The sequence below is a fragment of the Giraffa tippelskirchi genome, chromosome 9 (genome assembly GCF_054371585.1).
Source record: "Giraffa tippelskirchi isolate mGirTip1 chromosome 9, T2T-mGirTip1v1.2.pri, whole genome shotgun sequence".
In the NCBI taxonomy this organism is placed as follows: Eukaryota; Metazoa; Chordata; class Mammalia; order Artiodactyla; family Giraffidae; genus Giraffa; species Giraffa tippelskirchi.
This window is the reverse complement of record NC_137283.1, coordinates 129,556,976-129,701,154: the sequence shown is the minus strand read 5'-3', so window position 1 is coordinate 129,701,154 and position 144,179 is coordinate 129,556,976. Positions and strand designations below refer to the sequence as shown.

Genomic DNA, 144,179 nt, shown 5'->3' with positions numbered 1-144,179 from the left:
TGGCTCAGCAGTAAAGAATCTACATACAGTTCAGGAGATACCTGGGTCAGGAAGATTCCCTGGAGGAGGAAATGGCAACCCACTCCAGTACATGTGCTTGAAAAAAGTCCCAAGGACAGAAGACACTGGCAGTCTATAGTCCATAGGGTCACAAAGAGTCAAATACTGCTGAGCGACTGAGCCATAGCCATAGCCTAGCAATTAATGGACAAGCTAACTGCCTGAGGGGGAATCTAATATTTGGTATGGCCTCCCAGATGCCTTGCTGGAACCACAATCCTCATTTGCCATTTACCATGAAATTAAGATGTTTATTCATTCATTACAAAGTGAGTGCTGGTGAAGGCTCAGTGCTTTAGACCCAAGGGACGTTGCCAATATAAGAATCAAAATCCCTTACCTTAGGAGAAAATGAGCTCAGGGACTCAAAGAATAAAAGAGTACTGAGAATGAAAGGTGAAGATATGTATTGAACATTCACCCTGAAGATGATTAATGACTTTGAAAAGCAAAATAATACATAAAAATATATGAAGTCAAAATGGTAGTGCAAACTGCTTACCCTTCTGGCCTTTGCCAAAAAATACCATTTTGTCATTTCTAAAAGAGGCTTAATTTCAGTTATCTTTCAGGACCTCTAAATAATATTGCTAGCAAACAAAGACAATTGGAGACTTCCGTGAACATCTTTTTAATGGCAACAAACAAAAAGTAATGACCTTGATCTTGAGCTTGAAGGACAATCACTTTCCTGGTAGGCCAGCATTTACCAGTTAATTTGGAAGCTTGGGAACAAATCACCCTTTGATTTTTGATGAAATGTTCACTCCCCAGCCTGTCAACAAACTCTTCTTAAGATAGCGTCTTTTTTCCTCTCACATTCAGTCCAGCTTGGTCTCAGCATGGAACATCTTGCATGGCCCAGGGTTTTGCAAGAAATCCAGGGAGCTGTGAATGTCAGGCATGTTTAAGTATGATCCTGAGCATAGGAGCTTTCAGCTTAGTCTCTTGTGCAGAGATAATGGTTTACGTTAGATTGATTATATGCAGACTGAGAAGTGTATCTTGTGCAACAACTTGGAGGCGTGCTGAAAGATAAAAATCCCATTTGCTGCATTTTATACTGGTGGTCTCTGACGTGGGCAGCACAGGCCTGCATAGTCCTTGTAAATCTCAGATATAATGAGGGCCAGATAGCAGCTCGCTTAACTGTTGAATGAAGTAAGTGTTTCTTTACTTCAGACAGAAGGATGGCATACTTGCTATCTAAAATCCTATGATATCAGGCTGAAAGAAGTCTTTTATTTATACCTCTGAATGCAGACTAGATAGCTGGTTAGTTATGTGAGCATTCCTGGTGTTGCACAGCACAGTTTGAAAGGAAGTCGCATTTATTCACCTTTATTTGATTTGTTTAAAGATTTTTTTTGATGTGAACTACTTTTAAAGTCTTTATTGAATTTGTTACAATATTATTTCTATTTTATGTTTTGGTTTTTTTGGCTGCAAGGTATGTGAGATCTTAGCTTCTCAACAAAGATTTGAACCCACACCCCCGGCACTGGAAGGCAAAGTCCTAAGCACTGGACAGCCAGGGAAGTCCTTTTATTTAATTTTTATAATACTCTTCCTGCAGGGCCCTTAGTAATAAAGATGAGCTGCTTTCCAACTTCTTCCTGTTTCCTTTCTGCCACCAGCCCTCTGGGCAAAGAACAAAGGCAACCCTGTGGTAGTTCATCAACATATGTCTTTAAGTGGCAGCTGGGTTCTCAGATGGAAAAGCAGTATAAGTCCAGGAAGCAAGAACAATTCCAGACCCAATAATCCTGCTTGAGTGGAACATAAGTCTCACGAGTGAAAACACCTTTGCTTCTAATGTTTCATTAATCCCAGTTTTATAGGCAGCAGTTTATTTTATGTCTAATAGAGCTATTTCCAAGTGTTTTATAGTATGATGCATTTCTATATCTACACGATGAATAGTAATTTCAGTTTTATAAGTGGAGAAACAGGAGCATGGAAGAATTACAAGGACCTTGGTGCTAGAGTCACCAGCAGAGTTGTTTTCTATCTGCACCATAAACACAATGTGTATACACACAGAGACATACGTATAGTCACAAACATAAACATTTGCACACACATATGCTCACAGACAGGGCTTCCCCAGAGACTCAGAGGTAAAGAATCCACCTGCAAGGTAGGAGATTCAGGTTTAATCCCTGGGTCTGGAAGATCCCCTAGAGGAGAGTATGGCAACCCACTTCAGTATTCTTGCCTGGAGAATCCCATGGACAGAGGAGCCTGGAAGGCTATGGTCCATGGGGTTGCAATGAGTCAGACGAATGAAGCAACTGAGCATGCTCACAGACATACACTACACTCTCACATGGAAATACTCATACTCACACACATATATACACACTGCACACTCACACACTTGCATACATACATGTATAGTCAGGAACATGAAGACCTAAAAGGAAAGAATCTCTGTATTACACTAGTTGGATGAAAAATAATGTAATTTATGAAATTTTAAAACAAAGATCCTTTAACTTTTTTTTTCAAATTGTTTAGTATCTTCAACAGGCTAAAAGAAGTCATTTATTCAATATTCAATATATTTATTGCTCAGCAGAAATACTTAGGGGGGTTGTTTTAATCTAGGCTGAAACGTATTGTAAACACTAAAAATTTAAAGAGCAGCCCCCAAAGAAGTTTTTGGCATGGGGTAGGCATTTAATAATTGCCCTGAATTTTCAAAAATATTTGTTAAAAATATTGTAGACTTCAGGCTAAATGTGACAGACTGAAACGTTTATCCCATTTCTTCCTGAAACTCCATTAAAATGAAAATACAGCAATAATAGATAAATAAAGAAGGTATAGCCCACAGAATCAAAGACACATCACAGAAAATGAAAGCAAACATAGTAAAAAAAAAAAAAAAAATTGAAGAAGGAAATCCAAAGAAAGAGTGAAAATTGATTTCACAGAACAGAGAACTCAGAAACCTACATGTCTATAGGAGAGGAAGCCACCAAGTCATAAATAATTCATGCTACTGAAATGGACCAGGCCCAGAAATTGGGGGTTCAAGGCACTTATGGAAGCCAACGTGGGGTGCAGAAGTAAATATAGGACAATTGGTTGAAAGTCTATATTGAGTCCTTCTCAAGTCCTCTCCCTGGGCCAGGAAAGTGGAAGTGTATTCTCTAGAGAAGTCCTTCACTTGGAAGATCTAAGGAAACAAAAGTCAATGAAACTGGTGGAAACATAGCAATGGACAGAGCTGAGACCATTGTAAAAGACCAATATTTGTTGATAAGACAAATAGGGTAGCAATGAAACAAGATGTTGTTGAAAAATAATAAGTGCCATTCAAGGAAGTATAAACCCATTCAAATCCAAAACATCTTAAAATAAAGGTTTCAATAGACAAGTTGGAAACTAAAGTTGAGGGAATACCTTAAAATTAATACAAAAGGACGAAGAGATGGAAAAGAAGGGAGCAAAAGATACGAAAATTAGACATTTTATTTGGAGGGTAAGTAACTAATAAGAGTTCCAAGAAGAACAAACAGAAAAACTAGAGGAAAGTAAATAATACAAAAATGCAAAAAATCTTCTCCAAACTAAGGGATATGATCTCTAGATTTTAAAGGATCCAATATAGATACCAAACAATTGTGAGACAGATCCATATTCAAGTGTGTCATTATGAAATATTGGGTCAACTAGGTATTGGGAGAGGATACTAAACAATTCCAGAGAAACAAAACAAAGCTAAACAGTGAAAACAAACAAGTAAAAACAAATATTGGTTACCTATGGGGGGAAAAGGACATGGAATAGCATCAAAATTCATAAAAAGAGAGACTCCCTTCATGGAAAGGCAATAAAGAAATGATTTCAAATTCTGAAGGGAAAAATGATTTTCAACCTAGTTCCTATACACAAGAAGACTATTTATTAATCAACTGAAGGAATAAAGACAGAAGGTTAAAAAAATTACCTCATTTATGTCCTTTCTTGGGAGACTGTCATGATGAAAACAACAAGCCCTTACCTAATATTCAGCATGTGCCAGACAATGTTCTAAGCATTTTATGTATAGTAACTCACTCAGTCCTTATAGAATTCCTGCCAAATAGTCACTCTCAGGAAGAAGTTGAGGCACAGAGAGGTTGAAATTCTTGCCCATGGTCTCCCCTGTTAGTAAATGGACAAGAAGGGCTGTGGATCCCAGCAGCCAAGCTCCGGAGTTACTGTTCTTACTGTACTGTGATTCTTTTCCTTAGAAACCCTGGAGAGGACTTCCCTGGAGATCTAATGATTGAGCCTGTGCTTCCAGTGCAGGCGGAGCAGGTTCAATACCTGTTTCAAGAACCCACATGCCATGGGCATGGGCAAAAAAGAAAGAAAGAAACACTGGGGAGAGAAATTAGAGGCAACTGAAGTATACTATGTGGCTCAGTCCTATATAGAGTCATGTGATCATAATAATGAAAATCATGAATACTATTTAGCAGAAGTTATATAACTATTTCAAGACATATGAAGAACTGTGAGTTGCTGTGTGTGGTATGGGTATATGGTGTGTGTTGGGAGTAACTAGAGAGTCAGATTCTCATCTTTCACAGTACAAAGTGAATAGATAATCTCAAGCTGAAAAGTTAACCTGGTTCATCTTTGCCTAGAATATAGAAAGAACACAATAAATGTTTGTGAATGAATAAATGAATGTTCCAATATATATTCATTTGTAAGTTTATATAGCACTGTAATTGAAAAACGGGAAGAATGGCTTTTGTTGATCTCTGGCAATCTCTGTATGTCATGGGGAAATTTCTATAACAAATTTACGGGAAAAAATAACAATTTTTAGGATAGAATATGCATTTGTGTATATATATAATAATAAGTATAGGATTATATACATAGAATACAATCTCTGCAGGGATAACACTAAGGTGCTATTAGAGGATTGGGAAGAAGAGAATTTTTTATTTGATATGCTGCTATAGTTTTTAAAATTTTGCAATGAATATTTGTTATTTCATAATTAAAAATTAAAGTTTTCAAATATATTTAAATTGTCACCAACAATTAATTTTTTTAACTTTTAAAAGTCAAAAATTCTTAGGTTTTGTGTTTCAACACCTTGATTATTGATATCTTTAATAAAAAACATTGCTTCAGTCATGTATAAAAGTCAGTCAGTTTTGGCTGAGACTAGATTAAAGGGCGGGCTTCCCAGGTGGTGCTATGGTCAAGAATCTGCCCGCCAGTGCAGGAGACATAAGAGAGGTGGGTTCGATCCCTGGGTTGGGAAGAGACCTGGAGGAAGGAATGGCAACACACTCTAGTATTCTTGCCTGGAGAATCCCATGGACAGAGGAGCCTGGTGGGCTATAGTCCTGCTGTCGCCGCTAAGTCACTTCAGTCGTGTCCAACTCTGTGCAACCCCATAGACGGCAGCCCACCAGGCTCCTCTGTTCCTGGGATTCTCCAGGCAAGAATACTGGAGTGGGTTGCCATTTCCTTCTCCAATACATGCATGCATGCTAAGTTGCTTCAGTTGTGTCCGACTCTGTGCGACCCTATGGACAGCAGCCCACCAGGCTCCTCCGTCCACAGGATTCTCCAGGCAAGAATACCGGAGTGGGTTGCCATTTCCTTCCCTGGGCTATAGTCCAAAGGGTCACAAAAAGTTGGACACAACTGAAGCGATTTAACACGCACGCACACAGATTAAGAGACACCACTGTCATCAGAGACACCACTCACTCAGATACTCTGAAAGTTGTGGGTTGTGGTTAAACTATTGGGACTCTGGGCACAAAATGTGGAGAGCTGGGAAGCTGTTTTATTGGCAGCTGTGACCCAATAAGGGCTTCCCTTGTGGCTCGGCTGGTAAAGAATCCGCCTGCAATGCGGGAGACCTGGGTTTGATCCCTGGGTTAGGAAGATCCCCTTGAGAAGGGAAAGGCTACCCACTCCAGTATTCTGGCCTGGAGATTTCCATGGACTGTATAGTCCATGGGGTCGCAAAGAGTCAGACAGGACTGAGTGACTTTCACTTTCACTTTCTTTCATGACCCAACAAAACCTTGACAGGTCAGTGTCCCAGTTTCTAAGCCAAGAGCAGTCAGGTGAGAGCCTGCCAAGCTAAAATAAGGCCATAAAGCTTGAATAGATCTCTTTGTATGTCATCTTCTACTATCAGTGTCCAATATGTAAGGGAACTGGAAGGTATCAAATAGGCTTTTTCATTCGCATTCAGAACCTTTAGCAAGGATTCCTAGACACACACTCCCACTGTATTGTTTGAAGTCCTGGGTGGGCTCCTTCACAAAAGAAACACATCACAGGGGAGGGTAAAGCCTTGCCAAGGCTCTAAAACTTTTACTTCCTGTATTTGTTTTTGAATTTGTTTATTCCATTTTCAAGGTAGGGTTTGGCTCATTTCTTCCCTATGCCCCCCAGAGTTAACGAAGGTAAAGATCTTCATACAGACCTCATGTTGGGGTGTGAGTGGAGGGTTGTTTGGGGTTTTGTTTAGCTAATGTCTTGGACTAGTCGTGTGGTTGGCTATGTACACACAGAGTGGGGAAGTGAAGCATCACTGATCCTTTAAGGGAAAAGCTTAAAGTAAACAGAGTTTTTCATCTACTTTATGCCAAGAGCTGGAATAATAAATACAGATAGGAGGTAGTCTCATACTTCAAATAATTTGTTGAAACTACATTCACAAACTCAGCCTGTTTCTATTTGTGCAATTGTTAACCATAAGGACAGTCGTAACCCTTGCTGTGCTTTGGACAAGTGCTTGCCAGTCACCGCTCACATCATCCCAGCCTTGGAAACTAAAATTAGTTGACACTGCTTGAGTGTCCAAACTATAATCAATTGTCTCAACTTTCAGGGCAGACCCCTGAGTTTGACTGGCAGATCAAAATGGCAACTATCTTGTCGGAGGGCCAAAGAGCATACTGTGTCTGTATCTTATTATATAAACAATGCTGCCAAGAAAAGAGCAGAGAAACCAGGATAAAGATAAACTGGAAAAGAATACCAGAATGACCAAAAAGATTATCACTTAAGTTTAAGTATGTGACATTTTTAATAAAACTGTCTTTCTAAAGTTTATGTACTAATAATTCCTCGTGTATTATTCTGAAAAGAATAATTAAGAATGTTTCAAAATTATGTTTGTCTTAAGCTTTCATTGTCAGTTCTTTTGGAAATTATATAAGATTTGTAATCTACAAGGCTGAATCTACCAACATCCAAGTTTTGTAGAAATAAAATATTGAGTAAATCATGTTTGAAATAAATAATAAGAAAAACTCTTTCATATCGCTTTCTGTGAACAGAGAGATGTTTTAACAATAGGTGGGACAGAGTTTATGAAAGTGTTTTATATTTAATATTTTTCAAAAAACAAATTTTCTTTTCTCAGCAGAGCCCAGCTTACTCATCTCCTGTCCTTTCCTTAACCCACTCCATTTGGGCTTTTTTCCTAACTTTTCACTGAAACTACATCGATCAAGGTCACAAAGAAACTATATCATGCCAAAGTCAACATCACTTATCTTTCTTTAGCTTCTAGATAGTATTGGCTGTAGTTCATCACTCCATCCTTCTTGAAATATTTGTGCTATATTCTTCTATAGCACTGAAATTACTGGCTTTTCCTTCTATCTCAATGGCCCTCCTTTTCGGTCTTTTTTTTTTTTTTTTGCTGGATCTTCCTCCTTGATTACAACTTTAATCTGAGAATGCCCAGGATCTACTCTTTTTCTTCTTCTCATTGTAATTTTTTTCCCTGGGTGTTCTCACCTAACCCATGCCTTCGGTGATATCTCTACATCCACCCCAAAGTTAATTGCATGCACTATTTACAAAGCCAAGACATGGAAATAACCTAAGTGTTCATCAGCAGATGGATGGATAAAGAAGATATGATATATATGTGAATGCTCAATCACTTCAGTTGTGTCCGACTCTTTGAGACCCTATGGACTATAGCCTGCCAGGCTCCCCTGGCCAAAGGATTCTCCAGGCAAGAATACTGAAGTGGGTTTCTATGTCCTCCTCCAGGGCACCTTCCTGACCCAGGGATCAAATCCATGTCTCCTGCATAGCAGCCGGATTCTTTACTGCTGAGCCACCAGGGAAGCCTGATGTGAGATATATATATATATATATATATATATATATATATATATATATATATATATATATAATGAATATGTATGTACATATATTATATCTATATATATAATGGAATATTACCCAGCCATAAAAAGAATGAAATATTGCCATTTTCAGGAACATGAATGGACCTAGAGAATACTGTGTTAAGTGAAATAATTCAGATAAAGACAAATATTGTATGATATCACTTTTATGGAGAATATAAAAAATAATACAAATGAATTTACTGACAAAACAGAAACAGACTCACAAATATAACAAACTTATGGTTACCAAAGAGGAAGGGGGAGAGAGATAAATTAGGAGTATTGGATTAACAGATACATACTACTATATATAAAATAGATAAACAGCAAGCATTTACTGTATAGCACAAGGGACTTCCCTGGTGACTCAGTGGTAAAGAATATGCCTGCCAATGTGGGAGACCTGGGTTGGATCTCTAGGTCAGGAAGATCCACTGCAGAAGGGAATGGCTACCCAATCCAGTGTTCTTGCCTGGAAATTCCATGGACAGGGGAGCCTGGTGGGCTACAGTCCATGGGGTCACAAAGAGTCAGACATGACTGAGTAACTAACACTTTCACTTTACAGGGAATTATAATCAATATCTTATAATAACCTATAATGGAAAAGGATCTGAAAATAATGTACATAACTGAAAAAAAAAAGTATCTCTAAACTGGTGACTTTCAAAGTCTTATTTTTCAGCTTGACCTATCTCTTAAACTCTGTGTTTATATATTCAACTGCAACTTGACAACTCTCACTGTTCTAATTTTCACTGCCTATGTAACATGGACCAAACAGAACTATCAAATCTCATTCTCCTCCCCTAATTCACTGTCCCCAAGTCTTCTCCATCTTGAGAAGTGGCACTGCTCCCCATCTAATTGCTCAGATCAAAATCCCAAGAGTCATCCTTAATTCCCCTTTTCCTTTCACATCCCATCTGCAATTCCTCAACCAGATCTGTTAGATCTACTTCTAACATTTCTTATCACTTCTTGACCTTTTCATTGCTACCAAGTTATTTCTGTCTCTTACCACAACATCTTTGTACCCAGTCTTGCTGTCTCCACCCTTGCCCCTTATCATCAATCCTTCACATATGTGCCAAACGATCTCTTAGAGTATAAGCCAGATCTTTAAACTCCCCAGTATTTCTTTGTTGATTATCATATTTCAAGCATTGTGCTAAAATATGTGAAGAAATGAAGGTCCAATTCAATACAGGAAATACAGGCATACTGTACCTCTAACCATAATGAGAGTTACAGGTGCAAAACGCATGGCATAAACAAACATGAAGAAACTAATTTTGACTAGAGTGGTAATGGTTGCTATGGTGCAAGCTTGGAGAAATTATTGGCTGGTCATTCACTCAACAATTTTTTGAGAACATACTGCACTGAGCTTCACAGGGAAAATTATATTTGAGTTGAGCAGCATAAGTAGAATTTGAGAAGGATATTCTCTGCTGAAGGACTAACATGTATAGCGCACAAAAGGAACTTATCTATACATGTTCTTCTGAGACTCATGAGTGGTTCAGTGTTCTGAAACCAAAGCCATGGCTAAGGAAACCACAGGGACAGAGCCTAGGAAGGTCGGGAGGATCCATGTTATACTGGGCCTGAAAGGCAAGCCAAAGAGTCTAGAATTAGCCTGAGGGCAATGGCAATCATTAAACATGCTTTGTTCTGTTTTGTCTTTTTAACAGTGGAATAATATGATCAACTCTGTGTTTTAAAATATTCACTCAGGAGCCAGAATGAAGCGTTATTAGTGGGAACAAGAACAGTGAGACACTGAGGTAATATTTTAGACAGAAGATGATACAGACCTAAATTGGAACAGGAGCAGCGAGAATGAAGAGCAAGAATAGACTTGGAGTCCTCTATGCTGTAGAAAAGGTCCTTGATGTTTACCTATTTTATGTATAGTAGCATGTAAATCCTCAACTCCTAATTTATCTCTGCATAGCATCAGAGAAGGCAATGGCACCCCACTCCAGTACTCTTGCCTGGAAAATCCCATGGATGGAGGAGCCTGGTAGGCTTCAGTCCATGGGGTTGCTATGAGTCAGACATGACTGAGCGATTTCACTTTCACTTTTCACTTTCATGCATTGGAGAAGGAAATGGCAACCCACTCCAGTGTTCTTGCCTGGAGAATCCCAGGGACGGCGGAGCCTGATGGGCCGCCATCTATGGGGTCGCACAGAGTCGGACACAACTGAAGCGACTTAGCAGCAGCAGTAGCAGCATAGGGAACTATACATAATATCTTGTAATAACCTTTAACGGAAAACAATCTGAAAAAGTATACATTTGTGCAACTGAATCACTATGCTATACACTTGAAACTAACACAACATTGTTAATTATACTTTGATTAAAAAAAAAAACTAAAACAGAAGAAAAGAATAAGGTTAGAAAAAACATCACACACAACTTGCAAATTCAACCTTGTCATTGTTTTGCCTGAATTCATCACCAAGATTTTAAAATCCAGAGACTGATTTCACATAAAATCTAAATTTCCAACTCCTCCTTAAAAACCCAAAATCTGCAGGACTGAGCCACATCCTTACCACAACACTCTGCTCAGTAATAAAGAGTACTTGCTGTCTTCCTTAAACTGAGTACCCTCTCCATGGGGCCACGTCCCCTCAGGCTTGTTGTATTTGACCCACTGGGCCCCTATAGCCATTTGAGATAACCCAAGAAAATCAACAGGCTCCGTGGTTGGTGGGTGAGAGAGTGAGCCAGGAGGGGCCGAGTCACCTCCAGGAAGTAGGAACCGAAGATGCAATGACCTGAGTCAGGAGGGTGCGCAGGAGAGGGAGCAGGTTTGAGGAGTAATCTGTTCAGTTTTGGACATGTTGAGTGAATATATTATTAAATTACCCTATCTCCTAGTGAAGTTTTATTAAAGGAAAAACCATCTTCTATTATAAGCTTTTAAAAACAGATGACTCTTCATTAAACCAACCTGCTAATTCTCTTTCATTCTGCCAAAAAAAAAGCCTTTGATCCAAACATATAAATGTACTGTGTGCATAAGGAGATGTCATTTTAATCAAATTTACATTTGAAGTGTCACAAGGAATTTTTATCCTTCCTGTCATTATTTATGTAAAGGAAAATATTGCCAAAATTAAAGGCAAAGGAAATTAGCTCTTCTAGTTAACGTCAGAGGACATGAAATATTTTTACTCTGATGGAATGAAGAATTGAAAGACTTTTTAAAAACTTTACAAAGTTCATTTAATCTTACTAGAAAAGACTATAGAGCAATATATTGAAAGGCTGATTTTTTTTCCTTAATGAGGAAAAATGCCAAGATAAATGAGTTTTAACCCTGAAATTAGAAACAGATTGTTTATGGAGAGTTCATAGGTGAGTCCACATTCCAGAATATTCTCTCTCCTCCTTCCTCCTCATCACATCCCCGCCCTTATGGTATTTCTTCTCATTAAGGTCACCACAGTGCATTAAATAGAGTTCTCTGAGCTATACAGTATATTCTCATTAGTTATCTATTTTATATGTAGTATCAATAGTGTATATGTGTCAGTCCCAATCTTCTGATTCCTCCCACTCCTCCTCCCCCTTTGTATCCATATATGTGTCCCCTAGACCTGTGTCATCATTTTATTTACACCAAAACAGTTAGTCAATTGACAGGAGAGGGAATCTGAGGGGAGGGGAGTAAGCAAACTGAGATGGAGAAAAACTAATCAAGATTTCTGGCATCGGGTAGAAATGATCTCCAACAGTGGTCTCATATACATCTTTAATATCTTCTCTGCCAAGGAAGAACCATCAGTTTCTACAGTAAGTGAAAAAATTGGCCCCATGTGGACAGTTCAATTCAGCCAAGTAGTAAAAGCTCAATGATTTAATGCGTCCTCATCAGTAATTATTTGGAAAAGACAAGGCTGAGAATTATCACTGCAAATATATGGGGAGAAGGTTTGCTAAGCAAATTAATAGCACAGACAATAGTTTAAAAATACCTAACTATTTTTTAGAATAAATTGAGTTTCAGTATTTTAGAAATACCCGTTAATTCCTAGGAAATTAATACGCTAATTCCAACTACTAATTTCCCAAGAACTATTATTTGGAAATATGTTTACAATCTAGATTTAATGACCATACATCTTGAAAGAAACAAAATGTAATTTTTAAAAATTTAACAAATATATAAACGTGGATAGTTTTAAAGTAATTAGATTAATTCAGCATAATACAGACATGCTTCATTTATTGCACGTCACTTTATTATGCTTTGCAGATACTGCACTTCTTACAAATCAAAGATTTGTGGCAACTCTGTGTTGAGCAAGTCTATTTGGCTCTCTTTTTCTGACAGTATTCACTTGATTTTTGTCTCTGTGTCACGTGTTGGTAATTCTCAAAAAATTTCAAACTTTTCCATTATTATTATATTCATTATGGTGATCCATGGTCAGTAATCTTTGATGTTAATATTGCAAATATTATGACTCAATGAAGACTCAAATGATGGTCGGCACTTTTTAGCAGCAAGTGTTTTTTAGTAAAGCTATGTACATTTTTTTAGATACAGTGTTATTTCACACCTGATAGACTATTGTATATTAAAAACAGGAGTTTTATACGTAATGGAAAACTTAAAAAAACTGTGACTCTCTTTATTGCAATATTCACTTTATTGTGGTACTCTGGAACTGAACCCACAATATCTTCAATGTTTGCCTCCATTTTAACATCAGCAGTTCGTCAAACTCTTTCCACTTAACCTAACAATATCCTTGCCAGTATGTATTATTATCCCAGGATTATTGAAGGTTGAACAATTTGCCTTGGGACACTCAGATTATATAGTTGAGTAAGATCAGAAGCCAGGTCTGTCTCTCCTAAAATCCATGCTACCTTTTTATATCATTTTCCACTGAGAAAATATTTGATCCAAAGATGTGTTCTCCGAATACAGTAGTCCCTTGGTATCCACTGGAATTGACTCCAGGACTGTCCACAAGTACCCAAATCCATGTACACTCAAGTTCCTTATTTTATATTGGCATAATATTTTCACATAACCTATTTCGCTTTAGTCATGTTCAACTCTTTGTGACTCTATAGACTGTAGACTCTGCCTCTGTACAACTGGAAACAAAGGCCCAGCCTTATTATTTATTTTGCATCCTCTTAAAGTGCTTAACTCAGAGGTCCACACAAAGGAGGTGCTCTAAATAAGCTCTTAACATTTGAAACATGAAGAACTGTGACTGATTTTTACTACATGAACCTGATTCGTGCGACAGAACTATTGTATCCACTTGACAGGCTGCAAACTCAAGACCTAATGAGCATAGTCAGCATCCAGTCTGTTTTTGGAAGATGGAACCTGGAAGGATTGCTCTGTCAAGTCAACAAACTACATGGACATAAATAAGAATGGAATGCATGTATGTTTTAATGAACCAAAAGAGATGAATAGAATGCACTAGAGAGTCTTCAAAGCGTAGAGAATGAAAAAGCATGAATCTAGGAGTTGAAACACCTGGGCTTGAACCCAATGGTACCACTTCAAGCAATGTGACCTGGAGAAGATGACATCATTTGTCACAAGTTCAGTTTCATCTTTAAAATACATGTACAATAGACACACTTGTCATTCACTGGAGTTTTCAAAAACTTATAGCAATTTAACAAAATGTATAATGCTTAATTCAACTGTAGAGCTTATGACTTGACCTGAGGTAGGTCACATCACTTCTCTAAGGCTGTTTATTCTTTAAAATGAGCATATTTTATATATATATATACACACACACACATATATATATGTGTATATACATATATATATATATGTGTATATACACACACACAGCAATAATCCCTCTCTCTGGATTCTTAAAAGTACCACGCAACTTAACATGATATCTCAGTTCAGTACAGTCGCTCAGTCGTGTCCCACTCTTTGCGACCCCATGGACTGCAGCACACCAGGCTTCCCTGTCCATCACTAACTCATGGAGCTTGCTCAAACTCATTTCCATTGAGTCAGTGATGCCCTCCAACCATCTCATCCTCTGTCATCCCTTTCTCCTCCTGCCTTCAATCTTGCCCAGCATCAGGGTCTTTTCTAAGGAGTCAGTTCTTTGCATCAGGTGGCCAAAGTATTGGAGTTTCACTTTCAGCATTAGTTCTTCCAATGAATATTCAGGACTGATTTCCTTTAGAATTGACTGTGATCTCCTTGCAGTCCAAGGGACTCTGAGGAGTCTTCTCCAGCACCACAGTTCAATAGCATCACTTCTTCGGCACTCAGATTTCTTTATGGTCCAACTCTCACATCCATACATGACTACTGGAAAAACCATAGCCTTGACTAGACAGACCTTTGTTGGCAAAGTAGTGTCTCTGCTTTTTAATATGCTCTCTAGGTTGGTTACAGCTTTTCTTCCAAGGGGCAAGTGTTTTTTAATTTCATGGCTGCAGTCACCATCTGCAGTGATTTTGGAGCCCAAGAAAATAAAGTCTGTCACTGTTTCCATTGTTTCCCCATCTATTTGCCATGAAGTGATGGGACTGGACGCCATGATCTTAGTTTCTTGAATGTTGAGTTTCAACCCAACTTTTTCACTCTCCTCTTACACTTTCATCAAAAGGCTCTTCAGTTCCTCTTCACTTTCTGCCATAATGGTGGTCTGTCATCTGTACATCTGAGGTTATTAATATTTCTCCCAGCAATCTTGGTTCCAGCTTGCGCTTCATCCAGCCTGGCATTTTGCATGATATACTCTGCATATAAGTTAAATAAACAGGTGAAAATGTACAGCCTTGACATATTCCTTTTCCATTTGGGAACCAGTCCATTGTTCTATGTACAGTTCTAATTCTTGCTTCTTAATCTGCATACAGATTTCTCAGGAGGCAGGTAAGGTGGTCTGGTATTCCCATCTCTTGAAGAATTTTCCACAGTTAGTTGTGATCCACACAGTCAAAGGCTTTGGCGTAGTCAATAGAGCAGAAATAGATGTTTTTCTGGAATTCTCTTACTTTTTCCATGATCCCACAGATGTTGACAATTTGATCTCTGGTTCCTCTGACTTTTCTAAATCCAACTTGAACGTCTGGAAGTCCTTGGTTCACATATTGTTGAAGCCTGGCTTGGAGAATTTTGAGCATTACTTTGCTAGCATGTGAGATGAGTACAATTGTGCGATAGTTTGAGTATTCTTTGGCATTGCTTTTCTTTGGGATTGGGATGAAAACTAAACTTTTCCAGCCCTGTGGGCACTGCTGAGTTTTCCAAATTTGCTGGCATATAGAGTTCAGCACTTTTGCAGCATCATCTTTTAGGATTTGAAATAGCTCAATTGAAATTCCATCACCTCCACTAGCTTTGTTCATAGTGATGCTTCCTAAGGTCCACTTGACTTCAGACTCCAAGATGTCTGACTCTAGTTGAATAATCACACCATTGTGGTTATCTGGGTCATGAAGATCCTTTTTGTATAGTTCTGGGTATTCTTGACACCTCTTCTTAATATCTTCTGCTTCTGTTAGATCCATACCATTTCTGGCCTTTATTGTGCCCATCTTTAAATGAAATGTTCCCTTGGTATCTCTGATTTTCTTGAAAAGATTTCTAGTCTTTCCCATTCTATTGTTTTCCTCTATTTCTTTGCATTGATCACTTAGGAAGGCTTTCTTAGCCCTCCTTGCTGTTATTTGGAACTTTACATTCAGGTAGGTATATCTTCCCTTTTCTTCTTTGCCTTTGGCTTCTCTTCTTTTCTCAGCTATTTGTAAGACCTCCTCAGAAAACCATTTTGCCTTTTTGCATTTCTTTTTCTTGGGTAGGATCTTGATCCCTACCTCCTGTACAATGTCACGAACCTCCATCCATGGTTCTTTAGGCATTCTATCAGATCTAATCTCTTGAATCTGTTTGTCACTTCCACTGTATAATTGTAAGGGATTTGATTTAGGTCATACCTGAATGGTCTAGTGGTTTTCCCTACTTTCTTCAGTTTACGTCTGAATTTGGCAATAAGGAGTTCATGATCTGAGCCACAGTCAGCTCCCAGTCTTGTTTTTGCTGACTGTATAGAGTTTCTCCATCTTTGCCTGCAAAGAATACAATCAATCTGATTTCAGTATGACCATCTGGTGATGTCCACGTGTAGAGTTGTCTCTTGTGTTGTTAGAAGAGGGTGTTTGCTCTGACCGGTGCATTTTCTTGACAAAACTCTGTTAGCCTTTGCCCTGCTTCATTTTGTACTCCAAGGCCAGTCTTGCCTGTTACTCCAGGTATCTGTTGACTTCTACTTTTGCATTCCAGTTTCCTATGATAAAATGAACATCTTTTTTTTTTTTGGTATTAGTTTAGAAGTTCTTGTAGATCATCATGGAACCATACAACTTCAGCTTCTTTGGCATTAGTTGTTGGGGTATAGAGTTGGATTACTCTGATATTGAATGGTTTGCCTTGGAAACGAACAGAGATCACTCTGTCATTTTTGAGATTGCACCCAAGTACTGCATTTTGGACTCTTTTGTGGACTATGATGGCTACTCCATTTCTTCTAAGGGATTCTTGCCCACAGTCGTAGCTATAATGGTCATCTGAATTAAATCTGCCCATTCCAGTCCATTTTAGTTCACTGATTCCTAAAATATCTATGTTCACTCTTGCCATCTCCTGTTTGACCACTTCCAATTTACCTTGATTCTTGGACCTAACATTCCAGGTTTCTATGCAATATTGTTCTTTATAGCATCCCAGAACCTAATGTTCTACCTGAAACATTGTGGGCACTTATATTAAACAAAAAAATTAAAAAATTAAGGCTGAGAGTATCATGACTTTCAAACCTAGGATCCACAGGAAGAGCTTCTTATTGACATACCATAGTAGAGAATAGTATTATGGCCTCATGCTCATGCTTAGTCATGTCCAGCTCTTTGTGGCCTTGTGGACTGTAGCCTGCTGGGCTCCTCTGTCCATGGGATTTCCCAGGTAAGAATACTGGAGTGAGTTGCCATTTTCTCCTCCAAGAGATCTTCCTGACCCAGGGATCAAACCCTTGAATCCTGCATCTCCTGAATTGACAGGCAGATTCTTCACCACTAAACCACCTGGGAAATCAATATTATGAGCTAAAGGCTGATTAAACAGACTAGGAAGTAAAACAATCTCTTTCAATCTATCCAAAACTAATTTGGATAATCTACAACCAAACATGAAATAGATAATTCTAGAGGCTCTATTAATATTCTTTAATGAAATTCCTTTGGGAATTATATATGGAAACTATCATGTTTATGCAGAGATTTTTTCCTCTTTAAAATATATTTAGAAGACATAGTTCCCAAGCTTAGCTAATGAAGGCTATCAATTTTAACAGTGTTTTAAAAGTTTAGAATATTATTTAGACTAAAAGGAGGTAACCAGAAAAAAGTTCATGGTTATTGTTCAAATTGAGTAAGAATTTTGCATACATACTATGTTTATGTAAGCATACATACTGTGTTTTAAAAAAATCTGATTATATACCTCCTTAGTGTTTATTTAACCTCTTAGCAACATATTTAATCTGTTAGAACATAGAAACAAGTAGTGTAATTTTTCTAAAAAATAACTGCAGTGTCGCTTTTGTCCACCTGGTGGAAATGCCTGGAATTGCAGGAATAGTTTTCAGCGGCACAAACCTCTCCAGTACATAAAAGAAACCAGGATGTCCATTCCTACCTTCAACAAACACTTAGATACTAAGAAATGTGAGATATTAGAACATAATGATGAATGTCAGTGGCAACAAAGTTTTTAAAAGTTTAAAAGTACGTCATATACTGGTTAGAAAAGGGTTTAAAGACAACTGTGAAGTACCAGCATATAGCACTGTTATTGAATTTAAAGTGCTACAATCTAATGAGTCTTTACTCTGGTTGCATATCTATCAGCACTTTAATTAAAACCGTGTGTCTTACAACAGGATTCCAGTTCCTGTGAGACAAATTCAGCCCAAAATACATCTCACAAAGATCACTTGTTCACCCTGATTGTTGGAGTACCTGTTGCAACTGATAGTTGCAAAAAAAGTAAAAGAAAAACAATTGTGTGCCCCAATGAACAATTTAATTCAGGATGACTATCCTTCATTTTTATTGGATACTGCTCAATTTTCCCACTTCTCAAGGGAAAAGAACTTAAATTTGCTCTGTTTTGCAACAACATAATCTAAAACACTCTAACCTGTGAGCTGAAATGCCTCTTTAAAACCTGTTGAAAACTATGTCTTTGCTGACTAGTTCAAAACAATTGCAAATACATAGTCTATAATTTAGGGCACTGAGCAAATTAAAACTATTTCCTAGCCTGCCCAAGGCCACAGAACTTGCTGTAATAGGCTCTGGAGCCAGTTTGCAAGGGAACTAGTAGATGCATGAAAGGCTTTTAAAAATACCCATTTTCTTTTGTTTATTTCTGTATCACTCAGGGATACAGAATGAGCCAAGATCCCATACATTTCATCTCTTTTTATTTTAATTTTTATTATTTTTGGTTGTGCTGGGTCTTTGTTGCTCTATGTGGGTCTTCTCTAGTTGTGGTGAGCAGGGGCTCTCTAGTTATGGTGTGCAGGCTTCTCATTCTAGTGGCTCCTCTTGTTACAGAGCACGGGCTCGAGAGCATGTTGGCTTCAGTAGTTGTGGCATGCAGGTTAAGTAGTTGCGGCATGCAGCCTCAGTAGTTGCAACACACTGGCTAAGCTGCCCTGTGGCGTGTGGAATTTTCCTGGAATAGGGATCAAACCCGTGTCCCTTGCATTGGCAGGTAGATTCTTAGCCACTTGTCTACCAGGGAAGTCCCATACAAATATTTGATGCAAACACTTGATTCAGAGATGTTTTTCTCTCTTTAGACCCAACTCTGCTCTTGAACTCTGGTCTTTAGACCCATTTCTGGTCCTGTGCATGTCTAAATGTGACCTGCCTGTTAACTAAGATAGTAAAATGACCACACCAGAAATCCACTTTCTAAGCCATCTCTTTGAACAGCTCCAGACAAACCCATCCATTATCTGTATCAATTCATTCAGAGGCTTTCATTTTTCATTCAAACATTAATTTACCAGGTACTAATCACTTAATCAGTTTTGAGGATACAAGGAAGAAGAAAATTAAGCTCAAAGAGCTTACTGCCTAGTGGCCAAAAGTCTAAATTTTATTATTTTTAAATATATTTTAATTGGAGGATAATTATAATGTTGTGATGGTCTCTTCCATACATCACCATGAATTCGCCATAGGCATATATGTTACCCCTTCCTCCTGAACCTCCCTACCACCCAATCCCCCAGGTTGTCACAGAGCACCAATTTTGGGTTCCCTGCATCATGCATCAAACTCCCACTGGCTATCTATTTCGCATATGATAATGTACAAGTTTCAATGTTGTTCACTCAAATCATCCCACCCTCTCCTTCTCCCACCATGTCCAAAAGTCTGTTTATATCTGTGTCTCCTTTGCTGCCCTGCAGATCCTTGGTACTATCTTTCTAGATTCCATATATATGCGTTAATACGCAATATTTGTCTTTCTCTTTCTGACTTACTTCACTCTGCATACTAGGCTCTAGGTTCATCCACCTCATTAAAACTGATACAACCACTATGGAGAACAGTATGGAGATTCCTTAAAAAACTAGGACCAAAACTACCATACAACCCAGCAATTGCACTACCGAGCATATACCCTGAAGAAACGGTAATTGAAAAAGACACATGTACTGCAATGTTCACTGCAGCACTATTCACAATAGCTAAATTTTATTCTTGCTGAGCTTATGAACCCTGTCCTCACTTCCATCCAGGACTGCCCTCTGAAGCACACTTTCTAGGTAATAATTTGCTTGACTTCCAAAAGGTATGTAAAACTTGAATTCTTCAGTCAGTGGGAGAAGTTTGCTCAGAGGAAAGATTTCATTCATTCCATCCTATTCCCTGTCCACCTTTATAGAAGGAGAATAGAGAGGGGATGTTACTAGGGAAGTGTGTTGGCATTAGAATAGGGAGCAACATAGAGAAACTCCCCTCACCAAGGCATTAAGGAGAAGAATGGCTTTGCCGAATTGTTCTCCTCTCTGGGCAAAGTGATCCCACTTTAAGAGACAAATTTCTATGTACACATGCTCCAGGTACCTCAGTGAAATGGAGAAGGATCCTATGGTCCTTGCTCTCCATGTCCTCCGCCTGCCTTTTGTCTGTGGAAAAACTTTACCCGAAGAGAAATATTCATCAAAAAAGTGACAAAATGCAAAAACAAAGGAAAACACTCCAACAAGACTAAGCAATAATCATTTAGTCATTAAGCATAGTTCTAGCACCTTTAGTTCCTTCTTAAGGGCTATAGAGAATATTCTGAGCCATATTCTGTGAACTGTTTTGTAGCTACTGAAACCCTACCAGGTGGTGTATGATGACCAGATTGTAGCCCCAACATAACTGCCATAATTCTGAAAATTGGCTTCAAGAAATGGAAACAAACCAACTATGAAACTGAAGATTAACTGCACTTAATCAAGACGACACTGGTCAGACCACAAATGACCAGTTTGAAGATGACCATCAGAGCTGACTGTGCTTTCTCCATGTAGCCCCCTCCCTCCGCCTATAAAAAGCTCTCGCCCACTGATTGTCAGCAGGAGGGAGTAAGCCTTTGGACAGGTGTCTGCTCTTCCCAGCCATCTTCCCCCACCTCATTGCTGGCACCCAAAATTAAATAAACTTTCCCTTTCACCAACCTAGCCTCTTTAATGGCTTTTGAGTGGTGAGCGGCCAGGGACCTCATTTTTAGTTAGCTCAGTACTCAGCAAACACTTTAACTCTGTAAACTATCTCCTTGGAGCTGAAATAGGTCTCTGGGTAAAAGTGATGAGTCTTAGCCAGTGGACAAGAAAGAAGAAGGAAAATCAAGAGAGAGGAAGAAGAATGTAATGAAGTTAAAGAGGAAATGAGAGGCAGGGGTAAAGAAATGGAACAAGAGCTTAAAACTACAGACAATAAAGAGAATACCAGTTTGGACAAAAGGAAAGAAGGAGCTCACATGTGAAAGAATGATGAAGTGCTAACATTGACTGCCTGGGATTTGCTTCTGTGACACCCGCGTTCAAACCACTACCCTGTGATCTATTCTTTTCATTGTGTTAGTTTGCTGTTGTTGAGAGTCTAAATATAATAGCAATTGTGATGCAAATGGGACCTTGGAAAGCCCTCCAGAAAGGGGTATGTCTTTTCTTCTTGCTCTTAGAGGGTTTCACTGGCCGTTCAAAGGTAAAGAATCCACCTGCAATGCAGGAGACACAGGAGATGTGGGTTGAATCCCTGGGTTAGGAAGATCCCCTGGAGGAGAGCATGGTAACCCACTCAAGTATTCTTGCCTGGGAAATTCCATGGACAGAGGAGCCTGGAGGACTGTAGTCCATGGTGCTGCAAAGAGTCAGCCACGATTGATCATGCCTGCACGCTTGCTCTTAGAACCCGTAAGAAGCCTAAGCTAGCCTGATGGATCATGAAGAAAACATGATCCAATCACCACTGTTACCTCAACCAACAGACAGCCAAGCGTCACATAAATGCAGGTGACTCTCCTGGACCTAGCAGCTGACTTCAGAGGCAGCAGTGAGTTGAGCTGTAATTAGTTAAGCTATCCAAATGAGAAAAGCTGTCCAGTTGACCCACAGACATTAAAAAAAAATCCATTTGGAAGTATTTATGCATCTACCCTAAAGCATTCATAGCTGAGGCAATATGAGTAGGAAAGTAGTGTATGGGCACAGAAGGCCAGTTGTTTTGTGTTACGTCCACAGAGGAAGATCCTTCTTTCAGTGGAAAACACAGGAATTTGTAACCTTGAATGAACCCAGGATTTACTCACCCTAACTTTTGATTCTACTAAATAAATATTGAAGAAGTAGTGAAAACTTCAGTAGGACTTTTTAGGACTTTTTGTTCATTTGGTTCTCAACTTCCTCTAGAACTGCCTTCTACATGATATACTTCCTATTTGTTACTTAAATGTTCTTGTTGCTTCAAACAAAATGTAAAAGTAAAGGAGTTTGATCAGCCCAGCAAAGTTGCTCTTCACAAAAGGGCCAAACAAAATACAATCTTGAAATTGGAAACCCCCAAATCTGTTCTTCCACTGGCCCTGGAGTTAACCAATTTTTGGACCCAGCTGCCTGAGGAGGAATGAGGACTGAAGGAATCAGAGTTGGCAAGAAAAATGTCTCTCCTCTGAGGCTTCCAGCTGCATATTCAGGAAAGACAGGGCATTTGAAGTAAGAGCATAATCTACCTGTCAGAAACACTTTGGTTTTGCTTAAACACCAGGCAAACCGACAACCACTTTTCCCACAACTGAGGAGAATCTCCTAACATGAGCGGCACTTGAAGACGTGTTAAAATTTTTGCAGCTATTAACACATTCCTAAGAAAAATACTGCCGGAGACACAAGAAAGCCAAGGATAACAACCTCTTCTTTCCAATGAAAATGTTCCGTCTGTTTGATTAAAGGAAGATAAATGAAGGGCGAGGGCCAATGCACCTCACATTCTGTGCTACAGTTTGGTTTGCCTTGAGACCAAGCGGTCTAGCTTAGGAAACACGCAGCTTTGTCTTCATGACCCTGCATTCCTGGAGCAGGGAATCTAACCAGGAACTACTTGCATTCATCGGAAAAGCCCAACATTCTCTGACAACCTTTTCCTGGGGAGGCAGAAGAGAGAACACAAAGTGGACTTGTAAGCGTACATGTCTTTACACTTATTCCTGTTTCAAGGGATCCAAAGTGAGGCACAAATTGTCCTAAGTGAACATAACCCTCTGGACCAGGACAGGTGAGCTCTGGGCCCAGCTCTGGAATAACTGTGACTTTGAACAACTCTTTTGGTGTCTCTGAGCATCAGTGTTGTCTCCTAGTAAACAGAGCAGTTGATCTAAAACAGTTCAAACTGTGAGTTGTAGCCATTAGTGGGACATGAAATCAGTTTAGTGCATTGCAGCAGCCAATTTTTAGAAAGATATAGAAAGATAGGATAGGAAAGAATAGGATAAAAATACACTGTACCATAAATTGTCTCATTAGACTTTTGTTTCAGTTATTTGGTTGTATGTGTGTCACTGTGTATTACATTCTTTTTTTAATTAGAGGATAATGACAATATTGTGATGGTTTCTGCCATACATCAACATGAATCAGCCATAGGTATACATGTACCCCATCCCTCTTGAACCCTCCTCCCACCCCTCTCCCCATCCCACCCCTCTAGGTTGTCACAGAGCCCAGTTTTGGGTATATTACATTCGTTAAAAATCTTGATAAACACTGGGTTTGATCTCTTAAGTTTGTTTTTAACTCTAGCTTTCTGGAATTAGGTGAAACATCTAGGTACCATTTTAATCAGCCTATATTATGGGCTGATCCAGACCTTAGTACATTTCAGTCCTCAATATGAATCTATTTGTATGTGCATTGAAACCACTGAAGTGTGTGCTTGTGTACTGATACGCGTGTGCACTTGTGTTTTGATCTCACCTAGTATAGGAACTATTCACATAGCCAGCATTGAAGTACAATGTGACTGACTACAGTAAAATGAAACAGCACAAACCAATTTTATACATTGGAGGCTTCAGGTTCCAGAGGAACAGTCAGGATGCTTTGGGGCTGTGTTTGCTTGATTCACAGGAGAAAGTGAGTTGCCACACGCAAACTGCTATAGACTGATAATCACCAGGAATATTTCTTGGGAAACATACCACCAACAACGAGGATGGAGTTGTTCATAGAAGAAAGTTACATGGTCTTATGACTTAAACGCATGTGAAGCAAGAGCATAATCCTACAAAAACGTTAAATATGCCTAATTTATTCAACGCTTCTTTCTTTATACTTGTACACTGTGCCCAGGACAGAGCAGACACTCAGCAGGTATTTGTTGGTATTCAGTGTGACTTTGCTAGCCTGTGGGGATCTTCTGTATCAGTAACTTGGCCCAGCTATCTTGTACCAACCTAACATAGATAGACTTGAAATAAACATGGATTTTTTATGACTAATATTGGCTTCTGGTAACATGATCACTTCTTCTTAGAACACTTTATTTTTAAATTTTTATTTTTTTATTTTTTTTTTTATGGTAAGAATATGTTTATTTTTGTAAGAAACTGACAAACTGGCTGTTTTTCTCCAAACTGGCTATTTTTTTCTTCTTTTTTAGTTTTCCAAAGTGGTTGCATCATTTTGTGTTCTTACCAGCAATGCATGAGAGCCTGTTCCACATACTTTTCAATATTTGGTGGTGTCAGTATTTTGGATTGTGGCCATCCTAATAGCTGTGTAGCACTATCTCATTGCTGCTTTAATTTGCAATTCTCTAATAACATATGATGTGGAACATCTTCTTGTATGCTTATTTGCTATTTGCATATCTTCTTTGGTGAGCTGTCTGTTCAGGTCTTTGCCCATTTTAAATTGGATTGTTCCTTTTTTAACTGTTGAGTTTTAACGGTTCTTTGTATGTTTTAGAGGCCAATCCTTTACCAGACATCTCTTTTCAAATATTTTCTCCCAGTCTGTGGCTTATCTTCTCATTTTCTTGACAGTGTCTTTAACAGAGCAAAAGTTTTAATTTTTATCAAGTCTAGCTTATCAGTTATTTCCTTCATGGATCTTGCATTTGGTGTTATATCTTAAAAAGTCACCACCAAGCCTAGGAGGTCACCTAGGCTTTCTCCTGTGTTATCATCTAAGAGTTTTATAGTTGTGTGTTTTATGTTTAGGTCTATGAGCTATTTCAAGTTAATTTTTGTGAAGGGTGTAAGAAATTAGACATGAATTTCTTCCAGCACCATTTGACAGAACGTTTAAATACAAACCCATTTGGGAAGCAGGCCAAACATATTTTGATTCATTGATTTCCTATTTTGAAAACACAGGTTTCATTTTGATGTTATATAGTGTGGGTTAGAGTGATGAATGGTGACAGATTGGTGAGATCTAATAGGTACATCACTTTTTGGGGGACTCTCAACTAAAGTTGGGGGGAGGGGTGAGAGATGATGAGAAAAGGACCTATCAGATTCATCTGTGGAGGTTTTTTTCACAATATATCTGTTGGACTCCAAGAAAATCTGCTATGGGATATGTAAGAGAGATGACTGCCTGAATGCATATCTCCACCTCCTGTGTTTGAGAGCTGCCTCTGTTGAAAATCTAAGCTACCCTAGGCAATATTTAAGCACACTCTTTATTTTAAAGACCCAGATGAAAACTGATACGCAAATCAGTTCAGTTCAGTCGCTCAGTCGTGTCCGACTCTTTGAGACCCCATGAACTGCAGTACGCCAGGCCTCTCTGTCCATCACCAACTCCCGGAGTCTACCCAAACCCATGTTCATCGAGTCGGTGATGCCATCCAACCATCTCATCCTCTGTCGTCCCCTTCTCCTCCTGCCCCCAATCCTACCCAGCATCAGGGTCTTTTCCAATGAGTCAACCCTTCGCATGAGGTGGCCAAAGTATTGGAGTTTCAGCTTCAAATCAGACCTTCCAATGAACACCCAGGATTGATCTCCTTTAGGATGGATTGATTGGATCTCCTTGCAGTCCAAGGGACTCTCAAGAGTCTTCTCCAACACCACAGTTCAAAAGCATCAATTCTGCGGCGCTCAGCTTTCTTCACCGTCCAACTCTCACATCCATACATGACCACTGGAAAAACCATAGCCTTGACTAGACGGACTTTTGTTGGCAAAGTAATGTCTCTGCTTTTAAATATGCTGTCTAGCTTGGCCATAACCTTCCTTCCAAGGAGTAAGCGTCTTTTAATTTCATGGCTGCAGTCACCATCAGCAGTGATTCTGGAGCCCAAAAAAAGAAAATCTGACACTGTTTCCACTGTTTCCCCATCCATTTCCCATGGAGTGATGGGACCAGATGCCATGATCTTAGTTTTCTGAACGTTGAGCTTCAAGCCAAATTTTTCACTCTCCTCCTTCACCTTCATCAAGAGGCTCTTTAGTTCTTCTTCACTCTCTGCCATAAGGGTGGTGTCATCCGCATATCTGAGGTTATTGATATTTCTTCTGGCAATCTTGATTCCAGCTTGTGTTTCTTCCAGCCCAGCATTTCTCATGATGTACTCTGCATATAAGTTAAATAAGCAGGGTGACAATATACAGCCTTGACGGACTCCTTTTCCTATTTGGAACCAGTCTGTTGTTCCATGTCCAGTTCTCACTGTTGCTTCCTGACCTGCATACAGGTTTCTCAAGAGACAGGTCAGATGGTCTGGTATTCCCATCTCTTTCAGAATTTTCCACAGTTTATTGTGATCCACACAGTCAAAGGCTTTGGCATAGTCAATAAAGCAGAAATAGGTGTTTTTCTGGAACTCTCTTGCTTTTTTGATGATCCAGCAGATATTGGCAATTTGATCTCTGGTTCCTCTGCCTTTTCTAAAACCAGCTTGAACATCTGGAAGTTCACGGTTCATGTATTGCTGAAGCCTGGCTTGGAGAATTTTGAGCATTACTTTACTAGCATGTGAGATGAGTGCAATTGTGCAATAGTTTGAGCATTCTTTGGCATTGCCTTTCTTTGGGATTGGAACGAAGACTGACCTCTTCCAGTCCTGTGGCCACTGCTGAGTTTTCCAGATTTGCTGGCATATCGAGTGCAGCACTTTCACAGCATCACCTTTGAGGATCTGAAATAGCTCAACTGGAATTCCATCACCTCCACTAGCTTTGTTCGTAGTGATGCTTTCTAAGGCCCACTTGACTTCACATTCCAGGATGTCTGGCTCTAGGTGAGTGATCGCACCGTCGTGATTATCTGGGTCATGAAGATCTTTTTTGTACAGTTCTTCTGTGTGTTCTTGCCACCTCTTCTTAATATCTTCTGCTTCTGTTAGGTCCATACCATTTCTGTCCTTTATCGAGTCCATCTTTGCATGAAATGTTCCTTTGATATCTCTAATTTTCTTGAAGAGATCTCTAGTCTTTCCCAATCTGTTGTTTTCCTCTATTTCTTTGCACTGATCGCTGAGGAAGGCTTTCTTATCTCTCCTTGCTATTCTTTGGAACTCTGCATTCAGATGGGAATATCGTTCCTTTTCTCCTTTGCTTTTCACTTCTCTTCTCTTCCCAGCTATCTGTAAAGCCTCCTCAGACAGCCATTTTGCTTTTTTGCATTTCTTTTCCATGGGGATTTTTTTGATCCCTGTCTCTTGTACAGTGTCACGAACCTCTGTCCATAGTTCATCAGGCACTCTGTCTATCAGGTCTAGTCCCTTAAATCTATTTCTCACTTCCACTGTATACTCATAAGGGATTTGATATGCAAATGATACCCCTTTATAATGAAGGTACAATAGTCTCAGACATAATAATTTCCATACTGTATACTGTATAGTTGGTTTAATGTCAACTTTTTGCCCTGACCAACTCTAGTTAGTCAAAAATAGCCTAGAAAACTTGATAGTCATGTTTCATGTCTAATGACATCCAAATTTCTCCACTATAGAAATTCTGTTGGTCAGAATATATGTTAATAGTTAGGTTAGGGATGCTGTGTTTACATAATGCTGATTTTTTCCAGGCTCTGTTCTAACTGCTTTACATATATGAGATGATTTAACTCTACAAAATCTCTGTGAAATAGACACTATTATTATCCTCTTTTTACAGGTAAAGAAACTCAGAGGAATTCTGAAACCTGTGCAAGTTCTTAAAGCTAGGAGTGTAAAGACCTGGATATGCATGTGTCCAGGTCCCTTTCACAAGAATGTGATACAGAAACTAAGTGATTTTTTTTGTACCTACAGAGCCCAAAGAACTATCCAAGAATGTCAGATGAAAAACAAGATAACTGAGTTCATTTTAAAGACAGGTAAAGAAGTCATATCTCAGGAGAATTTAAGTTATGTGGACTATCAACTTTCCTTGAATTTCTCTCTTACAGGGTCTTCTATTCTCTATTTATAAGAATAGGAAAGCTGAAGGTATTCATACAAAATTAAAAACAAAATATGCATCCCCTGTCGAAAGCTGGGATGAAATCAAATGTCTTATATCATTGTTATTCTTCCCACAGAGCTATTTCAGAATGGGTCCTGAATAATTGCATGTGAACAGCATACAGTTTCCCCCAGTGCATAAAGAGTTGGATATCCAATCCTCACAACTTCAGTCTAAGTTCTTTATTTTCTTAAAAAGTCACAAGACATGTGATGGATGTACAATTTGAGTTTTCCTGAAAGCTATCTATATGCTAGGTGTGTGATTTTCTTGCTAACCTCCTCTTGCTAGTATTTTTAACATAAATAGTAGTTTTATAGTCCACAATTTAAGCATGGACATTAACCTAATTGTAGGTATATTTTAGGATTTTCAGAGGTGAATCAATATATATCCATCCAGTTGAACAATAGCTTCCACACACCAGGTAAAGATCTGTCACACAATAATAGTTTTATATAAGAGGAAAGAGGCTTTTTACCAAATATTGTTATTGCCAATATTGTACTGTCTTGCCCCCTTCTTTCTTCACCCATTGTGAACATGAAATGCTTGATGCCCATCAGATTGACTGGAAAGGAAAGGCTAGGTTGAGGACACAAAACTGTTCATCTTCTTAAATGTGGACCTTTTCTATTGAAGAATCAATGCTGGAAAATAAGAGTACAAAGTCAACATAGAGGCATCAGATATGACAATGTCCACTAAATGTCTGTGATGCTGAATTTCTATACCAGTCAACATGTATATTCGAGATGATAAACTGTAAGAGAAGACCTGTTTATGGATCTCAGCCATAGATGGGTCACGAGGACAAGAGGAAGGGCAAACACTCTTTAGACAAGACAAAAAATAATGAAAAAATGTTTCTAGCTTAATATTTTCAGAGAATTGAGCTTTGGAGATGGATTTCTAAATGGACTATCTTTGGGGGCAGCAGGCAAATAACCAACAAGACATAATCTGGGGAGGCCACTTTGTCCTTCATTCCACTGGAGGCAAAACCGTGTTGATGTATAAATGTGCCTTCTGGTTTCCAACTGTTGTTCTCACTCAGCAATGAGGCATGAAGCCTGGGAAAGCACAGATATTTGGACCTAAGAAGGCATTTTATTTCCCCTCCAGGACTGTAGAGTGGAAAATACACACGGGCACTTTATCTTAGTCCTGTGAGTTCTCATAGACCTATTACCCTCTTCCTCTGAGCTTGAAGCTTATTGACTTGATCTGTACATAATTCTGTTATCAAGAGGGATCTGTGGTACATGCATCAGAGGCCAGGAAGAAGAGTGAATGTCTCCCTCTTCAAAGGCCACACACCTCATCCTTTTAGCTTTTCAGTTGCCAGAAACAAACCATCTTAAAACAAAGCAGCCACAATCCCTTTGCCTAGCTATTTACCCTCCACATGCTTTGTTTCAGTAAGCTCCTCACTGAAAAGGAGAAAACTGGTCCTCACCCCTCCCAGCGCACACACGTACACACACAATTTTTTCCCTGAAATCTCCATATCATCTTAATTTCTTCAGGACCTAGTCAATCCCAATCTCTTCTGTGGGGAGAGAGGGGGGACAGAGCAGTGGATTCAGGGCTTCCCAGCATGGTTTTTATTTTCCTGAATCCTTAGAGACTTTCCTCCACAACTTTTTTCCCAGCTGCACTTGGAAGCTGTAACAGATCCAGAGACCATTTTAGAACCTCATTTGTATTATCCTGACACTTAGGAATCCAGTTTCTGTTACAGGGATGTCATCAAAGTTGGTGGGCTCAAAACATGACCTACTTTTTAAAACCCATCTGTTAGGAGCCTATAGATTTTCTTGGTTTGTTTGTTTCTGACTGTCTACAGAAAGGGCAACAGCAATGTTCTCACTTTCCAAGCCCACCCCAAAATAGCAATCAACTGAATGCTCACCATGAACAGGCTGAATGCCTTCCAAATATCCTGCAGGCCAAAAAAAAAAAAAAAAATCCAGAAAACAGTGATTTTTCTTAATCTAGAGGGAGAAGGCTGAGGGCAGGAAGTAGAGTTCCATGTAATTTATGTACATCTAGGCTATTTCCCATCAAAAACTCACTCCAGACCAAACAGCTGCATTAGAAAACAGAGCACAAGATCTACCAGTTAGCTTGCCAAGCTTTCTCCACCATGGCATCATGAGGTTATGGTTCCAGAGAACAGTGACATTCCTAACATCATGGAGTCAAAGAAGGAAGATTTGGGAACTGTAAATTGAAGTTAATGAACATAGCATAACATAAGCCACTATTGCCCTTGGACGGTATCTCTTTCATGTGTCATCTTCACTGATTTTTTAACAAAGAATTTTTTTTTTTGACATGGATCATTTTTAGCTAATGTTTAAGAAAATTTTATATGGAGTGAACTGAAGTTAATATTTTTAAATGACCATTAGATCTTCAACTGGCTCAAAAGGTTCAGAAAAAAATAACATGTCCTTCTACAGGAGGAGAGAATGATAAAGCAAACATTACAAAATGTTAAAACTGAGAAATACAGTGAATGACATGTGGGAGTTCTTTGTGCTATTTTCAAAATCATTCTGTAATTTTAAAAGTACTTAATAATAATTTTTAAATAACCACCACATAACAATGGGAGCTTTTTTGTTTGTTTCATTTTGGATTTTTGCCTATGACATGGATTCCAAAGGCTAGCTAATATTAAGAATTGTGTGAAAAGCCTAAATGTAAGTTCTCAGGCCTGGGTCCAATCTACTAAACTAAAATCTTCAGAAAATGGTCTGGGAAACTCAGGTGTCTGTTACGATGCTTGGAAAACATTACCTGATGACTTTGACAATAAGTTTTTAAATAATAAATGAAATAAGACAAAATGAAACAATAATAAAATAAAATTTAAAAACTACAAAAGCCAAAAATAAATAAAGTCATTATTGAATCTGTTACAATATGTTTCTGTCTTATGTTTTGGTTTTTTGGTCACAAAGCATGTGGGATCTTAGCTCCCCATCCAGGATGGAACCCACACTGACTGTATTGGAAGGCCAAGCCTTAACCACTGGATTGCCAGAGAAGTCTCTCTCCATTTTTTTTTATTTTACCCTAGCTCGATGACTAAATGTGTGCATGTGTGAACACACAAACACGCACATGCACACAAACACAACAAAACCTCTAGGCTCCCAAAGATGATCATTTCTGGGTTGGAATAAAGCTATAAATAGACAAGTGAGGGACAGAGGGAGAAGATAGGAAGAAAAAAAGACTTATATATACTGACTATTCAGTTAAATTGTTCATCTTTACCTAAAAATCAGATTTCAGATTCTACTAACAATCAAGTTTACATCAAGTGCACCTTAACCCAATTTTAGTTAGTAATTCAGATGTTCACCATCATACAGTTCAGGGTCCTAGTTCAGAGGTTTTTTTTAAAAATTAAGGCCCAGCCTCTTGATGCTCCTGCCCCTGACTTGGAATTCTGTAGCATCTCCCCTCTCTGTCTCTGACCCTAGACTCCACTGTACTCTTGCAACTCTTGCTTAAAGCCTTCCTTGTCATTCACACTCTCCTGGAGTTTGCTCAAACTCATGTCCATTGCGTCGCTGATGCCATCCAGCTATCTCATCTTCTGTTGTCCCCTTCTCTTACCTTCAATCTTTCCCACCATCAGGGTATTTTCCAATGAGTCAGTTCTTCGCATCAGGTGGCCAAAGTACTGGAGCTTGAGCTTCAGTATAGGTCCTTCTAATGAATATTCAGGATTGATTTCCTTTAGGATTGACTGGTTTGATCTCCTTGCAGTCCAAGGGACTCTTTTAAGAGTCTTCTCCAGCACCACAGTATGAAAGCATCAATTCTTGTATAATACGTGATGTTAAAATGTGGTCTGGAGGAAAAATAAATGGAGTTTTTTTTTAACCACCTTGAACAATTTGTAAGCATTCCTTGAAGGAACTCCAGAGAAGTCTTTCCTGGATGTGAAACAGCAGGAAACCTTCCCATCTTTCTTTCATTCCATCACTAGCATCTACTAATTTGGGCTGGTCTTTCTCATTGGTACTCTTATTTTGGCCTCTGCACTATCTTCTCTTTAAAATATAAGCTCCCAGATATCAGTATTTTTTAAAATTTTGTTTTCATTTTAGCAAGCTTCAAAGCTAATCCCAAAGATAAATGTTCCATACCCAGATCTGAAGAAACGCAGGCACAGCCCAGGGACTGAACTTCTAAGCTATACTTTGTGACTGACTCACCGTGTGGGCTTCAGGCAATTCATCTCTCTCCTTCCATTCACTCATCTCTGCAGTGGGAATAATAGCAGCCGTCCTCACTTATAGAGCTGTTTCCTTTGTCATTAAATATTTATTAAGCATCCACATGCATGACATAAAGTTGGAGCTGTACAGACTAAACCGGACAGACTCCATCCCTGGCTTTAAAGTAGTTTCATGATGCAAAACACAGGCAGAATATGGGCACTTAAGTACAGGGCAAAAGTGTGCAGATTTGTGTGAGTATGTGTGTGTGTGCTTGTGCACTGAAGTAAAAAACCTAGAAACACATCGCACTGGCCATCTTTCTAACTCCATGTGTTTGCCTTGATTTTAGGTTATCTTTGACCATTAACATATGGTATATTTCTATGGCTGAGTGTGAAGTCGTTCAGTCGTGTCCGACTCTTTGCCTACCAGGTTCCTCCGTCCATGGGATTTTCCAGGCAAGAATACTGGAGTGGGTTGCCATTTCCTTCTCCAGGAGATCTTCCCGACCCAGGGATTGAACCCAGCTCTCCCGCATTGTAGGCAGACACTTCACCATTTGAGCCACCAGGGAAGTCCATTAATATATGGAAATACATTCAAATTTTCAAAGCATTGGAGTTCACAGGAGAGCATAACCAGATTCTGTCTCCTTTTCTATTTGCCCAAAGGGCATTCACTACCATGTTCCCAGAAGGTACTCACATAGCAAATACACACGATGATCCCTAAAGAAGAGTAAAGACAGGCGTTTGCAGCACCAACGAGATTCCTCATGTGTTGCTGGCACCTAAGTGCATATTACCACCAGGACATTGTTCTGTACGGGAGATGGCAATATGAGACCAAATTATAACAGCCATTTCGCTAAGAAAATACTTTCTCTGGCAGAAGAGGGCATTCAGAGATGTGGTAACCAAGAGGGTGCAGAATGGATGTTCTTGTGTTAATATGTCTCTAGCTAGTAAACTCTAGTCCTTCCCATTAACCTTGCGTCAATCTGTACTAGCAACAGATACACAATCGCATGAGGTACCTCAACATTTGTTTTAAGCGAGCAATAGTTGGAAGTTTTCATCCGGGCCCTAGCTGCAATTCCCTTGTTTGCTTAATCTAGGCTTTCCTCTTCCTGAAAGATGAAAGGGTGCCATTTAAGCCTCCATACGTCCTAATCTGTGCATTCAACCCAGCACTGCCTCATTATTTATTAATGTCAAGCTCTGATACTTCAGTGGGGGATGGGGGCTGAATCGGCCATGGTGACAGATGTTCCAACATATCAGCTTATATAATGAGAAGTTGGGCCAAATCTGTCGAAAGGGGTGTTTTTTTAAAAAACACACTGACTTCAAAGAAATGAGTTGTGGCATCTGTAACATCTAGGGCGCAGCGCCAGCGGAGGCGAGCTGGGCTGCAGCCGGGGGGCGCGAGTTGTGCGCTGATTGGAGCTCGCGGCGAGGCTGGAACAACATCTGGGCTGCAGCACGCCCAGCCAGGACGTTTTAAAAGAGCTCCTGTGGTGCCTCAAACTTTGATTTTACAGAGCTGCGGGGAAAGAAACAGGCTGCCTTCAAGAGCTCGTGTGTTTTGGCTCACACGTTGTGTCCTCGGTCACCAGGACAGGCCCCACTCAGCTGGAGTATGAGGGACGCAGTTGGACCATCGTCCTCTGTCCACTTTGCTTACTCTGTGCGTCTGTGCTGGGATCCAGGCAAGTGACCCCTAAAAGGCGTATAGAATAAGAAATATTTCTCACCAATCCATGAAAATTACACTTAATCTTTCTCAGCAAGAAACTCAAGGGATGCATTTGTACAAGAACTTGACACCTATCAGTTGGCTTTGAATAGTATGCCAGTTGGAAATGAAATCGTGTACTGTCTGTACGTGAGTGTAGTTGAAGGAGTGAGGACCCTGCCTACAGCTGAGAATTAAGACTGCATCCCCAGTATCACCATATACCAGTATCTGTTCCCAATATCATAATGTTCAAAAAACCTTTTTTCCCTGTCTCTTTTCTAGAGTGTTCATTTATTCAGCATATATTATTGTGAAAACAACCCAGCGTGACATAAAGTATACAGAGACCTCAACATGGACAAGACCTGGGACTGAATGGCAGCCTTGCAGCATCCTGCTCTGTGAACCTCAATTACTGTTCAGATGCTTTGGAAGCCCTACAATTCTTTAAAATAGTAGAGGTGATGAAAAGCATCATTTCTGGAGCCAGAAATACGTGCGGGCATGCTCAGTTGCTTCACTTGTGTCTGTTTGCAACGCTCTGGACTGTAGCCTTCCAAGCTCCTCTGTCTGTGGGATTTTCCAGGCAAGAATACTGAAGTGGGTTGCCATGTCCTTCTCCAGGGGATCTTCCCCACTCAGGGATTGAACCCACATCTCCTGTACTGGCAGTTGGGTTCTTTACCACTGAGCCACCAGAGAAGCCTCATATAAGTGATTGCTTCTTTAAAACACAGATCTACATGCTTGTACACACAGACACACACACACACACACATACACACAAATGAAAGCTATTATTTCAGGACTGAAGACATCAGATGAGAAAATCAAAACTTCCTTTTCTTGTTTCTGCATCCTTTTCTTTTCACTCCTCACTTGGCCAAATTCTGTTCTAGATTTCCTGATTCCCTTGTTTTTACAACTTTGTATGTGTGTGTCTTTTAATCACTGTAAGCTTCCTTTGCCAACTTTGTATGCATTATAAATTTTGGAAGCTTTCCATTCCCAAAACACAAGCAGGAGCAGAACCCAAAGAGCATGTTTTACATATAAATCAGAAATGGAAAAGGAAGCGCGGGAACCTGGAGAGAAGTCAGTAGGTAGAGGAAGGGACTGGAGCCGAGGAGCCTGGTTTAAGACTCTCACTCACTAATGCCTATTAATATTTAACAGCCCTTCATAAAGTGGGCTTTGCGGAGAATCAGACCTGGTATGAGTCTTGCCTTGAGTATACACTAGCCGTGGACCTTCGGTAAATTATTTATCTGGCTGAGTCTTAGTTTCTTCATCTGTAAAATCAGGGTAATAAAATTACCTCCCTCCTAGCACAGTTACATAGATTATATAATATAATAAATTAGGTGAAGGGCTTACTAGAGTATCTGAAACATAGAAAGTACACAAGTAAGAGCAGCTATGACTATTACCACTAGCTGCCCCTTAGTCACGGAGGAGTGTGGGGAAGGAATCACCTCTATCAGAAAGAAGGAAGAGAAAAGAAACCCCCCCGCTCTCTGCCTTTCTTCCCTTCAGAGGACTGATGCTGACACTGAAGCTCCAATACTTTGGCCTCCTGATGGGAAGAGCCGACTCACTGGAAAAGACCCTGATGCTGGGAAAGATTGAGGGCAAGAAAAGGGGATGACAGAGGATGAGATGGTTGGATGGCATCACCAACTCAATAAACATGAGTTTGAGCAAACTCCGGGAGATGGTGAAGGACAGGGAAGTCTGGGGTGCTGCAGTTCATGGGGTCATGAGTCAGATACAACTTAGCAACCGAACAACAACAAAGCTTCTGAAAAAGCCTCCTCCTCATTCTTGATAGAAAAGAAGTGGGCTAAGGAAAAACCACAGGAAAGGACTTACCTTTAATAGAATCAACATGAAAACCAAATTTCAAAGAACTTAGGAGGAAAATATTGTTTTTTTTTTAAGGGCCAGTAACAGTTCTTTGTGCCCGAAACAAAAAAGAAAAAAAAAAAAAACCAAGCCAAATATGCCAACAGATTAGGAAAAATTAAAGAATGACTTTAATAGATCATAATCTTCACAAGCCATTACATTTGTTCTATTTTCAAAAACTGACACTCATCAAGGTAGAACAGTTCAAGTTCACGTTTCAAGGACTTACAGAATCATCACAGTGTGGAAGCCCATAAATGAGTCACTTGGAGAACAGCACATTTTTCTCTTCTTCTTCCAAATTCAGAAACAGCAGAAATCAAATCTCTAGAAGCCACAGTGATAATCCGCCTTATCCAACCTATTTTCACTTCAGGAGGAAAGATGGTGTGGGGACCCAGAAGATTTTTCTTGAAGTTTATGATGGGTTATCTAAACAAACATGAAGTCCACCTTCTTTTTTGATAACTGCCTTTTCCTCCTTATGTGTGCTTGTCGCTATGGTTGTGTCCAACTCTTTGCCAGGCTCCCCTGTGCATAAGATTTCCCGGGCAAGAATACTGGAGTAGGTTGTCACTTCCTCCTCCAGGGGATCTTCCCTGATTCAGAGATCAAATCCACATCCATTATGTCTCGTGCTTTGGCAGGTGGGTTCTTTACCACTAGAGCCATCTGGGAAGCCCTTTTCCCCCTTATCTAATGCCAACTCAACTCTACTTGTTATTAGATTTCTATTACTCAGTGTTCTTCATGGAGACTCAGTTCTTATAACTGTTACAGCTGAAGGTAGTTTAGTACTTTGAACATTATTAACTCATTGAATTGTACAAGCTGGATACATTTCCATCAAAAGTTGTTATCTTGTCCTCCAGCCTAGAAACCTTGGCATGATGCCCACTCAGAAAGCCTGAATTTCATCTAAAATCATGTGGCAAGAAAGAAGCCAAAGACGGGCTGTCCTGGGAAGATTTAGGCTGGGAACAAAGTTATACTGTCCAAACAATAGGAAATCAACCACATTCAGAACCGTTCCACTGGCCAGTCCACAAGTTTCCACATTTCTCTGAGCAGTTTTACTTTCTTCCATACCTACTACCCCATCTTGACCCCCTCCACTTCTACTACAGTGGCAAATAAATAAAAAACCCAGTTTCAACTATGTCTTCTTTCCAAAATGCATAAAACTCCAGTATACAGGGTATAAATAATGCTTGTCATAAGCCAATAATTATTTTCATGGAGTATAAAAGAAATTCCTCTTTTCTCCACCATCCAGTGGTTGTCTTTATGAGTCTCATGCCTAAGGATAAATAGGCTTGTTTCTGTTATTTTACTGATTAAGTTTTACATGCCTACTACAACGGATGAGGAAAGAAAGAAAGTATGTTAATGCTTACTAAGTACATATGTGTCAGTTCTATTTTGTGACTTCAAGGATCTTACATTCATATTGTTAATACAAGGCTTAACAAATTCATATTAGTGGCTACCACTTTTTAAGCACTTGCAGTGATTCTGTGTTATGCCTCTATGAGTTTCTCTTTTTATTGTTCAATCACGAAGTTGTGTCCGACTCTTTGCAACCCGTGGACTACAGCATGCCAGGCTTCCCTGTCCTTCGCTGTCTCCCAGAGTTTGCTCAAATTCATGTCCATTGAGTCGGTGATGCCATCCAGCCATCACATCCTCTGCCACTCCCTTCTGCTCCTGCCCTCAATCTTTCCCAGCATCAGGGTCTTTTCCAATGAGTTGGCTCTTTGCATCAGGTGGTCAAAGTATTAGAACTTCAGCATCAGTCCTTCCAATGAATATTCAGGATTAATTTCCTTTAGTAGTGACTGGCTTGATCTCCTTGCAGTCCGAGGGACTCTAAAGAGTCTTCTCCAGAACCACAATTCAATCTTTACCTCCTAAAGAGAAGTCCCACTGAAGCCCTCCTGGGGATCATAATGCTCATACTTCTCATTTTTCCAATAACTCAGGTATAAGATTGCATATGTTCAAGTGTTTAATAGCATGAAATTAACTTCCCAAATCACAGAGATCTGGCTCTCACTGAAGCTTGAGGATTATGCTGTCCAATACGGTAGCCACTCAACCCTTGTGGCCATTGAACACTTGAAATGTGGCTTATGAAACTACAGAACTAGACTTTAAATTTTACTCAATCTTAATTTAAGCTTAAATTTTAAAACAGAAGCAATGTAAAATATTTTTCCATTAAACAAAACTTTAATTTTGGAAAGGTTACACTGAAAAATTAGCATCTAAATTGAGATGTGTTGTTAGTGTAAAATAGATACTGGTGTTCAAAGTCTGACTAAAAAATAATGGAAAATTTCCCATTAACCATTTTTATATTAATTACATTTTAAATGATAATATTTAGGATGCATTGGATTAAATAGAATACTTAATGAAAATTAATTTCACCTGTTGATTTTTAATGTGGTCACTAGAAAATGTAAATATACATATGTGGTTCATTTTATACTTCTATTGGGCAGTGATGTTCTAAAAAAGAATTATAAAGAGAATAGAAAGCGTAGTTTCTACATTGAAATGCAGGGGGAGATGGATAGAGGAGGGAAAAATGAGAAACTATTAATTTAGCCTGTCTAACTATATGAAAAGGCTTCCCTGGTGGTTCAGACTGTAAATAATCTGCCTGCAATGCAAGAGACCTGAGTTCGATCCCTGGGTGGGGAAGATCCCCTGGAGAAGGAAATGGCAACCCACTCTATTATTCTTGCCTGGAGAATTCCATGGACAGAGAAGATTGGTGGCGGACAGTCCACGGGGTTGCAGAGTCAGATAAGACCGAACGACTAACACTTTCACTTTCACTTTTCACACAACTATATGAAAGGAAAGTAATTTTATTTGAGACATAACCACTGGCTCATAATTCCCTTTAGGTTACTGTGTTTCTAACCAAAACGTTGCACTGGCCACTTCTGGGTGCTGCGACTGTTCTGTGTGATGCCAACAGCTCAATGCCTGGACAGGACACGTCCCCCTCCCCTTATCAAAGTGCTTCAAATGATATAATAAACACACAGCTTACAGCAATGGCATTAAGTGTTCCCCTACACGGTATCTGTCTGGAGCTTGATTAGATGGAAGGATTACAGGAAAAGTTTGTGTCATAATGATTCTTTAAAGTAAAACTGTAGATCAAAGTTCACCACTGCCAAATATACAACTTGAGAACAAACTCAAGTGCTGCTATTAATCATGGTTTCTAGGGATTTGATGACACAGATTAAACTGCTGTAAAGAATACTGCTGTGCATCATGTTCTTGCAACTGTCATCAATGCTTTTGCCAAGTGTTCATAGAGCAGGAAGTAAAGCTGTTCAGCCTTCGCTGTAGGTGCCTCTCTCACCGAGATCAGCCAAAATTCTGCAACAGGTTTAAGTTCATGACAACATCTCAAAGGTATCTACAAACCCTCTGCTTTCTTGTTGTTTAGTCACTAAGCTGTGTCTGCTTTCTTTGAAGGTGAGAAAAGTCTTGGGGAGATTGAGAGACAAAGTGGAGGTGGAACATAGCGGGTCAAGTAAATTGAGATCAGATTGACATTTAATTTCACTTCCATTGAACTTTCAGTCAGATATAAAACTTTCCATAAAGATTCTATGAAATAATTTTAAGTAATTTACAGTAAATCATGGGCTTCCCTGGTGGCTCAAATGGTAAAGAATCTGCCTGCAACACGGGGGACCTGGGTTCAATCCTTGGGTTGGGAGGGAAGATCCTTTGGAGGAAGGCATGGCAACTCCCTCCAGTATTCTTGCCTGGAGAATGCCCATGGACAGAGGAGCCTGGCGGTCTACCATCCATGGGGTCACAAAGAGTCAGACACGACTGAGCGACTAAGCCCAGTGCCGCATAGTAGATCATATCACAAATATCTGAGGATATGGAGCTTTTTATACATTTTTACCACCTTCCAAACAGAAATGCTTCTTAGAGTTGATGGCATCTTATAGTCTCTGTGGCCAGGCAGCAACTATGATGAAATCATTGTTGCCTGTATGCCCATTCAATTATATTGGTCTTGTTTTAATCACTTTCTTTGAGTTCTTTGCACTGTTGGTACAAGAGTTGAGTTTAACTGCAAAATATAATGTCTCTAAGAGGATTACATCAGGATACAGTGTTGAAAACAAAGGCTACTGTGCTCATAAAAAGGCATGAGAGAGAGAGGAAGATGGGGCATAAATTGACATTAGTGAAGTTACCATTGGCGGGATGATGTCAATGCCACCTTTTCTTACAAAGCAACACCCAAGTGCACATGTTTGTTGGAGACATGTGCAAAAGGTATCCTATTGCCTGCCCAACAATGCAATGGAAGGCAGAGGAAATAGGAAAGAAACAAGAAACCGTTGTATTTGATCAGATGCTACATAGGATAACGGATAAGGCCTTGCATCAGGTTTAACTAGCATCATGTCTTCTTCTTAGTGGCTCAAAAAAAAAAAAAATGACAACACAGCTCATATTCCAAAAAATTCAATGTGTAAGTAAATATACAGACAGACAGTCTTAAAGAACTGTGCCTTCAGCCTATTTTGGACCTCACTGATAGACTCCTAAGAGACTTCTTTGTGTCTGGTAAACAATAAGTCATTCCCTGTTCTCCCTTCTAACATAGCCAATGCTTGGTTAGAATTTATGTATTTACTTTTTAAAGTGATTGTTTTAAAATATGAATCACTTGAATTTTTCATTAGTTAGTGAGCAACATTCAACTATAAAAATGATAAAATTTCCCTGTGCCCTCTTGCTTGTGAATAAAATAAAATAAATCTTCCCTACTTCTTTGCTAAAGATCTAATAGGAATGACCATAGAGATTTGCAAAATAATATTGATAAGCTGTTTTGATTGCTAGGAGAATCAAATGCTTCCTAGTTAGATGGAAGATGAGAATCAAACACATGCCACTTTCATTTGTGTATCAGTCACATTTGTGTTTCAGGTTTGTGTTTTCAATACTGTACTCTGGCAGCTGCACAAGAAACATCTCCTTTTCTTCCTTAGTAAAGCAATTTCACAAACACACTTGACTCGTGGAAATTAGTACCTTGGGAAACCAGTGCCACTGGCATTTAACCAGTGCCATGTTAAATGGTACAAGTGTATGTACTTGTTTTAAACTTAAAATCAAGATCAAATATTCCTTTCTTCAATCATATTCTTCTTAGTCTATGCTCTCATAGCACCATAGATGCTCTTTTCATGGAGAACATTTATGCCATAGTGCTTTTATATTTATTTGAGTTATTATTTGATTATGTCTCTTTCCTCTGCTAGATCATACACTCTTATAAGTGTGCAAGGTAGCTCTGTGTCTTATTCTGATACTTAGACAGTATTCCAATGTCTAGAGTGAGACCTGAGTCATAAATAATGCTCAATAAATATTTGTTAAAGATTGAAAGAATGAATACCCAAATGATTGTGAGATTTATTTTCTAGTAGCTATGATGATTATTTTTAGTCTTTCTCACTAGAATTAGCACAGTGCCATAAATGTACTAACATTATGCTTTAAACTTTTTATTTTAGTAAAATATACATAACAAAATATACCATTTAACCATTTTAAAGAGTACAGTTCTGTAGAATTAAATATATTGACATCACTGTGCAATTAACACTACCATCCATCTCCAGAAAATTTTGTTTTCCCAAACTGAAATTCTGTATCATTAAACACTTATTCGCTTTGCCTATCTCCCCCAGCTCCTAACAACCACCACTCAACTTTGTGTCTCTTTGAATTTGACTACCCCAGATACCTCATATAAGTGGAATCATGCAAGCATTGTCTTTTTGTGTCTGGCTTGCTTCACTTAGCAGGATGCTTTCAAGGCTCATCTATGTCGTAGCATGGACCAGAATTTCATTCCTTCTAAGTCTGAAAAGTATTGCATTGTATACATAGGCCACACTTTATCTGCTTATTTGTCGATGGACACTGGGATCACTTCTACCTTCTGGCTACTGTGAATAATGCTGTTGTGAGTGTGGCTGTACAAATATTTGTTCAAGTCCCTGCTTTCAGTTCTTTTGGATATATGTCCAGAAGTGAGAAGCTGGGTTATATGGGAGTTCTATTCTTAATCTTTTAAGATACCATACCTTCTTCCACAGTGGCTGCACCATTGTTACCTATAATGCATAAGGGTTCCAATATCCATTCTATTGTTTTATGAAGTGATAGCTCACTGTGGGAGAAGGCAATGGCACCCCACTCCAGTACTCTTGCCTGGAAAATCCCATGGATGGAGGAGCCTGGTAGGCTACAGTCCATGGGGTCGCTAAGAGTCGGACACGGCTGAGCGACTGCACTTCACTTTTCACTTTCATGCACTGGGGAAGGCAATGGCAACCCACTCCAGTGTTCATGCCTGGAGAATCCTGTGGGCAGGGGAGCCTGGTGGGCTGCCGTCTATGGGGTCACACAGAGTCGGACACGACTGAAGCGACTTAGCAGCAGCAGCTCACTGTGATTTTCATTTGCATTTCCCTAATGCTTTGTGATGTTGAGCATCTTTTCATGTGGCTATTGGACGTTTGTATATGTGCTTTCAAGTCCCTTGCCCATTCTCTGGGCTTCCCTGGTGGCTCCGACTGTAAAGAATCTTCCAGCAATGCAGGAGACCCAGGTTGCTCATTCTTTAAGCAGGTTGCCTTTTAAATTTGTTTTAATAGCCATTTCACACCATTGTATATGACAGATGTGACTAAGCAACTGAACAACTACAATACCACATATTTCCAGGGGGATCATAAGAGGGAAAGCTGACCATTCCATTTTTCCTTTTATCAATCCCTAACAGTAAACCCTGTTAAGTTAATTTTCGAGGCCATTAGACTGAGGTGGCTCTGAGGCCACCTGTGTAAGAAACCCCTAATTTCAGCCTGCAGATGCTTCAAGTTTCCAAAATCAAAATCCTAGGGACAGCCCATCACAAACAGCCAACTAGGCTGGACTGTAAGCTATAGTCAAGCAGTAATTCCCTCCCTTTACTTTGGACTTTATAATAGACTAACCCTAAGCTCCTGTCTGCGGAGTTCTCCTAACCACTTATGGTTTAGCACTGCCATGTTAGAACCAATTTTTCACTCAAATAAACTCTGAAAATATTTAACATTTAACATGCCTCAGTTTATCTTGTAACAACTCTTAATATAACTAAGATTTTCCCACTGGCTTGGTGTTAGCTCTGCACGCCTCAGCTACCCACACAAGGTAGGGCTGTTCCCAAGGAAGCAGGTAAGAAGAGGAAGGGAAGCTGTACTGATAATTCTGGGAATTCTTCCTGCCAACCAATTGCTTTTCCTGGAAGGAGCTTCATGTTTTAGTCACACAGAATCAGCAAGGAGCACTTTCCTTCCCTTTTTTCTCTTCCTTTCTCTACCAGTTAGGATTTCCCCTCAACCATTACGACTGCCCCAATCTCCTTCCTTCTGCACTGTCAGACACTATGTAGGCATCAGAAAACAGGCTTTACCCCAGTTTGTCTCCCAATGGCCCAGTGTTTGTGGACAAGTCCTTAATTTTCGTGAACCCCAATTTCCTCACCTGCAAAGTGAGGATGAAAGCATCTCACACGAGTGTTGTAAGGACTAAATGGGATAATGTATGTGACTATGCAGTATGTTCTATAAAATGCTGCGCAAACACTAGTCATTTTTTAAATAGCTCATGTGAGGAACAGTCTGCATTAATTTTCTCCCATCTTCCCCTAGAAGGAATTGTCTTCTTAATTCATTTAATGGAGCTAAGGCAAGACAAGGAGGCACACTCACTAATAAATAGTTACCTGGACTTTACCACAGTTTGACAAAGGAATACAATGACAACCTTTCATCCTGTTATTCATCAGTGGGCACTGCAGGGAGAGGGTAGGAGCAGAGCAAGGGGAAGGGGCCTGAGGTATCTTAAGTCGCCTCAGCCAGGAAGGAACCCACTAATACCAGAAAAAGTCCTTTTTGCTTCAGAATTAATAACCACTTTTTCCCAAAACAAGCCTTGTCAAAGGGAATTATAATGTGTAAAGACCCCGAAAGAACTTTCTTGGCTTCTCCCTGATACAAGAAAAATTACCTGAGGCCTGACTCATTGCTGGATGACTGTGTGACCAGCCCAGCCGTGTGGAGGACAGAGGAGAACTGCACAGGTGCTCAGTAAAGCACATGGACCCGTTCATGTCATGGATGGGTTGCCAGGCAGAGGCTTGTAGCTTAGTCAGTTTTCAGTGACAGTAGAGTCACCACCTGCTGGTAATAACCCTCCGAAGCATCATCCACACAGTGGCTGAACTGTGTATTGAGGAAGTTTTATTCTCACTGTTGTCATTCCACACTTCTCTTTCTGCTTCACAGAGCTTTCTGGAGCTTCAGTGTCCAGTGTGGTAGCCTCTATCCAGGTGGTTTTATTTTTTATTTAAATTTGAAATAATTAATATTCAATGAAATAAAAAATCCAGTTCCTAAATCACACTAGCCTTATTTTGCAGTGCTCATTAGCCATGTGTGGCTACTGTAATGGTTGGTGCAGATGGAGAATATTATCACTGTTGCACAAAGCTCTATTAGACTATTGGAGAATTCTGCCCCAGAATATTCATTCCCTACTCCTGCAAGTCTTCCTTGAACTTTATCAAATAGCATCTCATCTTCACAGCTTTACTTGACCCCTTCCTTGTCCCCTTATAACCTTAGTCACATCATCCAATGTTCCCACAGCTCTTGGTACTATCTCTAGTGTAACATTTACTACATTGTGTCGGGACTGTGTTTTTGCACATGTTACTGTCTCTTGAGAAACCTGTATGCAGGTCAGGAAGCAACAGTTAGAACTGGACATGGAATGACAGACTAGTTCCAAATAGGAAAAGGAGTACGTCAAGGCTGTATATTGTCATCCTGCTTATTTAACTTATATGCAGAGTACATCATGAGAAACGCTGGGCTGGAAGAAGCACAAGCTAGAATCAAGATTGCCGGGAGAAATATCAATAACCTCAGATATGCAGATGACACCACCGTTATGGCATAAAGTGAAGAGGAACTAAAAATCCTCTTGATGAAAGTGAAAAAGGAGAGTGAAAAAGTTGGCTTAAAGCTCAACATTCAGAAAACTAAGATCATGGCATCTGGCCCATCACTTCATGGGAAATAGATGGGGAAACAGTGGAAACAGTGTCAGACTTTATTTTTGGGGGCTCCAAAATTACTGCAGATGGTGATTGCAGCCATGAAATTAAAAGACACTTACTCCTTGGAAGGAAAGTGATGACCAATCTAGATAGCATATTAAAAAGCAGAGACATTACTTTGCCAACAAAGGTCCGTCTAGTCAAGGCGATGGTTTTTCCAGTAGTCATGTATGGATGTGAGAGTTGGCCTACAAAGAAAGCTGACCACTGAAGAATTGATGCTTTTGAATTGTGGTGTTGGAGAAGACTCTTGAGAGTCCCTTGGACTGCAAGGAGATCCAACCAGTCCATCCTAAAGGAGATCAGTCCTAGGTGTTCATTGGAAGGACTGATGTTGAAGCTGAAACTCCAATACTTTGACCACCTCATGTGAAGAGTTGACTCATTGGAAAAGACCCCGATGCTGGGAAGGATTGGGGGCAGGAGGAGAAGGGGACGACAGAGGATGAGATGGCTGGATGGCATCACCGACTCGATGGACATGGGTTTGGGTAAACTCCGGGAGTTGGTGATGGACAGGGAGGTCTGGCGTGTTGCAATTCATGGGATCATAAAGAGTCGGACACGTCTGGGCAACTGAACTGAACTGAATTCTCTGATGGGGCTCTGAGCACCCCCCAAAGAACAACATTTTCTTGTTCATCTCAACTCCAGCAACAGCAGCTGGCATGTGGCAAGTGTTCAACACTAAATACAGGGATGAATAAATTATTGAAGTGCATGTAAATAAGCAAACACGTGTATTAGGAGCTCAAGGTGTCCTTCACAGCCTTCTCTTTGGGGCTCTGACAGGTACATCACACACACACATGCAGAAAACAGAAAAAAACAGAAATGAAATACAGTCTTATTAATCTGGGCAGATATCTGGTACCCTCCCAAAGCACAGCTATGGCTGTATTTACTTTGGGAAGGCAGAGGATGCTCACTTCTTTATGGATGTTCACTTCTCTTGTTGTATGCCCATTTCACCCCCAGTCTCTTAGGTGGATCTTATCACTAGAATATGAAGAAAAGCCAAGCCAAATACTCGCCTATATATCAGAGAAAAGGGAACAGGCAGGGAGCAAGAAGAGGCTCCTTCTATGCCCCAATACGCAGTGCCTCACTCATCTAAGCTGCTCATCCTGCAGACAGCACCAGATGCTAGGTCAACAGCCATTGTTATGAGTTTCCTCATAGCAAAACAGATTTTCTCCAAGGAGTCTTGGGTCTCCACCAATGGAGAACACATTTTTTTTCCTGACACAACACTCCTTAACCATGAGAGCTAGAAAGATCTCTAGGTCCTCTTCTGTAATTTTATTTTTTCATATTGCAAAATAAGCACTTTTTCTAGATGAAATGATATTGCAATATCAACTCACTTGCACAAATGTACAATAATAACCTAGAAGTGACTATGTTAGTAACCTCATGTGTTATCTATGTTAGAAAGGAAAAAAAGAAAAAAGGGAGGAAGGAAGGGAAGGAAGGTGGAAAGGAAGAAGAAAGTCTTTCTTTTCCTGTCCTTCTATGAGAAGCTACTGATATCTGCGTCTCTGCTGATAACAGCAAATCAGCAGCTCACCAAACAAAACCTCCAAACCTACCAAGTTTTAGATTCCTTTGCAAGTCTACAAAATTAATTCAATTTTTCATTAATTTATTCACAATCTTATTCATGTATCCACTTCTTCATTAATCACTTTTTAAAACAATTTTCACCACATGCTGTGCAAAAATAAATGAGATACAGCACCCTCCCTTGCAGATCTCCCATTGTGGCTGGGCTGGTTGACCTACATGAAAAGCATATACTGAGGTACTTTTTTTTAAGAGAAGTACGCATAGAGTACTCTAGTGACATTCTGATGGGGGGGGGGGGTGGGTGGGTATTTCTCTTAGGGAAAGGAAGACAGAAAGAATGGAAATTAGAAAGGTTTAACTGAGGAAAGAGTAATTCCTTGAAAAATGAGAATGTAGGCTTGAAGGATATTCAGGGCTGAGGGAAAAACATGAGGAAAGACAAGGAAGCTTGAAAGTGTTTAATGTCATTGATGGAGGCTATCACTGAATTTTTTGTAATATCTTGTTTGAAGCTTGTAGACAGGTCAACATTGTTATTCTGAAGGTCACTTGCTACTCCACATATTACTCTCCTACTTGACCTCTCAGGATCTTCTAGGTCTAATTTTTATATTTCTGTCTCCCCACCATGCCTTCCCAAGGTAAAACTGAGTGGACAGCAGACATTTAAACATATACAACTTCTATTTCCTCTCTTCTCTACACACAAAGTTCATCAAATTCAGAAAAATAAAGTAAGCAGAAGCTTCAAGGCACCCATCATGATATTCATTCATTCCTTAGTCCCTAAGGCAAAGGACTACCAGAACTTTGTGACATTCCTTGATAGAAATGACTTTTGAAATTGTCTTTATCATTGCTGAGTGAGAGCTTCAATTTTGTTGGGAAAAAAAAAACAGTTCAAGTCATTTTCCCTTGAAATTCAATTAGGCAAATTAATAAAAAGAAATCTGCAAATCTCTGCAAAGCCATTTCACCAAATACCTTTAAGAAAAATGCGCAGGAGTTTTCCAAAACCTGAAACTAGTAAGTTTTCCCCTTCCTGTTATTAATAGAGAAATATCTTATTACAGTCTGTAAACAGAGCCAAATTGAAGAAATTGCATTTAAATGATGTTAGGGTTTCCAAAGAAAACCACAAAACAAACTCAGAATTAAGGCGATAATACATCCCTGTTGTACCTTGGCACAGGAGCAGGCATTTTGCAGTGACCATCTGGGATATGTAATATAATAATAAGGGCGAGGGCACCAACACACAGAGAAGCCAAGAGGCAACACTTTTTTCCTGCCAACGGTGATATGTTACAGTATGAAGGCTTTTCCCTAGGAAACCAGCATTTCAACTTTTACAGAGCATTTGAAGACACCAGAAGTTTTTTTCACTGCAGTACCCCAAATGTCTAAAATAATGCCAGTGTAGATTCTCAGTAAATACTTACTGATTGAATAAATATTGAAAGTGCCAACCTTTTTCTAGGTTAATAAAAGTGTCATGATGTTTTGGGATCCTTTCACTTTCAAGACACTGAAGGGTGTACAATGATTTTCATGTGTGCTCCGTCACCGAGTCGTGTCCGATTCTTTGTGACCACGTGGATTGTAGCCTGCCATGCTCCTCTGTTCATGGAACTTTCCAGGCAAGAATATTGGAGTGGTTTGCCATTTCTCTTCCAGGGGATCTTCCCAATCCAGGGATCAAACTTGTGTCTCTTGCATCTCCTGCACTGGCAGGCAGATTCTTTACCACTGAACAACCTGGGAAACCCATGTAACTATTTACCCAATGACAGTATTTCAGGTGAGTTGAGAGGAAGGATAATTTATCAAGTACTAGCAGATATATACACTCAAAAAGAACTTTAAAATGCACTTCTGTTACTACTACTTTTACTAAGAATGTGAAAAGGCAGATTTTAAAAAACTTCATCCAGTGTCTTAGGCCTCATACCAAAGGTACAAGCAATGAAAGAAAGAAATAAGTAAGTCAAATCTCTTCAAAATTAAAAACTTTTGTGAAGCAGAGGACATCAAATTAATAAAGTCAAAACACAGCCCACCAAATGGGAGAAAATATTTGCAAACAATATATCTAATGAGATTTATATCTAGAATATATAAAAAAATCTTATACCGCAATAATTAAAAGACAACTCAGTTAAAGATGGGTGAAGGATCTGAACAGACATTTCTCTAAAGATCTAAAAATGACCAATAAAGCACAGGAAAACACGCTCAATATCATCAGTCATCAGGGAATGAAAATCCAAACCACAATGAGATATCACTCACACCCACTAGGATGGCTATATACAAAAAGACTGATAATAACAACTGTCAGTGAGGATGTGGAAAAATCAGAACCTTCACACCGTACTGGTAAGAATTGTATAAGACTGTATAACCACTTGGGAGATAGTCGGGAAGTTCCACAAAATATTACGACAGGATTCACAAAATATTATGACAGGATTCATTCTTAGGCATATACTCAACAGAAATGAAAACATATTCACACAAAAGCATGTACACCAGTTTTTATCAGCATTATTCGTAACAGCAAAGAATGAAAACAATCCAAATGTCCATCAATGAATGGATTAATAAAATGTAGTGTCTACCTTCTGGAGAAGGAAATGGCAACCCACTCCAGTACTCTTGCCTGGGAAACCCCATGGATGGAGGAGCGTGTTGGGCTACAGTCCATGGGGTCGCAAAGAGTCAGACATGCCTGAGAGACTTCACTCACTTAGTGTATGCCTACAATGTAATACTATTCAGCAAAAAAAAAGGAATTGTATACTGATACATGCCACAACTTGAATGAACCTTGAAAGTGTTATGTTAAATGCAAGATGCCAGTCACAAAGGACCACATATTCTGTTGTTCCACTGACAATGAGAAGTGGGCAAATCTATAGACTGAAAGTAGATTAGTGGTTGCCTAGGAGTTTGGGGTAAAAAAAGAGTCGAGGGAAAAGTGAGTGACATTTGATGGGTATGGAGTTTTTTGCAGGATGATGAGAGTGTTCTAAAATTGTGGTGAGGGTTGCACAGTTATACCCCAAACTACTGAATTGTTCAGTTTATTTCAGCCACACCAGTGCAGCTTGCAGGGATCTTAGTTCCCCAACCAGGGATCAAACTCATGCCCCCTGCAGTGGAAGCTCAAGAGTCCTAATCACTGGATCGCCAGAGAATTCCCTGAATTGTTCACTTTAAACAGGTGAATTGTATGGTTTGTGAGTTATATCTCAATAAAGCTGTTGTTGAGAAAAAATATCTTTGCTTTATTATTAAGTTATTCTAGTGACTTGATTAATATAATTTTGAAATTATGAAAACATACATTACCATATGTAAAATAGATAGCCAATGGAAATTTGCTGTATGATTCAGGAAACTCAAACCAGGGCTCAGTAATAACCTAGAGGGGTGAGATGGGGAGGGGAGGTGGGAGATATATTCAAATGCAAGGGTACAGGGGTAAACCTATGACTGATTCATGTTGATGTTTGATAGAAACCAACACAATACTGTAAAGCAATTATCCTTCAATTAAAAAATAAAAAAATAAAAATGTAATTTTTAAAATATTTTGAAATATAATTTAAAAAGTAATATAGTTTTTCTAATGAACAAAGAATAGGTATGTTGATCCAACCTTATGTAAACCCACTGAATGGCAGAGTAATCAGCTGTTTTGTATCTAATTCAGGATGAATAAAACCTTTCAAAAAGACAAATTCAGGTATTTTGCCAATAAAATTTAATTTTTTTAATTTATCGTCATTTTCATTTAAATGAAAGTTTAATTTTATTAAATTTAAATGGACTTTGAATGACTTGGAATTCAAATTGGAATCATCTCTAAATGTTCTACTAGATGCAAATAGATGGGGAAACAACGGAAACAGTGACAGACTATTTTCTTGGGCTCCAAAATCACTGCAGATGGTGACTGCAGTCATGAAATTAAAAGACACTTGCTCCTTGGAAGAAAAGTTATGGCCAACCTAGACAGCATATTAAAAAGCAGAGACATTACTTTGCCAACAAAGGTCCATCTAGTCAAAGCTATGGTTTATCCAGTAGTCATGTGTGGATGTGAGATGTGGATTATAAAGAAAGCTGAGCACCAAAGAATTGATGCTTTTAAACTGTGTGTTGGAGAAGACTCTTGAGAGTCTCTTGGACTGCAAGGAGATCTAACCAGTCCATCCTAAAGGAAATCAGTCCTGAATATTCGTTGGAAGGACTGATGCTGAAGCTGAAACTCCAATACTTTGGCCACCTGATTTGAAGTACTGACTCATTTGAAAAGACCCTGATGCTGGGAAAGATTGAGGGCAGGAGGAGAAGGGGACGACAGAGCATGAGATGGTTGGATGGCATCACCGACTCGATGGACATGAGTATGAGTAAACTCTGGGAGTTGGTGATGGACAGGGAAACCCGGCATGCTGCAGTCCATGGGGTCACAAAGAGTCAGACACAACTGAGCAACTGAACTGAACTGAATTGATAATTATTTAACTTATTTCCAACCTGAAACAAATTTATATCAGGCAATTAAGAGCACCATGAAAAGGAAATTTTATTAACATCTTTTTCTGTTCACTATAAAATAGAAAATGCATTATTAAGTGCAGCTTCCTTCAAATGGTCGGAGAAGGAAATGGCACCCCACTCCAGTACTCTTGCCTGGAAAATCCCATGGATGGAGGATCCTGGTGGGCTACAGTTCATGAGGTCGCTAAGAGTGGGACACGACTGAGCGACTTCACTTTCACTTTTCCCTTTCATGCACTGGAGAAGGAAATGGCAACCCACTCCAGTATTCTTGCGTGGAGAATCCCAGGGACGGTGCAGCCTTGTGGGCTGCCGTCTATGGGGTTGCACAGTGTCAGACATGAGTGAAGCGACTTAGCAGCAGCAGCAGCCTTCAAATAGTAATATATAAAAGTATATCTTACATATTATAACTAAAGCACAATTTCATTTTTAAAAGTTGTAAGTAATCCAATAAATTTTTAAAAATCCTGGTAGTGTAATGTTCTTTATAAAGATATATACCTAAATATTTTTATAAAAAGATATTTTTTGGAAATATATATATCCAAATACATGTACATATCTCTTAAAATTCATTTTTATAAAACTATTTTTCTATTATTAAGCTGAATATTATTTATACACCAAAGTTGTATGAATTGGAAACTGAAAGGACTAGTAAAACTTCTCATCACAGTCACTCCTTTAACACGTGAAAAACTGAGGTCTAAAGTGGTTACATTTTGTCTAAAATCATGATTGGGAAATCCATGGTTTGAAACCAGTTTCCCTCATTCTCAAGGAAGTGATGATCTCCTTCAAAATTCCAAAAAAAGAAAATTCATGATTTGAAAATCTATCAGCATGTAGATGGAAATTAAGGTTTATAAACCTCTGTTGGATGTTTCTATACTTGAAAAACACACACACACACACATATATATATATGCATATATATTTGTTCATTTCCCCCGACAATGTTTTTAAGCTTTGAGCTCCTAGAAGGCTGTAATCATGTATGTCTGCTTTACCCTTCACATAGTCAACTTCACCTGCAACTTCTCTGAGCACCTATTTTAAGGAATAATGATCAATGAGATTAAAACACAATGTGGTAATGATTTAATAAAATGATTTAATTTCCAGTGGAAAAAACTCTCCATGTAGATGAGTCAATAAACTCACCATGAGGACACCTGGTAGAGTTACACTTTGAAACAGAGGATTCTTTACAAACCTGTCTAATAGAAGATAGCATCGGCATAGCATCCACCAACTCTACCATGATTCCTGAGAAAAACTTATGAAATTATTTTTAATAGCTTTACACCAGACTCGGTTAGTGATCACTCTTCTTGCACCTTCTCCTTCACATTCAAATCTTCTCAGAACTTCCCTACTCCAAAATTTACTCTCTTCTCTTAATCAAACCTCCAGTTATCTCCAAAACTTCTGTGTTATCTATTTCATACTAAGGTGTGAGTTGCTAATATGTTTATATCTAGGGAGTGAGGTCTCAAGAGGAATTCACATTTTAAAAGTGGGGTGCATTCTGTTCAAAACACCACTAATGTAAAGTGTGTGATCCACTGCCATATCAGCAGTACTATGCCCCAATCTCCTCTCGGGGCCACCAAAGTCTCCTGACCCCCCTACATTCCAGAAACCAGGGGTCAGCAAGTGGGTGCCCTGCTAGAGAAAAGCTGTTGACCTCTGGGAGGGAGCTTGTGTGGAAGCAAGTGTTAATTTTCAAAATGTGACTGGTTGTGATAGCAACAACCTCACCTCATCACAATGTCCCTTGGAATGTTTTCTGGGCAAGGGGTCTAAAAGTGATCTGTCATCACTGGTCAGTGGTACAAGTAGCTTATTCTTACATCCTTGCCCTTCCCCCTCGGACCTGAAACAAAACATCCCAGTCTGCCCTCCTCTTCTCACATTTGAATTTTCATGTGTTCACCATTTGTCAGGGCTTCACCTTCAATGACATGGTCAAGGCACCAAGAAATTATATTTAACACATGAAAAATGAATACCAGGCCCATTTCCTCATGCCTTGTAATTGTAAGCTACAAAATTTGTGTTTGGAGTCTGCATGTGTGTGCCTATTCTTGGAACAACGTTTATAGACACTTTAAATGATTCCTCTCCAAAGCCATAAAAGGGTTTAGTAACACACTTTAATATATAATTTCTTAAGCATTTTTTAATAAAATACAGATATATAATTATAATTATCAATGCATGTATGTCATTTAATATAACAATAAAAGGCTAGTCTTTGAAGTGACATGATGATTAATATTTACAGTAAAACCTAAAGGAAATAGCACATGTACAATATTGCTGATCAAAAGGAAAAGATTAAAAATTCTCCTCATATTGTGGTGTCATCTCAAATCACAAAGGGCAAAAAGGAAAATTCTCATCTTATTAATATATATAGGAATAGATCATTACTTTCCATGTTTTCTCAAGATGGAAAACTCTCTTGTTCTCCTGAAATTATGCCAGACTCTGAGGCTGGGATATGTTCATAATAAGGACTTTTCCCAAATCTTTATCAAGCTATTAATACCATACACAAACATGTTACATAAATCTACCTATTGGAAATATGCCATGTACCTTCACACTAATTTTAAATTTAAAGATCAATACTCACTTGATGAACTGTTAGAGCATCCATGAGGAAATTTATTAGTATGTATAAACAGAGTCACATTGTGTGAAAATACTGTTCAAATAGTAATCCCCCTAAATATATAACAGCCATGCTGCTTTAAAGTAAAGAAGCAAATCAGGAACTACATTCTTTCCCCATCAAACTAAGGATAGGAAATGCCATTCTGTTTAGCACTGAAAGGAAACCCCACTGCTTTTGCTTGACAAATATATGAAACATAAATGAGTTAATGGCAAGACACATAATTTTATTCTCAACAAATATATGGTAATGCTCTTCACCCTGCATTCTTAATTTTTCCTATTAATCTCATTTTGTGCTATCAAAGTTACTACTTGTTTTGAAACCATTTCACAATATTTTGGGGATTTTTAAAAAATAATGCTCTTTTTTTTTTTCAGTTTCAAGGCTAAAAATGATGTTGAGGTTAAAAGTTTTACAGCTCCTTTATCATAATTGGTATCTTCCTCCTTAGTCTTCCAAGAGGGACTTTATAGTAATGGGTTTTGGCCTTTGCACTGCAACCCCCAAAAGACAGATTGCTGGAGATAACCCCCTGAAATTCCTTACAGCGCTATTTAACACCATGAAGGCCTAGAATCTATCTGTTTTGAGAAAGACTCAGACAAAGGGACAAGGTTCAGGGAGGGGGGAGGTTTCAATTTGCAGGAATTTTCAAGACATAAATAAGTAGTGTAAGTGCCTTTTCTCTTTACTTCTGGACCATGGGTCAGGAATCTCAAGGCAAGATGGAAAAAGAAACCTGAATGAAAAAAAACACACTATAAAAACCTAAAGGAAAGCAGAAAATATTATTCCTCTTGATTTAAAAAGTTAGACATTCTTCATTGGAATCAAAGTATTTGAGGTGGATTTATTTTCTTTTTGCCATTCCAGTCATATCATATATTCCTTTCCTGGTGAAAATTGGAATTTAAAATATTTATTGGTCTACTTGATACTAAATAAAATGAACCAAGAAAGTCCAAAACACTGGAAATTTATTCTCTGCATATGAATAAATACCTCTTATATGTCCGATGGAAAGTGAAAAAATTACAAGACTCTCTATCTTCTATAGGGAAATAATTATTACGGGTTATGAATTTTTACAGGACCAAAGTCACCTAATAGATGTGATAAATAAGAACAAGCAGGAACACAAAAGCTAATCCTTCAGGATTACAAATACCTCAGAACTATTACTAAGACTTCAACTGGCTTTTGCATCTTAGGTCCTCACACTGTGCCCAAGAATAACAAATCACAAGACTCTGTGTGCTGGTTACTGCTGGTTATCAACACTCAAGTAGGAAACTGTGTAGAGCATTTTCCTGATAAATTAAGTTATACGTCTTAGTCTGGTTAGTATCATTGCCAAGTTTTAAGTTTGCTGTTTGTTTTTTTTTTTAAAAGTATAAGAACTTTGGTTAAACATACTACATGTATGCCAATACTATGTGCAACTGGGGAGAAAAATAGAGGGAGGAGGTGGTTTTGTAGGCTGCAAACTCCACATGCCACATAGAGTATACATATATACCATAGCTAATCACAATCTCACCATGAGGAAGTCAAAAACCTCAGGGAGCCTTCATTTTCTATTATATATACATTTTACAAGCTACTTGATAAGTTTCTTTTCATATTGCTTTCCAAAGAGAAAAAAAAAATAATAAAAGAAAACAAAGAAAGAAAATACATTAGCTGGATTCCAATGTAGTTTAACTTAAAGGCTTCATCAGACCATATGTGCAGATACTTGAGATGATGAGAGAGTTAAGCTTCCTAGGGTCCTAGAGTCAAAGAAACTCTGCTGACCCCCACTGCTAAGCAGGTGCACGCCTTCCACGGGGGGCAACATCTGCCGATCCGTCATGGTCCCACTTGGTGAGGACCCCAAGAAACTTCCTTGGGAAGAAACAATTTTCTCAGGACTGGCAGCCAGTTTAGGGGATGTGGAGAAGTTATACCCATACAAGGCACAGGGGCTGTGTAATCTGAACGTGTTGTAGGAACCCTGGTGGGTCTGGTTAGCAGCAAAGGCGTTGCTGGGGGGTGAAGGCATGATGTACTGGAGCTGGGGAGACATCCCTGAAATCTGCATGGACAAGCTGGTCTGTGGGCAGCTGAAGGTGTCCCCATCTGTGCCGCCCATGGACATGTTCACCGAGGCACTGCTGCTGACGCCCACGTAGGAGGGAGTCCTGGGAGGGGCGAAGGTCTCCCCTGTCTGGTTGGTGAGCCTGTTGTAGGTCTCAGCCAAGGACGTACTGTATCGGTTGAGGGTGAGGCCAGAGCGGGCGCAGGCGGAATAGTCAGCTGGGGCCAGACCACACAGCTGGCTGGTGTTGGGTCCCAGATGGAAGGCAGGAGATGAGCAAGGGGAGCCGGACAAAAGATGAGGGTGGGTGGCCGCAACGCCATTCCCAGAACCTTGGAGTAAGGTAGAGGAACCTGTATTTCCTACAAAAGAAGTTGAAATGTAAAGAGCCTCTTTTCCTTTCAATTTTGTACACGTGAGCTAGACGTGATTTGTTACACGGGGCAGGTACAAAGACAAAAAGGAGATGGTCTCCACTCTCAGGAATTGTAATGTAATTGAATTTAGACTGAATGACTTTAAACACAGATACTCTCAACATTTTCAAGAAAAATTATCTCCCCAAGGGATGGTCTTTTTTTGTTTGTTTGCTTTTTGTTGTTTTTGTTTTTTTTGCAAAAGGTATCAGGACTCTACCATGTCAAATTTTCACATTTTCTCCCTCAACTGGTTTTCTCAGTTTTCTCATTATTTTGTAATAAACATTACAAATATTGACTTTCCCAGCAACTTAAGAAAATATAAATTTCATCTTACTCTGTAATTTTTTCCAGAAGTATAACCATCACCTCACTTCTACCCACTTTTTACTTTTTTTTTCAGCAGTTTGCTCTGGATCAATATATTTTCTTGCAAGAAAAAAGAAGGAATTCAAAGGAAAGATCCAAACTGGCCAGACCCATCCTGTCTCAAATGAACTGGCAACCTCCCACTGAAAGCTTCTGTGGGTCAATGACTACCATGCATGCAGGGCTATTACAATAAGGCAACAGTCTCAAACTTCAGAAATCTCATTTCCAAACAGAAAGTGGTTTGGTGAATCGCATGCTAACTCAAGAGCAGAGGTCCAGCAGATAAACAGTCCTGTGAAATAGAGAGGGTGCTTAACCCTGCCTCCAATCAATAACAGTGGTGGCGGCTGATCGCCCCCCACCCCCCAGATTTGCTGGCAGATTGATGTCTGCAACTTGATGGAACTTAGGGAGAGAAGAGAATTCCAATGGGCTGGACAGGTTGTAAAACCTTCATTGCTCTAGCGACAGTGTTTTATATAGCTTCTCAAAATAATCTAAAAGCCAATCCACCCAATGATAATTATCTAAAAACCTAGCATGCTAAATTCTCATGGTGATGCTGGGCAGGGTCAGGCATTAAGTGCAGGACTGAGTGCAGGATTGGGCTGTGAGTCCTAGCTACCCAGTAGAGAAGGAAGCATCATCCTATTCCATGCAGCCTCTTTGAGGAAACACCAGCCCTGGGCTTGTTGGAAATGCTCAACAGTGATCTCAGGGAAGGCTGCCTCAGTGCACCTGAACTTATCATAAATCAGCAGGAGAAACCTGCCTAGAGGCAATTCAGTTGAAGGAAGTGAAGAAAGAAGGGGGCAAAAACAGATGATTTGGGACCAGTATCTGTAATTTGTTGTGAAGTACATCTGGTACCAGGGCCAACTAGTCTACCTCTAATTTTAAGAAAAAGAATTAAAGGTGAAATAAAGGTCATGAAATACATAAACAGCCTAAAACATCCAAAACTTAACTTATGACCACACTAGCCATTTTCCTGGCCCATACCTATACCAGACACAAAAGAGAGGGATCTTGTAATAGAAGGATGTTGGTAATGAGGTAGCCATTAGACAATAGTAATGACTTGGGCATTTTTCAGTGCCTGAGCATCTAGGTAGGAACTGACCATATTTATGACCCAGGAGACTTCATGATTTACCTTGCTTGGGAATTCCAGGGATATCTTCAAAGGTGAGGGTCCGTAGTGAAGGTCGCCAGAATGCATATGACTCCACAAGGGCTTCCAAACCCATTCTAGACGGAAGGGTCAGGACAGGGAATGAATACAAAAAGCCAAGTTAGGAGCAGTTGGAGTTTTCACCAGTAATAAGCTACTCAGGAAACACCACTGGTGTCGACAGTGCCTCCCACTCTGGCAGGTTAATAGCTTGGCACAAACACACACCAAAAAAAATGGTTTGGAGATGAGCTACTATTCTGTCATCAAGAGCACAAAAGGATAGAAACCACCCAACAGCTCCTGTTAATATTCTCTGAAAAATGAGCTGATCTCAGGGGATACGAAGCTGCCCCCTGCGCTGGGAAGATGACATGAAGACCATCCATCCTGGCTGCCCCAAGTTCAAGGCTCTGTGTGATCTGGAACCACCCTCTCTCCCTGATACATTCCTACCCTTCTAATGAGGAATGCTCTGCCACAAAAGTGTGTTCCTGCAAAGAGGCATTTCTACCCATCATTCAGTGCCTTGACCGCCAGCCGAGAAGAGCAGTCATCCAAGGCAAATTGACTTCTCTCTCCAAGGCATGATCACCACACCCAGGACAGCCAGGGCGGGCTCTGGGCAGCAGCCCTGACTTCTCAACCCAGCCTCCAGGAGGACCACAGCAAGCTGATCTCACAGGGCTCTAAGGTACATAGACCTAGCATTAGCATCAGACATTATGGTAAAGCCTCTACATGCACTTAATGAATGGACACAAAGAGATAGGATAACTTCATAATGGACTACTCACATGATATCTATAAATTTTAAAACATGGCTGACTACTCTAAATACACACAAAAATGTATGCATCTCCTACTGTAAGTGATTCAGAGTCTTCTCTATTGTATATCAGATAATTGAGTCCTCCAGGTCCTAGAAATGAGTCCCTTCACTCAACTAGCACCTTCTCAAGGCCTTTCCACTTTTCCCTCAATCATCTCAGCCCTAATCAATCTGTTAATTCAGGTAACATTATGCTTTCCATGAAACGCACAGCTTTGCTGAAGAAAATGCCTGATTCCTGAGTGTCACACTATACAGGGCCACCTCTTGAGATTGTCAGATACAGTTTTAGTGAATACAGATAATCTGTGTTTAATGCAGATTTAAAGACAGGGAGTATGATTAACAGCTTAGACTCCACGTGATAGCTGCTATAGAGTCCCTGCATCCCCAAGTCATAACCTATGAACTAGGACTAGAGAAACACCCCCTTCAGAGTCACATCTCCTATACAACATGGTGAAAACTCCCAGAAGACCTAGAGTAAGTGACCTGTGCATACAGATAAAACCATCTTCCCTTACTTGCCCTGGGCTGCACTGAGTATGAAGGACAGAGTCTGGCTTTGTATGGAATCACTGTGCTCCAGAGAGAGGACTAGTTAGTGCTCAGGACACTAGACTGGGGTTAGGAGAATTGGGCTGTGACTACAACCCTCTAACATTGAGTACATGTTTGGAGCTCCCTGGACTGCTATTTCCCACAAAGTGAGGACTGGAATACAAAGTTCTGAGTCCTCTCCTAGCCCTAAAGTTTACCACTAAGCAATTTACAAACCAGATATTGTATCTGCGGCTGACTACAAACCAGGTCTAAGAACACTCTACTCAACAATATTTTATGTAAAGTATTGACTGGGGAGAAGTTTGGCAGCCACACCTGTCTCAAAGCCCCACATAACCTGCAAGTTGCATTTAATACTGGGCTCTTGAATGCTGTGCATGCATGCATGCTAAGTCGCTTCAGTTGTGTCCAACTCTTTTTGGCCCCTATGGACTGTAGCCCACCAGGTTCCTCTGTCCATAGGATTCCCCAGGCAAGAATAGGGGAGTGGGTTGCCATGCCCTCCTCCAGGGGATCTTCCCAACCTAGGGATTGAACCCACATCTTTTACATCTCTTGCAATGTCAAGCAGGTTCTTTACCACCAGCACCACCTGGGAAGCACCTCATGAATGCTGAGTGCTGTTTATTCCATTACTTTATTTTTAGCTTGTACTAATACTCAATTTTTATGACTTTCTAGAAACAAGCTTTTTTAAGTTAAAGAATTCAGGACACAGTTTTGTCCTAAACTGCTTTGTTAAACACAGAAGAATTTTTGTAATTACAGTTTTAAATATTCAGGATAACTAAGTAGTCCTGGAGGGGCCTCAAGGGGAATTTACTAAGAGGCAACTAATGAACATCTACAGGACTTAGAAATTTATTAACCGTGGAGATGAGCATCAGTGCATTATTTGCTTTAGCGGTGTAAACTTGACTATGTTTCAAATATAAACCCATACTCCAAATTCTTAGGGAGAAGTTACTAAGACTCACAAATGGGTAACTCTAAGCCTTAAAGAGATGCTCTGAAGGTTACAGATCTACAAGTGGTCTGATTTGGACCTATTGATATTTTTCTTGAGGCTGCTGTTTCACACTGCAAGTTCCAGAAAGGATTTCAGATATTTTGCAGGAAACAGTTATAAAATATTTATTAGCTGAATCTGGACTTAAAAAAAAAAAAAAAGTCTTCATTTTCCCCAGTAATGGAGACTTTTCCCGTCTAGTTAAAGAAAAGATAAAAGGCACCTCCTGCAGGAGTGTAGCCAAGGCGATAATTTATACAAGATGCCTTTGAACAATTTCCACATTTTATCACCCCCCTAATTTATGCTATCAAATGGCCGAGTTTATTTAGTAAAATGGTTATGTTTTTTCCTAAAGTATTTAAAGAGAAGAAATTTTTGTACCTTCCTGAGTAAAAGATTTTATAGGGTCAACCCTAAGGCCTAACTGAAGAATGAAACTATTCTCAGCACATAAATTCTCCTTCACGTAACAAATGTCCTGCAGGAGCGCTTTTAAGGGCTGAAGCTACTGATTTCTATAAAATAGGCAGTAGGATCATAAATAGCCAGGAAGGTATAATTTTTAATTAAAGCAAATTGTTTTATAAAGTTTAAAAAATCACAAGTCCAAGTTTATTTCTTGTCCTGCATAATTTGTTTATTTCAAGTATAGGGAAAAAATAAAAACAGAATGTATATTAAAAAGTAATAACAGTACAACAAAATCAGGGATATTAAAGAAATATTTTGTACTTTTTCTCATGGGCTTTTTTCTCTATTAATATATGAAAACATATCACCCCTTCCCCAAGTCCTCAGCACCAATGCATTCTCCTGATCTTATAGATAACTTGGGCTCCTTTGTTTTTTTAAGGAAAATAACACGTAAGTTAGAAATCTTTAAAGCTTACCACATTCTCTCTTTTCCATAAAAGTGTCTTTCACATTTATCAGTGGAAAATGTTAAAGTATTTAATACTGATTCACAGATATTTAATATTGAGTCGTAGATATTTAGCATTCAAAAATAAGCAGTGAAGAGTTTGTCATAAGCAGGAGAATTCATTTTAATGAGAAAAAAAGTGAAACTATTCATTTTACCAACAGGGAAGCTATGTATAAGGTCAGTAGGTTTTTCCTATACTAAGATATTATTTAAACAGTTGGAGTAAAATAAAAATTTGAAAGTTTAACAATCTTTTAAAAAGTGTTAAGATATAATTCATTACTTTTTGCATATCTATTAAAAACTTTAAAAGGTGTAGAATCAGGAAATAAAGAGTAGCTAGCACCATGATTGCAATGGCTTATACTCCTTCAACAGCAAAAGGAAAGAAAAATTTCTATTGATCCTAGCATTTTGACCTCATGATACCAAACAAGAGAGTTAGTGGTTTATTTTGACCAATGCCTCTGATTTTTTTTTTAACTGATCAAAAAACATCTTTTAATTGTGCCAACTTACCTAAAATTCTTTTTGAAGCCTTGCAACATCAGGTTGGCCAAAAAGTTTGCTTGGGTTTCTCCATTACATCTTATGGAAAATTCTGAATGAACTTTTTGGCCAACTTAATATGTATCTATCATCTCACTTCTATTTGCAGGCTTATCGACTATAAATACTACCCAAAATACATCTTTAAAAGTGTTAAAATTATCACTTCAAAAATGAACTGACAGTAATGCACAAAATGATAAATATAATTAACAGTGCTCTATGTTATATAAGAAAGTTAATTCTAAGTGTTCTCATCACGAGGAAAAAAACTGTTTTTCTATTTCTTTGATTTATGCCTATATGAGATGATGTATGTTCACTAAACTTATTGTGATAATCATTTCATGATGTATGTAAGTTAAATCATTATGTGCTACACCTTAAACTTTAGCAGTGCTGTATGTCAATGACATCTCAATAAAAGTAGAAGGAAAAAAAAGACAGTGTTCAAGCCATGTGATCCCACAATGTTAACAGCAGTGAGGTCTTTGCTAGAGTCATCCTACAGGAGAACCTGGAATTAGTCCTGGCAGTATAGTCTCATGGCTTCCCTGGTGGCTCAGTCAGTAAAGAATCTGCCTGCAACGCAGGAGACCTGGGTTTGATCCCTGGGTTGGGAAGATCCCCCGGAGGAGGGCATGGCAACCCCTCCAGTATTCCTGCCTGGAGAATCTAAATGGACAGAGGAGCCTGGCAGGCTACAGTCCATGGGGTCTCAAAGAGTTGAACATGATTGAATGACTAAGCAGAGCACAGTATAGTCTCAAGTCTCAGTGCTGCCCTCCTGGAGTTTCAGTGAGTTTCAATAAATTCATTCTCTGATTAAAAAAAAAAAGAACTGAAAGCAATGCAAGGTTCTTAAATAGATAAATATGCTGCTATCAGAAGAGTCACAAGAAGATTTCATCAAAGTATTTGTCAAGGTTGAAAAAGGAGTCATCCCAGGGGCTCCCTCAGTCACCTCACCAATAAGCACCTCAGTTACTGATTTATTCAGCTTTCAGAAACTCCTCTGAAAAGCAATGTTAACCAGGAGCTAATGCAATGTAACAAAAGCCAAGCAGTTTTTCTCCACATGGAAACAGACATCTAAAACAACAGAATAATCTCAGTACAGCAGACGTATGGTAGGAACACCCGGAAATCTTCCTACAGAGTGAAAGATTTCAGAGGGAAGCTGCATTATTAGTCAGTCTTATTGATCTGCCTGCATTACATTAGAGGCTACTCTACTCCAGTACTCTTGCCTGGAAAATCCCATGGACGGAGGAGCCTCGTAGGCTGCAGTCCATGCGGTCGCGAAGAGTCAGACACGACTGAGCAACTTCACTTTCACTTTTCATTTTCATGCATTGGGGAAGGAAATGGCAACCCACTCCAGTGTTCTTGCCTGGAGAATCCCAAGGACAGCAGAGCCTGGTGGGCTGCTGTCTATGGGGTCGCACAGAGTCAGACACGACTGAAGTGACTTAGCAGCAGCAGCAGCTACTCTCATACATTTTAGTCCTCATATTCAGTCAGTTCAGTCGCTCAGTCGTGTCCGACTCTTTGTGACCCCATGGACTGCAGCACGCCAGGCTACCCTGTCCATCACCAACTCCCGGAGCCTACTCAAACTCATGTCTATCAGGCTGGTGATGCCCAGTCCTCATAGTACATGGTGTTTAAAAGAACCACTGCATTACCAAAGGGGGAGGGATAAACTAGTGATTAGCAGATACAAACTATTATATATAAAATAGATAAACCACAGTGCCCTACTGTATAGCACAGGGAACTATATTCAATATCTTATAATAAACCGCAATGGAAAATAATCTGAAAAAGAAAAAAATAAATAAAAGAACCATTGCACATGAAGATGAAATCAAGTCTTTCTGCAGGCACATAAGTTTATTCTGAGAAAAGGTCTCTGTCTATGCTTACCTTGCTCAGCTAATCATCTGAAAGAACTAAAAGTCTAGACTACTACCTGATTGTTTTCTCTCTACAATTTTAAGTGAAATTGTTCCTAAAATAAGATAATCGAGGGTTTTGACCTCATATAGCCACACCCTATCAATACCAAGTTTTCAAGAAGTATTAGAATAATGTTTGGAATAAAGTGATAAAAATGTCTCAAATACTTTTTAAAAACAAAATGCTTTTCAAAACATTTAAGTCAAAGTCTTACCCAGAGAGGGCATCTGGAGAACGTTAGTCTATTATTACTATCAACAGTTATAAAATATTTTAGAAAATGTCACACCAACTCTATCGGAATAGAATCATATCAATAAATTCAAAAACTCTTGGCACACAGACTAAGGAGATCTGCTTTTTGATAAAGAGTAATAGAGTGGAATTCATTACTGTAGCTCTCCCACTTAGTACAAACACCATAAAACACAACACAGAAAAAATAAACAAGTGTGTGGCTGTCAGTAGAGCCAAGACAAATTTGGAAACTAAAGAACATCAGCTGTCTTGGCAGTGGGAAGTAGTTTCAAATTCTAGTTGAAAATCTGAGTGAACAAGAGTCTCTGTCATATTTTGAAGAGAGATCAATACATAGTTGTGACATTGCTAAGTAAATTCTAAACCAAGAGCAGATGCAGACAGTATTTTCACTTGGGATATTAAAGACCCTGGGTCTGGAGGCATAAGTTTCTACAAAGCCCCTTCAGAGGCAGCATGCACTGCATACCCTGAGAACTTCCATTTTCACCCCAGCATTTCATATCAACATTCAGCTTAGAAATGAGTAAGCCACAATGATGCACCCAAAATAAGTTATATTCATGCCTCAATGATATTAACAAATTTAAACTTCATAAGAAATGATTTCAAAACCATGTAAGTAAATTTAACTGTTTACTTTGCAGTGGAAAATTCACCATAAAAATCAAATGTATTTATCACAGCCAGAATGTTTTTAACTAAGACTCACCTATTACGCCCGGAGTCTCGGAAGCCTTTGGCGAAGGGATTCCTATCTATCTTCAGGCGAGTAATCTGCAGAGTAGAAAAAACAATCACATCAAATCTTAAGATAAAATCTAAGGAAGGTTATCAAAAATGATAGTGATGGAAGAACTGTAAGAAACTCCAGAATCAACTGTCAGAGGATTCTACTCTGTTCTTTTCCCCTGTTTCTCGGGTATTTTATTATCTTAGTAGCAAAGCTACAAGAATATTTCAGAAGTCATCTAGACATTCATTTGCTATGAAAAGAACATTCCCCTACTTCTATCCAAGCACTGTAATAAATTTTGCTTTGCTATTAATATCCCTAGGGAAGGGGATTCTGAATCGTCTGTTGATAATTGCCCTTCATTTGACAATCTCTTTAAAGTTCTTCCCTTTATTAACTCTGTGAAATATGTCTGTTTCTCTTGCAGTAGTGGTCATGGAGAACAGCTAATATCCAACTTCTATTTAACAGCCATTTATACACTTGAATGTTGTTAGTGTTCTTCAGAAATAGGCAATATTCACTCCTTGAATGTTCCTGCCTTCTATTTTTCCTTGTCTCTCCTCAAATCATCTTTACAGTTCTCATCTCCTCTTTCATCTGTGGAGTCGTGACCTGGTCAAAGCACTACAGTGAATGTCTAGCCAAAGGTAACCATGACTTGAAGGTTTTAATAGGATTCAATCTTATACACATAGGAGAAATAAATAATAGCTTCATTTTAACTACAGCTGTAATTTGTTGACTTATAACTAGATTTTTATTCAGGAAGATACCAGGATTTGAGGGAAAATTTTTTGTAAGTGGTCTAATCATCTCCATTAAAAACAATTTTTTTTTTAGTTATACCATCTTGAAATTGACACTAATAAACAACATCCCATCTGTTTCTAACCATATCTCCACCTTGCCCAGAGAAGTTTATAGCCTATTTTCTAAGAAGTACATCATGCTTTGTTTTCTGTGTTCCTTGGTTTAGTAGAATCTACTAGGTTCTAATTGTGCCATTTTGGTCAAGGACAAAAGAACACTGCTGAATGACACTAAGGCAAAGAAAGGCATCTTTGGAGAGTCACCTGAAATCCCCCTATATCATGTTGTGTGCACTTCAGCCATCTGCCAATCAGCTTTGCAACACCTAAGGCAGGTGTATTCCACATGCTACTGTCTTAGTTTGTGGATGCTGCTGCTGCTGCTGAGTCACTTCAGTTGTGTCCGACTTTGTGCGACCCCTGGACAGCAGCCCACCAGGCTCCTCCATCCACAGGATTCTCTAGGCAAGAATACTGGAGTGGGTTGCCATTTCCTTCTCCAAGTTTGTGGATGAAACTACATTATAAACAAGATAAGGTAAGGGTGTGCTAAGTAATTCACTATGTCTACCACTCTGCCATTGAAAGAATTCTTTATAATTCATTATAGCTCAATTATCTGTTCATTTAAATAATGCTTAAAGAACACTTAATAACTTAAACATTCATTTAAAACAGTATTTTAATACAGTGGGAAAGGGGAGGGTGGAATAAATTGGGAGAGTAATATTGACATATATAAACTACCATGTGTAAAACAGCTAATGGGAAGCTGCTGAATAGCAAAGTTTACCTTGGGGTTCTGTGATGACCAGGAGAGGTGGGATGTTGGGGTGGGGTGGGAAGGAGGTTCAAGACAGAGGGGATATACACGTATACATATGACTGATTCATATTGTTGTACAGCAGAAACTAACACAACACTGTAAAGCAATTACACTCCAATAAAAAAAATTAAGAATAAAAAAATAAAGTGCAGGGGAAGAAGTTTAAAAAAAATATTTCTGAGCTATAAATAAATGAAAAAACAAAGCAAAAAAATAATATTTTAGAAGAGTTCATAGCTACTAAAAAGAATGCATTTGAATCAGTTCTAATGATGTGGATGAAACTGGAGCCTATTATACAGAGCGAAGTAAGTCAGAAAGAAAAACACCAATACAGTATATTAACGCATATTATGGAATTTAGAAAGATGGTAACGATGACCCTATATGCGAGACAGCAAAAGAGACACAGATGTAAAGAACAGACTTTTGGACTCTGTGGGAGAAGGCAAGGGTGGGATGATTTGAGAGAATAGCATTGAAACATGTATATTATCATATGTGAAACAGATCGCCCGTCCAGGTTCGATGCATGAGACAGGGTGCTCAGGGCTGGTGCACTGGGATGACCCTGAGGGATGGGATGGGGAGGGAGGTGGGAGTGGGGTTCAGGATGGGGAACACAAGTACACCCATGGCTGATTCATGTGAATGTATGGCAAAAACCACCACAATACTGTAAAGTAATTAGCCTCCAATTAAAATAAATAAATAAAAAATTTTTTAAATTAAAAAAAATAAAGGAGTTCAGATTTATATTATGGTGCTTGTTTAAACAGAGGTACATTGCAATCACTAGCATCATTATTTTTACTACCGACATCACATCTATTGTGTGCATACCATGTATGCTGTAATATGAGTTTTGCACATATTATTTCATTTAATTCTCATAGCAACTTGGATGTAGTTATTATCCCAATTTTATGTTCTCTTTTATACTGGCTTAAGTTTTCTATGATTATAAGGTTACTCAGCCATAGAACTGGACTGGGACCCCAAGTTTCAGAGCTTATGCTGGTAACCACCAGGCATGGAAGCCTACCGATTTTCCATAAGTTCTTCAAAATACAGCTGGGAAGTTAAAAAAAAAAAAAAAGAAGAACGACTGCATTTTTCATGATCAATTTCCTTTCTTCTAACTTTTCCACCCTCTTAGCTGATTTATCAGCATTTGTGAATTGGTGTTAGTCACCAATAAGTATCAAAAACCCACTGTATCTTGTTTATTGTATAACAGAGGCTTGGAGAAAATACCTGTTTAAAATAACATTTAATACACAGTTAATTGGATGTGTTGGAGAGACACACAGAGAAGAAAGATGAACAGGGTTGTTTAAAAGGTACCAAAGGTACAAAATGCCTCTTTTCTCCTTATACATTGTATTTTTCCTGAAAAAAAATCATTTTCTATGACTGATACATTTTAAGAATATATTCCTGGGACTTCCTGGTGGTCTAGTCGTTAATATTTTGCCTTCTAATGAGGGGGCTTCCATTAGATCCCTGGTTGAAGAGATAAGATTCCACATGCCTCACAGCCAAAAACACAAAACATAAAACAGAAGAAATATTGTAACAAAGTCAATAAAGACTAAAAGGGAGCCTGCATGTGTTGCTTCAGTCCTGTCCAATTCTGTGTGACCCTATGAACTGTAGACTGCCATGGACTCCTCGTCCATGGGATTCTCCAGGCAAGAATACTGGAGTGGATTGCCATGCCCTCCTCCAGGGAATCTTCATGACCCAGGGATTGAACCCTCATCTCTTACATTTCCTGTATTGGCAGGTGGGTTCTTTATCACTAGGACCACCTGAGAAGCCCTGAAAAGGGGCTATATCTTTAAAAAAAAAAAAAATCTTAATTATCTCCAGCCCTTTTAAAGGTTAATTTCATGTTCCTTCCTAAAAGCCTACATGAAAGTGTGACAATGTGAGTGTGAGAGGACAGGACGGCTTGGGTGGTGTCACCCATGGATGAGCGCAGATGAGCCTCTCGGCCCTAAGGGAGAACTCACAGGACAGGGTTCAAATCTCCTAAGAAGATTTAAAACAAAAGAAAACCAAACAGAGAGCTTACAAAGCCTTATATTTTTGACTGAGATATATATAAATGTCAAGAGAAGTGGAAATCTAAAATAATGCTGCTGACTTTTGAAAATTTAAAAAAAAATCTACCACAGACCACATCAGCCTCCACTACATTGCTATTTCTTATGAAAACTGGCCAGATAATTGCATGGGTCAAATAATTGCTTCCATTCAATTCTCCACCTGTTTGATACAGCCTTAAATAATGACATATATTAATGCTCACTTATAGAGAAAAGAAATATTTCACTTCTTAAATTATTTCTAATTTAATGAAAGGATTACTCCACAATTGCTCATCTCTCAGACAGTAAGTATATATATAACCCTCTATCACAATTAAAGAAATAGCCCTTTTGTACATATAAGAAGGATAAATGATTCTGAAATACTTCCCATAACACATGGATGGCAGCTTTAAAATAAAGTGAGCTGACAAATCTCATATTCTGTGATACAACTCACTTTCATATTCTACAGGTCTATTTCCTAGTCAGTACACATGCTTTCTAATTTTAATTATGACATCAGGATTCAATGTCTCAAAATGGAAAGTAAACCTACACTACCAGTCATGAGAGACATTCTGGTCTAGAGAAATCTTCACTAGAGTAGCTTTATATGGGCATTTTGGATAAATAATTATTATTACTACATATGCATGCATGCTTAGTCACTTCAGTCATGTCTGACTCTTTGCAATCCTATGGACCATAGCCCACCAGGCTTCTCTGTCCATGAGATTCTCCAGGCAAGAATACTGGAGTGGATTGCCATGTCCTCCTCCAGGGGATCTTCCTGATCCAGTGATTGAACCCCTTTTGTTATGTCTCCTGCATTGACAGGTGGGCATATATATATACATTCTGGATGTCATACATGGCAAGCACTTTATGACAATTCTTAACTTTTAGATAGAGTGAAAAAGAAAGCTAGCTTTTAATGTGCACATGAAATTAAAAGTCTAGAAAGATTCCAATTCTGAAAACAATACCTGCTGGTTCTGATAGGCGGTGACAGTGGTGAAAACAGTTTCCGGAAAGGAAAATGCCTTCACTCCCTCTCCAGATGGAACAGGCTTGATGGGAGAGAGATCGTCCCCACAGTCTTTACGGATGATGTGGACTCGCGGTTGGTATTTGTGCATAGAATGAAGTATAATCTATATCAAGGAAAGAGAAGATAAATTTGTCAGCAACTTCTACCCAACCTCAACCCCTTGACTAAATATTTAATGTGTAAAACAAATCCCAGTTAGAAATAAAGATACCCAAGGCCGTGAAAGTCCCAATTTAATAAAGTGTATCAAAACTGGAGTGAGACAATTAGGACGCTGTTTGGAAAGTGTGCATAAAAATACAAAAGAAAAAAAGGCAAGTAATTATTTTGGTTGAAGCCCTGTGTGCAACCATATGAATGTAGCATCACATTTTCTGTTTCTGAAAACCCAAGAATAAATTCATCAGCATTTTTATTTATAATGAACGTAATGGAACACAGAGTCCAAAACAATAAAACTAAAAATGAGATTGAAATGATTATTTGAATTCCACCACACCCATCCCCTAAAAATAAGTATTTGCACACCAAGATTTTCTTCAGAGAACATTTTTCCTCTGTTGGTGACCACAACATGTCTACTCAAGGGCAAAGGGATTTTAAGGATATCCCAGGGTCTGCCTTATGTGTGGTTCACAAAGTCTCTGGTTTGCCTGGAGAGCCCAGCAGTCGTGCTTCCATCACAACAAGGCTTCCAAAACCCAGGCGCCCGGGGATGAAAAAGCTCTCAGACTCAGCTCGGGGAATCTGGTGATATGGTTTGACTGCCTTCTGCCCAATGATTCAACTTCTGAGAATTTATCCTAAGGAAATATTCCAAATCCCAAAAAGCGTTTCATGTACAAAGATGTGCGATGCACCATTTATAACAGTGGAAAAACTATAAACCACTGACATGAATAGATTGGTTAGGTAAATGAAAATCCACACAATGGTTACAGCATTATTCAGCCATTACTAACACTTTTAGAACATTTTTAGTCACATAATGAAACACTTCTTTTTAAATCCTAAATTAGAATAAAGGATCGGAGTTGTTTTTAAACTTACCATAACTACATAACAATAGACAGTAAAAGGAACCATACAAAGATATGAACAGTGGTCATCTCTAGATGATGGAATTGTAGATGAATGTTTTCTTCTTTATTTGTTTTACACTTTCAAGGTTGAGCAGGCAAGTAAAGAAATAGTTTCATCCAATGAGATTTTCTATGTGCTGCTGGAAATCCAAATTAAATTATTCACTAATGAATTTAATTAACAAATCTACATCTTTTCTGAGCTATACAACTTGAATTCAGGCTTTGAAGTGTTAGGAGTTTGGAGAAATGCTTAAACAAAAGTCTGAGGAAAAAAACCACACTGGTTGGTTGACCTGCCTCATGCTTTTCAGGACCTACACAGTTTAATAAACCAAATTCAGAATCACTGGTCAACCCAAACCTCTACTTATAGAGTGTGTTTGCTGCCCCAAAAGAATGTGTTTACCTTCCATTATTAACCAACAGTTGTGAGGTTTTTCTAACTATAAAATTTTCTTTCTGTCAGTGGAGGAAATGCCTGGAGAGTAAATCTAATGATGATATTCACCACACATGCCTGATGGAGGGATAGCATGAGTCTGAATAAAGGACAAGAGGGGATAATAGTCCTCATTGTCATCTGGGCGGACACAACACAAATCAGCAACCTCTGGAAAAGTCTTTTTCCAGATATATAAAAGGACAGAATTTCAACTTACTCATGACTCAAAAAATCAATTTAAAGGGTTACAACTGGAAATCTTTAGATAAGAAAAATTAGCAAATAAAGTAGAAAAGTAGAATGTGCTGTATATAGTAAGGATAAGTTCTGTTTTGCAAAACACTGCCTGTTGGGGGGTGTGTGTGTGTATATGCTAAGTTAAACAAAAAATGTATGTCTAGCTGTAATCAGATAAAAAGTCTGAAAAAGCAAGATTTAATTCTAATGATTCATAAATTCCAGAGCCAGAGAAAAACTGGAGAAAGTCACTTAACATTAAACAAATATAAAAGGCATGGTCAGTTTCAGAAGACAAGAGTTAACTGACTTGAAGTGAAGGAAATAAAAAGTCACTTAGGTTTCTGTTTACTAGTCAATGAAAAGTAAATTCTTGTTTTATGAAATCTTTTTTCTCTCAAGCAGATTTCTCCATACAGCTCTATCTATTTTAATAGTATTTATTTGTTTATATCCTTATGCAATCTCCAAAATGACTTAAGGTGGGATATACTGGGAGTAGGGTATAGAAATAGCTGAGGCATGCCTATGTTTGCACATTAAAGGGTAACTGCCAACAGTAACCTGAAAATTATTCAAAAAAATAACATATTCTCAATATTACCTATAGGAATTTAGCATATCCCTACAAATTTTTAGGGAATGCTAAACAAGCCTCAGTTCTTCTATATAAAATAGCATTATTTGTTTTTTAATGAACTATCAAAGTTATAACAACAAATGGTCATGAATAATTTGCTTATTTATTAGAACAAGTAGAACTAGGAGAACCACTGCCCTTATGAACAAAAAGACCACAATGATAATACCCATTACTGAAACTCAAATAATTATAATCTGATCTGCATGTTCTATATTCTCTGGTCTGTTTAGATGGAAGATATTTTTTCTTTAGGATACTATCTATTAGCACAGATAGTAACATAAATCTCTGTCCATAAACACAGGGTGCTTTCCCATGTGTAGGTTAATACACATTTTTCCCATGTTAAAGACATTAAGTTTGACATTGATGGGATAGCTAATATTTTAAAATTTAGCCATTACTAGTCTTCCAATTTCCTTCTCATATATTCTTCACAATTCTAATTCTGATTCTCCTTCAATTTCTTTACTTCTTATGAAGCAGAATAAATTACTTTTTTAAAAAGACACTAGGTTTGAGTCAAAAGAAGCATATTACTTAGTTCTGATGCTGCCTATCATATGAGGGCAGAAGGGTGAGAGTCCCTGCAAGGTCCCTGCATCAAGAAAGAGGCTGAGTTAGTCCCATCACAATAGTACTGTTGTCTTCTCAGACCCTGAATCACATCAACAGTAGAATATGACTTCTTAATCTCTAATCTAACCTTATTCAGGGTGATAAAACTGAACAAAAAAACATAACAGACATCTTCTTCTTAGAGCCTTCCCAATCTCTCTTGACTGGAACAAAATGGCTGCCGTACTGCACTACTGTGACGGCACGATAACCTGTGAGCTAGTCTTCTCTTTTGTCTAGGTTAGAAGATCACTGAAGCCAGAGACTATGGCTTTTCATCTCTTACTACATTTTACAAAGTCTTCAAAACTTTTGTTTTTAAATAAATAACAGACAAGAGTACTTTCCCTCCTACCTCCTCCTCTAGTATCAAGCAATACGTGATTTCTACTATTAGCAAAGGCAATTTTCTTGCTTCCAAAATGCATAGGTCCATGTTTTTCTCTCTCCATTCCCCACACACACTACTTTTTTTTTTTATTATTAAAGTATTACATCCTGCCACAACTTTAAAAGAAAAAACTTTTTTGGAAGATGACACACTTCTATAGATATTGCTTGTTTTCTGAGTTTTTATTTTTCTTAATAGTGAAATATATTACAATTATTCGGGTATAAACAACTGGGGTTCAATTGGCAATCTATTATTTTGTGTTTTAAACAAATGCTGTGTTATTTAAATCAGTAGACCTCTGAGTAAAGCATATTATCCTCTGTAATGTGGGTGGGCCTCATCCAATTAGTTGAAAGACTTAAGAAAAAAAGATTGAGGTCCACTGAGGAAAAGGAAATTCTGCTTCCAGACTGCCTCCAGACTCAAGTTGTAATATCAGGTCTTCCCTGGGTCTTTGCCAATCCACCCTGCAAATTTTGGACCTACCAGCCCTACATCTGTGTTAGTCAGTTCCCTAAAATAAATCTCGTGTGTGTGTGTGTGTGTGTGTGTGTGTATAATATATTCTGCTGATTCCATTTTTCTAGACAATGCTGTTTTAAATAGAATCTAGTGAATTATGAAGCTAAAATCATATAGATAGAAAAATTACTACCTCTAATACTGTAGATATATTAGGTATTAGGTATAAAGCCAGTAATTTCATCAGAATTAGAATTATAGAATCACCATATTTATTTAAATTATTTAAAGGAGTTTGTATCTTATCTAGGACAGTGTATAGTTTTTAGATCCATTATCTCTTTAAAAGATACACATCTTTTACTTAAAAAAATATACATATACACTCAAACTATAGAACTCCAAAAAATAGAGTATAGTTAAGCTTTTGAAAATCATTAACATTTAGTGCCATTTATTTTTCAATTTTTTATTCTAAAAAAAGTAAAGACTCTTCAATGGACACACTGGCAAAATTACACAGTTACCTCCCTCATTGAGACAGAAGAAAACTAATGTTCTTTCACTGAAGTCAAGTGAAAAAGAACTGTTACAACCTGACTATGTACATAAAGAAAAACAAAGAAGAGAAAGTAATGTACTAAAATTCAGGACATGAAGTTGTATCATTCAGAAGTGAAATGTACTAGGCTTTAAATTACAAAAGGCAACAAATAAAAAGCACTGGCAGTTTGAGAGAGATGAGTCTTAAAAATTCAGATACTGCATCTGTACCACAATGAAATGTGTACTTGAATGTCTTCATTAAGGTCAGTTGCTTAAGATATTGTCTAGCAACTTACAAATCATATCCTGTCATCACTGTATTACTATCTTACGACAGTTTGCATTTTTTTGTTTTAAAAGATTGGCCCATAAGCTATCTTCATGTCACCCCTTTGAGAAATGAATGAATTGGTATTCCTTTTATGTACGATATACTCTTCAAAAGGCACTTCAATCCTGCTTCAGTCAAAACTCTCTCAAATAACAGAAATCTAACAGAAACGCTAGCACTGAGTGGAAATCAGTACATATCCAGAGTTACTTATTTATTAAAACATTGATAATAAGATAGACATCTCACCTACAAACAACACTGTGTGAAAATCATTAAGGTGTTAAAAATGACTATTATTGAAATGACTGACTTTAGCATATATTTCACATTTCAATTTTAAGATGAAAAGGAATTATTATTACAACATATTTTGACACATTAGATGTCATTACAAAACAATTGGGAGCTTGCAGATGGAACACACAGACAGCATAAGTCTGGGCCATTATTGATAAGCCATGAGCCTTAGCTGGGAAAGGAAAAGGATACAGGCAGGACACCATAAATCATTATCCCTGTTCACCCAACTTCAAGCATTCATATTCAAAGTATAATAATTATCACTTTATGAAATTTCAAACAAATTTGTTGGCTAAAAATGTCTTCCAACAGAAATGCAGTATCCAGTTTTACCTATTTAAAAGCTTGATAGAATACTCTGGCCATAGGCATAGCCTCTGATGAAAATGTAACCTTGACGTTGCACAGCTGTGTACACTCTAGTCAATCAGGAGAGGAACGTCATGATCTTAGAAAAGTTCATTTCTTTCAGGCAGACACAGTATAGATAGTGGTCATGCCATCCAACAGAGGCAAATTAGGCAGGCCCTCTACTCACGTGGCCTTGGTCGTCCAGCTCATTGTTGGTGAGCTTCAGCTTGTCGAAACTGATCACTTGTCTCATCCAAGTCTCCCCTGAAGCAGGTGAGTCCGGATGAATGTACACGCGGGGTGGCACAGGGGAGTCAGCATTGCCCGCCACCATCCATTTAGAGCTGTGATAAACATACCTAAAAGGCAAGGACAAGGCTCTGTTTGTGGATTCTTGCTTTCTTGGAATTTCCAACTCTGTAGACTCAGACAAAACGGGCACCCTTTTAAGTCTAAAATTCAAGGATTTGCTGTTTACATTCAATGTGTATAAAATAAGAATTCGAGCACTTTTAAAAAACTCTCTGAAGCAGTGGTAGCCTGCTGACCACTCAAGGTGATATGTTAAGGATATAGTGAAAAATATGCACACTATTTCCACCATAAATGCAAGAATTTTAATTTGGATAAATCACACTTATTCACATTAGACATTCTGTCTGTATTCTGATGTTTCCCATTTTTCTTCTAGATATGCAATTGACATGAAGAAACTATTAAGTTGTCAAGCTCTGCTTTAAGGAAATCTCAAAAATACGTGAGAGTTATATCTTCAACGGTTTAACTTTATCACTCCCCATTTTAGACTTATGCTCAAACTGATGAGAGACATGGTAGAAAGTCAAGCGGAAATTATCAGAAGGTACAGTAAATTTATTTTCATAGGGAAAAAAGTCCCATCTATTATCATTTAGAATTATTTTCTTCTAACTCCATTACACTAGAAACTGAGGACATTCAGTTTAATTTAAAAGTTTGTATAATCATAAAACATAGGCTTTTATCTCCTCTAATTCTCTTTTTTGACTATTGTCAGAAAATCTTTAAATTTTTATACCACTAATTAAAATATACATCAAGCTTTAAAAATTACGATTTATCTAATTAATATTACCTTTCTAATTAAGAGGCAAAACATCCTATTCTACTTGTTTATGTCTGTCAACTAACTGACTCTATAAAAATAACACATTTAAATAACAATGCTTCAAGTAGTTTATAAGATAATAGTGTTTAATCTTATATTCAGACTATCACTTTGTTAGTTTAAAATAGACTAACTCAAAAACTAGAAACTAGCATATCAATGATTAATTTAGAAAAGGATAGAAAATTAAATTATATATTTGGATGCTTTTCTTCCTTTTGTTTTAAAATATGGCATACAATTTAAAGCAACAATTTATGAATAGTCTCAAAGAATTCTACCAGTATAGTATGAAATTTTCTTTTTAAAATAGCATGAAGTATTTTCATAATATCCCTGGTGAGGCCCACTGTTTCAACTATGTTCACACATTTCATATTCTTTTGAATTCAATATGCCTTCTATTCTCTAATTCCTTTTCTTGGGAAAAAATACATTATCACAAAATTAAGGATAACAATAAAAACAATTTCCCTTAATTGATACAGTGTAATTTCAATAAATAAGCTCTGTGCGTGGGCTTTTGTGAATATGAATTTTACATTCTAATAAATCAAAATCACTTTTCATTTGACTAAATACCATTCTTTGATAGCAGAGAATGAGCCAAAATATTTATTTCTACTATTGCTGAAAAAGTTGGAAAATAAAATGTAAAGCTCAGAAATGCAAGAAAAAGCAGCACAATGGATACAGAGCTATTGCCAAAATAAATAGAATATGCTCTGTCAAAATTTTGAAAAGTATGCATATTGAACAGTTGAAAAATCCATACCCACTAAGAGAATAAATGCTACATGTTACATATTCTTTATGAAACATTCTAAATACAAATGCTAAAAACAAATTTTTCTTGAGAAGCAATGTAACTGAAAGCAAATTTATGTTTTAGAATTTGATCTTTTAAAATTTCATATCTTAATACTAATACTTGAAAATTTTCTTGTTTTATATGTGAATAGTAAGGATCAATTAAATAAAATAAGCCATCCAAAATATATGGAAGAGATGTGGAGGAAGAAATAGAAGACAAACTTAGAAGAGAAAGGAAGGATTTCTAAACTCACTAGAATTACACTGCTTCCCTCTGCACAAACCCAAATTAGAATATGGATTTTAAACCAAGTATATTTAAAGAATAAACTTCAAGGCACTTCTAGCTTCTATCATGTAGTAGACAATTTCAACAAAACTCCCTAATGAATTATTTAATTAAAATAAGTGATACAACTTATACACAAAATGCAAATCATAAAACTGTCCTTTTTACTACCCAAATTTTTAGCATTCCATATGTGCCTCTACTAATTAAATCTGTATACTTTTGACACCATAAACCTGTTTCCAAAAAGTGACTCCCTAAATCTTAAAAAGTAATAAAAACCAAATCTGATTTCATTTAAAAACTTACTAAATGCTCTAGGTGTTTATTTAAAAGACAGAAACAAAAAAGACCAAAATTTAAAGCAGGGTCTTCCAGCTTGCCACTCACAATTTCCTTTTTTTAAATGTCAGCATTTTCAACTCCCCAGGAAAATAAAAATAATTGTCATTGAAGACTGTTGATTTGTTTACTCACAGAAGGAAAAGCAAAGTTTGGTTTGGTACTGAAGAAAGTATCTTTTCCAGCTTTACTGGAATCCAGCTTTCCTTGATATCTAGATAAATATATTCTCTCAAAACCGAAATATTACAACAATTTTTAAAAATTGTCTGTTAACTACCAGCCAAAAAAAACAATTAGATAACAAATTCATTACCAGCTTAAAGATGTCTTAATATCATAATGAATTATGATTTTGTTTTCCTAAATTATAAAAAACCTTCAATAATTTACTCATATTAAAGGGGAAAAAAGCCTGTAAACAGTTATGATTTTGTACATAACAAAATAAAGGGACTATATTTAAAGGTCACAAAATAATCAGGAAGAAACTGAAACAGTTTGTTAACTATTACGTACGCCTACAAATTTTACTTCATATTTCCTCTCAAAATCCTAATCAAAATGTGATCAATATAAAAGACATACTTAGTTTACCAACACTAAACTGGCCCCTTATTAAAATTCCTGAACACTTAAAGACATTTCTGTATCTATTAAAAGCAAAACAAAAAATAAATGTTCACATTTACTGCAAGAGAAGGCACTATCTAGACTACTGCAAGTGACTGGGGTTGGACTGTGGATCCGATCATTCTACAGGCTTCTGGAAAAAAATATCATAGTACAGATGAAGTCCACATAGCCTGTGAAATCCTGGGGCTTTCTTATCCTCTGTACCCATCTGATCACTGTACCTGTATCTTTTGTTGTCCACTGGCACAATATCCATGGCAATGTAATACTGCTGATGAGGATCTAATCCTGAGATCTTCACTCTCATTGCTGGAAACATGCGCCTATGTATAAGGGAGGGGAGGAAAGACGGTTGGTTTGGGTTTTGTTTTGGGTTATGATTATGCTTGAAGAATGAATAAGCAAAGAAAGCTCTTGAATCTGTATTTTTCTTGTGGACAAATTTATAGCATTCACTTTGGCAAATGTAATTCAAAGAATCTGAATGCAGGATGTATCAAAACTGAATCATTTAAATGTAATTTGTTATACCTGTACTTGCATTGTATGTTTACTGAAATGTCAGTATACCTAAAAGCCAAATACACACACACACACACACACACACACACATACTGAAGAAATAATGGTACGAAAGCACTTTATTTTTTAAACAAAAATCAGTAAGCAGGCTGACTTTAATAAAACAAATAATAAAGGATTCCAAATAGTAGAAATAGAAAATCTGAATTTCTAAAAGTGATAAAATATATTATAATGTGAAATTTTAAAAGGGTTATAAAAAAGCACAAGGAGCCAATGTGCCATGCCATAACCAAACAATATGTTCTTTATTGAGACAGGACTTCCTGTCTGCCGCATGGTAAAGGTGAAGTGCAAAAGTTGCTCTAAATTTGAAAGGTATAGTAAAACTTCTTTATTGAAAGCAGAAACTAAACATAATGTATATTTACCAAATCATTCCTTCCCCCACCATGCTCTGAAAATACTTCATTTAACCACACTTACTCATAACGTTACTAATTTAAAACAAGTGAAACCCACGTTTCTTTTAGCTTCCCAGAGATGCTTATCAAAGGAGATACTAAAGTAAATGCATCTATCTTTTAAAAAGGCACAGCAGCAAGGAATACAACAGCAAATTATTGTATATATATATGTGTGTGTACACACATATATATGAGCAGCTCCCTCTTTAAGGAAAAAACAAAAAACTTTCATCTACTGATTTATGTCTAGGACCCTTCCAGGTAATCTAATTTTTGCTAATTTAACCTTATAACACAAATTTTAGTAGTTATTTACCAAAAATGTTTCCATAACAATAATGCCATTAAAGACCACTTCCAGAGAAAAGAAAGTCCATTATTCCTAACTAGGCATGAGAACAGTTTAATACGCTGGCTGTTTAAGTGTTTTTCTCAGTGCACCTGTAAGATAAAGAGCAAAGGTGTTTAACTACATCCTTTATAAGACAACTGTTGCTTTGTGTTGTTGAAGACTGAATTTGGATCATTAATAAAAGCTCTGTGAAAATGTAGAAGGTAGCATATGGATTCAATAAAATATGTTTTTGTAATTTCTAATAAGTTTGGATACTTTTATACTATCCAGGTTTTTGCCATGTGTACTCCCTGAAAGAGTTGTGTGTGTGTTACAAGTTTCTTTTGAGGAAGATACTAGTCATAGATTTCACTGTACTAAATGAACTGAAAACTTAAAAACGGAAATATTTCTGTGCGCCTTCGAATTAACATGATCTGTGCAACAAATCCATTTATTTTACTAACTGACGGATGTGGAAATTTCACACTTTCAAAAAATAGATAAAACTTACAAATTTTGTTTTGGTATTCCTCAGCAAATTTAGGCTAATTTGTTGGATTTCACTTAGGAAAAAACTATAGTCACTATGAATCTATAGAAAGAATGGTTTTTAAAAATCAGAGCAATTGTTTTTGCAGGGATTAAACATGGTTTACCGATGATTCCAGTAATTTTCATCCTAATCTAATATCAAGATAGCATAACACAGCACATTCTCATACTGCCAGCGAATCTTTGGAGAAAGAAGCAATTGGAAATTTCGAATCTATAAAAGCAAACGACAGTTTTGCTAAAGAGTAAACTGTGTTTTTTTAAAAAGGGGTAGTGGTGGTGGTGGATAATCTGTTCCACAGTTCCAGAAACATAACGAAAGCCTAACTAAATACCTGAACAGATGCTAAGTCGGATCACGAATCTTTAACACCCCTGCACACGGAATATCAGAGGTCACCGTCACCGCCTCGGCGGCCACAGTGATTTCTCCGCAGCATCCAACGAGAGAGGACTGCTGGGCTGTGCCCCGCGCCGACTGCACTCCGGGTTAGGTAGGCAAAGTCGGACTCAAAAGTGAACCACTACCGAGAGACTCTTCTTATCTGTACAAACTGTTAACCAGAGACCCCACCGTGCTGCAGATTCTTTTCCCTCACCCACCAAGGCGTGGGGTGAAGCCAGGGCCCGGGCCGTTTGCGCTAGCTTGCCCTTTACCTGCCCGCCTTGGTGATGATCATCTCCGTGCCGATCTCGTGAAAGCGCTTCCAGAGCTCAGCTCCTTGCAGATCCACCCGCGGGGCCTGCGGCGAGGGCAGCGGGGTCCCGGGCCGGGCCAGGGCAGGCGCCGGGGACCCCTTAGGGGAGCCTCCTGGGGATGCCAGCGGGGAAGCGCCCTGCAGGAAGCCATCCTCACAGCCGCCTGGGCAGCAAAGGGCAGAGAGGGGGTACCGGTGAGGGCTCGAGATGGGAAGCCTAGTGGGGAGATAACCCCCCCGAGGGCGGCTGGGGAGAGAAAAGGGCTGTGGGAGAAACGGAAGCTTTCCTGCCATCCGGCCCTTGTAACAGGCCGACGGGTGGGTAAATACCTGCTCCGCCCGCTGAAGGGACGGACACTCGACGCTGAAGTAGGGCCCTCTTGGCCCCCAAGTCTCAAGTCCCGAAGAGGCGTGCAGCCCAAGTCCACCCCACCCTCCCTGCTTCCGCCCGGTCAAGGCCCCAAAATAAGTTTTGTGCCGCAGCCGGAGTCTGGGATCCGTGCCCGATACACCCCGAGCCATGGAGAGCAAAGAGCAAAAGCGCCTGGCGCTCGGGTTCCTGGTCTCAGATGCTTGGGCCTCGCTTCGCAATCGGCGTCCTTGCTTAGGGCCGGGCCGGAGGCATCCTCTAGAAATCTCTCCAGACATCGCTCTCCCCAAACTCCCCGGCAGTCCTGAGCGTCTTAGCAAAGCAGCACAGGGAAGAGAAGAGCGCGAAAAACAAGCCCAAGATCGCCGTCGGCCTTGGCAGCGGGAACCAAGAGTTGGGGGAGGCAAGGGAACAGCTCAGCTAGCCCTTGGGAAACCACGTTTGCAAATACACCGCCCTCTTCCTGGTTTGCCCAAACGGTTTAGGCGTTTGTTTCGGTTTCGGGGGGTACGCCGTCGCTCACCCCACTCTCTAGCTTTGAAAAGTTAGGAAATAAAAAAGAGCACCCAGGGGCTAGAAGCCCAAGGGAGGCAGATGCGGAAAGCACAGATCTGCACCTCTGAGCGCCGCAAATTGCAGCTGCTACGGGTGAGCTTCGCCGAGTGGGCGGCGGCCGCCTGAGAAGCCAGACTGGAAGCGGCATTTTAACCGTCTGGACGGTGACCCGAGTTGCGCGGAGGAGCGGCCAGGGCAGCGGGAGCTTTGAGCCCTGACACCCACCGCTAGTGCGCCTGTGGCTGAGTTGCCCTAGGTGCGTAGGGACACCGCGCGCTCGCACGCCCACAACTCGCAGAAGTTCAGGTTCTCCGCGGCGGTACGGGCCCGCGGGACCGGGAGGGGACGTGCAGGGAAGAAGTTTAGGCGGGAGGGGCCGACTCACCCGCGGCTCCGCGGGAGCCGCAGCTCCGCTCCAGGTCTGCGCAACTCCGGGTGGGCCCGGAAGCCGCCCCAGCCGGCGGCGGGAGCGCAGAGCCTTCATCTCCCTCGGAGCAGCCCTTTTCGCCGGCGCCGCCGCCGCGGCTGCAGCCTCCGTCATCTAAGGCCCCGGCCGCCTCCTCCGCGCCCAGCTTTCGCCGCTTCTTCTGAAGCTGTTGCTGCTTCTCGGCGCCGATCAGTGCCTCCACCGAAAAGGCGTGCGCCTTAAGGCTTAGCATGCTGCACGGCGAGCCCCTCCGCTTCTCGGCCATCCCCGCCGCCCGGCGCCCGCCCCTTGCTCATATACACTCGCGCGGGCACACGCACACACTCGTTCTCCTTCCCCCACCAAAATCTGAACGACTCTCGGGGCCTCCCGCAGGCCCAGATCAGCGCCCTTCCCCGCCGCGGGCAAAGACAAATTTGGCGTTTCCTCTCTCGCGACTGTGTTGGGATCCGAGGAACCAGCGACGCGCCCGCCAAGTTTCCTTCCCTCGGTCTCTCGCGCGCGCTCTCACTGATGGACTCCTTCGCTCCCACCCCCTCCACCTCCTCCTGCTGCTCCAAGATCTGCCTCGACTGATGCGCCAGAAAGAACTAACATGGGTAAAAAACACTCTGCGGACACAAATTAGGGATTGTAATTGAAATTTGTTGCCTTGATCTGTCAGCACTTCCAGGCAGGAGAGCGGTGGGAAGAACTTGCTCATTAGTGTCAATAAAGGGGCGGGGGCGGAGTCCGGGCTCCTGTCAATCACTGAAACGGACAGCCAATCAGAAGGCGCCGACTCCGCTCAGCCCGCGCCCACTTCCTTACAAGGTTGCAAAAAACCTAGAGTGGAAAGCGCCGCCATCTGGCTTGCAAGCGCCAACCCCGGCGTTGAACTGGGTCAGTCTCCCTACCTCCAACAGCCCAGTCTAGCCCAGGAGTCTCCAGCTTTCCCCACCGGGACCTGGAAAGGCTGAGGTTCCTGGCTTTGAACCGAAGTGATCCCCACATTAGAATACCAAGAATCTTTCAGTAAACCTAAAGTTCCAGTCCAGTTCCCTTATCGCTTAATATTGCCACAACTCAGAACATTTTGAATGGAGAGAATTCACAGCCACCAGGCCCATCTTTTCTCCTCTACACATTCCTGCCTTTAGTAACACCCATTCTGCACCGGGAGTGGCATAGACGTATTTATTTGTTTTACTCTGTGAATTTTTCTTGGGGACGGCGGGAGAATTCAAGGTATGTTTAAATCCTTAATATTTAGGAAAGCAAAATTCTATCCCATTATAGCTCAGTTCTTTCTATGAACTAGTTAGAGAAAGCACGCTTTTTCCGGAGCCTCCCACTTCTTTCATACCGTGACAGTTAATTTAAACCTAGGATTTTAATTTTTTAACGATAAGGACGTAGCTTTAAGACTCCTAAACAGTTTGCAAAGTGAAATAAGTTTTAAGACGCAGTAAGATTTCCATTGCAGTTTTAAAAATGTCTCTGTGATTTAACGTAGCTTCATATTTTCCCTGTTTTTGACGATTTGCTACTTATTTTCTCAGACTTTTATTAGAGTCAACATGTTTCTTTAAAACAAATTTTAAAATGCTTTTTAATTGAATAACACTAAGCACGTATCTGCGCTGTTTGTTTTGTACTTTCTACTCGACTTTTGCCCTGGATTAACAAAAATAATGGAGGTGGTGTAAATAGAGCAAGTCTCTTGTAGAATAAAATTCATGATGCATATTACTCTTAAATTTTTGATGTAAAATACAGGACAAAGGATTGTGTTGTTTTGTTTCTCTCTCTTTCCCTCGTTCTGTTTAACCTCCACGCTGTTCTCTGCCCCATTATCTCTTACTTCTCTCGTAGTTTCCAGTACAGGTATTCAGGCAGTAGCTTCTGAGTTTTTTTTTTTTTTTTTTTTTTTACCGTAGCTCCAGGGGGAACTCGCGGTTCCTTCCAGGCAACCAGGAGAGCAGAAAGCAGAGCAAGCGGTGCTCAGAGGCTTCCCCACACTCGCCGCCCTCTGGCGGGCCCAGCAGCCTCGGGGTCAAAAACGACTCCCTAGCAACCTGCGGAGGAGGCCTCTTTTAAAAGACTGAGAACCCTACACCCTGGAGGAGGTGTTTTGCATTTGCAAAAGAAGGCGTGCGCACTGTCTGGAGCGGGTCGATCTTCGGAGGACCTCCAAACTCCGCGGCGCCCTGGGCGGGTAGTATAGCTTTAAAAGTAAGCGCAAATACGGTTTCTGAAGCCTGCCCTAAGACCGGCGCGAGCCCGGGAGAGCGAGGAGGTCGCCCGGAGGGCTCGGGAAAGCTGTGGGGAGGGGGATGCGGTGGTGGGAGGGCCGCAGACGTGGCAAGAGGCTGCGCACCGAGCTCCGCGCGGCTGGGGCCTCTGGAGCCAGCATTCGCAGCCAGCATTCGCAGCCAGCATCCGCAGCCTGTGGGGACAGAGCGCCCTGCGCCAGGCTCTGGCCCTCGGCGACCCCTAGGAGAAGCAACGCGGTGCTCCTCCAAGCCGCCCTTGCGGCCTTGGGGATGTGGAGGCGCTGAGGCCCAGAGATGTAGTCTCCCGGGCCCTCAGGCCTACTCCGGCCCCACTGCAGGGGAAGGAGCAACCCCAGGTAGTCTGGGACCGTCACGGTTTTCCAGACGCGAAGCCTGCTTTGTAGACGGGCTCCTGTCCGCTTACGTGCCTCGCAGCTCAAACTGATTCAGAGACAACTGCACGGGCCTGCAGGGCACTCTGAGGTTCACACAGCGCCAAGGCCTCCTGTCCCCCTACACCACTTTCTCCTTTATCCTCGGCGGCGATGGACGCAGCCTTCCGGACGCGCGGACTTGTGTCCACTTATACAAGCCGGAAAGCCGGGTCTCACACACACACCCACGATGTTAGATGAAACGTGACCCGTAGAAATAATCCTGTGCCCTGGGCGCCCGGGACAGGACCTAGGTTCTGGTCTCCCTAGTCCAAGTCCCGTCTGGGTTTTGGGAACTACAGCCATGGAGCCGCACCACCGCTCTCCAGTTGGGCTCGCGCTGAATCCGGCCCAGACTCCTCCCAGGGACCCAGCGGGACCAGTTGCCCCCAACCGCCGGGAAGCAGAAGGTCGCAGACATCAGTGCATCCCCTACTTTCGCTCCAGAGAGGGTGCGCCGAGCTTCTCCCGGGGTCGGGAGAGAAGGAAGGCTGGCTTGGCATGCCATCCGAGTCTCGGCCTTCGAAGTGCTGGCGAAGCTAGCACCTTATTGCTGCGTTTTCTCAAAAGCACGGCAAGCGCGTGCCAGAGCCAAGCCAGGGCCTTGCACTTTGCGAGACAACAGAGCAAAAGAAGCGGGGACAGGGAGCGAATTGGCGGGAGAAAAACTTAACCCGGTGCGCGCGTGCACGTCTCTGTATTTGCATTTTTGCGTGGGTGCGTGTGTGTGCACCTGCGAGCGTGCAAACATGGGTGGGGGGCGTGTGACCGGGGAGCGTGTGCCTCTTGTCACTTGAAGAGAGAAAATGTCTGTTCCTAGTATGAGCTATGTTAAGGAAACGATTAAAACGGAATTAAACTGTCAACCCTCTGACAAGAATAGCAGGGCTCTATTTCAAGTAAAAGTCATCCAGGCAAGAACGTTGTCAGTGGGCTTGTCTCCAGAACTTGGCGGGGGGTGGGGCACGGAGAGGAAAGAACAGAACAGCCCTGTGAACTGTACCTAGTGGAATCCGTGTCCAGCCAGATAGCAAAACCAACGCAGGAAGGACGGTGGGTGTTGAAAAGCAAGTTGGTTTCCCTTCTTTATTTTCCTCGGTGCATTTTAAAATTGGACAGTTCTGAGAGATTTTTTTTAAATGCATTCTTCGTGTAGGTTCCCACTGTGCTTTCTCAGCCTAGAGCCTATTTACACTATAGTGTAATATATATAGATTCCACCTGCCAATGCAGGAAACATGGGTTCCATCCCTGGGTGGGGAAGATCCGAAAAAGAGAAAGAAATGGCAATCCACTCCAGTATTCTTGCCTGGGAAATCCCATGGACAGAGGAGCCTGGTGGGCTACAGTCCATCAGGTTGCAAAGAGCCAGACACGACTTAGCAGCTGAGCACACACACATACATGTTTGGAGACAGCTTGCTATTTATGCTTACTTAACATATCTACTTGTATTATATTTATAAACAGCATATTTTTAATTCTAAATTTAAAAATTCTAGCCAGGATTTCCTTCTCTAGATAGACTTTTTTTTTTTTTAATCTTTTGCACTTGACGATGGCCATGAGTTTCCAACCCTTGTGATAATTTTTCCCACTGAAGACCTGACACAGGAGGTGAGCCCTGGCACACAAGAGAGTTTGTTCTTGGCTTTTGAATGGTAGTTGCATCAGATGGTCCCCGCACTTCCGAACAGGCAGGATCCTGACTTTCTTCTCACGCGTTAAAAAAAAAAAGTTTGTTAGCTAGAGGATTAACATAGTGAGAAATACAGCAATAGACTCGAGAGAGGGGGTGACAAGGGCACCAAGGGAGTACTTATTTGGCTGCCTTAATTCGTAAGTGACTCTGGGAAGAAGCCGCATCCTAATTGGGGGCGTGGACTTCAGAGCCCCCCAGAGTCATTCAGCAGCACCTTACTCAAGGGCGGGGCTCCCTTTCTCCTCCACTTCCTTCCTTTCTTCTCTGCTCTGCTCTTCTTTTCGCCTCTCCCCCTGATCTGGGTTAATAAAAATAATAAAAGTTCACAAAGGCTAAGAGAGTAAATTCAATCTCCGCTCTGGCGGGCCTCCTCCCTGCCGAGTCTCCAACTGCAAACACAGACCCCGTAGAGAAAGCGATCCAGAACCGCAATTCCTCGAGGCTTCTGTCGCAGATTTGCACACACAGACAGCACATCCTACACGCTGGCAATTGTTCATCATTCTCTTCTTCCAACAACCAGTCTCTCACGTATTCTGGTCAGTTGAGAGCGAGTCTCGCTACCAAAGAAGTGCCCTAGCCCACGGAAGCGCTCTTCGGGGCTCCCAGGCGCCCAAACTCGATTTAGAGCCTGAAGAGACGCCTTCTAGTGTTGGTTTTTCAGTCAATACTCATTTCTCAGGGAGGTTTAGGGGAGGGGCGCAGTTTGGGGAGAGTAAAAGGAGTGTACTCTGATGGTAAGCTTGTCATCATTATTCCCTCCCTCCCATGTCCAAGTTCTCTAGTTTAAGAAAGGAAAGGAAGGGAGAAAGGGGTCCTCTAACCCACCAAGTTGAGGAATGGTGAGGGGGGAAAGAACCTGTAATGAATCCGGAAGGAAACTCACTCTGCTGGGGGGAATGAGCTTCCCCACTCATGTCCCATTTCCAGCAGTTATCGGCTGTATTTCCAGCCGATCCTGGAATTATTTTTCACCCTGTGCATGAAAAACCACCCCCTTCACTTCCTCATTCATTGACTCACACTCTGATGTCTCTACTACAGTAAGGGGTTAGTAACAGAAAAGTCCAAGAAGCAAAGTTTGTCTCTATCACTAATCAGGTATTAGTTGATTTGAAGGAGGTAATGAAATTAACGCCTAGATGTAAATGAATACCCAAAGGTGGGTAGTTGGACATTGCTGATACCAATATTGCAGCAGGTCAGTTTGGACATAAACCAAATTGGGACAAAGAATGGGGAAACTAAATATTCCCTAAATAGTTGATGGGCATTTTAATAGTTTATACTTCATAAAATCATGTTTAAATTGATATTTTAAATATGCAGCTTCATATTCTTAGAACTAAATATTTAATGCTATTTTCCCCCATGAATGAGGATTATCTTGAGTCTGCTGGTTTAATAAAATGAATTGAAAAGAAAACTGAGTTCCTATTTAGCTTCCATGTAAGAACCACTAGGTAAGGTTTTTAGCTTTTTATACAAATTATTACACCATCTAATTGGCTATGAATTGGACCCTGTTCTCCTCTTTCACATCTGTAGATACCTACAATTATTAAACAGTGAATATTTTGTGTGCATTTATATAATCTGCTGAAAGTATGAACAATAAAGAATGTGGCTAGGATTTATTCATATTTTTGTACTGACAGATGAAACATTTCAGTTTCAGCTGAATGAAGGGGATTTTGACAGATTAAGAGTAGCATTGGAAATTCACAAAAAGAAGTGAGCTATTGAAATATAGTATTAGCATTAATAATGAACTCTGAATTTAAACACACAGTCAAAAAACCCTGAAAACAAGCTTTGGCTTTTATACATTACTTTTGGTTTTGTTTTCATTTTTAATTGTGTGAACTCTTCCATCCTTTAACAAGATGAACAGCTAAGATAGAGGAAAAATGAAAGAGCTTATGATTTCCCTCTTTTGATATAAAAATATTAAAATGTGTCTCAAAATAATCTTACTGGAAAACACTTCCAACCTGGGTTTTCAGAAAGAATCGAATGAGAATCTTCAAGGCTAAAGAACAGTAAAAACAAGAGGAACTCTACCAAAGCATTTAGACATTTTGGAAATGCTGCATGTGAAGAATTCTCAGCATAGACAATGCTGCATTTCCAAATTCAGTCTCAACAAGAAAGAAGAAGAGGGAAAAAAAGTAAATCAGGCCATGCACTATAGGTGATGTAAATTTTGAATAACTAACATTTCTAGAAAGACTTGTGCTTTTTTATGTTAACCTTTAGCCTTTGGTTGGGTTCCTTCTCAAATTACATAAAATGTACTTTAAGAAGCACTCACTACCTGCTACAGATGTCCAGGAAAAACTGAATTATGGAAGTCGGAAACATATGGCAGTTGCCTATTGCAAAAGGAAGGTACATATGAAAGTTATAAATTTCTTTCTTTAAGTCAGCATTGTAAACGCATTTTATAGGGTTCACAGTATGTATTACATCGGTAGATTTAAATTTTTTTTTGAAATATACGTTTTTAGGAGATATTTGTGGTTTGAGATTCTAAGAGAAAGAACTCATCTTGATGTGTTAGAAATAAAGAAAAAACAATAAATAAAAATAAATGTGTGAAGAGGCAAATTTTTCTTTTATTTCCCCCACTTGTTACACTGAAAAGGACATCACACCATGTATTGGCAAAGGAATACTCACAACACAGGAGTTGCCTGTCAGCAGAGCACGCCGTGCTTACTGAGTTCCCAATCTGAAGAAGCAGAGACGTCAACTTGAGCAAAACCAGCTTGGGGTTGATATAAAAACCACCAGGTTAAGAACTGGATTATGCTAATGTCAAAACCACACCAATTAAATTTGTTTTTGAGAAAAACTGCCAACTACTTGCCGATCTTTTCCCCCATAAAAATATTAGATTTAATTTTATTTCATTTAACGCCTTTGAAACCACGTTTTGATTGCAATTGCAATTTAATATTATCTATTCAGAAGAGATACCAAGGACTATCAACTACAGAAGTATCTTAAACTTTCAAAGTTACTTGAAAATAATCCCGCTAAGTTTCTACCTGAAGCCCCCTTTGGTATCTTGAAACTTAATTTTAATTTGTGAATTTTAAGAGTCACAGCTCTCCTGTTCCAGTTTATTTGGAGAAATGTTAGAAGCAAGTTATGTGAACGGTCTTGGTTAAAAAGAAGTTTAAACAAATATATACTTGTTTAATACCCTATGACAGGGGCAGGTGTCTACATTTAAGGTCGCTGTGGCTTCCCATCAAGAAGACGGTCTTCAGATTTCCCTTGTAGAAGCTTGGGAGATGCGGGAGGCTGATCTCCGCTTTGCTGTGCAGGAATGAAATCTACTTGCTGGAGTTCGGGCTGTGTGAAATAATACAAAAATAATAGCAGATGCTTCCCACTCTGGCAGAATTTTCATTTGGTTGCGTTTTGAGTTCCTCTAATTGATCAATTGTTGAGTGGTCGCTTGGGTGGGTTTTCTCTTCCAGTTCCCGCCTTACTGAAAGCCAGTCCTGGCCAAGGTTTAGACCACTCGGTCTTGGTGTGGCGTTAAGAAATTGAGGTTTCATTATTGAGGGCTTCCAGACAGGTGTTGGGGGTGGGGGGAGGAATGCCGGAGGAGCTGAAAAGATTATCCGATTCTTTTCTACCTATTCATAATAAATTTGGGAACAGGAAAGTGCCAGGAAATTTCTGACCTCTTTCTCCAAGTTTTAGGTGGTTCCCAGAGTTCCTACCCAGATCATTGTCCTTGATTTACAACTGGAAATCTTCAAGGAGACCCCCCTCCAAAATAGCATATATTATTTAATAACAAAAACAGCAGTAGCAGTAAAGAAAAAGAAAGAAAGAAATCAGTCCAGTTTCCAGGGCACCCTAGAATCCCCAAGGCTGATCCGACTGGTAAAACATTTACTAATTCACATTCTCGACGAGGTTCCACGCCTAAAATTAAAATCCAGCCTGCGTTTCTGAAGCTCGTTTTGCTTTGGTCAATATCTGCGTTTTCTTTCATTTTGTTTCTGTTCCCTTCTGGGTTTGGTGCTTTTTTTTTTTCCCCTCCATTGCCGAAGACAATTTGATTTACAGTTTGACTGAGAGTTGCATTCTGTTTAGAAGGTGAAACGTCCAAGTCAGTTAGCCAAATTATTCCCCGACGGCTCCAATATTGCGCCAGAGTCCCAGAGTCAGTTATTTTTATGTCTGACTGTATTTCAAATGTGCAGGGTGATAAATAAAACCCGCCTCAAGCTGCAAACTATCTCAGTGTGATGAGGAACAATTGACAAAAATTAACCCAGCCAAAGCGTTGGGGTTCTCGCGAGCGGCTGGAGCATAAATCAGCATCGCGGCGGCTTCGGGGAGCAGCGCGCTCGAAGCCGCGCGCCCGCGGCAGCCACGATGTTCCAGCAGCTGCTGGGCTCGCCTGGTTGGAGTGAGTGAGGCTCGGCTCCGGGGATCTGAGCGGGAATCGGATTCCACTCCGAGTTCAGAGTCATCCGCGGAAGGGGCATGTAGGGTAGAAAGGCATGGCCACGCCTAAGCGACTCCCTAATTTATCACTGAGAGTTGTCCAGTGGGTTGTCTGTGAGTGAAGTCAGGAGGACTAGGGAGGCAAACTCAAGGGTGGGGGAATGAGCAGAGAGGAACAATTCCTCGACTCTCTCTGAATCCCAGAGGAGTTTCTCTGATTGCTCAAGTCACTTGAAAGCGAGATTCGTCTCAGCCATTAAGTAAATCTATTTTACGGAAAATCTAAGGAGCCTGGAAAGCTCTCTGCGTCGGCGCTGTAACTGCTTGGAGCCCGTGGCCCGCCAGTATTTTCACTCCCCAGTGCACACTCCGAGTCCTCGGCCACTTCTACGGGTGAAGTGGCCGACCACGACACCCAGGATATGTGGGTCAGGCAGAGGGGAAGGTGTCCCGGTCGGTCGCCGCCGGCCCTCGCCACCTGTTGCAGAGACCAAGTCTATGATTCCGCGACCCCAGGCGGGCTCGCGTTCAGCAGCCACAGGGAGTCAAGGCTGCGGAGCCGAGGGTTCTTTCCGTTGCTAAGAGCAAAGAACAGCCTTCTTGGTGCTAAGTGCACAGTAAGTGCGAAGAATAAATACATCATCTCCCGGGCCGGTTCTCTCGGAAAGGTCTCTCAGCCCCCTGCCGTTCGGAGCCAGCCGAGGGTTATTGATTAGTGTGGGCGCCCGCGACGCGCTTGCGCCTCCGCTCATAGGCTGAAAGGGCGTGCTGCCCGGCCGCCGCGCGCCCCTTGCCTAGTGCGGCGCTGGCTCCTCCGAGGAAACTAATAGTAAGGATCCTCAAAACCCTCAGAAAAACCCACAACCGCACCGCCGCCGATTTCCCGGGCTTCACCCCAAACGGCGGGAGCTGCTAGAGCGGCGCCGCAGAGCCCAGACCTGAAGTGCGCGGTGTGTGCGCATGTGTGCGTGCGTGTGCGTACGTGTGCGTGCGGTGACGGCGCGGGCCGTTAGGCCCGGTGGCTGCGGGAGACTGCGAGGGTCTGGAGTGGGGAGTGGAGGCTGTTCGTTCCTTGTAGCTGCCAATGAAGCTTCTCCTTTTAAAAATGGCTTAAAGAGCGAAGTGAGCGGAAACCTAAGCCCTCCCTCCCCCCACGCCCCGCGGAGAGCTCTGGTTCCGGGGCAGCGCGTGGGAGTTGGGCGCCCACCGCGTCCGCTGCTGAGGTCGGGCGGCCGCGTCCTGGGGAGCCTGGGCCTCTTTGTGGCTCCTGGGCTCCGCGGCGCAGGCCTCCTCCTCGCCCTCGGCTCGGCGGTTCCGGGCCCCTGACCTCGCCAGCCGCGCCGCCCACCGCTTCCTCCCCCGAGGGCGTAAACCCTAATTCACTCGGGCCTCGGCTAGCTCTCCGGCCCGCGGCCCGCCCGGCTGCGAAGTTTCAGGCAGACTGAGCTCCTTTCCTGAAGTGATTCCGCACGCATTTGTTTCGGGACCCCGGCCTCGTCCCGGCCGTAACCTCCTCAGCTTTACAACGGGGATAATAGTCTTTGCCGGCTCGCCCACCTTGTGGTGGCGGGATAATATATATTCCGGCTGGCAGAGATTTGTCAACTATCCCTCCGGGTGGCAGTTCACAGCCCTCCCAGATTGGAGGGTGGTGGAGTGAGGGCGTTTCAGGTCCCGGCTTGCGACTTCCCAGTAGAAGGGACTAGTGGTCTTTTAGGTTCCGAGGAGCCCGCCACGCTTCAGTCCAGGACACGTGATGCCCTTGGGGACCATCGGGCTGCACTGTCCTTGAGCTCTGCCTAGAGCAGAGCAGCCTTCCTGGAACCCTAGGCTCTTGGAACTAGGCTCTTGGTCGACCTCACCATCTCGCTGTGGGCAGCTGCTGCAGCGGGATACTCAGAAACTCCTGGCTGGAGCAGGAGCTGAGCGTCACCCAAAACCCAGGTTGAAAAGGAACCCTGCTAGGTTGTCCTGAACTGTGGACACAGTGGAGGCGACCCTGGGTCTCATCGGAAAATCAAGCCCAGAGAAGAGATTGGCTTCTGATGATCAAACCTCCTCCTGCTGCTGCTGCTAAGTCGCTTCAGTCGTGTCCGACTCTGTGCGACCCCATAGACGGCAGCCCACCAGGCTCCGCCGTCCCCGGGATTCTCCAGACAAGAACACTGGAGTGCGTTGCCATTTCCTTCTCCAATGCATGAAAGTGAAAAGTGAAAGTGAAGTCGCTCAGTCATGTCCGACTCTTCGCGACCCCATGGACTGCAGCCTACCAGGCTCCTCAGTCCATGGGATTTTCTAGGCAAGAGTACTAGAGTGGGTTGCCATCCTGGGAGAGTCTCAATTGAAGACATCCCCAAACTTTTTACAAAGCTATAAAACCATTTAGAAGAAAAAGCAGCTACATGGATGGAGGGAGACAGTTGAGAATTACAAGGTAAATAGAAGGAGGAACTTAAAAGGAATATTAATATGTATTTTCTTTGTACCTTAGTTGAGGTTAACCCCATAGTTTTAATGGTATAAACCAAAGAACCCTCCGACAAAAAAAAAGAAATATGCCCAACCAAGCCCTGGGCCTGCTAGCATAGTTCCCAGGCCAGTTGCAGTGACCTGTTACCATTATCAGTACCCCAGATACAGATACTCGGGGAATGAGCTTCTCGTTGTCATTTACGTTGAAAACTGCAAGGCAGTCCACTGATGAACTTTCTTGACTTCGCTCATTAGTGAGATTTTCTTGGGTTTTGTTGTTCTGTTGTTTAAAAAGGCATATTTCACTAGTTTAGGTCAGATTGTTTCAAACTGTCCCGTCTTGAATCACATAACACACCAATAAAGGAATATAAAATAACCTGTATATGGGGTAGTAAGCTAAGATGACTATGGGCTCTCGGTTGCATAGTTATTTCTAACAAGACTTCATTTGAAAAAATGAAAAACATTTTGGGGCAGTTACAGTTACATTAGAACATGTTGTGGAAATAAGCTTGCAGTTAGAGAAAAAATTATTAGAAACAGCTGTGATGTTAATGTTTCAAAACCCAGAGTACTCAATATGCTCAGTATCTACTTTTCATCATCATTTTTTCTTGTGCATCCACATAACGCACTACTCTGTGTGTAATACAAGACACTTGTTTAATAAAGCAAATGATTGTCTGTGTCAGGGAGATTTGGTCCTATTTCCCTCTCCCAGTCCATGTGCAGAGCAGATCAAAGACCTGATTACCTCTGTCTTTCCAAAGGCTCCAGATGGTGTCGTGAATTTTTTTTTTTTGGCTTCAGATATTTTAGCAATAGAATTCAAAGGACTAAAGAATCTGTGTGATGCTACAGATGAAAGCTGCACCTAGGTAAATTATTTTTTAAATTAATCTCATGCATACCTTAACTTTATTCCACTAAAGTTTTGAGGCTTCTCATGAGAATATATATTATGAATAAATATATAAACGGTGAGTAAAGGTTAGAACCAAGTAAAATAGAAATCAAAATCTAGGATCAAGATGAGAAGAAAATACTGATATGCATGTGGCTTACTGCACAGTTACTAAATAGGAACTTTGGGTTTGTCTCTGAGCTTCCTAGAAGCAAGAGTAAAGAGCAAAACAAGATGCTTATAATGCACAAGGAGAAATCTGATCAGTTTTTTATACTAAGCAACTGTTCCCATCACTTTAGTGATGATGTTAGTAGCAGCAGCTGTTCCATTTGGGAGATCAACTGCCTTTCCCCTTCCTGGCCCCCAAGTTCAACACACTCAGGTACTTTTCTTGGGTTGTTCTTACTTTGTTAGAATTAGGCTGAAGCTGCTTCTCTACACAGAGGCAGTTCAGGGTCTGGAAAGAACTTTGAAATCAGAGGGATCTGAGTACATTACTGGCTTTTGCACTTAGGGGTCTGCTATAAGCCTTGGCAAGGCCTCTCTGAAACCCAGTTTTCTTTATAAAGTGGAGACAAACTATGCTGTAGGCCAGAAGGAGAGAGTATTCTAGTTGTTCAGTCGCTCAGTCCTGTCCAACTCTGAGACCCCATGGACTGCAGCATACCAGGTTTCCCTGTCCTTCACCATCTCCTGGAGCTTGCTCAAACTCATGTCCATTGAGTCAGTGATGCCATCCAACCATCTTGTCCTCTATCGTACCCTTCTCCTGCCTTCAATCTTTCCCAGCATCAAGGTCTTTTCTAATGAGTCAGCTCTTTGCATCAGGTGGCCAAAGTATTGGAGCTTCAGCATCAGTCCTTCCAATGAATATTCAGGACTGATTTCCTTTGGGATTGACTGGTTTGATCTCCTTGCTGTCCGAGAGACTCTCAAGAGTCTTCTCCAGCACCACAGTTCGAAAGCATCAATTCTTTGGCACACAGTCTTCTTTATGGTCCAGCTCTCACATCTTTACATGACTACTGGGAAAACCATAGCTTTGGCTAGACAGACCTTTGTCGGCAAAGTGAAGCCTCTGCTTTTAAATACACTGTCTAGGTTTATCATAGCTTTTCTTCCAAGGAGCAAGCATCTTTTAATTTCATGGCTGAAGTCACCATCTGCAGTGATTTTGGAGCCCAAGAAAATAAAGTCTGTCTCTGTTTCTATCGTTTCCCCATCTATTTGCCATGAAGTGATGGGACCAGATGCCATCATCTTTTGAATGTTGAGTTTTAAGCCAGCTTTTTCACTCTCCTCTTTCATCAGAGGCTTTTTAGTTCCTCTTCGCTTTCTGCCATAAGGTGCCATCTGCATATCAGAGGTTATTGATATTTCTTCCTGCAGTCTTGACTCCAGCTTGTGCTTCATCCAGCCTGGCATTGCTCATGATGTACTCTGAATATAAGTTACATAAGCAGGGTAACAGTATACAGCCTTGATGTATCCCTTTCTCAGTTTTGAGCCTGACACTAAGAAACTTTTTGTGTGAGGCCGTAACTGCTGTCTTTATTGTCCTTAACAATAACGCAACCATTAGTTTCCTTTCTCCTTTTCCACAGCCACAAAGCATTCAGTGGCACTTCTCCATTTGGGCCTCAGAACAAATAAGAATGCCAAGCTTTAGACTGGAAGACCTGCCAGTACAGGCATATGAGCGAGGTGTCTGAGCTCCTTTACTCTCCCTGCTTACCTGTAGTAGTTATTTTTCTGGAGAGAGAAGGAAGTATTGGTCTTGAGAGCTTGTTTGGAGGTTCTAGCAGGGGAGCGCAGCTACTCGTATACCCTTGACCGAAGACCGGTCCTCCTCTATCGGGGATGGTCGTCCTCTTCGACTGAGCGCGCAGCTTCGGGAGGGATGCACATGGAGCGGTGAGGGAGGAAGGGGACACCCGCCTAGCCAGCCAGATCAGCCGAATCAACCCTGGCGATCAATGGGGTGACAGATGTCGCAACCAGATCGCCCTCATATCCGGAAGTATTGGTAAGACAGACCTTGTCTTAACCCAGCAAGTATAAGAAGTGTCCATCCTTGAAGCCGTAGGTCCACAGGTTCCTATTTAGTAACTGTGCAGTAGCCCCACTCCTAGGTACCAGTAGAAGTGGCAACTGTCTGGGTCACCTTGGTAATGAGGTGAGTCATGGCATGAATGAATTCCAAGAGAAGGTAGTTAGATCTCTTGAGTATTTTTTTGAAGGGGACAGGAGCTACAGTTTGCCGTCACTATAGAAAGTCAGTAATCTTAGAAGTATTGAGGATTTGGGGCAGGAACTAAATACAAGATAACCCTCCCCCTTCCCCCTTTCTCCCTCACTCTGTCTCTTACTGTGTGGAACTTCTAAACTGAGTACTTGTGAAGAATCCAGTAGTGGTCTAGGTTTTACAGAGACAGGTTCTCTGTTGCGGGTCCACCGCCTAAGACTACCCAGGCAGTTGTCCCCCAAGAGGTCCTCTCTTTTTATCCCTCTTCCTTCTTCGTTCTCTTTCACCTGCTCAGTACCCACTAGACCCTCACATTTCTCCTACTAAAGCTTGCAGGTTGATAATGGGTCAAATATCAATCTAGCATATCCAAGTCTTTATATTTTCCAACATTAGTTGTATCTTAGAAAAGAATGGCGATGTATATGTGCATGTGTGACCTGTTCTACATGATTGTAAGCATCCGAAGGCCATAAACATCTTAGTGTTTATGCATCGATTGACTGCATTTAGAATGGCAGGTAATTTGTTTCAGGTTGGCATAGCCCCATGATTAAGATGCCAAGAAGCACACTTGTCCTTGTTGTTTGTGAAGTATAGGCCAAGTGATCCAGAATAAATATCCAGCTCCTTTCCTTGGAAAATGCACAGAATATGGCAGAAGGGAAGCAGGCTTTATGATGTTTTCTTGTGATGGGATTTTTCCCACCTAATAATGCAGATGTTGGGTACAGAGTAAGGCATGCAGCCCTCAACGGGGTCCACCTAGTTGTGGGAAGGAGTTTAGAGAGGCCTGACTATTCATGTGGCATGGTTTTTGTGGCCATGTTTGCCAACTGCCTGAAACTCTCTCAGAGGAAGGGGAAGAAGGAGTGAGAAGACAACTGTACTCTGTTAAAGTATGTGAATCTGAGCTCTTCTGCTGGTTTCAATGGATTCCAGAATTAAGGCTGCAGGCAGAACCAGTAGACTATTTTCTAGAAGAATGCTGGTGGGAGAAGGTTACAGTAAGTTCTCACAGTAAGGCATTTTCTTGCTTCCTCTATCAGTTGGGTCATGGGACCTGTAACCCAGCTCCTGCCTCAGTCACCTCTGCTCATCTGTCACTGGAGCTCCTCTGAGCAGCTCTTCGTGCTGTGGTCCACCCAGAGCTCCAGCCTAGCCAACTGGTGCAGCACTCCTGCACTTCCTCTCTGGAAAACTGGTGCTTCTGGAGCTTCTGCTGCTATTGCTTGCTGCCATTAAGTTGCTACACTTACCTGTTGCCTTGGTTACTGATACTATCTCCACGGTTACCCCAACTTCCCATTGCTGCGCCTGTCTTACATGTTGGAGGCCCTGTCAAAGTGCTTCCTACTTGCCTGCATGGGGTTGGGCTGCAGTAGTCCAGATTACTTGTCTTTTCCTTCTGCTGTGAATTCTCCTGCATTTTCCTTGCCTGGCTTCACCCACACACAGCATAAGAGTGAGCTAATGCACTTTAGCCATTCTTTCTAAAGGTCCTTTCTTTGACTGGCAGGCCCAAAGGTGTGGCATGTTACTTCCTGTGCACCTCTCCTTGTTGCTGCAGAAAGTGCTCATGTGCCCACATATGAAGATTGGTTGCTGTTCGCCTTCAGTCCAGTTAGATTTGGATGCATATTTATCCCCATCCATTTATAGTGCATTTATCATATAAGTCTCAGGCTTATTTTCGTAAATTTCGATATTGTAGAAGTTATGTATTAGTCATGGCAAGTAACGCTAACTGATGTATCAAGCAATTCTTGAGAACTCCCAGGTGGCACTAGTGGTAAAGAACCTGCCTGCCAATAAAGGAGATGTAAGAGACGTGAGTTCAATCCCTGGGTTGGGAAGATCCCCTGGAGGAGGGCATGGCACCTCACTTGGCATGGTGCCAATACTCATGGCACCAGTATTTTTCCTGGAGAATCCCACAGACAGAGGAGTCTGGCGGGCTACAGTCCATGGGGTTGCAAAGAGTTGGACATGACTGAGGCAACTTGCATAAGACAGCAGTAGATTTTTCTCTGTCCTAGGTTTTGGAGGGAAACCCCAGTCTTTTCTGTACAAGAGATCCCAGACTAGTATGCCCCAGACTCAAAGGACAGAGAAAATTAGAGTGCACTGTTTAATCAGGTATAAAAACTAAGATGAGTACTATAGGCCAATGTTTGGTTTTTGTTCTTATGAAGCTGGTTCAAGGACAGAGGTCTCTTTGAGGTCAGGGAGAATTACATTCCATGGAATTGAAACAAGGTGTCTGGAGGAAGATGAAGATATGAAGAGCCAAAGGATCTCCACTTATTGTGAAAACAGCTGTATCAGTGTTAAAAGCCCTAAATCCATCTATTACAGATCTCCATAGTGTTTTTATTGCCAGAGTAGTTTCCAGTGACTTGGAACTTGGGAAGGTTTAGCCAACAAGTTATAGAGATATTCCAAATCCAGAAATTAATCATGTCTTTTCTGGCCTTTTACTTTTAGTCCTAATACATGCTATCAGCACTCTCCCTTCCTTCTCTGTCTTGGTTAACATTTTATTTGTCCCTTTAATGATTTAACAGATGTCAAACTTTGTTAAGGGTTTGACAAGGGTTGATGTTGCTCAAACGTCCTTGCCCAGGTCTGGTTCATTTATGAGGGGATAACAGACCACTGATGTCATTTTCATGTGCTTTGATGGAAGTTTTAGTGTCCCAACTCCCCTGCGACGGAGTTCTACACTTTTAAAGTGGTTGCAGCCTTCTTGTTAAGTTCTTTTCCCAACATATTCTTGCATTTTACTTTTTCATCGAACAGTATATTGTAATACCATTTAGAATAGTTGATTCAACACCAGTACACTCAAATTTTCCAGATGAGAAATAGAGTTAAGAGAAAAAAACGTGAAATCTCCTCTTTTTAAGAGAGATGATGGTCATTGCACATTGATCCATAATTCTAGTCTTCAAAGAGACTAGAAAAACCTTTGTGCTGTCTGTGCTTAGAATAGTTGCATTTATTGTTTAAAATAGCCAGACTTATTATTCTCATTCCTGAACTTTTGTGTGAGAGAAGGTCTTAGAAGTCCTGCCAGAACCTTAGAAGCTGTTTGATTGGTTAATGCTCACTGGCCAGATTCAAAGCACCCAAGGAAGGCTCTGGCCAAAGAAAAAAACTAAATTGGGATCCTTTGAGTGCCAGGAGACACATATGTCATGAACAATACTGACCATGGAGAAGAACTGGCCTTCACCTTCAAGAGTTTACAGCTAAATGAACTGTATGAAAGCATCAAAAATAAGTTAACTATATTAATAGGGCTAGGAACACATAGAGGCAAACTAATGATAGTACCTAAATACTATAAAGACAGTGAAAATACTTCACTGGTATTCTTTTATGCAGAAATATTAAAAAATGCCTGAATAGGAATCAGGACCAGGTGAAGACGTAAGAGTTGAGAGGTTGTTTCTGGTGCAGATCCTTTAACTTGCTGCCTATATGACTTTGAGGGAAGTCTTTTTAACTGATGAGCTTCTGTTTCCTCAGCCAAAAAAGAAAAAAAATACCAGAATAATGTGGACCCTGGCAAACGCATTAACTGACTATATGGATCAGATGAGACAGTATATTTTAAAGCACTTTAAAGCAAAATACTGCATACAGGTAGCTTACCACCCCTCATCCACACACAAACTGTTGTGGCTCTTTGAAGCAGAAGGAAAGAATCCATAGGAAACAACTCTTTGGGGTGAAGGTGGTGTGGAGGTAATTGTTTTGGTGTGCTTTTGACACCGAAAGTACATGTAAAATCAGTAGTGTTAGCAGAGGCCATTTTTTCTCCCAAAGTTCACTTTCAGCTGCTGAAGTCATTTGCTACGTGAATGGAAACATAATTCAAGTGTAGTAGAATGTGGCACTTGGTGATGGCTGCAGATCAATCCTTTGACAATTTGCCAAATTACTAATTGCAGAAAACTGTCAGGTATATATCTTTTACCAGGTGGAGAAGGTTGGTAAAAGCCTTTTCACCAGCAGAAACAGGCATGGCCAGGACAGACACCTGCAGAAATATAAAAGGCTGTAAAGTGTGTTTAAAGGATAACTCCTCCATCCACATCTTAAATGCTAAGTCCCGGAGAATTGTTTTAGTATCTGAAATGTAAATCATGTGGGAAACTGATAACTGAGCTGCCCTATCCAAACATTTGTGAAAACTACTGCTGTGCACAATCGCCAGAACTAATCTTTTAAAAAAATTCAACAATAACTCAGTGAATTGGTCATTCAACAACTTCATCAGACCAATAAACAGTGACCATTGATTCAAATGAGTGTGGGTTGAATCTAAAGTGCTTTCCCCATCTCTCTCTCTGTTGAAGAAGTATGAGCACTGCTATAGTGGCATTTAGGCAATGGAGATTTTCAGAATTGGATGAAAGACTCATAGTTTATTCAGTTTGAAGCAGGATCAAGAATAGTGTTAAGGGGATGGTAGGCATGGAGGCCAATGCTGGGGTGAAAAAGCCCTTGGAACCCAGGTATATGGGGTCCATCCCATGAAAAATGGTGTTCAGACACAGAGAAGCCAATCAAATTTCAGAAGCACTCACAGTAGGTTTAGAGCTGTGTTTAGACAATGATTCTGAAGCCCCTCAAGTGGTGAGATGTGGGTTGGTGACATCAGTGTTAGGACCTGAGAACAGCAAAGGACCAAGGCAGCCAATGCTGAGCCAGAAATCGGGAACCCCAGGTTCTGACCCCAAATGTAGACCAGTGCTTTGAACTCTCTGTGAAGGTTTTTTTTTAAATGTCAACCCATTTTCAATTAACACATGGTCTTGGTGTACATGACATACACTTGGGTCGTGCCGAATGTGACTTAACAAGTGGATTAGATGGCATCCAAATTGGTTTGCACTCTCTTCAGTGAAACAAGTACACTGCTTGAAATGGGCTTGCATGTCACAGAAATATCAAAAGTGCTGTAAGATTTTTAAGTGTTTATTTTTCAGTTTTTTAACTTTGTGAACAGATAATGGTTTATGGACTTACAGAGGGGTGCATGGTCTCAAAATTGTCTTCTACTTTGATGCTTTATATATGCAGATGTGGGAGGAGAACTCATTCTTTCAAATATAGTGATACTTCCTTTTTGGGTCATTATTGGAGAATGAGAATGTGAAACTTTATGTAGGTGAATGCTTCAGAAGATAGAAAAAAATTTAAAGGAATATCATCCTACCTTGTAGATGCTGGCACACTGAAAGTAAGAAGTGGTAGGGCTGACAAGGAAAACAGTCTTATAAGCACAGTCCTCTTAAGCAGGTAATTGTGGTCTCCTGGATGATGTCACATATCATTATAGCTCTGTGATACTTGTTAATCATAAAAAGATTAAGTCACATTTTAAACTCTCTGTTTAAAGGTTAGGGAAATAAACTGTGTTTTGTTAAATATTTAATATAAATATCAGTATTTTAAAATTGTATCACTAAAAATTGGGTTCAGCAAATAAATAAAACGCAATTTAAAACTGTGGATTCTAACTTCCTTGTCTCATATCCATCTGATAATGCAACTGGAACTGATGAGGCACACTGAGTCCACGGGGAGAGGGCCGAGGCTCCATCTGTCCTGCTGATGTGCTTTACAAGGCCTGCACTCCCAAAGTAGCCACGCATGTCAAGGTTGGAGGCCCAGCAATTATGTCCACATTCCAGGGCTTTCCCTTTCAGCCTTCCCAGAAGTTGCCATGCCACCTCTGTTTATATGTTAACCATCCAGAATTTAACAAATGACCATACCTTGCTACAGGAAGCTGAGAAATGTAGTTTCTATTCCAAGGGCCAAGAGTCCAACCAAAAATTGTGAGTTCTAATACTACAGAAGAAGAAGAAATGGAGATTGCAACAAAACCGGCATCCTTTTAATCAGTATTTTAAACTTCTGCTTCCAGATGGCTGCGACATGAAAGTCAAAATATTAAAATTGGGTTATATCAATTCTACCTCTATTTATTAAACACCTACTAATATGCCAAGCACTGAGCTGGATGCCAGCCATCCACAGATGAACTAATATAATCCTTTATCTCAAGTTGTTTAAAATCCAGTGGGGCATTGTAAGTGCCATCAACAAAATATACTAGGAGTATTAAAGAGGGAGCTATTAATTTTGTCTGGTTTGGGGAACAAGGTTGTTAAGAGAGTCAGGAAATGTTCACAGAAAAGATAACATTGAAGGAGAAGGCAATGGCACCCCACTCCAGTACTCTTTTGCCTGGAAAATCCCATGGACGGAGGAGCCTGGCAGGCTTCAGTCCATGGGGTTGCTAAGAGTCAGACCCGACTCAACGACTTCACTTTCACTCTTCACTTTCATGCTTTGGAGAAGGAAATGGCAACCCACTCCAGTGTTCTTGCCTGGAAAATCCCATGGACAGAGGAGCCTGGCAGGCTTCAGTCCATGGGGTTGCTAAGAGTCAGACCCGACTGAATGACTTCACTTTCACTCTTCACTTTCATGCTTTGGAGAAGGAAATGGCAACCCACTCCAGTGTTCTTGCCTGGAGAATCCCAGGGACGGTGGAGCCTGGTGGGCTGCCATCTATGGGGTCGCACAGAGTTGGACACGACTAAAGCAACTTAGCAGCAGTAGCAGCAGCAGCAGAGTCCTGTTGTGAGATGCTGCCAGAGGAAGAGATGTTGATAAAGTCACCACACACAGGAACATAGCTCAGGAGAGCCATAGCAGAGTGACAGTGGATGGCATATTGGTGAAACAGCCCAGGGAGGTGGAGGCATGTAGCTGGAGAGGGAAGTTGAAGTCACATTTAGAAGGATTTTCAATGTTTTATTTAAGAGTTTGGCTTTTATGGACAATTGAGAGCTATTGAACTGTGCTGTTTGTTATTTGTGTGTTTTCAAGCAGGACAAAGATATAACAAAATCTCAAAATCTCTAGTCTTAGGCAAATAAGTCAGACAGCACTGTGAAAGAAAAATGGAATGGGAAAAGGGATAGGAAAAAGGTAGGAATCTACTGCGGTATAGTATATAGTATGTCTAATATAGTATGGTCAGAGCAGGACCCAAAACATTGGCCATAGGGAGGGAGATGCTTATGAGACACATTTTTAAAGAAGTAAGAAGACTTGGTTGGAGAAGGTTGATGTATATGTGGAGTGAAGGAAAGGGAGTTACAGTTTCAGTGTGACTGACAGTATTTTTTTAACTGCTGTCAGACTCAAAAGGAGAATTAAATTTAGGGACAAAGGTGATTTTCATAAATCAGATCGTGAAGAGATAAGACCTATAGAACATCAAGGTTTAATTCCTATGGGCATTTACAAATTTTAATTATCTGCTCCTGAGGGCAAGGGCTATTGTTTATCTCTTTTCCTTCAGTATCTCCAATAAATGCTGCTTGACTGTGACTGCTGCACAGTATCAAATATATATTGAGTTAATGACTAAATAACTCAACTAATACAAAATCTAGGGAGGAGATAGGAATTTGGAAGTCAGCAGTACGTGTGTGATACTTATTGTTGTTGTTCAGCTGCTCAGTCATGCCCAACTCTTGGCGAACACATGGACTGCAGCATACCAGGCTTCCCTGTCATTTACCATCTCCTGGAACTTGCTCAAACTCACGTCCATTGAGCCGGTGATGCCATCCAACCATCTCGTCCTCTCTTGTCCTCTTCTCCTGCCTTCAATCTTTCCCAGCATCAAGGTCTTTTCTAATGAGGCAGCGCTTTGCATCAGCTGGCCAAAGTATTGGAATTTCGGCTTCAGCATCAGACCTTCCAATGAATAGTCAGAATTGATTTCCTTTAGGATTGACTGGTTTGATCTCCTTGCTGTCCAAGGGACTCTCAAGAGTCTTCTCCAACACCACAGTTCAAAAGCATCAATTCTTTGAAGGTCAGCCTTCTTTATGGCCCACCTCTCACATCCATACATGACTACTGGAAAAACCATAGCTTTGACTAGACAGACCTTTGTCAGCAAAGTAATGTCTCTGCTTTTTAATATGCTGTCTAAGTTTATCACAGCTTTTCTCCCAAGGAGCGAGTGTCTTTTAATTTCATGGCTGCAGTCACCATATGTAGTGATTTTGGAGCCCAAGAAAATAAATTTGGCTGCAAATTTCCATTGTTTCCCCATCTATTTGCCATGAAGTGATGGGACCAGAAGCTTGGGTCCCGGGAATTGATTAAATGAATAATTAGAAGCAAAAAGAAAAAGAAAAAGAAAATTTAGGAACCTTAGGTGATCAGATGAAAACATGTTCTAGAAAACAACATAATATAGTTTTAAGATTGAGATAGAGGTGAATTCTGTTAAATGCCACCACAGAGGAAAGTTTCATGAGTACTCAGCTCACTAGTAGATTTGGAATTAAGAATGTCAGAGACTGTTTAGAAAGCAATTTCTGTAGAGTGATGAGTCTCAAACTTCATTGTGCATCAGAATCAGGAGGGCTTGTCTGGTAGATCTGAGATGTTTGCATTTGTAACAAGTTGCCAGGTAATTCTATACTGTTGCTGGGCCAGGATCATGCTTGAAGAACTACTGCTATAGTACTTCAGAAAGAAAATAATCAGATTATTTGGGGATGAAAGAGACTTTGCTAAAGGAAGAACTGCAAGAAAGATGTGGGGAAAAGCCCATTCTACTCACTATTTTATGACTTCATAACCTCCTCATGGAAAAGCAATAGAATACATCTTCCTTAACTGTTTGAAGCTGAAGAACTTTTGTTAAGACATGCAATGTCGTCAAACCTCTGTTTCCTATTCTGTATAAATAGGAGTAATAATAAAACCTACCTCTGTGCATTGCTCTCAGTAATAAATGAAGTATCAGTGATGTTATAGCATTTATCTCTATGTTAAATGCTCACATAAATAATGTTGAGTCTGAGCATATACACTGTTTATCAAAGGCCAGAAAAGCCTGTACATAAATGTATCTGTTAACAATAAAAGCTGCCTCTACAAACCTTCAGCAACCCTCCAAAATATGTTTTTATAATTAGCACTGGAGTGCCATCTATAAATTATAAATTGAGCAAATATAAAAGGCTTGATGTGTGTTTTCAGGGACAATGGAATTTAATACCATATATCACAAAACTTTTTCCTTCTTTCTCTAAATATGTGCTCTTCCAGAATTTCCATCTCCTAAAATATTTTCCTCTGGTCACTTTTTAAAATAAACATTTAAATTAATCATTCGACATTTCTTTCATTAATGTGATGAGTGAATATAAATCACTAAAACATGTTTGAGGAAAGAGTACAAAAATCCATTCAAATAAAATATGTGAATGTTTACTAAAGAATTTAATAAGAAGCCAAAACAAACTTTGTCAATATTCTTTATTAAACAAATGAAGTATACCTTTAAGTCACACTATGTTTAAATAATGAATCCATAAGACTGGGTAAACAAACCAAGATGTTGAGAAATAAAATGTAAATATGTCTTACAAATATTCTAATCCAGTAATTATATTTAGGTAGGCAATGGTTACTGAGAGTGATGTTTTATGACTATATAATAATGCATATTAAGAAAAGGGAAATGTTTATTATAATATCAACTTCATATAACTGTTCTGAGAATTAAATCATATACATAGAATCTTCAGATTACTTGGAACAGAGTAAACACAACAATAACAATAATATACACAATAGCTATCACTATTTTTGTCTTAAATTATGGTCAAGTTGTTACTACATTAGCCTAGTTTCATCAATATTCTGTCATTATACAGTGTATGTTATCATTAGCCTCATTTTACAGATGAGGAAACTAAACCTTACTGAGGTGAAGTAACATTCTAAGTACCATAGCTAGTACATGGTGGAGCCAGTGTTAGAACCCAGACTCTTGAGAGCTCTTTCTTCCCCTCGAAGAACTGCTACAGTACAGTCCCTCCATATGTTGATGTATATAGTATTATGAATCTAATAGAAATGTTGATGAAGGCATCATACTGAATGTGTATCCAATGCATTTAATTTGAAGGATTTAACTACAAAGCATGCATGATGTTAAATTGAATGTAGGAAATGTGTCTAAAAGAAGACTGAGATCATGTGGAGAATTACCAAAACATGCCAAATAACATACTATCAGTTCAGTTCAGTCACTCAGTCATGTCCGACTCTTTGCGACCCCATGAATTGCAGCACGCCAGGCCTCCCTGTCCATCACCAACTCCAGGAGTTTACCCAAACCCGTGTCCATCGAGTCGGTGATGCCATCTAACCATCTCATCCTCTGTCATCCCCTTCTCCTCCTGCCCCCAATCCTTCCCAACGTTAGGGTCTTTTCCAAGGAGTCAACTCTTCACATCAGGTGGCCAAAATATTGGAGTTTCAGCTTCAACATCAGTCCTTCCAATGAACACCCAGGACTGATCTCCTTTAGGATGGACTGGTTGGATCTTCTTGCAGTCCAAGGGACTCTCAAGAGTCTTCTCCAACACCACAGTTCAAAAGCATCAATTCTGCGGCACTCAGCTTTCTTCACCGTCTAACACTCACATCCATACATGACCACTGGAAAAATCATAGCCTTGACTAGATGGACCTTTGTTGGCAAAGTTATATCTCTGCTTTTTAATATGCTATCTAGGTTGGTCATAACCTTCCTTCCAAGGAGTAAGTGCCTTTTAATTTCATGGCTTCAATCACCATCAGCAGTGATTTTGGAGGCCAAAAAAATAAAGTCTGCCACTGTTTCCACTGTTTCCCTGTCTATTTCCCATGAAGTGATGAGACCAGATGCCATGATCTTAGTTTTCTGAACGTTGAGCTTTAAGCCAACTTTTTCACTCTCCTCTCTCACTTTCATCAAGAGGCTTTTTAGTTCTTCTTCACTTTCTGCCATAAGAGTGGTGTCATCTGCATATCTGAGGTTATTGATATTTCTCCCGGCAATCTTGATTCCAGCTTGTGTTTCTTCCAGCCCAGTGTTTCTCATGATGTACTCTGCATATAAGTTAAATAAGCAGGGTGACAATATACAGCCTTGACGTACTCCTTTTCCTATTTGGAACCAGTCTGTTGTTCCATGTCCAGTTCTAACTGTTGCTTTCTGACCTGCATACAGGTTTCTCAAGAGACATGTCAGATGGTCTGGTATTCCCATCTCTTTCAGAATTATCCACAGTTTATTGTGATCCACACAGTCAAAGGCTTTGGCATAGTCAATAAAGCAGAAATAGGTGTTTTTCTGGAACTCTCTGGCTTTTTCAATGATCCATCGGATGTTGGCAATTTGATCTCTGGTTCCTCTGCCTTTTCTAAAACCAGCTTGAACATCTGGAAGTTCACAGTTCACGTACTGCTGAAGCCTGAATTGGAGAATTTTGAGCATTACTTTACTAGCGTGTGAGATGAGTGCAATTGTGCAGTAGTTTGAGCATTCTTTGGCATTGCCTTTCTTTGGGATTGGAATGAAAACTCACCTTTTCCAGTCCTGTGGCCACTGCTGAGTTTTCCAGATTTGCTGGCATATTGAGTGCAGCACTTTCACAGCATCACCCTTGAGGATTTGAAATAGCTCAACTGGAATTTCATCACCTCCACTAGCTTTGTTCATAGTGATGCTTTCTAAGGCCCACTTGACTTCACATTCCAGGATGTCTGGCTCTAGGTGAGTGATCACACCATCGTGATTATCTGGGTCGTGAAGATCTTTTTTGTACAGTTCTTCTGTGTATTCTTGCCACCTCTTCTTAATATCTTCTGCTTCTGTTAGGTCCATACCATTTCTGTCCTTTATTGTGCCCATCTTTGCATGAAATGTTCTCTTGGTATCTCTAATTTTCTTGAAGAAATCTCTAGTCTTTCCCATTCTGTTGTTTTCCTCTATTTCTTTGCATTGATCGCTGAGGAAGGCTTTCTTATCTCTCCTTGCTATTCTTTGGAACTCTGCATTCAGATTGGAATATCTTTCCTTTTCTCCTTTGCTTTTCACTTCTCTTCTTTTCCCAGCTATTTGTGAGGCCTCCTCAGACAGCCATTTTGCTTTTATGCATTTCTTTTCCAAGGGGATGGTCTTGATCCCTGTCTCCTGTACAATGTCATGAACCTCTGTCCATAGTTCATCAAGCACTCTGTCTATCAGATCTAGTCCCTTAAATCTATTTGTCACTTCCACTGTATAATCATAAGGGATTTGATTTAGGTCATACCTGAATGGTCTAGTGGTTTTCCCTACTTTCTTCAATTTAAGTATGAATTTGGCAATAAGGAATTCATGATCTGAGCCACAGTCTGCTCCCAGTCCTTTTTTTGCTGACTGTGTAGAGTTTCTCCATCTTTGGCTGCAAAGAATATAATCAATCGATTTCAGTGTTGACCATCTGGTGATGTCCATGTGTAGAGTCTTCTCCTGTGTTGTTGGAAGAGGGTGTTTGCTATGACCAGTTTGTTCTCTTGGCAAAACTCTATTAGCCTTTGCCCTGCTTCATTCTGTACTCCAAGGCCAAATTTGCCTGTTACGCCAGGTGTTTCCTGACTTCCTACTTTTGCATTCCAGTCCCCTATAGTGAAAAGAACACCTTTTTTGGGTGTTAGTTCTAAAAGATCTTGCAGGTCTTCATAGAACCGTTCAACTTCAGCTTCTTCAGTGTTACTGGTCGGAGCATAGACTTGGATTACCGTAATATTGAATGGTTTGCCTTGGAAACAAATAGAGATCATCCTGTCGTTTTTGAGTTTGCATCCAAGTACTGCATTTCAGACTCTTTTGTTGACCATGATGGCTACTCCATTTCTTCTAAGGGATTCCTGCCCACAGTAGTAGATATAATGGTCATCTGAGTTAAATTCACCAGTTCCAGTCCATTTTAGTTCACTGATTCCTAGAATGTCAACGTTCACTCTTGCCATCTCCTGTTTGACCACTTCCAATTTGCCTTGATTCATGGACCTAACATTCCAGGTTCCTATGCAATATTGCTCTTTACAGCATCGGACTTTGCTTCTATCACCAGTCACATCCACAGCTGTGTATTGTTTTTCCTTTGGCTCTATCCCATCATTCTTTCTCAATTTATATCTCCACTGATTGCCAGTGGCATACTGGGCACCTAGTGACTTGGGGAGTTCATCTTTCAGTGTCCTATCTTTTTGCCTTTTCATGCTGTTCATGGGGTTCTCAAGACAAGAATACTGAAGTGGTTTGCCATGCCCTTCTCCAGTGGACCACATTCTGTCAGACCTCTCCACCATGACCCATCTGTCTTGGGGCATGGCTTAGTTTCATTGAGATAGACAAGGCTGTGGTCTGTGTGATCAGATTAGCTAGTTTTCTGTGATTATAGTTTCAGTGTGTCTTCCCTCTGATGTGCTCTCACAACACCTACCGTCTTACTTGGGTTTCTCTTACCTTGGATGTGGGGTATCTCTTCACGGCTGCTCCAGCAAAGTGCAGCCATTGCTGCTTACCTTGGACAAGGGGTATCTATTCATGACGGCCCCTCCTGACCTTGAATGTGGAGTAACTCCTCTTGGCCCTCCTGTGCCCACGCAGAGTAAATCATGTAACTGATAGAGGCTTGTATCTAGAATAGATAAAAAACTCTTACAACTCAGGAATAAAAAGACAAATAACCCGATTAAAAACTGAGCAAAGAATCTGAATAGACACCTCTCCAAAGAAGAAATGTAATTGGCCATTAAGCACAAGAAAAGGTGCTGGATATCATTAACCGTCTGGGAAATGTACATCAAAGACACAATGAAATACCATTTCACAACTGCTATCATGACTAGAATAAAGAAGCCAGGTAATAACAAGTGATGATGAGGATGTAGCAAAATTGAACACTCATATGCTGTTGGTAGAAATGCAAAATAGTGTGCAGCCATTTTGGAAAACCGTCTGGCAGTTCCTTAAAAGAGTAAGCACAGAGTTACCACATGACCCAGCAACTCCACTCCTGGATATATAACTAAGAGAAATGAAAATACATGCCCACTCAGAACGCTGTATATGAATGTTTGTACCAGCATTACTGATAATAGCCAAAAGGTGGAAACCACCCAAATATTCATCAACTGGCGAATAGGTAAATAACATGTGGCATATCCATACAATGGAATGTTATTTGGTCATAAAAAGGAATGAAATATCGATACATGCTACAATAAGAATGAGCCTTAAAACATTATGCCAAATGAAAGAAGCCATACAAAAATCAATTGCCTTTCTATACAGTAACAACAAACTGTCTGAAAAAGAAATGATGAAAATTATCCCAATTGCATAGCATCAAAAACAATAAAGTACTTAGGAATAAATTTAACAAAGGTGGTGAAAGATCTGTATGCTGCAAATTATAAGACAGTAATGAAAGAAATTGAAGAAGACACAAATGGAAAGAGATCCCATGTTTATGGATTGAAAGAATTAATATTGCTAAAATGACCACACTACCCAAAATCATCTATAGATTCAATACAATCTCCATCAGAATTCTAATGACATTTTTCACAGAAATATAAACAAAATCCTAAAATTTGTATGGAACCATAAAAAATCCCAAAGAGCCAAACAATCTTGAGAAAGAAGAACATAGCTGAAAGCATCACATCTCCTGATTTTAAACTATATTACAGAGCTGTAGTATTCAAAACAGTATGGTAGTGGCAAAACTAGGCAGACAGACAAATGGAACACTATCAAGAGCCCAGAAATAAATCCTCACACAGTCAACTAATATTTGACAAGAGAGCTAAGAATATCCAGTGGAGAAATTACAGCCTCTTTAATAAATGGTGTTGAGAAAACTAGATTTGCAAAAAATAAATGAAATTGGACCCCTATCTTACACTGCTCACAAAAACAAATTAACTCACATTGAATCAAAGACTTAAAACTACTAGAAGAAAACATTGGAAAAACCCCTTGACATTGGTATTGGCCACGGTTTTTTTGGATATGACACAAAAAGGATTTTTTGTTTTTGTTGCAGAAGTAACAAAAGCAAAAATTAATAAGTGGGATGACATCAAACAATAAAGTTTCCACATAGCAAAAGAAACAATGAAATGAAAAGGCAACCTATGTGATGATAGAAAATATTTACAAACCAAATATATGATAAGGGGTTAATATGCAAACTATATAAGGAACTTATACAATTCACCAAAAAATCCAAATAATGGTCAAAGGACCTAAACAGACATTTTCCCAAAAAATGCAAACGTCTAATAAGTAACTGAAGAGGTGCTCAACACCACTCATCATCAGGTAGGTAAATGTAAATCAAAATCACAATGAGATATCACCTCACATCTATTAGAATGGCTCTTATCAGAAAGACGAGAGATAAGTATTGGAGGCGGTGTGGATAAAAGGGAACTCTCGTGTACCATTTTGGGAGTGTAAATTAGTAGAGCCACCGTGGAAAATATTGTGGAGGGTCCTCAAAAAAATTAAAAATAGAACTACCATATAATGCAACAGTATCACCTCTGAGTGTATATACAGAGGAAATGAAATCAAAAACTCAAAGAAATATTTGCACTTCCATGTTCATTGTAGGTTATCCATCATAGCCAAGACATGGAAGCAATGTGTCAGCACAGGAATGGATAAAGAGGATGTGATGTGATGTATATACACACACACACACAGGAATATTATTTAGCCTATAAAAGAAGGAAATTCTGTCATTTGTGACAGTGTTCATATATACCTTGATGGCTTATGCTGAGTGAAATAAGTTAGAAAAGGATATATATGGTATAATCTCACTTGTACATGGAATGTAAGTGAGCCAAATTCATAAAAAACAAGTAGTAGACTGGTGGTTGCAAGAGCAATGTTTCTTACTGAAATTTCTGGGAACAAATCTTAAATATTTAACAATGGGGCATGTAATTAAATTAGGGTACATAAATATCATTGAATAGTATTCAGCTATTAAATGAAAAGTATAATGAATATTTACCAACATGAATGGATTATTATAATGGCATATTAAGGAAAACAAATAGGCAAACTTCAGAAACAAAATCCCTATCAGAATACAAATTTAAATCAACTACCTAAAATTATTATATGTACATGGATTAGGTGAAGACACAGAAAAATTTAAATTTTGATTTGTTGACAGGAACTGTAGGTAAATATTTTTATTTTCTTTCAATTTGAATATAATGGGCAGAAAATAAGAGCTGTATGGTACCGTGGAGAAAAAGTGCTATCAGTTTCACTCACCAAAACTGGTTTCTATGGCAATGGATGAAGTAAAATAGGAGTTAAGGAAATATTAGATGAATTATCATAGATGTCTAATACAGTTTATCAAATGTTAATTTAAAATTTTCCAAAAAAATGTTCAAGGCAATTTAGGAAGATTTTACTTTACTGTTGACCTCTTTACCCCATTTGGGAAAGGAATTGCTGTAGGAGATGCCATTCTACTTCTGTGTCCCCAGAGGTAGATACATAAGAACTACATGCTGAAATGAGACTTTCTCACGTAAGATCAGAGGAAGATAGTACATAAAAACTGAGGAAGTGGATAAACCCATGCATGAATGCTGAGCCCATCAAGCTGGGAGATGAGGACCAAAGGACTGTAAAGCCAAAGGTGCCAAAGTCGGATATGGGACCAGAAGTAAGAATAAGTACAAGAAAGCCAGAAACAGACATTCTACTGTTTCATAGTAATCTGAGATGATTTTTAAATTTTCATGCTACTTAATGTGTGGAAAGCTGGAAAGAATATCATTCTCAGACTTACAACAGAAACAATGACAATAGCAAACAGCCATATAATCTGAAAAATCATGGTTTTTCATGAAACCATCAGAAAGCTGAGATCACAGGGCAACCAACTAATCCAAAATCCAAGGTAACACAGGAACCTCCAAGGAGAGACAAAACAGGAGCAATTAGGGTGTACCTGGGGCTGATGCTACCAGCCATTGCAAAACTAGTAGGAAAAATTCTACTAAAAATGTTCACAAATTGCATAAAGCCAAATAAGGGCCAGAATGAGAATACAGAATTCTGAAAAGCAGGAGACAAAAGGGGAAATAGCACTATTTTCAGGCTCTTCTCGATAGGTCTCAAAGAGTAGTCACCAAAAACAGTAGGGGTAGGGTAAGAGTACCATCCTAGGATCTGGGAGAGGGAAAGCGCATTCATGGTAAGAAGGTCATGAAAACCAGTCCAAGTCCTTCTCTCTTATTTTTTCCCATAAGGAACAAAATTCCTAGGCTGCTAGGGAAAGGCCAGTGTCCCCTATGGGCACTTAGGATTTTGGTGAAGACGTGGCAGCTGGTGGCAAGGACCTGAGAAATATTTTTTACCTCTGAGGCAAGAACAAGAACACTCCTGATCCTAGGTCATTAGAGGGCTTCTACAGCTGGGGATAGGGCAGGATCACAAGAGGACCCCACCAGTACAACCTATGGAAACAATTCCTGCCTAAAACTAAAGCTTAAGAGCAATAGAAAAGCATTCTCCCTCCTCTTTCCAAAATAGAGGCTAAGAATCTTTAAGCAATAGCTATTAGCAGTTGACTACTGGGAGATGGGCTGGAATGTGCTGAGAGACCTATCTGATGCACAAGAACGAAGACCTAAAGGTGAGGGTACAGGAAATATGGAAGAAAACCCTCTGACATACCAACCACCACAATAAAATCAAAGTAATTCTATGGGAATTTGAAAATATGAAAATAACCTTAGCATCAGCATTCCACAGACCCATTTAAATTTCTGACTAGATTGACTCAAACTCCCTTCCCCCATACTAAAGACCTAGCAGAAGAAATGGTGTAAATAATTCCATATATAAAATCTATTTACCTCAGTCTCTACTGTACAAGATACTCAACTTTCAACAAAAAATTACGAGGCATACAAGGATGCAAGAAAACACAACTTCAAGAGACAAAGCAATTAATAGACTAGACTCAGATATAGCACAAGTATTGGAACTTTCAGACAGGAAATTTGAAATATCTATTATTAATATGTCAAAGGATCTCATGGAAAAAGTAGACAATATGCATGATTAGATGAGTAATACCAGAAGAGTCATAGAAACTGTAGGAAAGAATCAAGTGCTAGGAAAAGTCACTTTAAAGAGACGAAAAATGCCTACCACGCCTATTGAGTCATCAGTAGAATCAGTATATCCAAGGGAGGAATCAGTATACTTAACGATAAGTTGGTAAAAATTATCCAAACTGAAAAAATAGGAGAAAGAAGAGAGGAAGGGGGAGCAGAACAGAAATTCAAGATCTGTGGAACAGTATCAAAAGTCTAACATATGTGTAATTGGGATACAGGAAGAACAGGAAGACAGTGAAGCAGAAGAAATATTTATAGAAATAATGGCCAAGAAGTTTCCAAAATTAACCATTTTCCAATCAACAGGTCAAAGGAGCTCACATATATCAGTAAGATAAAAACAAACATATGAAACACCCAGATATAAACAGTTTATATTCAAACTACAGGAAACCAAGGACAAAAAGAAAATCTTGTAGGCAGCCAAAAACAAATGAGGAACAAATCTAAAAATAATAACAGATTTCTGATGAGAAACTGTAAAAAATAAGACAAAAGAGCCACATCTTTAAAATTCTTGAATGCTCCATGCAGATATGGTCCAATAGAACCCATAGAAGGTCTGGCTTCCCAGATAGCAGAAAGGAGGGGCCTGGTAATATATCAGGAAGTGCTAGGAAGTTAACATTTTTGGGGGGCAGTATTTGACCAACAGAAGGCAAAAAAAATAGAAATGAACCGGCAAATAAAGTGCTCACTTTTCTCCTGCCAACCTGCCAACAACAGATTGTTCCCAGTTGTTAGGTTTCCATGTGAGCTCTCTGGAGAACTACTATGTGACCAATTTCCAACCTGTGGTATTTTTTTTAGAAGTTGTTATGAATTGGATTTGCTTTCCTTTTTTTGTGCCTGTTTCCTTTTTCTCTTTCTCTTGTTTCACTGGGATTATACCTTCCAAAAAACGAGTAGCATAGTCACTTTGCTTCAGGATCTGTTTTAGTGTAGAGAAAGTGCCTTACATATTGATGTTTGTAAGAATTACCTGGGGAATTCAATAAAATGCAGATTCTGATTCAATACTCTTGGGTTGGGCCTCAGATTCTGCATTTCTAACCAGCGCCCAAGTGATGCCAATGCTGCTGGTCCATGGATCACGTTTTGAGTCACATCTCTGTAGAATATAAGGAATAAAGTAACAGGTATGAGAAGAGTTGTAGTAATACCCCCTGGTATGCCATGGCATTGCAATTATTAAAGCTTATGCATCTTGTTAATTGAGTTGAAGTACAAGTGAATGACATGGTATAAGAACATTGTGTCTTCTGTGCTTGAACATTATGGAGATGATGATAATTATAAGGATTATGTTGTTGGGTGGCTGCTTTTGACATCATCAGAAGCCTTGCAAAAAAAAAATTATAGGCTCTAGACAATTGTTAACCTGTGTCATGCTGTAAGAGTCAAAGGACCTTATGGCATCTTTAGTAAAACTTTCGTCTCCTGTGAGAATGACTAGGCTAAAATTCAAGCCTTTGATCTGAATATAAGGGTGGTAAGTCTGCAAAGAAAACTAAATGTGCAGCCTCAGCACTTCTACAACTAATTCATGACTCTACTAGGGAAAGAGTGGGGATCCTGAAAATTAGGATGAGGACATTTGTGTGCATGAGTTTGAGAATTATTACCCCCAATTTATCTTGAATTCTCTGTCCATGAGAAGCAAGTCCTTACTTCTTGCAGAGGCCAGGAGCTTCCACTTACCTAGAGAGTACTCAATTACTTCACTTTAATTAGGTGTCTCAGTAGATGATGCTGGTTTTCATCAAGGGCTGCCCCACCCCATATTTTATTGTGCCCAGATAATAACTGGGGTCAGATTTTAGTACAGCCTGAGCAGGGAAGTTCAAGGCTGCTTCAAGAAAAGGCATTTACATACAAAATAGTAGTTCCAGCATACGCATATATACACATATCAGTAGAAACATAGGAATACATTGGGGGTATTGAGGGGGCTGACTAGGGGAAGGTGTAATATATGAGTGGGTAAGAGATAGTCCAGTATCATGGGGATCTCACACGTGACTCAGGATTCAGTGTTCTGGAGGTATGTCTATTTCTGGTCTTAATAATTTTCTAAGATGAGTCCTTGAAGCTTGGATGTAGCCATGGCCTATAGAAGTGGAGGGCTTCCCTGGTGGCTTAGTGGTAAAAAACCCACCTGCTGGTGCAGGAGACATGGGTTGAGTTCCTAGGTCAGGAAGATCACCTGGAGAAGGAAATGACAACTCACTCCAGTATTCTTGCCTGGGAAATCCCATGGACAGAGGATCCTGGAGGGCTACAGCTCTTGACCCAGAGATTGAACCCAGGTCTCCTGCATTGCGGTGGATTCCGTACCATCTAAGCCACCAGGGAAGCCCTGATACTGAGAGGAAACCTGAAATACCATGCTGATCCTCTGGGTAGAGCGGGGGTTTATGGAGATCAGATACTACATGGACTTTTAGCCCAAGTTTTTCTCACCGTGAGTCCAGTGGCTTAATAGATCCACCCTGTGGTTATACTTCAAACATATACATAGCAGCTGATAGAATTCTTTCATAGAAGAATCAGTTGAAAGCTCCTGAAATTAACCCCCAACTTTTCTTGGCCAGGAGAAGCATAGTAGAAGTGATATAACATCTGATATAACAAGTGATGCAAGAGGTATTGAAAAAATTAGCACCACTATCACACAATTAAAAGATGCAAAATGGTCTTCATCAGGTTCCCATTAATTTATCTACTAGACCTCCAGAAAACCCAGATTGATCACAACTGATGAATAAGGACTGCAGTAATCTTAGTGGTAGTGGTAGGGGGCCATTGGTAGCTTCACCCTCAGCTGCCATGGCATCAATAAGACTCTGATGCCCTGTATGCAACTATTAATTTAGGGGAATTCTTTCCTTATATCTGGCCACAAAAAGGATGAAAAGAGTTTTTTCATTCATAAAACAGGGATAACATTATGCCTCCCTTGTCTCCTTTCATAGATATCACACCTGCATGGTACCCTCTCATTGCCTATTCCTGTTCCTTTCCCTTTGTCAGTCACAGAAATTTTCCCCAATGAATAATTTATACAAACAATTCCATTTTGGAGGGAGATATTTCTTGGATAATCCAAACTAACATAAGGTGGAAATAAGATTGATCTTATTGCCATCATTTGCAGTTATCCATTTATGGAATTTTGGATGATTTCCGCTTCCTGCAATGTTAGGCTCTGTCAAGTTGTATTCCTCGGTCATTTAATGGTGGAGTACTTCTTCCAGGAGACAAAGTAAGATCCGCTGAACTAGAAGTTGTGATTACCACTTGGCCATTTTGTATTAAGAATCAACCAACAAAGTAAACCAACAAAGTCTGAGATAATTAAACCTAATTACCATGAAGAGCATGTATGGAGACTACAAAATTGAGGGTCTAGAAAAATTATATCTGATACCCAAGGAAATCACTGGATTATCTATTGGTATTTCTATGGCCAGGGATAAATGTGAATGGGCAATTCCATCAACCCTGGCAAGACAACTTAGGGTGTAGACTCCTTGGGAATGATTATCAGCATAATTCCACTGAGTTAGTACAATGCTTCCCAGGTAGTTCAGAGGTAAAGAAGCCACCTGCCAACACAGGAGACTCAGAAGATGTGGGTTCAGTCCCTGGGTCCAGAAGATTCCCTGGAGAAGGAAGTGGCAACCCACTCCAGGAATCTTACCTCAAAAATCTCATGGGTAGAGGAGTCTGGTGGGCTACAGTCCTTAGGGTGGCAGAGTCAGACATGACTTAGGTGACTGAGCAGGCAAGTATAATGCTGGCCAAGGGAGAAGGAAGTCTGGAATGAAGAAGAGAAGGGAGATGATAAGCATTAACTCTAGCTCCAAGAGCAACTGCTGCAGCATCAGTGATTATAGCTTAGGTTGATAATCCTGTTGAAGTCTACCTAGGACATTATAACTGGGTGTTAGTTTCAAGAATGAGACATAACTTTTCTCTCAGGGAGGAAGTGAGGACATCCTGTTCGTGTTTGAGATTTGGTTACAGTGAAGAGTGAGAACAGACCTGAGAGGTGCATGAGGTGAATTATACTAGACTAATTTTGCCTCGGTTCCTATTTCCTTAACATTTTCTATCCCTTGGGTCTCAGGTGTCACCTGGCTTCCCAGCCTGAGCAGCCACAGTGATAGCTCCCACAGATTCTGCAGTTCACTTTATATTCTAATACCACTGATGGTCTCAGCTTCCCCTGAAGGGTGAGGACTGTTCTGAGATTGTTCCAAACAGCCTCTTTGGAAAAATCCCACATGACTAACAACCAGCTATGCTTTCTTCAGAAAATGGCCAATCTGGGTAACGCACTATCTAGTGTGGGCTTCTTCTTTTTCCCTACCTTATTTCCCACTTCTTCCCTGGCACTGCACTTGCTTATAGAGTATTAGCACATAACCTGTCTCAGATTTTGTCTTCCTGGGAACCAAGCAAGGGTAGCCATTTATCATAGGAAGGCTTTTAAGTTGTATCTTAATTGTTTTCCTGTTTCTCTTGCATTTTTGATTTCTCTTCCATTTTCTTGAGCAAATATCATATCTTAAATCAAGGTTCAAGAAACTTATTTTGTGAAAGAGCTAGGTGTTAAATATTTTTTGGCTTTGTAGTCCATATGGTCTCTGTTGCAACTACTCAACTCTGCGCCTGTAGAGAGAAAGCAATCACAGTAAAACATAAGTGAAGAAGTATGGCTGTATTCTAATAAAACTTTATTTACAGAAGCAAGCTATAGGCTGGATTTTGAACACAGGCCTTAGTTTGCTCACACCTGTATTAAATTAAAAGTACCATGATGTGATGGAAAGAGCTTGAGTTTTGTAGGAAAGTAGATCTGGATTTGATTCCCAGTCCTACTGTTAATACTTACCGGGCTTCCCTGGAGGCTCAGTGGTAAAGAATCCGCTTGCCAGTGCAGGACATGCAGGTTCGATTCCAGAGTCAGGAAGATACCCTGGAGAAGAAAATGGCAACCCACTCCAATATTCTTGCCTGGAAAATCCCATGGACAGAGGAGCCTGGCGAGTTACAGTACATGAGGTCACAGAAGAGTTGGACACGACTTAGTGACTAAAACAATAAGAGCCTACTACTTACTACTCTGTAATTGTGCAAGTTTATTTCTCTGAGCCTCAACTTTCTCATTTGTTCAAGTGGGCTTTGTAACATTTCACATTTTTGTAGTAATTACATGAGATAATGAGATCATTTTCGCAAAGTGTTTGACACGGTATAAATGCTGCATAAATCAAAACAATTGTCTTATTTTATTTTTTCTGAACAGCACTTTGCATATAACCCAGAACATTTTAAGTATTCAATAAATGCTGGTTAAAGAAGTAAAAGATACAAAATCAGCAAACTGCATTCTTCTCATGACAGGTTTCTTATGTAGTCTTTCCTAACATCTTTTCTGTCCTTCATATAAATGCACAGATTATCTGTGTGTAAGCTGTGTACAATATTTCTAATAGGAAATCATTGAATTGGGGTTTTGGCCATTAATCAGTCTCACGACTCTAGTTATGTGAGTTTTCCCACAAGTCTAATCACTAGAGAAGATCACTGACGTTGCCACTTGAAGCTCTACAGATCAAATACATTAGAATATCAGGGATTTCCTTGATGGTTCAGTGGTTAAGACTTTGCCTTCCAGTGCAAGGGGTGCAGGGTTAGTCCCTAGTCGGGGAACTAAGATCCCATATGCCTCACAGACAGAAAATAGTATTATAACAAGTTCAATAAAGACTTTTAAAACAATCCAAAAAAAAAGAGAGAGAATATAAAGGCTGCCTATAGGTATTTTGTCTTCTCTTAAGCTTGAGAGAGCCTGGGCTATTTTCGAGGCATGCAGTATATAAACCAATAAAGAAGTGCCAAATGGAGCTAAAATTGTGTGGTATATTTTAAATGTTTACTTGAAGTAAAATGGAGCTTTTAACCCTCAAAATAGAGTGTATTATATTCCCTTTTGATTGCAAACTGTCAAAGATCTGAACAGAAGGCCCATCATGACTGTGGGACTGGGGCAAATGGACCTCAGGGTTCAACTTCTCTGAGTCTGACCCTGCTCAACTCTTAAGACTTCTAACTTGTTGGCACTTTAAAGCATTTTTCAACAACTGTTTTATGCTTCTGAGAAGTAGTTCTACACTTCCATAAAGCACACCTGGAAATATTGGTGCATTTTGGATAATAGCTTTCATATTTCAAAATTAGATCTGATAACTTACTCAGTGTGGAATGAGAAAAACAGACGCTCAGCCAGAAGAAATTCTATAAAATGTAGTTTAGATTGATACACCTAAAGCCATGCATAGGTAATAAGTAGTATCATCCAGCTTGGGGGAATATGTTTTGGAACTAAATGCTATTTTTTATTAAGTTTAGAGAAATGATATGTATATATATAGGATGCATTAAAAGTATATATCAGTGGGAGATTTTTATTATGGGTTGGTATAAATTATCCTTGGAGTCCTCTAGAACTAAAATGCATTGCAATAATCTTTATGAGTGTGCCCATGGCCACAAAATTGTGTAATAAAGATCATAGTGGGACCATACGCACAGCATTTTGTTATAGACGTGGGGCTCAGAATGTGTCTCCCATGTGGCTTTATACAGTTGACATCCTTCTGGCTGTCAGAGTTCTATTTCTATCAACTGCTATTTATAGAACAGCATATTGTGGCAGGCCTCTACTATGAGCATTCATTTCAAGACTCCTTAAGAAAGATTATGAGTGAAAGAGAATGTTTCTTATTAAGCACTGCCACCTGAGTGGTGAGGAAGCAAAGAAGAACTTAATAATTGTTTGTGGAATGTTTTTGAATGGATATGCTATCATATTTTATTCTCACTCTGACCTGGTGAGATATGTATTATAAACTCAGTTGTGTAGATGAGAATCTGCAGTCAAGTAGCCAGTAAATAGTTAAGATTTATTTTGGTATCAACTATGCTGAGTTGTCTGCAGGGCCAACCATATTCATTGTACTATGATCATTTTATAGAAGGGACTTGAGCATCTGCAGATTTTGGTATCTGTAGGGACTCCCAGAAGGGTGACTAAGTGGGCAGCTTTGATGCAGCTAAACTTAAGTGGTCATGATATTGTTATTCCATAGCATCTGTTCTATGGAGTAAAGTATCAGAGACTGGGGTAGACATTGATTTATGTCTTTCCTAATTCCTATACCCATGATGTTTTCCTGGAAACCCAGGTCAAACCTTCCATGAGTAACTGGGAGGTGTTTAGATTGTCTTTTAATTATTTTTCAATCTTTTTCCGTTTTAGCTATCCAAGGGCAAAAATCATGTCTTATAATGAGAAGAAGAATGATATGATAAAAGGGGCTCAAGTTTTGCAGTTAAGCAGATTGTCCCACTTTACAGGCAATGAAACTGAGGAATAATAAGATGAAGTGACTTGTCTGCAGTCACACTGCTGTGAAGTGGTAGAGACCGGATGAGAATACAAGTTAATTTAATTCAAAAGCCGTATCCCCACTTCTTTTCCTCCCTCTCTCTCACCAAACAACGATGTGAAGAATGGAGCAATGATGAGGATGTTATTTGGTCCTACCATAAAGTAGATCCTTTCTGCACTGGTCAAGACATACATCTAGGTTTACTAATGTCTCATATTGTTACGAGAAGGCAATGGCAACCCACTCCAGTACTCTTGCGTGGAAAATCCCATGGACAGAGGAGCCTGGCAGGCTACAGTCCATCGGGTCTCAAAAGAGTTGGACATGACTTAGCAACTAAACAACGATAATGCTTATTTAATTATAGTTAGAGCAAGAAAAGGAGAAGGCAATGACACTCCACTCCAGTGCTCTTGCCTGGACAATCCCATGGACAGAGGAGCCTGGTAGGCTGCAGTCCATGGGGTCGCTAAGAGTCGGACACGACTGAGTGACTTCACTTTCACTTTTCACTTTCATGCATTGGAGAAGGAAATGGCAACCCAATCCAGTGTTCTTGCCTGGAGAATCCCAGGGTCAGAGGAGCCTGGTGGGCTGCTGTCTATGGGGTCGCACAGAGTCGGACATGACTGAAGCGACTTAGCAGCAGCAGCAGCAGCAGCATATTGTTACACTTCAAACCTGGGAAGACTAAATCAGACAGTTGAAGCAGGTACAAGAGAGTAATCACCATATTATTTGCTCTATAGAGATGGTTGAAGGTTCAATCACTTATGTTAATTGTGCTGTATGTAATGCATGGCTTTCTGTAAGTGGAACACTTGCATCCTGGTTGTAGCTTTGACTGCAGCAGCAGATGGTGAGATCAGGGTTGTGTGGCTTAAAAAGTAGTACAAGATCTGACCTGAGTTAGCTTCTGGTCAGGCTGAGCTACGACTGACCCTACTGCCATGTTCGAGCTGTCTTCTCTCTGACACATGGCAAACTGTGGAACCTGGTAAGTTTAGCTCAGTTCAGTCACTCAGTCATGTCCGACCCTTTGTAACCCCATGGACTGCAAGCAAACTAGGCTTCCTGTCCATCACCAACTTCTGGAGCTTGCTCAAACTCTTGTCTATTGAGTCAGTGATGCCATCCAACCATCTAATCCTCTGTCATCCTCTTCTCCTCCTGCCTTCAATCATTCCCAGCATCAGGGTCTTTTCCAATGAGTCTGTTCTTCACATCAGGTGGCCAAAGTGTTGGAGTTTCAGCTTCAGTATTAGTCCTTCCAATGAGTATTCAGAATTGATTTCCTTTAGGATTGACTGGTTGGATCTCCTTGCAGTCCAAGGGACTCCCAAAAGTCTTCTCCAATACCACAGTTCAAAACATCAATGCTTCGGCGCTAAGCTTTCTTTATAGTCCAACTCTCACATCTATACATGACTACTGGAAAAACCATAGCTTTGTCTAGATGGACCTTTTTTGGCGAAGTAATATCTCTGCTTTTTAATATACTGTCTATGCTGGTCATAGCTTTTCTTCCAAGGAGCAAGCGTCTTTTAATTTCATGGCTGCAGTCACCATCTGCAGTGATTTTGGAGCCCAAGAAAATAAAGTCTCTCACTGTTCCCATCGTTTCCCCATCTATTTGCCATGAAGTGATGGGACCGGATGCCCTGATCTTCGTTTTTTGAATGTTGAGTTTCAAGCCAGCTTTTTCACTCTCCTCTTTCACTTTCATCAAGAGACTCTTTAGTTCCTCTTTGCTTTCTGACATAAAGGCCGTGTCATCTGCATACCTGAGGTTATTGATGTTTCTCCCGGCAATCTTGATTCCAGCTTGTGCTTCATCCAGCCTGGTGTTTCGCATGATGTGCTCTGCATATAAGTTAAATAAGAAGAGTGACAGTGTGCAGCCTTGACGTCCTCCTTTCGCAATTTGAAACCAGTCCATCGTTCCATGTCTGGTTCTAACTGTTGCTTCTTGACCCGCATACAGATTTCTCAGGAGACAGGTCAGGTGGTCTGGTATTCCCATCTCTTTCAGAATTTTCCACAGTTTGTTGTGATCCACACAGTCAAAGGCTTTGGCGTAGTCAATAAAGCAGAAGTAGATGGTTTTCTGGAACTCTCTTGCTTTTTCTGTGGTCCAACGGATGTTAGCACACCCGTTGAATTCTCCTTGGCACATGGCAGACATAATTCTGTGGAACCTGATAAAGTGATGCTTTAAGATGAGAGTGAAGAACCAGATTATCTAAAGGGACTTTTGGCAGACTCATCACCTCTATGACAGGTGAGCCAGGTGCAGGGATTCAGCCATACCTATAGTCAGTAATTTTACTGTTGATAACTCACCTGACCTTCCATGGAGATGATTGTGCCAAGAATTTCATCTAGAATAGACTGAAAGCTTATGATTCAATCTGGTTACAGAGCACTGACCACAGAGACTGGTTCTTGCTGGGTGGTCTGGAGCAGGGTATTGTTCCAGTTCAAAAGGATAAATTGGAAATGTGCCTGCATACACATTCATGAAATAGTCTAATGTGTTCTGGAAGAAATCACTCAGAGAGTACTGCTTTCTGAGGAGCTGGTACACAATCCAAACATCAACACAGAATATTTAAATTTATTAAGTCACTTATTCTTTCATTCAACAAATATATATGGGCTGCCAACTGTGAGCCAGGCACTATTCTAAACTACTGAGGCTCAAAGATGAATGAGATGCAATCCCTGCCTTCAAGGAGCTCACAGCCCAGTGGGGAGACAGATATATTAATGGACAAGTATAAAGTAAGGTGAGAGACTATTGCAATAAAAAACTACAGAGGATATTACTGGAGCAGTAAGAAAGGACCTCTCAGTTAGCCTGGTGTGTGGATAGGGGTTTAAGGGAGACTTCCTGGAAAAGGTAGCTCTTGTGTGGAGTTTTAAAATAGATGCTGTAGTATATTTGACAAAATATAGGGTGAATAATTGTCCATGAAGAGGAGCTTGGAGAAGTAAAGTACTATGCAGCCATGTGCCTTTTTGGAGAACATCATGAAGTATATTGTTGATGGAACACATTTAGGATGATTATAATATATCCAGAAGGTCATCTTCTTTGTCCAAAATCAGAGCCATATTGCTCTCTCAAATTGTTCTAATTTGGTATGATCTATAGTTATCAATAACTTGAGTGATAAATCAGTTCAAATGATGAAATTTGAGTGCCCAATAATCCTTACAACAAAACAACAGTATGTGCTCTCTTTCTACGTAAAGATGCCTAAGGCTTAGTGGGATACATCAGGTTTCCACAAGTACCAGACTACCAAACTCAACAGAAATTTAACTGAGAACACCATCCTTGCATCTCTTAGGCTTTAATGGTGGCACTAATCTTCACCATCCCTCCTGAGATGATATTGTTTTTGATTTACTATCTTGGTTCTTTGAGACCAGAGCCATTTCAAAGGTTTCTATTTGGTCTTCTCCACTAGAATAGGTCTTAGTCCATAAGTTGAGGACCCATTGTTGGGGTTACTTTAACTGCTTAACATGAAAATTCCAATTATAAGGTAGGGAACTAAGGAAATGTCCACTGGGAGTGTCTTTGTGGGCCAGACTTTAACCATAACTGGATTTATTACTTGTCACCTATAAGCCCTACTGTAACATGGGGACCATGATGATGATTTAGGCTTCTGCGCTTGCTGTGCTCAGTTACTCAGTCATGCCTGACTCTTTGCAACTGCATGGACTGCAGCCCGTCATGCTCCTCTGTCCATAGGGATTCTCCAGACAAGAATACTGGAGTGGGTTGCCATGCCCTCCTCCAGGGGCTTTGGACCTCTGGGATCTGTCAATTCAGACACTGAATAAACTAATCTTCATCTGTCTGGGGACTCCCCCTTCCTCAGTGTGTCTAGTCAGCTGAGTATATGACTGTACATCCCACTGGGGAAGAACAAAGGACGTCACTACAGTATGTCCTTACAGCAGTGTTGCTGTGTTCCTTTTAGAGAGCCTTTTAAGTCAGGTGACTCTGGATCTGAAAACTGAGCAAGGAATTGGTACCCTTTTTTTCTGATTGCAGAAGTAAAGAAGAATGCTTATTGCCTAGTGGTCTGTTTGGCCCCTACAGGTGCCATGTTATGTTAACCATCTCCACAGTTCCCTGTGCATCAAGACCTCTTGGCTACCCTCTGCTCTTGCATGTAATTATGGTAACTGGTGTCTGGTGGGAAAGTACCCCCATCTAGGCTCTAATACTTTGGAGCTGAGTGTTACTGAGCTCAGTTCTGTGACTGCCTCCCCTACAGTCAGCCAAGCCTACAGAGAGGGTACACTGTGAATATCTACTGATGCTCACGCCCCTCCCACCATTGCCATTTTCATGGCCTTGGAGACTGATGCAGTCTGTTCTCTGGGCTTCACTGTAGAACATAATCTTCTGGCCTGTTAATACATTCATTCCAGCATGCCTACTTCCATTAGCCTCTTTATTTCTTCCTCTACAATCAGCCAAGGCAACCCATGCACTTCCATTTCTCTCAGCATTGGCCATAAGCTTTTTTGAAGCATCTAAGAGCCACACTAGCATTGAGTTTGTTGCATCAGTTGGGGTCCTTACCAAGATATTAAATATACTGGCTTGGACAGTAAATGTTTGCTCATTTAATCTTATATTCTGGATTTTTTTATATGCATTCTAGATACTCATACCAATCTGAGTCTAGTCAGAAAACAGAAACTATATTGTAATATGAACAAGAGATTTTTAGCATAAATAATGATTAAACCATACTATAGGGGAGTAACTATAAGGGTGTAGAAAGAACTCTAAAGGACCCCTTGGGTTGAGGAAGCATATCCATGCAAGGAACAGCTTGGAAGGGAGGCTCCCCACTCCAAGGCTTCAGACCTTACTGGGGTAGGTGTGGTTGCAGTTGACGGTTGAGATGTTTGCTGGGTTTCTTGGGTCAGATTTGGTCTGCTGTTGTCAGGCAGCAGAACATAACTCTTTGGAGTGTAGGTAAGCTGAAGCTGATAAGTAGGCATGAAAAAGAGCTGGGGTGCCACTTCCAGTGCAAGTCGCAGAGTTCACTAGAATTGACAATAGGAAGACTCCAGCAAGATGGTCACCAGGTCCAAGCAAGGGCTATGGGGTCACCAGTGGAAGCTGTTCGCTCCATGTACACTCTTGTACACCCATGAGAACTCCCATGCAACAGCAGTGCCACTCCCTATTTCTTCCTAACAAGATAGAGCTCTCTTCCTCACATGTGAAGTCATTCTCCCCCTCCCCCATCCAAGAAGATGCACCATTCCAACAGTCTGATGGGGCTCTGTAGAACCAGCGTCTTGAGGGACACCCATCCAGATGACCTCATGCCATATTTCAGGGGCTCAATTTTTTTCCCAGGCATGGTCCTTAGCATAACAAACTTGCCTCAAGTGAGCATTTGGGCATCTGTGGAGCACTGACACACACCTATCAAATCTCTAGGATGTTGCTCTGCTGTATCTGCTCTTCCATTCAGGAGAAAAGGATCTCTCAGTGAGCTCCCAAAGATATGCTCTGGCTCTCACACTCAGCTTTCTTTTTTTTTAACTTTTTATTTTGTATTGGGGTTTAGCCAATTAACAATGCTGTGATAGTTTCAGGTGAACAGTGAAGGGACTCAGCCATACATATACATGTATCCATTCTCTCTTAAATTGCCCTCTCATCCAAGGTGCCACATAACATTGAGCAGAGTTCTCTGTGCTATACAGTAGGTCCTTGTTGTTTACCAGTTTTAAATATAACAATGTGTACATGTCCATCCCAAACTCCCTAACTATCCCTATCCCACCCCCATCCTTCTCCCTGGCAACCATAAGTTCTTTCTCTAAGTCTGTTTCACATTCAGCTTTTATTTGCCTGTTAATGGTTAAAAGTTTCTCATCATTTCTGTAGGGCAGCAAAACAGCTTAGAAATAAGTAGTCATATCCACTATCCTTGTATTGATGGCATTTTTACTTCACATCTTTCAAATGGATTCACCTTGATGTACAGCAGAGACTACCAGAATGTTGTAAAGCAGTTCTCCTCCAATTAAAAAAAATGTCCGGATTGTTTAATCTGCATAGATATCTCCTTCCACTCAAACATTTTCCCAGGTAACCATCTGTGAAATCTCCAGCAACTGAGCTGCCAACTTGTGTCAGAAACTATCTATGCTCCACTTACCATATAGGAGGGCATCCTTCTTGCCTTTCTGTGATGAAGCCCTATTCCTGTCTTTACACTGTTTCTCAGACCATCTCCTGTGCACTTTCATCAGTTCATGCTTACTAAGAAGCAGATGGCAAGATGGAATTAGACATGTAAGAGATTTATTGGGAGAAGGAACTGGAGAAGATGGGGAAAGGCTTCAAGCCACATGTAGGTCTGACATCTGTGAAATGTGAGAAAGAAAGTGGATGGCCAAGAGTAGTCGAGTTTTGGATGGATATGCAATTTCAAAAAAGGTGTATCCAGGCTAATAAGGAGTCCTCAGATAACACCACCTATTGGAGAATCCCCACATCTTGCCAGATTGGGCCTGCCTGAGAGCCTCTGCCATGTTCAGGCATTGCCTGGGAGTGGCCTCGGTGTAAAAATGGTCCAGAGAGGCAGCAGGGGGAGGAGAGGCACTAGTCAATTATTCTCCCAACAGCAGTAAAGTTGAACAGTCATTTACATTGCTTCCTTGGGGAGTCTGCACTGCAAAGCAAACTGCAGCACTTGTCAAGGAGGTAGTTGATGGGTCAGGGAACTGAGAGCTTGAGGAGACAGCAGCTTTTTGAAGTCATGTATGTAGAAGACATAATAGAGAAGGGGCTGAGGCTTGGCAGGGTTGAGGACTGGTGGTATCCTGACTTACCCCGGCAGAGCTGGAGGCAGGCCATGAGCTGCATCAGATTTCAGTGGTAGTTCACGAGCCATCAAAGGTGCTGTGAGGGCCTCGTACCATCAAAGTCTGGGCATCACCAACAGAGTTGTTACTTTTAAACAGTGATAGAGAAACAGAATCAGAAAGGCAAAATGGGAGAAGTAATTTAAAGTTCATTGGTTGGAATAAGATATACCCGAATCTGCATTGCAGTGTCCTTACTGGTAAAATAATAATGTTGATCTCAGAGGAATGTGATGATGAGGATCAAGTAAGAAAATCTACATAAAGCTCTTAGCACCAAACAAGACACATTGCACTCATTAGATTTCCACTGTAAAAAATATTCAGCAGTTAATCAAAGATCAGAACCACAAAAGTTAAAGAAACAGGGAAGTGATAAGGATAAGCAGAGTGGATAGAATAATTCATTGATCATATTCTGTTGCTAACAAGTTTTTTTCTGAAGATGGACTGTTCAGCATCTTTTGGTTCAAAAGAGTTCTTCAAACCTAGTAACTTAATTTATAGGGACATAGCAGCGAACAAGCTGATTAAAATCTCTGTGCTAATGAGCTTACATTCCAGTGGGAGCAGTCTGTGTGTACCCACATTTCTGCTGAAATCCTCTCTGTCTGCACTGAAGGAGCTCTCCAGGAAAACTCAGAGCTCAGCTAGAGGTGGTGGTGGGGGGCGGGTACTGTAGATGGATTTCAAGAAGGGTTGCTGTCATTCAGTTGCTAAGTCGTGTCCCGACTATTTCAGAGCCATGAATTGCAGCATTCCAAGCTTCACTGTCCTCTATTATCTCCCAAAGTTTGCTCAAACTCCTCTCCATTGAGTTAGTGATGTCATCCATCCATCTCATCCTTTGCCACCCCCTTTTCCTCCTTTCCTCAGTCTTTTCCAGCATCAGAGTCCTTTCCAATGGGTTGGCTCTTCGAATCAGGTGGCTAAAGTATTGGAGCTTCAGTTTCAGCATCAGTCCTTCCAATGAGTATTCAGGTTGATTTCCTTTAGAATTGACTGGTTTGATCTCCTTGCTGTCCAAGGAACTCTGAAGAGTCTTCTCCATCACTATAATTAGGAAGCATCAATTCTTTGGCACTCAGCCTTCTTTATAGTCCAACTCTCACATCCCTACATGACTACTGGAAAAACCATGGCTTTGGCTCTATGAATCATTGTCCCTAATGGCTCAGATGGTAAAAAAAAAAAAAAAAAGAAAACAGTAAACTGGCTGTAATGCGGAAAACCCGGGTTTGATCCCTGGGTCAGAAAGATCCCCTGGAGAAGGGAATGGCAACCCACTCCAGTATTCTTGCCTGGAGAATTCCATGGACAGAGGAGCCTGGTGGGTTATAGTCCATGGGGTCAAAAAGAGTCAGACTTCAAGAAGGGTAGGGAAGATAAGAATCCTTTTGCAACCCCCACTGATTTCTTTATGAGAATTTTCTTCCTTCTCAGTACACAGTATAGTGGTTAAGTGTAGGAACGTGACCCATGTTTACATTCTGCTTTCACTCAACATTGAGTAGTTGTATGTCCTGGGTATGTTACTGTGCTGCCTATACATCACTTGCCTCTCCAAATCTGTTCTACAGTCTTCTCCACCTGGCTCTGTATTTAGGAGGCCAGCCTTTAGAGACTGCATCACCACGTTCCTTTATCCTGTGGTTTCTAGTTGAGGCCGCCAATGTGATATAGTTCAGAAGATCAAAAAGAGGGAAGACAGGTCAGTGTATTGATTATCCCAACCACCTGCCCATCAGGTCAGAGCTTGGCATTGGCTGTGTCCTTCTATCAAAAGCTGTTGGCTGTTCCTACAAGGTTCCAGTCTGGGATAGTAAGAACTTTCTGATGGGATTTGCCTTTCACCATTGCTTGTTGGTTTCCCCTAATCTTACCAACAACTTTGTAAATAGTCATTTCATTAAACCATCTTTATTTACCTCTTTTGGAAGTGGTGTCTATTCCCTGCTGGGGTGGATCTCAACAGGTATAACTGTTTTTCATTTCTAAATCTTTTCCCTCACTTATAAAACAGAGATAATAAGAGCATTTATGTCATAGAGTCTTCGTGATGGTTAAATGAGGTAATGTAGATAAAATTCTTAGCATGGTGCCTACAGCATAGTAAATGTTCAATGAATGTTAGCTGTCACTCTTGGTACTGTTATCATTATGATGATAATTTGTATTCAGGTCCTGGACATTGGGACTGAGATAAGAATTCTGAGAACTGGGCTTTCATCCAAAACCTGCACTCAAGTCAGGATACTTGGCAACATGTAAGTGCAACCAAAGATTGGGTCCCATTAGACCACTGCATGATAAATCCACTTTGCCAGCATATAGCTCACAGCAGGATAGTTCTGATCATCATTATTTCTGAGTGCATTTAAAGGCCAAATATTAGTGCCATTACAATTTACATTTCCCTTGATGCAAATTAAACTAATTTAGAGAAGGAATTCTTAATCAGTAGCATGAGGTAGAGGAAAAAATCCTCTAAGCACCTCAAAAGGCATTATTACTACAACTTAGAAAAGCAAGGCTTATCTCATCCTAAATGCTCTATAATTCCTGAATATATATTACAATGAAAAGAAAGCAATACCTAAAAGAAATGCTGTAATTTATCCATGTTATCTGTGTAATCATTCTAATGGCCTCATTATAGCTTGGATCAGTTAGCATATTTTGTCATAGAGGAGATAATAGTCCTAACAAGTTTGAGTTGTAGATTTATCTCCATGTAGTCCTCATAGTCTGATACCCAATTTGTAAATGCATGATCGTGATCACAAGGAGGATGGAGAGGCAGTGGGGGAGGGTTTGGTACCTATTTAATTTGCACAAGTGGAAGAAAACTCCAAGTCCATGTTTTTCTGGTAGTGAGTAAATAATATTATTTTTCTATGCAACAGTCTATTTTTTTGGCATGTGAATAGAATAAATTGCCATGTAAAGAAAGAACAATGCAACTGATATACAAGTATTAGTAATGCACCATTAGTGTCTGTGTTAGTTTCCTTGAGCTGCCATAAGAAATTACCACAAACTGATTGGCTTGAAATGGAAATTTATTCTCTCACAGTTTTGGAGGCTAGAAATCCAAATCAGCAGGTCTGTGCTCTCCCTGAAGGCTCTAGGGGAGGATCCTTCCTTGCCTTTTCCTAGTTTCTCATGGTTGCTGACAATCTTGGGCTTTCCTTGGCTTGTGTGAACATTAACTCCAATCTCTCTCTCCATCTTCACGTGGCCATCTTCTCTCTGTGCCTGTGTCCAGATTGCTTTCTTTTTGTAAGAATACCAGTCATATTGGATGTAGGGCCCACTCTAATCCAGTATGACCTCACTTCACATGATTATATCTGCAAAGACCCTATTTCCAAATAAAGTCACATTCACAGGTTTTCAGGGGTACATGAGTTTTGGAGGGACGTTATTCAATCCATTGTAACTACTCAAGGATTTAGTTCATCTCTTTGTGGCTCTTTTATGCTCTTCTGTATTTTTTTCTTCATAGATATTTGCTTCACATCTTTTTAGCCATTTTTCTTTCTTTTTAAAAATATTTGCTTGGCTCATCAAGGGGAGAAATATTTGAGTTACATCATTTTGGTGATTACAAAGCAGACAGACTCTGTGGGGCAAGTGGTTTGTTTTACCCCTCTTTACTCCCCTCCATAGGATATATACTCATATTTTCACTATCCCCATGCTACATGGAAAATTATGGGTTGGTGAGGGAAGATTTCAGTGAATAATGAGCCATCAATGGGGTTCTCCATACGCTGTTTTATAGTCCATAGACCCTAGTAAGATGTTCTGCCAGGTAACTCCCAGTTCTCTGTTGCCCACTCCACAAGTTCTTCCTTCCCTGTGTTCTTTTTCCTGAAGCTACCTGCCTCCAACCAGGGAACACTCCTGGTAAAAACATTTCCTTTTGGCCCCTCTTAATATATCAGTTAAAAGAATCCCACAATTCTCTTCCATTTACCAGCAAATGTGAGTTCACAGTAACTAAACCTGTAGAACTGGTGGATTATTTGGGCAGAAAGGAAAGGTGGAAACAGAGACTCTTCAGCCTTCCCAAGCCCTCTCTGCTCAGACCTCTTCCTCACCCTTCCCCAAGTAGGAAGAGTTGCTAAATCAACTGTTCAAAGTCTTGAAATACTGATGGGCAGTCTGATGATCAGGTTTACTGTGTTCATGCTCATGCACTCATGGGCTTTCTGCTGCAACCCTCCATCATGGTGCTGGTGCGGTGGGAACCCGAAGCTGCCTTGTTGATCCCCACAAAGTATGCCTGCACTTGTTGGTCATTGCTTTGGTTTCTGGCCGATGACTGGCCAGAGATGGTAAGAGCCTAATGTAGGTTAGGAGTAGGGGTAGGAAGTGGCTGCACTTTGCAGTTTAGAGTATGGGCACACACAGCCCACCCTAGTTTTTTTACCTTCATTGTGTACTGGCGGTAATTGGACAGGGCTAAGCCAGTAAAATCAAAGAAACAATGCTAGCAGTTTGCACTTTGCTTCTCTTTGTGTGTGTTGGGGGCATGGGGAGAGGGCACAGCAGGAAATTTTAGTAAGGGTGATTGTCAGAGCAGAACGTGTATATTTTGGATCCCTTAGCCAAATGTCAACATCCCAGTAACACTTCTAACAAGTATGTTACAAGCAATGTCTGCAACAAGAGAACTGGGTTTATTGGCTGGCTTAACTTATTCAGGCCATTCATTAGTTCAAATAATTGGGAATTGGTCCCATTGTGGCAGCCCATGCTATGTTGTAGGTAGCCCATTTCATAGATGAAGCTATGTTACATTGTTGTAGGAAGTATGAAGCATGTTCATGGGGTTCTCAAGGTAAGAATACTGAAGTGGTTTGCCATTCTCTTCTCCAGTGGACCATGTTTTGTCAGAACTCTTCACCATGTCCTGTCTGTCTTGGGTGGCGCTACATGGCCTGGCTCATAGTTTCATTGAGTTAGACAAGGCTGTGGTCCATATGATCGGATTAGTTAGTTTTCTGTGATTGTGGTTTTCATTCTGTCTGCTGTCTGATGGAGAAAGATAAGAGGCTTATGGAAGCTTCCTGATGGGAGAACAGGCCTTACAAATAGCTGAGAAAAGAAAAATTATGAAAGGCAAAGGAGAAACGGAAAGATACACCCACTTGAATGCAGAGTTCCAAAGAATAGCAAGGAGGAATAAGAAAGCCTTCCTCAGTAATCAATGCAAAGAAATAGGGGAAAACAATAGAATGGGAAAGACTAGAGATCTCTTCAAGAAAATTAGAGATCCCAAGGGAACATTTCATGCAAAGATGGGCACAATAAAGGTCAGAAATGGTATGGACCTAACAGAAGCAGAAGATATTAAGAAGAGGTGGCAAGAATACACAGAAGAACTGTACAGAAAAGATCTTCATGACCTAGATAGCCATGATGGTGTGATCATTCATCTAGAGCCAGACATCCTGGAATGCGAAGTCAAGTGGGCCTTAGGAAGCATCACTATGAACAAAGCTAGTGGAGATGATAGAATTCCAGTTGAGCTATTTCAAATCCTAAAAGATGATGCTGTGACAATGCTGCATTTAATATGCCAGCAAATTTGGAAAACTCTGCAGTGGCCACAGGACTGGAAAATGTCAGTTTTCATTCTGATCCCAAAGAAAGACAATGCCAAAGAATGTTCAAACTACCACACAATTGCACTCATCTCACACACCAGCAAAGTAATGCTCAGAATTCTCCAAGCCAGGCTTCAACAGTATGTGAACCGTGACCTTCCAGATGGCCAAGCTGGATTTAGAAAAGGCAGAGGAACCAGAGATCAAATTGCCAACATCCGTTGGATGATCGAAAAAGCAAGAGAGTTCCAGAAAAAACATCTACTTTTGCTTTTTTGACTATGTCAAACCCTTTGACTGTGTGGATCACAAGAAACTCTGGAAAATTCTTCAAGAGATGGGAATACCAGACCACCTGACCTGCCTCCTGAGAAGTCTGTATGCAGGTCAAGAAGCAAGAGTTAGAACTGGACATGGAACAACAGACTGGTTCCATTTCAGGAAAGGAGTATGTCAAGGCTGCATACTGTCACCATGCTTATTTAACTTATATGCAGAGTACATCATGAGAAATGCCAGGCTTGATGAAGCACAAGGTGGAATCAAGATTACTGGGAGAAATATCAATAACCTCAGATACGCAGCTGACACCACCCTTATGGCAGAAGGCTAAGAACTAAAGAGCCTCTTGATGAAAGTGAAAGAGGAAAGTGAAAAAGTTGGCTTAAAACTCAACATTCATGTCCATATGGACATGAGGAGAGGGGAGGAGAGGGTGAGATGTGTGGAAAGACTAACATGGAAACTTACATTACCATATGTAAAATAGATAGCAAATGGGAATTTGCTGTAGGCTCAGGAAACTCAAACAGGGGCTCTGTATCAACCTAGAGGGGTGGGATGGGGAGGGAGATGGGAGGGAGTTTCAAAAGGAAGGGATATATGTATACCTATGGCTGATTCATATTGAGGTTTGACAGAAACCAAAAAAATTCTATAAGGCAATTATCCTTCAATAAAAAACAAACAAATAAACAAACAAAAAAACCCCTCAACACTCAGAAAACTAAGATCATGGCATCCGGTCCCATCACTTCATGACAAATAGATGGGGAAACGATGGGAACAGTGTCAGACTTTATTTTCTGGGTTCCAAAATCACTGCAGATGGTGACTGCAGCCATGAAATTAAAAGACGCTTGCCCCTTGGAAGAAAAGTTATCATCAGCCTAGACAGCATATTGAAAAACAGAGACATTACTTTGTCAACAAAGGTCCGTCTAGTCAAGGCTATGGCTTTTCCAGTGGTCATGTATGATTGTGAGAGTTGGACCATAAGGAAAGCTGAGTGCTGAAGAATTGATGCTTTTGAACTGTGGTGTTGGAGAAGACTCTTGAGAGTCCCTTGGACTGCAAGGAGATCCAACCAGTCCATCCTAAAGTTAAACAATCCTGAATATTCATTGGAAGGACTGATGCTGAAGTTGAAACTCCAATACTTTGGCCACCTGATTCAATGAACTGACTCATTGGAAAAGACCCTGATGCTGGGAGTGATTGAAGGCAGGAGGAGAAGGGGATGACAGAGGATAAGATGGTTGGAATGCATCACCAACTTGATGGACATGAGTTTGAGTAAGTTCTGGAAGTAGGTGACGGACAGGGAATCCTGGTGTGTTTGCAGTCCATGGGGTTGCAAAGAGTTGGACACGATCTAGCAACTGAACTGAACTGAACTGATGAAGCAGGTACTTGGAAAGTGGCTTACACTTATTCATGGCATCGTACAACAAAAGAGAATATCATTTCATAGTGGCTCTGACTAATGTGTTACTAGCTGGTCATTAGATCCCAGTGTTTACATCTCTGTGTAATACTTAAGTTTTACAGAACACAACACGCTTAATACTGGTGTTATTGGAATATTTTTTTATTAAGCTATTCAGTGGCTAGCTTTGAGGCTGTGGCAATATTCTAGATCTTAAGCTATTAACTGAATATGTATTGGACTCTGGTTCTTTGGATTATCAAAGAGAAAGTTGATTAAAATTATGAAGGATTTAGCTTATCAAAGGTCCATTGCAAGATCATTAGTTAAAACAGAATTTGGAAATGTAGCTCATTTCAAATTAAACCAAAATATATATTATTAATAAAACCATTAAAACCAGCAGGGTTGTTAACTATTTTTAATGGATTGGCTAAAAAAGCAGAATTTTTAAATCCATAAATATAAAGTTTTGACAAGATAAAATAATTAATTGATCTGTTTCCTAAGAATAAGAATTTAATATTTTTAAAAAATAATAATTTTACATATATCTAATTTTAGTCATTTTGTTACTCATTTAACATTTGTATAGTTCCAAAAGAACACAAGCTGATATAAATAAAGAGTATTAGAGAAATACAGAAAGTAAAACTATTAAAAATATTTTGTCACAGGTAGGATACAATTATTATCTGTAAATGAGTATAAACATGAGTGACAGGTATGATATAGGTAAAATTTTTAAGCAAATTGAGAAGAAAGAGAAAAACATATTTTTGTGTTACCTTCATTCCAGAACCTGAATGGATTCTAATGGAATAAACTCTTCCTTGTTTTTTCCCACAAGAACATGAATTTTTCGCTTGAGTACCATTAACAGATCATTCATTGTTTTTGTTCTAAGTCGTGTCCAATTCTTTGTAACTCCGATGGACTGTAGCCCACCATGCTCCTCTGTCCATGAGATTTTCCAGGCATGAATACTGGAGTAGGTTACTATTTCCTTTCTCCAGGGGATCTTCCTGACCCAGGGATTGAACCCAGGTTTCCTGCATTGTAGGCAGAATTTTTACCATCTGAGCCACCAGGGAACCTCTGTCAGTAAACTTTCAGGAAATGTCAGAGTTGCTCCATTTTCAGGCTGAGGAAGCAACGCCTATAACCAGAGTCCAGGAGCACTCACTGGAGGTAAACTAAAACCTACAAAAATTATGTACTTATCCATGGTGACCCAGAAAATCGTTAGGCTCAAATCCTTGGGCTCCTGAGACAATCTTTCTTTTTGCTCTCATTTATGTTATGTGCTTCCCTGTTATATACCTTCTGAACAAACCTCTCAGTGTGTGCTTTGGCATAGCTGAATTTTTTGAGGCTTTTACCTGGACCATGAAACACACGTTCCACTTTGTGGTGCTACACAGATTCAGATGTAAAATGTGAATTGAGTCCTTATGACTACATACTGACTTCAATCCTTTTGGACAACTTCAACTTAATATCACTGAAAATTCCTTGCACGGATCATGAGGAAGATGTGACCCCCAAAACTCCTCTCAGCTCATTATAACCTTTCATCTCCTCTAGAGCAAGTGAACTGGGTATTATTTTCATTTGTGCTGTCTTATCTTTAATCATTTAAAGAAATATTTAACTGTATGAAAATGAAGGTTGCAAGTGAAGGAGAAAATATTCAAGGGTGTTTGCGCTGCGTTTTTTCTGGCTAACTGGCCCAAGGTGAGTTCGCTACAAAGTTACCATCTCATGCTAATGAGATTGTCTGAAATCTGCCAGCCCATTCCACTCTGGCTTCACATCCTATGCTACTGAAGTTTTTTGCTCATGGCCTCAGCATTGTTCTTCATGGTATCCGTGGCTGGGTCTGTTAAGACCTTTCATACAATAGCCTCAGAACTCTGGTTGCAATTAGAGTTTTGATTAGCTGTCAGTGATGTCATAGCCATGGTTATTTTAAATCCACTGTGCTAAGTGTTTCCCTTTTCTTAATGTACTGTAGAAATTCCATTTCTTGACAGCAATAAGACACTTCAGGCAGTGTGTTTTGGGGCCAATATTGCACTTCTCATGGAGTTAAGACACTTGGCCTTCAGCCTCATGACTTATAACACAATCTGAGTTATGCTATAATCACCCAGATATATACATGGCCTGTTGTGTTTTATTGCTTATGTGGAACCTGTCCCAGTGCCTCATCAACTGACAAGGTGGGAATATAGCCCCGGATGACTGTTCAGATTCCCACTGGGAGTTGCATTTGGTCAGATCTCCTTCAGCCTTTCAGAGATTGCACTGAAACTCTGGGGGCCTTTGGTGCATTTACCACACAACAGAAATCAAACCCTCCAGCATCTCAGGTCTCCCTGCCAGACTAGCCAACTTAGGTTGCCAAATATCTCCCCCTCAACACATTTATTGAACTTTAAAACAGCAGAATAGCATTGAATGAAGTCCAGTAATTTTTATAGGATATATTTTAGTCACTAGACTTTGAAGACTATTCCAACATTAATTATAAAGTTTCTGTGTCTGGATAACATATTGTTAACAGTTATTTTGCAAGTGCTAATGGCAAGATGGAAGATTTCCAATGACTTTATTGAGGAAGTGGCAATTAAAAGGTTGAGCACTACAGGGTACATACAAAATAAAAATAATCTTGCAAACATGGCACTGTACTTCATGATAAACATGGGAGTGTACCCTGTATTTTCAAACAGATATGATGTCTTTGCACTTTCCATCTCTTTTGGTTGAAGGAAGATCAAGAAGTTTCTATTTTGCTGGTTTGTTAATTTTTAAAGGCAGAGTAAAATGCCAGCGCTCTGGGCTGGTTTGATATTATTTACCACAACATCATGAAACGATTTTAAGACAAGTTGTTATCCATATTTCTTTCAATAACAAATATCACTAAAATGAGATCATTGGCTTCATGTGACAATTTATGACTCTGGAAATGCATGAGCTGTCTTTTCTAAAGACTTTCAAGGCCCTCATCTAGCATAGTTTTCCCTCCAGAGCTCTCTGGTGTGACCACCCATCTTCCACACTCACCCTACCACAGTCAGCCAGCAGCTTGGGGTTGTTCTCCAGTCAGAACCTGAGAGCAGAGTGGTGGACAACAGGAGGCAGCAGGCAGGATGGAGGACACTCCAGGACATATGGGATCAGAGGCAAGATAGAGGGCTGAAGGGGCTTGCCCAGGGTCACAAGGCTGGGGATCTTCAGCTGGTGCATGTGGACTCTGGGTCCAGATACGTGTCATCTTCACCATATTGCTTCCCATCATTTTAAATTCAGAGTGCAAATTATTAATTGCACAATCAAGACCACTGGAATCAAAACAACTGTCACTTGGTACAATTACATTTCGAAAAGGATTTTAGACCAAGAATACATTTGCTTTCCAACTTTACTTTGTTCACTGCTTTCTTTTTATTTTTTTAGCATATCCTGATTGCTATGTAGCTTTAGGCTTAGGTTTCTCTTATTAATTTGGTGAAATAATTTTCTTTACCTGAAGTGTAATCTGTATTCCCCACTTTGGTTTAAAATGGAATGCTTATCATTTTTTGGCTAATGATATCAAACTCTGCTATAATATCACCATGCAAAGTTTACTGCTAAAGTAATTTCCTTAAGGTTGTGCTTTTCTGCGATCAGTGTATACTTCCCCTGATCTTCCTTTGTGGATAATATCTTAAAAACACCGTATCTCTGAAGTTTTTAAAAGAGCAATGGGATCAGGAATTAGCTCTTCTTTTCTAATGCAAGAGCAATAATGAACATAAGAAATTGAAGTTACCAGGAGTTTTTCACCCATTGTGCTAAATGAAAGATATTTAAAAAAAATTTTTAAGGATCTATACTCAGAAAGGCATAATTCTCATTAATGACATTTCTTCTTTTATAACCTCTGTATTTACAGAGTTAATTCTATATTTTCATATTGCTTTACTCATTTTTATGAATCCTAAATATTAAGCCAGATTATTAGATTAATTTAGATTAGCTTTCTTAACTGTTTTGCTTAGCAACATTTCAAGGGCATGTGAATTCAGTTAAATAATTCATTTGTAAAATTTCATGATCTAGCTTGAAAGCAAATACTTCTTTAGGCTGCCATCCTAAGAGAGGATTCATTATTTGTTGATTTATTGTTCCTTATGAGAGGATTTATTATTTATTGTTTAGTAAATATTCTTGGTTAATATTGGGTAAATATATTACCTTTATACCTATGCCTCATAGAGGGAAAACATGTCTATTTTTTCCTTTTATGTTCAATATGTTATGATGTCTTCATCAAACAGATGTTAAAAAAATGCACATAAACTGTGGAAGCTGAATATATGTATTTAATCCATAGCATTTTTTCTCTAAAAAACATATTTGTAATTCATGAGTCACAGAAGTCATATGTTTAGCAAAAAATCATTGGTTATATGTAAATTACATTGGAAATTTTTCTGATTTTCCAAGTGATTTTTAAGACTAATAAACCAACACAGTAGAGCATAGCGGTGGGAAAACCTTCTGGGTAAAAGCTAGCATCAGGGGTTGGGATAGTAAACTTCTAGTGAATTTCAGCATAACAATCTCATTCTCCTGTTTTGCTAATATATCTCTAAGAATATTTACAGAATTGATTTTGAAATATAAATTTTTAAAGCTAGAAATAAAATTCGTATGAACAGAATTTGGTTGAAAAGATGATCTTAGAAACTAAAGGTAGTTTTCCTGTTGGCAGCTGGGCCCCCTGGGAACCAATTAGCGAATTCTTAATCTAAATTAAATGTCAGGTCTTGAAACAGTTAACCTCCAGAAAATGTACAGTTTATCCCCAAAATGGATATAAGTACTGTGTGATTATATGGGAGTCATTAAAAATAACTTGAAATAATTGTTGCTTATGATAGCTCAGTTGGTAAAGAATCTACCTGCAATGCAGGAGACCCCAGTTCAATTCTTGGATTGAGAAGATTGGCTGGAGAAGGGATAGGCTACCCACTCTAGTATTCTGGCCTGGAGAATTCCATGACTGTATAGTCCATGGGGTTGCAAAAAGTTGGGCATGACTGAGCGACTTTCACACCACACATACCAGTCACTGGAAAAAACAGTACTTACCTGTTACTCACATTGTGATTTTTTTATGACTAATACTCCAGCAAATTTTCTCTTGATTTCATTCCATGTCCTCATGACTCTGTAGCCATCCTACCAGATACTAAGAACCAAGGTTTGGACTAGACCAATGTAACCAGTGAAAGACAGAATCTTCTAGAGTTTGATGGTTTGGGCTTTGACAACTGAAATGTTTGACTTTAACTGCTATCTCTGCCTTCATATCTTAATGAATTTGAAAACCCCCAACTATATATAACTTTCTATGTTGCTTTCAGACAAAATGGCAAGACAATTATAGGGACTGAAAAGATAGATTTTAATACATTTTTCAAGATATTGAGATATCTTTTTTCAATTGTGTGTGTGTGTATGTGAAAACACTCTTTATCCCAATAATCCATTTGTTTCATTGTCTTGTCAAATTATCTCTGAAGAAAATTTTTGAAAATGCTGTCATTGAAAATATGTCAGCTATGATCAATGAAAGTTTTCTTCCTCTTCTAAGCCATACAGCCAGATAGCATTTTATAAGACTGTTTTACACTTAGATGTAGCCAAATGGGTGAGTTCTAGCAAAGGGAATGAGTAGAAGTGATGTATAGCATTTCTGAGCCTGGTGTATAAAAACTTCCCCTGATAGATTCTCTACGCTCTTTCCTTCACGTGAATTGATGCAGGGGAGTGTGGCAACCTCAGGAACTTTGTGTTAAAGCTGATAGAGCCACAACTGGGATGAGCATGGGACCCTGAATCAGAGCCTGGAGGTGACCCCCTAGTAAATCAGTAATACTCATTTTGGCCGTACATGAGTGAGATATATGTCTTAACCATTATAAGCTTTGGTTTTGTTTTTACAGCAGCGAGCATTACCTTAACCAATAATCTGTGTAATTAGAATGTATTTTCTTTCACAGTTTGTTAGTTATGAACATTAAAAGTGCTGTTGTCAGCATTTAATGGTGTCATTGCACATGCGTAAAGCAGTTCCTGTTGAATAAATGTTTAGCTTTGTGACCATATTGTTGTTTCCCTTATTTTTACTGTTTTCTTCCTTTCCTGAGTTTACTAATACATGAACAGGCTAGTCCAATTTCATTTGTCTTTCACCGAGGCCACAGATCCCCTCCATCCCCACCCTGCCTCTGGAATTCTGCCTAAAATGAAACAGCAACAGAAGAGAGGTCAAGAACTTGGAAGGATTCATATGGGAGAAACCAGGTACAGCTTGATTTAATATCAATATTTCATATGTTCAGAGCGTGGAGTCTCAGCTACAAGATAACAGCCCATCATTTTTATGCCTTTCCATCTGTGAAAAGCTGTTCCTCAAAGCACAGGGTATGAACAACATAGCAGCTTTTCATTTTAGGCATCATATTTAGTGGGGGAAAGAGATCTTTTGATGCATAACTAGACTTGCAAGATAATTGAAATCTATGGAGTTTTAGGGCCAGACTCATAAAGAATGCAGATTTCCTCCTGAAATATATTGCTGGGGAAAGGTACAGAGCACAAATCTTTAACATAATGAAAATTTCATCTCCTGCGTATATAAAACAAAGGTAACACCATCTGCTATCCACCAGTGAAGGAACAAGTACTTTATACACACCTAAGAGATAGTAGAATAGGAGGAGCTACAGGGATAGAGTAAAATTTTAAGGAGGGTTTGGCAAGGGGAGGGCTGAATAGGCAAAACATCAAGTATTTTTAGGGCAGTGAAAATATTCTGTCGGATACTACGGTGATGGAGATCAAACCAGTCAATCCTATAGGAAATCAACACTGAATATTCATTAGAAGGACTGATGCTTAAACTGAAGCTCCAATACTTTGGCCACCTGATGTGAAGAACCAACTCTTTGGAAAAGACGCTGATACTGGAAAAGATTAAGGGCAGGAGGAGAAGGGGGCAACAGAGGATGAGATGGTTGGATGGCATCATCAACTCAAAGGACAGGAGTTTGAGCAAACTCCGGGAGATAGTGAAGGACAGGGAAGCCTGGCATGCTGCAGTCCATGGGGTCACAAAGAGTTGGACACGACTCAGTGACTGAACAACAACAACAGGGATGGATACAAGTCATTATACATTTGTCCAAACCCATATAATGCATGACATCAAGAGTGAACCCTAATGTAAACTATGGAATTTGGGTGACTATGATGTGTCAGTGTAGATTCATCAGTT

The 144,179-nt window shown here is 40.0% G+C and overlaps 1 protein-coding gene and 1 long non-coding RNA gene across 2 annotated transcripts; one reads left to right on the top strand and one right to left on the bottom strand.

The window, feature by feature from the left end:
* Nucleotides 1-53,735: 53,735 nt before the first annotated feature.
* On the bottom strand, nt 53,736-83,209 carry TBX18 (T-box transcription factor 18). Its single transcript, XM_081526683.1, has 8 exons — nt 82,481-83,209; nt 81,130-81,334; nt 78,816-78,917; nt 75,555-75,726; nt 69,891-70,058; nt 65,143-65,207; nt 58,311-58,405; nt 53,736-56,725 (listed from the first exon to the last, which is right to left on the bottom strand). Exons 1-8 carry the CDS (start codon nt 82,785-82,787, stop codon nt 56,001-56,003), a joined length of 1,839 nt encoding a protein of 612 aa, XP_081382809.1. The 5' UTR covers nt 82,788-83,209; the 3' UTR covers nt 53,736-56,000.
* LOC145520378 (uncharacterized) lies at nt 82,390-87,393 on the top strand. Its single transcript, XR_014064439.1, has 2 exons — nt 82,390-83,749; nt 84,442-87,393. It is a non-coding gene; the product is annotated as an uncharacterized LOC145520378 (long non-coding RNA).
* The last annotated feature ends 56,786 nt before the right edge of the window (nt 87,394-144,179 follow it).

Coding starts and splice junctions, on each gene's coding strand:
- TBX18 (XM_081526683.1), bottom strand. CDS start 82,787: ATGGCCGAGAAGCGGAGGGGCTCGCCGTGCAGCATGCTAAGCCTTAAG. Junction 75,727..78,815: donor GTGGACAACAAAAGATACAG/GTACAGTGATCA, acceptor CTTGCCTTTTAG/GTATGTTTATCACAGCTCTA. Junction 56,726..58,310: donor CCCTGGAATTCCCAAGCAAG/GTAAATCATGAA, acceptor CTTCTTTTGTAG/GAAATACAGGTTCCTCTACC.